Raw genomic sequence first — 144179 nt, 5'->3', positions numbered from 1 at the left:
AACGCCACAACGACTTCAAGACTCCCGTCACTAGTTGGCCATTGGTTGATGCTGAAAGTCGTGTGGTCTGCATGAGCCTTTAGAACATTCAGTTGGTTGTAAACAGTGATTAATTCTTTGAAATCAATTCTCAATCAATTCAGTTCTGGGTTCGAACTTACCGGCTGGCTAGGGCATTTCTGTGCAGAGTTTGCATGATCTCCTTGTGTGATTTACTTTGGGTGCTCACGCTTCCTCCAACACTGCAAAAACATGCAGGTCAATAAATGACTCTAAGGACCTATTCCACACTACTGCGTTTTCGAATTAAAACGGAGACCTTTTGCTACCTTTGCACCTCCCGTCCAGACTACAACGGCGAAAATGAAGACCTAAAACGGAGAAGTTTGGAAACACTGCCGACCCCGTTTTGCGTTTCAAAACTCTGGAGGGTGTTTTAGTGAAGACGGGTCAAAAATGATGACTCAGCAACTGTTTTCCGCCGCCACACTCCCGTGTTACATTCAGTAAACCAGCTTGTTATTGATCCATTCAAAAAAAAAAAACTGGTCTGATGCTTCCTCTGTATTTAGTTATTCTTTGTGCCAAATCCTCTGTAACTATGGAATAGACCAGCTGCTTCATGTTTACACTGGCACGCGCATGCCCAGTGCACCCGAACGGGTCCTAGCTGATCAAGTCCAAAACGCAGTATGGAGTAGTGTGGATGGGGCCTAAATTACACGGAGAAGTGAATGAGAACAGGATTTGAAGCACATTCCCTGAAGAAACAAAGTACACCTCGACCATCTACAAACAGTGAAATGCTAATTGTTACACATTGTTGCCGTTCGAATATAATAATGCCACTCAGAAGGGCTATTTTCCGAAAACTTTTGCTGATAATACTGTTCTTTTATTTTTACTAATTTTGAATGCAGGACTTTTAATTGGAATGGAGTATTTTGACATTGTTGTATTGGTACTTAAAACCACTTTCTCAAGACCATATTTTCATTTACAATTTTTATTGCACCAGTGACAAGCATTAATGATACTCTCTCATCATTTACCCATGTAGGGGGTGGGGAAGCTTCACACTTTGTGCCCTGCATTTCATGCAGGCGAGGCCATTATCATGTGTGCAGCCTGAAATAAAGTGCAGGTGACTGAGAAATAGCTGGGTGGTGTGTGTTTATGTGATGCTGCCACTCTGATGTGTTATGAGCCATTAGCTGAGCTATGAAACAAGTCATTGATCTTTTGTGTATGGGATTTTATATGTGCTCCTATAAAAGCTACATAAAGTTTGAACTTGTGTATATGTCAGGTTATGTGTTTGTGTTGCTGGTATGCATGGTTGTATATGTTTGTGGACATACTGTGCTGTATAGGGTTAACAGCTTGCACTTAGCATTCTGCAGACATGTTCACACCTTTAGTGCTAATCCTGGAGCACAGTAATTGTGAGGGTGAGGGACAGAGGGTCTTTTCATTGGTATCCATTGGTCCTTATACCAGCAGTGAATTGCCCTTCATTAGCTAGAAGTTAATCCCTGCTTATAGTGGTGGAGGCAGACATTTAGCACGCTCTGCAGAAGTCAACGCATTCATTACACTGTAGCCTCTGCTGGAGAAGGGCATTAGTATGTGGGGATGAGGACAAGTCTGTTGTTTTTAGCTGGAGTTTAACAACAAGGCTACTGGACATATTTGTAATGTTTTGCATTCCCGAGGCATATCTCCTCTGTGTCTGTATTTATCTCGTTTTCTTTATCCATTTATTTATTTCCATGAGGTCTGAAGTCTGTCCCAAAATACCCACAGCAGATGCCAGAGAAACACTGAAGGCAGCTTGCCAGTTCATCACAGGGCTAACACAGACATACTTGCATTCGGACTGGATCCAATTTAGAGTCTCCAAACTGAACCCATAAACCTGAGAAAACTTTTTGGTCAGGAGGTCGTACAAAGGTCGTTTGAAAATTGTTATGGCCCATTACTAATACTGTATATCCTGAGAACTTTGAAAATATGCTGAACTTTGGCAGACCCTTGGATTGTTAGTGTCCTCATCATGATATTATTCTACATTCTCACTCATCCTAATCAGTAAAATGGGTAGGAAATGGGGTTTAAAGTTTTTCCTATCTCTGTTTACTATCATGACCAAACAGGTCATAAAAATTAACTCTCAGCACACAAACAAACAGGAACCAATGGGATTCAGCCAATATGTAAATATACGGTATGTATTAATTTTTTTTGTTGTAAATGTGTTATTTTCCTATCTTTTCCTCTTTGTACTGAGTTTGCACTGTAACATCTTAGCTCACACACCAAGCTTTCAAAATTTATGGTGTAATAATATATTATTAAATCTCTTGCAATCAATTCAATTCAGTTTTATTTATATAGCGCCAAATCACAACAACCGTTATCTCATAGCAATTTTCATAAAAGAGCAGGTCTAGACTATACTCTGATATTATTACAGAAACCCAACAATTCCCACCAAGAGCAAGCACTAGGCGACATAAATGAAATATGATCTCTTTTCCTGTTTCACTCCAATCATAATTAACAAGACTTGCTTTTGTTTAATGTAATGTAGCATATGCGTTGTTAGTATTTTATTATTATTTTAAAATGTATTTAACCCACACTTAACCAAGTAAGACCCGTTGAGATCAGAGATCTCTTACAAGGGCGACCTGGCATGCAAGACATGCTGGCAAGACATGCTGGGGCTATCGACGTAGTCAACATTATCGATTAAGTAAATACGTCGACTCGCATTACATTGTGTCGAAGCGTCGCTGCATCTGGTGGGATTCCCCTGGACAAGCTCCAGCTACAACACCGCGCCTTCAACCGTCTAAAGTTTAGTAGTATTTTAGACAGACACAACTCCGAGCTACTCCAAGATACTTGAAGCAGCATGAACACGAAAGTATCCCGGTGCACTCACGGCAGCACCCCAAATCATGTTTACTTTCTGTCTCCACACAAGCATGGCACACTATCAGCACGAGGACACGTAGTCCGTTAACATGTATTTTCTGAGTATTTCTTCATTGCCTTCATGTTAAAAGTAATTTGTGCCCCGCTGCTGTCATGGTAATGTGTTCGGCACTTTTATATTTTCTGTTTATTTAATGGCCACGTCTGAGCGAGAAAACAGCTGCATCTGACATTACAGACAACAATAACAGTACAGTCTTCCTTTCAGTTGTTTTTTTGCCCCACACTGATGCAGAAATAAATTTGATTATCATACTGTATTACTCAATAATGAATTATATCCACATCAGAAACATTAAAAGTAGCCCAATTAATGTCTGATATTATTATTATTATTATTATTATTATCACAACATCAGTGACGTGGAAATTTGATTAATTTTAAGATATGCTAGTATTGTCATTATTCTAACGTGCTTTATCAGGATGATTGAATAAAATATTGATTTATTGATTAGACATGTTTTTGATATTTATTTTGGATAAATTGGTACGTTAATTTAGTAATAGTCGTTAGATTAATCAACTTGAAAACAATTGTTATGCACAGCCCTGAAGACATAAAAATATTACAGACAAGAACAAAACGACAAGAAACATAAGTACATATACACATCAAATAAATAAGGTAACTTTGAAGTAACTATGCACATTGACAAGTACCAGCCGCACTATTCATCGTCGTACTTATAGTTGTTTTAAAGTCCGACATGGAGAACAATTCTCTTTAAGACGTTTTAGACCCCTTTCACCAGATGCATCTGGTGAAAAAAGGAAAATGTTGCTCTGTCTCCTTCTGACAGGCGATGGCAGGAGTGGAAAAAGATTATAAGCAATTTAACAGTATATCATGTCCAGGACGCTCTACAACTCAATTTTTTATTCAGTCTGACAGTTTCAGTCCCAGCTGTTTAGCCATTCATTACTGGTTTGCACCACAGTTGAATGTCTTATTATGTACATAGAGATTATCCATTGCTGAGTTGATTATTTGAGCTGCAGAGTAACATCTTATAGCCAGGCTGCAAGTAAAACTCGGAGAACACGAAGAGAAATGCCAAAGTAAGCTTCCATTGCATAGCTAGCTCTCCCCATCGAGATTATCTACTTAAAAAGCTTAAAATAACTTGGTGTTATGTTACTAAAATTGCACTATTTGTGCTTTAAAAAATGCAGGTGTTTTTGGCATAAAAAATAATAATTACAGAGGCATTTGCTTTTTCTGCAGTATTCTCTAAGCAGCTCTGGGTCCACCAACTTATGAGGAAACGAGTCAAGGACTGGAGTGGTATCACACTGTGGAAAAATGGCTCTGATATGGCCTTACCCACATTATCAGAGTCATAAATAACACTGCATTTGGCGAATGACAGCTCTCCTTGACTCCTTCTAATGTCTGATTGAACGGCAGATGCCGGCATTGGGACAGCTGTGAAATGTTACATTTAAATGCATCTATCAATTGTAGTAATATTAGGTAAATAGCTTTGCTGGCCACTCCTCACTTTGTCAGCAAAAAGATGTGCCACTAGAATTTACTTGTCGCCATGAAGGATGACAGGACACATCTGAGCGGCAGAGTGGAAATGCACATCCTGGCTCACAGGCTACGCTTCTTTAAGAAGTTCTGTGTTCGCATGTGTGATGGCAGCAGGAGTTATGTGGCTCTGTGAAATTGAACAAACAAGTTAATAAAATCCTCTGGCTATCTGTTACCCAGGAGTGTGCTGAAGTTGACAGGCGTGAGCTGATATGTGTAGCGCGAGTTGTTATTTGTGTGACGACCATCTTGGACCCCTAGGCTTTCATTTATAACACACAGCCCCCGCAGTCTCCAGATTACTTTATGTTCGGATCAACTTGTAAATGGATGCTGGTCAGTTACTCCCACCTCCGGGCCTGATTCCACAGATGAACTGGGTTGGACCATGGGTTGCCATGTCATGGGATCGGATGAGCAGACGGCGTGGACGCCTGTGATTGAGAGCACTGTCATAGCACCTGCGGTCACAGCCTCTGATGAACTCTTCTGGGGGAATGAATAATGTACACAGTGGGCCTGAGTGATGGGTGGTGTAATAATGCCAGGCAGAATAGCGTGACCAGAAACCCGAGTGACGGCCAACGTCTTAACCAGTCTGCCAGCCAGCACGTACACACGTACACACGTACACACACACACACACACACACACACACACACACACACACACACACACACACACACACACACACACACACACACACCAGGGGAAAGAGATGTATTTAGCATGCAGTCTGCTACTGGATGGTCTCTCAAGTGCTGCTGTTAGAGTGAAACTGTTTTGCTTTCCTTTAACATCTGAAATTTTTATGTAGGTTTGGAACTAGACTCCTGGGACACGGCAGATTTAGTAAAAACGGCTTTACTCAAATGTCGTAAGGAAAACACATCTTGACGGGAAAGGCAGAAAACCAGAACATCAGAAATGGATTTAGACAAGAGTACAGACATTCCACTACGGCAAGTTAGGCAACATAGACAATTTGGCACAAACCCCCCCCCCAAAAAAACAAACAGTAATCTGGAAGACAAAAGGCAGTGGTACATGCTCGAAACAAAACTCCCTTGTGCAATGTGTATTCTCATCACATCAAAAGGCCAAGGTGTTTATAGCTGTTCTGGTCATACTGGAGGTAGGCTGACCCCTTAAAGGCATGGTCTCAGTTGGACCAGTCACTCTCATTTACTTTAGCTGAAGCCTATGTGAACGATAAATTCTGAATTGTGCTGTTTCAACTTTCACCGACAAGTATTGTCTAGATTCATCTTGTGTTTGAAAATGGAGGAGTCGGTCTTTTAGCATTGTGCCAAAACCTTTTTTCCTAGTGGGAAAAGTACGGGTATTACTAATAATTTCAACATTCTAGTGTCCCAGTAAGTCACAACAGTGCACCAGAATGCACAAATCAAAATCAAATTCAGCATTTTATTATATAATTTTGTTATATAAATCTTTTTCCTACTGTGACATAATAAAATGTGTCCAGTGAAAATGCCCATTACTTAGACACTATATATATATATATATATATATATATATATATATATATATATATATATATATATAGGCACTATAGATTTCTATGTTTGATCTGTGACATCACACCCTTATTCAGTGATGAGTGCGGTGCTATAGACCTTTCTCACAGCCAACATGTTGATTTGTCATAGTAGGAGAAGCACAAGTATGTGCAGGCTGTCTCACTTACAAGGCTAAGCCAGACATGTAAATGGAACTGAGCCATCATTCACATTATTTGTTGTGACGTCTTATTCTGCTGTGACAAGTGAAAAGATCAGCTTTGGAGAAAGGCAAAGTCAAGTCAGGTGATCCACAGACAAGGGTACTTACTGAGGGTAACTAGAGGGCAGGTAGCGTATGACTAGGTCTGGAAAATGAAACAAAACATGCAGAAAATAAGGTCAAGCAAAAATCAATGATGACAATATGTTTCATTAATGTAACAAAAAAAAAAACAGCATGAAGTTAAATGTGGCCAGTTAGGTGACCTTGAAACACATCCTGGTGTGATGGGTGTGACATGCACCTGAAGATACTGACAAATCTTCCTGTGACCAGTACAAGGTTTGTATTGAGTTCAGAAATAGATTCTGTTTTGTGCAGAGCTCCAAAACTTTCAACAGTTTCCTGCCGATATCGTCTTGCTCTCTCTTTGACTGCCCCCCCCCCCCCCCCCCCCCACCATCCTAAAACAATGGTGTCTTCTTTGTCTAAGTGAGTCATTTTCCTGGAACTGTTGATTTGTTTCTTCAGAGAATGTGCATCCTCCAGTGGGGCTTGCCCGCATTGATTACTGCTAAGCTCTTTCGCGCTAAGATCCCAGTCTCTCATCGACTGTTTCCTTGTTGTTTTCCCTCTCTCCTGTCTCATTGACTCTCCCTGCGTCCCTCATCACCACACTTTTCCCTGTCACTCACTGTCTCTCTACCGTTCTGTCTGCGTTATGCTGGCGTCAGGTTGTTTGCGACAACCCAAGGCTAATGGGAGTAACAACAATACGAGAGACATGAGGACGCACCAATGTCTCTCTTAACATCTCCCAGCTTCTCAGGGATTGAGTGTAAGAGCAGGAAGTAACGAGGGAGAAAAATAAAGGAAGTGCAGCAGATTACTGGAAAAAAGCAAGCGTCTTTTTCTAGGCTGTTGATGGGGTACCAAACACCAGACTGCATGGCAGCACTGTGATCTTCAAATCCTTTCTCCCTCAGTCCCTTCTCACTCCCTTGCTCCCATGTTTTTTAACTTGAGACAGGGTATGTATTCCCTGGTTTCAGGCACGAAGCTGCTTCAAAGTCTTGATCCTATCATCTCAGGCTTACAAACTCACCATATCCTTTGTTGTATTCTTTTGATAACAATGTCCTGTCGTTGTATTTAAATAACTTTTCTTTCATATTTATTGTAGCAAAAAAAGCATTAATAATAGCAGTAATATATCTTCTGTTAAAGGCATGGTAGTGATGAAGCTCAATTAATTAAAGTTTGCAAACAAACAGTCACAGCAATCTCTCACTATTTCGTATCATATCTGTCTCCCACAGGCCAAATCCTAAAAAAAAAATCAGACATGTCACTATGTACCAGCTCTCTCTTCACTTCCTGCTCACTGATGACTGGCCCATAAAAGCTGGATGTGCCACTGTGGATAATGCTCACATCTGAAGCAGGGCCACTGCCTCGATTTTTTTTTTTGGAGAGAAAGGAGAGTGGACTTGCTTTGATGGGGGGTTAGCTATTTTCGTGCTCCACAAATACCTTCTGTGTCCCGCGTTCTGCTGCTGAAAACCCCTTCTATTTAATCTAGTTTCTGCTCTCCACTGAAAAAAAAAGCTTTTTTAAATGACATAGCATTTCACATGGAGGTGTCGCTCAATACTTATTTAATCAAAATGAAATATTGTTCTGGGCCTGGATACAAATGTTAATTACATGCATGTGGTAATATCTTAATTCAGGATCAAGACAGAGTGATGGTATTGTTTACCCAGCAAGGTGCCTAAGGGAGGCCTTTCAGGATGGTTTATGAGTCTAGTTAGACACTTGATTAAGGACTTGCTTTCCACTGGGGCTCTATCCTCAGTGGAGCACAAAAAAGACACAGTGAGTCTTTCTTCCATCATCTGCGGGCGCACTATGTGTGGCGCTTCAAATATTTATAAGGCTCAAATTAAGCAGTAAATGTATGAAAAATACAGGTTTTAACAGCATAATCTGACAAATGAATAACACATTTGGACACATTTGCCTGTTGATTATAGGATGTCTCATTTAGGTTTTAGTGGAGAAACACAGTGATGTAATCAGCTGGAGCTTAGTGTTTAAATGAAAGACCTTTACATGGGGCAGCTCCTGTGGTTTTTGCACTCAAAACAGCCTCTAATCAAAGTCATCAACCTTAAAATTATCCTCCCTCAGCAACACCTTCAGGCTACACAAGGAACTGTAGCATGCATGAGTGGCTACAAACTTTGGCACCAGAACTCAAACAACATGTTCATGTGGAAAGCCTTGATCAACCTCCAGAGCAACGCTTCTTATAGAATCTATTTGCAGTGTTATTACATAATAAGCTGGAGTGGATAAATAAGAAACTACCTGGATGGATGCCATGTCCCGTATGAGTTCTCTGTCTAGGTTTGGCTGGGAATCGAAGCATAATTATTTCATGAGATCTTGTCAGTGTCAACCCCCGATGCACTCTGTGTGTGTTCTGACTTCACGATGAGTTGGCACTAAGAGGGCAAAGTGTGCTGCTCAGAGAAGAGCTGCAAATGTGTACAGACATTTTGACAAGTGATTGGCTCTTCACTGTCAGGCTGCAGATCAAATGTGTCCCTGTCACCTGTGTGTTGTAGACTGGTGGGAGGTGTAGATGAAAGATGGCACCCCAGTGCTGCTTGGGCCACCTAAGATACAGCGAGCTCAGTATTTATTAACTGACTATCAATCAACACCACTGAATCTTTAAAATGTTTCATATCTAATTATAATCAAATCAAATGATCAGATTTTAAGTACAATTTACGTATTTCCACAAACAACTATTGAATGGATTGGCATGCGATTTAAAACTGGGTAAAAATACCTGCTAAACATCAGCGTGTGAGCATTGTCATTGTGAGCAGGTTAGCATGGCGTTAACATTTTGCAAGTAGAGCCTCACAGAGCTGCTAGCATAGCTGTAGACTTTTAGTCTTGTTAGGATAAGGATAATTCAGATTTATTACAACTTATATACTGTATATATAGCTGCATTCTTTCCCTTCTTCTCCCTGTACACCAACAGCTGCACCTCCAGTCACCAGGCCGTCAAGCTTCTTAAGTTTGCAGATGATACTACCCTCATTGGGCTCATCTCTGCTTAGCATGACTCCGTCTACAGGTGGGACATTGACCATCTAATGAACTGGTGCATCCAGAACTACTTGGAGCTCAACGCTCTTAAGACAGTGAAGATGGTAGAGGATTTTAGGAAGACCCCAGCTGCACCCACCCTCATCATTGTGTATGACTCTATAATCGACACTTAGGAGTCCTTCCGCTTCCTGTGCACAAACATCAGCCAGGGCGTCAAGTGGGAGCTCAACATCGACTTCCTCACCAAAAAAGCCCAGCAGAGGATGTACTTCCTGTGGCAGCTGAAGAAATTCAGCCTGCCAAAGACAATGATGGTACACCGCCATCATTGAGTCCACCCTCACCTCCTCCATCACCATTTGGTATTGTGCTGCCACTACCAGGGACAAAGGCAGACTGCAGCATATCTTTGGCTCTGCAGAGAAGGTTACTGGCTGCACTCTTCCATCCCTCCAGGACCTGTATGCCTCCAGGATTCTGAGGCGAGCAGGAAAGATTGTGGCCGACCACACCTACCCTGGACACAAAATGTTTCAGACTCTCCCCTCTGGCAAGAGGCTGTGGTCCATCAGGACCAAAACCTCACGCTACTTGAACAGTTTCTTGCCATCTGCAGCTGGCCTCATCAACAAAGCCCGGGACCCCCTGACACTGACTCATGTTCTCTCCTTCCTCCTCCCTCCTTTCCCCTGTTCACAGTATAAATTGTTAATGTTTGCACAGCATATCCGATTTTTTTATGCACATTTAAATATTTAAATGCCACATTGCACACACTCCTTATTATTCTTCTGTATAATAATAAGAACTTGTATATTTTGTCAGTTTCATATTTTTCTATTTATATATTATGAATATTTTTGCGCACCTAGTCACCAAAGCGTAAAAGTGTAAAAACTACTTGGCAATAAAGCTGTTTCTGATTGTAATTTATTTATTTGTGTGTGTGTGTATATATCTATTGATCTATCGATCTGGAGATAGATATAGAGATAGATAAAGAGATATATAGATAGATATGATCATTATGTAAGATAATAATACATACTCTTCTCATACATATGCTGCTTACATATTACGGGCATTAGTATGTTACAATAACAGTCTGGAAGTAACCATTCTGCATAATGACTGCTTTTAATTTTACTTGTCATATTGCTATTTTTGCTTATTGTAGGTGAATAATCTGAATAGTTCTTCCATCACATTATCACCATGTTATTATATTGCTCAACATATTATTTCTACTCAGCAGCATAGACTGAACATTATTAGTTGGTAATTGGGCAGAAAGGATTGAGATAGAATCTATTTCCTCCATTAGTGTGATTGAACATCCATCAGTGTGTAAAAAAGAAAAAAAAGAAGCACAAAAACGCAACTTGAGTGGCTACAATTTCATGACATATCACTTTTTTGGATTTTGGTAATGTTCCATCACAGAATATTTTTTAGTTTCTACTGCTCTGACATCTGACACCTGTCTGCTGAAATTGTTAGTGTCGACTGTTGTTTATCATTTAACAGCCTTCACCACTTTATCATCCTTGGCCATTATCACGCGGCTTGCTGGAACACACCGTTATGTTCCAAACTCAGGAGAAATGATTCATTCAGAGTTCACTTTTTATGTGACAATATATTCACTAGCCTTAAATGTCAGGACAGTCGTCTCCGTCCAGCTCTCTGCCTACTGTCCTTCGCTGAAAGAACAGTTTGTTTGAGAATGTGTTTGCAAGGCCTACTCAGCCTTTTCTCTTCCAACCAGATTTGCAATCCTGTCCCACGTGTAATGATATACAGCTAATGTTGTGTGTGTCTAAAACAGGATTTACTCTCCTTTGAGTCTCTAAACTAATCAAATATGAATAGACTTTGAATAGAGGGCATATAGAAGGGTAAAATGGAGTGAGTATGTTAATACAGGTCTCAGAGTTTCATAGCAGATCAGTGCTACCTGAATATTTTAAAGACTCCTCTATCATTAGCTCTTCATTAGTGCATTGAAATCCACCCTCATCTAATGGAAACAAATCATTCTCTATTATTCTTTTCCCCTACCTGCAATCTACTTACAGCTAATCAGCAACATACAGTGCCTAGGAATTGATTTTACTCACGTCTGACTTGTTATTTAGGTTAGGTTTTGAAGACTTGATGTTCATTTTCTCATTGAAGTTAAGCTCTTGCCTCTTCCACTGTTGAGCATTCGGTGTCCCAGTCCCATCCCAGTGTTTTCCATTTAGTCTGTCCTGTTTTGGTGCATGTAAATGATTCTCTGAACATATTTTTTTGGTATTTTTGTATTAATGTATTTTATTTATTTTGTGTTCAGTGAGAGGAAAACAGACACGACCCTGTTTACACAAACAGCTGCTTTCGCACTGGATTTGTGCCTGTCCCAATTACATAGTTAGTCAGCCACGGGGTTTATGTCCCAGTGTTTTGTGACACAGGCAAAGCATCAATGTTGCATTTTCTATTTCTGTTGTAATGTTTGTTAAATCTGAATGTCTCCTGTGTGTTTTAAGTCTCCTCCTCTGTTTGGCAAAGTGCACTGCAGCTCAGTGCTTTCACAGTGAAACACTGATTTATGCCGTAGCTGCAGCTCATACTGTAGACTGCAGATATTCTATGGAATTCATTGTAACCTTCTTAATGGACAGCAAGCTGTCAACCAGATTCCCGTCTTTTGGAATCTTTATGGCTCCCTCATAAAATAGAAAGTGACAAGGTTGACAGGCCAGTGAGTGTGGGCAGTTGAGCAGAGAGCCAAATGTCACACCATACCCTGTCAAAAGCCTTTTCTTGCTGTTATAATGAGATTTGTGCTTTCAAATGAGCCTCGATAGAGTGTTGAATCCATTAGAGCTCTTTCCCTGTTGATTTATGCTTTCTGCAGCCCTTATTACCGCGGATGTTCATCATTAGCACATACTGGCACTCCATGCACTATTGCTGTGAATGTTCAGTAATTATACCGTATTCTCCTTTAGACACCAAAACCTCTCTCAGAGGCATTTTGAGCATATTTTTTAAATAATTTCACACTTATTTGAATTTAGATGTATTGCAGTGGTCGGCAATAGATTGCCTGCGGGCCAAAGCTGACCCGCCAGCAATAACATCTGGCAGGTGGCCAGATTACTTTGATAGTGGCAAAAAAACAATAATTATAGTGGCTGGTGCTGAAACAGATCTCAGTCATGATAGCAAAAGTTACTCACATAATCACTTCCTCTTAAGTGATTGTGCCTACAAAATAAAAGTGTGAGAACATTTTTGCAACAGTACTTTGTTGTGTTTAATTGAGAGCTTTTACTTTGAAAATTTGTGTAGGAAATTCAAAAGAGTCTCTGGCTTGCTTGACACACCTCTGAAAAAGCCATCAAAAAATGTGAGATTGCAGATTCCCCTGAATGAAAAAAGCAGGAATTTCCTCTGCCTGGAGATACTGGGGACATGAAAATAAGCGTCCATAGGTTGATGTGGACCAATCGCCAGGATGTACACACTCCTGCACATACTTGATTGCGATATGTAATATGATTTCATCACAATCTGGTTGAAAAAGGAATAAAAAAAATACTTGTAGCAAGTGAGGGTTGAACACACAACCCTCCAAAGAGGAGCCCTGTGCACCACCAATTGAGCTAATCACACACACAGTAAATTGGGCCCAATACCAGACTTATTTGCCGACTCTGATGTATTGTAACATGTCACACATTTATATCTGTTAATCTGTCAATCTGTCAGTTTTCTGCTCTCTCTATATGTGCACAGCTATGCAGCGAGCTAAACACACTTCCAATAAAGGTTAAAGACAGGAGTTGGCCTATAAAGTTTTTCACTGGAAGCAGTTGTGAAACTGTGAATATAACAATTTAATAGTGATTACAAATCAGAAAAATATAAGATACCAAAAATGAGAGTTTTATACTATATTTAAAAAAAATGCATTAGTCCAGTTCCAAGTGAAAACATAAATTAACTGTCAAATTAGCTCATGTCAGGAAGAAACTGTGAAAAGATTATCATTTAAAGATCGACATTAGGTTCCAGTAGGAAGTACAACACAGTAATTAATTAGGTTGCATAAACATAGGCCACAAGAGTATCCAATCCAATCCATTTTATTTATATGGCACATTTTAAAATGTGAATGGTTTCTATTGTAGGTTTGAGACACCCACAGTCACGCATCTCCCCCACTCAAACACCATCTTTAAACAATCACCTTCCCCCAATGCCATATCACCCCAGCTGTGGCGAAGTTCCCTCCTGCTTCAAACGCTCCACAATCATCCCGGTCCCCGAAAAACCCTCCATCTCTGGACTAAATGACTACAGGCCTGTCACCCTGATATCTGTAGTCATGAAGTCCTTTGAAAGACTGGTGTTGGCCCACCTGAAGGACATTACAGGCCTCTTGCTGGACCCCCTGCAGTTTGCCTACAGGGCTAACAGGTCAGTAGATGAAGCAGTCAACTTGGGACTGCATTACATCCTGCAACATCTCGACTCTCCAGGAACATACACAAGGATCCTGTTCGTGGACTTCAGCTTGGTGTTCAACACCATCTTCCCAGACATCCTCAGTACCAAACTCACCCAGCTCACTGGCAATCTCACTGTGGCAATCTCCACCTGTCAGTGGATCACTGACTGAGTCAGCAGGTGAGGCTGTGGAACATCACATCCAGCACCCGGACTATTAGCACTGGTTAGCTCTAGCTCTCCCGATTGCTCTTCTCCCACTACACCAACGACTGCACCTCAAGAGACCCATCTGTCAAACTCCTGAAGTTTGCTGATGACACAACAGTCATCAGCCTCATCCGGTGACGGTGCACAAACGGGAGGTTGATCAGCTGGCTCTCTGGTGCGACCAGAACACACTTAACACGCTCAAAACTGTGGAGATGAGCCCCCCCCACTCTGCCCCCCATCACCATACTCAACAGCTTTCTGTCTGCCGTGGAATCCTTCAGGTTTCTGGGATCCACTATATCCCAGGACCTGAAGTAGGAGCACAACACTGACACCATCATCAAGAAGGCCCAGCAGAGGATGTACTTCCTGCGCCAGCTCAGGAAGCTCAACCTGCCTAAGGAGCTGCTGATCCAGTTCTACACAGCCATCATTCAGTCTGTCCTCTGCACGTCCATCACTGTCTGGTTTGGATCTGTCACCAAAAAGGACAAGGACAGACTACAATGGACAATCAGGACTGCAGAAAAGATCATCAGTGCCAACCTGCCCTCCATTCAGGACTTTTGAAAAATCACTGCAGAACCATCTCACCCCTGACACAACCTGTTCCAGCTTCTCCCCTATGGTAGGCGCTACAAAGCACTGTACGCCAAAACCAACTGACTCAGGAACAGTTTCTTCCCACAAGTCACTCTAATGAACAGCTGACTCTGACTCACAATGTCAGGAACAATTCCTGTGCAATAACCCAGTACCTCTGCCGCTAATCAGCCACCTGTTTACTGGTTACCACTTATTATTTATTCATCATTGTCTATTTCAGTGCTGTTCTTACTGTTCATATTGTCCTATTGTATACTGTATGCCAAATCCATCTACTTCAAGTACATAACACCTGCACATAATACTTATTTATTCCAGCATCCTTTGCACTATGCTCCATCACACTGTGTACATGTGTAAATGTATGCTTGTATGTGTTTGTGCACCTGTATATCACATCCGCCTCCGTCTGATTTATTTATGTAGCACATTTTAAAAACCAGGTTTACAAAGTGCTGCACAAGGAATAAAACATAAAACACATACAGAAACACATATAACACATAAAAACAACACCAAAAAAAATGGTTCACAAACAATTGAAAGGCAACAAAAGAAGACCACACAGCTCTGATGCTGAGTTAAAAACCAAGGAATGAAAGTGAGTTTTGAGTGAGGTTTTAAGAGTTTCGATGGTGGGGAGCCATTTTGACCGGTGGAGGTAGCATATTCCACAGTTTGGTGTGCTATTGCTGAAAAACCGCAGTTACCCCTGGTTTTTAGCCTGGTTTTAGGGGTAAGCAGCCAGAGCTGATCAGTGGACCTTAGTGACCTCGAGAAGATGCCATGACTAAACCAAAGAGTAAAGTATTAAGAGTAAAATTAGGAACATTAAAGACAGCTTGACTATAAATTAACAGTTATAGTTAGGCTAATGCTAAACATTAGCCTGAGAGAGGGAGAAGGGAGGGAGGGGGGTAGGGGGGAAATAAAATACTAAATTTTGGCAATAAACAATTGTAAAGCATTTTGTATAAAAAAAAAAGTTTTTTTCACCAAAAACTCAAGTGTCTTGGCTCCGATACTGATACAATGTTAAAACCAGATCTCTTAGGTCTCTCTACTACTTACTGTACTGGATGTAATTAGAAATATGTCAGGATGAATAAAAGGAAGTACTTGTTTGTTAAATTACATTTTTGAGCTGGAGCCCAGCTTGTATTATACCAAATAAACAAAGCTGTTATTGGTGAAATGAGCAGCACAAATGCATTACTTGGAACCAAAGTCAGCTAAATGGTGTGCAGTCAGTTTCGGCAAGGTCAGCAGTACCTACTCTATGAAAATCAAATTAAAATATGTATTTTATTGTTACTTTTATTTGGTGTTTTTTGTGCTCTCTGTGTTGTTTTAATAATTAAAAACTTATATTCGAAAAAGTACACTTTAGCTGCCTCGGTTCAGAAGTATCCCAGCTGCTTCATAAATGCACTATTACACCCAAATGCTACACAAGACTAAAACAAAACCCTGTCTCTATTTTGCATTATTCTTACGTTGTTGTTGGCTGCGGTGCCATGACTAAACCAAATCACTTGTGACTTTTTCTGGGAAAGGTGGATGAATGAATGGATGGCCTGATTGTTAGCATCTGGTGTTTAGTCACAGTAAGCTTGCAAGGTTTGTTTCCATAGGTCGCCGTTTTTGCATTATGTTTGTACAGGGTTATTAGGTGTGATTGATGAACCAGCAAACTTTATGAATAAGAATCACTGTTATATGTGATAAGGATTTTAACAAAAAGAAAAAAGTAACATCTTTTTGTTTTAAACTTCATCTGACTCTATGTAAATACTTTGTCTCCCAACAGAGTATTTCATCTTTGCAGTGGAAGAAACTCATCTTAATTAGCAGGGATTTCAATTGGGGTTTGCTAAATTACCTCTTTTCTGAACCAGGCGTTCCCTCTTCACACATCACTGCATGTTAGGAATCAAAGACAGGGTTGACTTTTAATCAGCGTTGCTTGCACAGTAATTGTAAGGCGGTATGTGCATTTCTTTGTGTTAATTGTCTTTAATTAAGTCTAAACACAGCAGATGCACTTGTCAGAAAATGGGTATTTCAAACACAAGGGATTGTCGTAATTTATTGGCTTCCCAGAGTTTTTTAATTCTAGTTTTCACTCCAAACAATCCAGCCAGGGCCACAAAATGAACTCCTTTGAGATAAATACTTTTGTGTCTCGGCTAATCCCCAAAATGCCTTTTGATGTGATTTAAAGGACTGACTAAATGATCTCTTTAAGATATGGACTGATATGGTTTAAATCCTCTTTAGTAGTGCAATGCTCCAATTCTTTGCCAGTTGCCTTATCACATATTGTATATATTACACCACTGTAGACTAAAAGTATTGAATACATCCTAAACACAACATTGCACAATGAAAATGACATTGTCAGGACATTTAGGACACTTAATTCTGAGTTATAGAGGACTTAATATCACCAGTTGTATCATATTTAAAACCAACAGGAGAATTAAGTTTCTTTTTACATCTGGCAGCTCAGTCTCCAACACATTCCTCTGCTGTTTTCAGACCATTCTCAATTCTCAGTCTCCTCTCTCAAGCTTGCCGAAGGTGTGGTCGAAGTCATTCACCTCAGAAAGTATTCCAACCTGTTAAGTTAATCAACATTTTTTCTGAAGTAATGAGCATTGGTAAAATTAGTAAAATTTCTGATTCTTTCACTAGTAATTTCAAGCCTTGTAGTCCTCTGTTTTTAATTTGCAACTTTGATTCATATCTGCTTGTCATTTTCAGGAACTGTTTTATAGCAAAGGAGCTAGTTTGTTTTTGTTTGATACCAGAAGAAATATCTCTGTCATCTACTGCCTTAAAATAGATTAAAGACTAGAAACTGTTCCTTTAATCTTAACTCCATTAAGTTCCGTTCATTAGGCACAAACATAATTGAACAGATGATGCATGAATCTCACGGTGGATATTTGCACTCACGCACGCCAGAGATGCTCACAAGTGTTTGAGCTAGAGTCTAAATCAAGTCTCAAGTCTTTGAGCTAGAGTCCAAGTCAAGTCTCAAGTCTCTCGTGGTTATTACAAATGTTGTATCACCTGCTGCGTTCAATCCAGGTTGCTAATAAAACTGCATAGCTATAAGGAATTCTGTAACTGTAACCTGCTTTTCATTTACAGAGCACAACAATGTAATGTACAATGCAATTATTGACTTTTTATTAAATACTGTAAGTCAACACACTCCCCAGACTCTTAAACCCAGTGTAACATTGACTAAATAAAACTGTGACGTTACATAATCAAACAATAAACCTGTAACCTGTTTTTAACTTAACAGAACACAACAATGCAGCCTAATGTACAATGCGTCTACAATTAATGACAACTTATAAACTACTGTAAGTCAACAAACCCTGTTGATTTTCAAACCCAGTCTAAAGTTAACTGAATAAAACTGTAAAGTCAAATGGTCAACAATAAAGCTGTAACCTGTTTTTAACTTACAGAGCACAATGTGCAATGCAATCAATAACAGCTTAAACTACTGTAAGTCAACACACCCTGCAGACTCTCAAACCAGTGTAATGTTACAACTAAATAAAACTGTAAAGCTACATGATCAACAATAAACCTGTAACCTCTTTCCAGCCAACGGCAATAATTAATTAAGGTGATTGCATAGACTGTATGGGTGATGGCAGCCAGCAGGACGTAATGATTACGTTAATCGACCACCACAAGTTTGTAAAGTAAACAAACGCTCATTTATCTTTTCATAACGAACGACAGTCGGAGTAAACCTCCCGTAGGTCGTAGCTAAAGCAAGAAGCAAGCTAATGTTAAATGACCAATGCTGAGCTAAACATGTTTACTCACCACAGGTTACAAACCTATCTGCGTTCAGCGCTCTGTTTGGGTCTTGTTGTATGAAATTTTATTGCCAAAGTTTATGATGAATGGCACAGCAGCTGCCGCTGTTTGTTGTCCTCTCTCATGTGCGGCCGCGCGCAGCAGATGCTACGTGTTACGTAGGCAGGTTATAGGTAACGGCGTGAGGGAATAACAGCACGCTCATCAGAAGTTTCCTAAAAAATAAACAGTGTTCACGAGTCCCGCACCTCGAGTCCGAGTCGAGTCTCAAGTCTTTTGAGGACGAGTCTCAAGTCGAGTCTTAAGTCACTGTGTGTGCAACTTAAGTCGCACTCGAGTCCGAGTCTCTAACTCGAGTCCCCATCTCTGACGCACGCACGCGAGCACACACACACACACACACACACACATGCACACACAGATTGAAATACATTATGGTTAAATAAGCCTTATGTGAGATTGCATGAGTTTTTCAGCTTTCCTTAAGGTTATGCAGCTGTAAATTCATATGTCTTGTAAAGAGACAACATCAGAAGCCAAGATGATTGAAATACAAATCGAGTGTGTACATCTGAGTAAAGTGGACATTTGCCCATTATCTATTCTTGCTGTGAGGGCTCTTTGATACAGAGACCACTCAGGGCACACTGCAAAAATAACTCCATATCAAGTAATTTTTACTCACTACTGAGGCCTAAACGCCAATGTTTTTCGTCAAACAAGGGAAAAATCTGTCAGTGTATTAAGATTATTTCAGCATGTCTACAAAACAAATAAACTTGTTTTCTATAAATGGGTGGCAGCATTTTGCAAGAATGCGGAATAGAGTTAAGAAGTGGGTTTTTAAAGAGAAAGTGATGTTCATTTTTTTTTGCATGTATTAGATTACTAGCATTAGGAGCAATTGCAATGCTTGGATGGGCATAAAAGTCTTCCATAAAATCACCCTACTCTGCAGTTCCCCTCAGCTCTATAGAGTTGAGAGTACACTGCCTGCTCAGTACCAAACAGCAGACAAAGTTAGCAGCTAGGTGGTGAGCATAGTTCAAAAGCAAGCAGCTAAAGAGACAGATATTCCCATCAGGAGATGGTGTAGACCATAAAATAATAGTGAATTTTGGACTTTTATCCATCAGGTGGCCAGATGACTCCAAATACATTTTAATGTTGCTCTGTGTCTGTCGGATGTGTAAACATACATTTATTTGTTAACACATGTCATTGTTTTGTTCATGGCTTGTTGTTGCCCTAGAATGACCCACAAAATCAATTAATGCAGGTTTAAGGAGAGAAGTCAAATACAACTCCTAAGCAGGATTTCTCTAACCGGGCTTAAAATTCTGTTGAGTGTGTCACAAGAGGCTAGCTGAAGTTAAGGTCACTCTTTGTAGAAACCTGATATTAAATTCAGCAGCTTAATCCAATACACTTTCAGATTCTGGATCAATTTTAGATGAATTCAGCAACTATGATGCAGTGTTTGTTCCCAGTTGCAACAGCACAATGTTCTGAATTTGCTGCAGGTCTGGCTTCTCCTCCATAGCAGTGGTGGCTGAAGCTACTGGGTGTTGCAGTATTTAAAGTAGTATACCATACCAATGACGTAAATCACATGATTCCCCAAAAACTAAATTTAAACAATTAACTGTGAAAAACCTATAATATTGGCATATTATCCAGGAGGGTTATGTTGAGGAACATTGAAGATAGCGTTACAAGAACATTTTGAAATTGGGATGGAAAACTCTTTTACCCCACTGATGCACTGGTGGGCCATCTGTACAAACTCATGGTGTTCAGCCAAACTTTGAAACTCACATCTTCAACTCTTTTTATTCAGATACCAAATACAGTATATCAGGTTGGATTGTGTCCACAAAATGATGCACTAGAGACCTAGAATCTTTCCATTTGATGGAAAGGCTCAGCCATAAAAATATACAGTCAGAGGATATATTCAGTATTTCACTCAGTGTAAACATCATATAGCGTCAAATGAAGAGGCGGAACAAGCTGATAGAGAATATACAGCTTCAAATATGTTGATTTTTAATAATATTTTCATTCAGTCAGTTCACTGCCTCACCACACAGTTGAATGAAAAGCATAACCATTACTCACCTGATGCTAGAATCCACACAATGAGCCTCCTATAAAGTGTTCAAATAACACTTGCCCACTTCCACCTCTCTAGCAATAATGATGTTAATGTCAGCTGAGCTCTTATTTCATCACTGAGCTCTCGCTATAAAGTCATCTTTTCAGTACCAAAAAAAAAAGCAATGGCATCATGTAAATATAAATAAGTGTGTGGATGCCATGTGTGGTCCAGGGGGAAATTATTTTGTCATTGAAAAGATAATAAAGTACGAAGGGTAATGAAATATTTGGTTGGAGGGCAAAACACTGCAAGCATGACAATGTGCAGTCGTGATGGGAGTACAGGAGGAAGACAGGCAGGAGGAGGGGATGTGAAAGGCTTTCCTTGCTCCTGCTGTTCTGTTGGGTGCTTCCAATCACAAATCACTGTGCCACATGTCTGCAGACAAAAGGAGTCAAGCTTGGGAAGAGTCCGGCAATGTTTCAGGGAGGAATAGTAACAGTTTGACAGCTGCCTGTGCCCAGCAGGGGGTGTGGAGGGTATAGCTGATGTAGGTGGATGTGTTTTTCTTAGAGTAAGTGTGTGTCTCTGCGCATGCCTACTATTTAATAGACAATGTTGAAGGGTGCATATGTGACAATGTCTGTGTGCTGTGTCACTGGAGCTCCTCCAGTCCCTCCAGCAGTGTGTGACAGTTGCAGCTGTGAGGGGAAGCTCTGCTCGTTCATCCTGCTTCGGCAGTAGAGAGGGACTGAGAGCTGGAGGGTGTGTGTGTGTGTGTGTGTGTGTGTGTTTTCTCCTTTGCCTTCTAACTGGTGGCTGTTGAGGAGCTGTGGGACAGCGGGAGAGAGCAGCAGGGAGGCAGTGGTCCAACCTCTACTAACCCCCATCAGGCACAAAGCCAAGAGCCTGCCAGGACACACACACATCAACATGCGTCCACACACACTCACAGAAATGCATGAGTAGGCTTGCACCAACTCGTATTCACATGCTACCTACCAGCAGGCCTTCTGGACACTGACACTCTGAGTCATTCTTGGCTTGGCATTTATTTGTTGAAGTAAAATCAGTGTTCGGCACATTCAGTGAAGACTAGCCGCTGAGTACTGGCCGTCTGTATTAGCGCTCGCCAGTTCTGTTGGACAGTGCATAATGGCTTTATCACTTCTGTTTAGTGTTGTAATTGTGGGAGTAAAAGCATTACAAAACGTTGTTGGCTTTAGCCTGGTGGCAGCAGGATGTGTTCACAATTGCTGTATGGAATTGGTTCCATTTCAGCACAATCACTCCATCTGTCACAGCTGATGTCTTTTAATATGAATGTCTAATCCCTGAAAAAAACTTTATTACCCCTTTGGCCAGGCCTCTGACTCACCCCAAATCAGTTTCCTTACTCCTTCTTCTCTTAAACGTTTGTTTTTCTTTACCCCCTTTTTTTTACCTAAGGAGAGTACTGAAAAATGAGTAAATGAATGAAAGGACATATTTCACAACTGTAGTTGTGAACTTTGGTAAACTTCTCTGTAAAACATTTTCTCCTGTTTCCAACAACTATCATCTAGATCACTGGTTCCCAACTTGGGGTTGAGATCCCCCAAGATGCATTTAAGGGTCACAAAATGTTTAAAGTAATAAGAAAGAGAAAGACAAGTATATTTCTCTTAAGCAGCTTATGTTTTTGTTATGTCTCACCAATCTGTCATGGTTTTGGATTTGAATTCTATTATTTCCTGTTTTATTTTGGGGCTTCTGCCTCTTATGTCTTGTCTTAACATTGCTTCCTGTCGGTGTGCTTTGTTGATTGTCTGAACATATTTCACCTGTGTTTAATCATCCTGCCACCTTGTGTATTTAAGTCTGTATTTCCCAATTGTTTAGTGTCACTTCGTCTTTTGTCCTTGGTCAAGCGTACTCGCCTTCTCCTGTGCCTGTTTTTTGTATTTAATGTGTTCTGTTGGATTTTGCCAGATTCCTGTGCCTGGTTCTGGATTTATTTTGGATTTCCATTCATTGGATGTTTGTCTGCATTATTCTGGACTTATTTTGCTTGGTTGGGAACCACTGCACTAGACTGATCTTCGAATCTTCAGTGTTGTCAGATTCAATTCTGAACTTGGCAAATAAGCATTTTCATCCTACACACTCTCTTGATTTGGAAACACTAACTGCATACCCTATCAAATGCTAGATTCCAAATATGTTTCATGAAGAATGTAATCAAGGTCTCCCTTCAATGCCTCCCAGGTCCTTATCACACTGCTTTTATATGTCAACATTGAAAATTAAGTGTTTTTTTATGTGAGAATGTTTTAACTACGCTACTCTGCCTTTTCAGGTCTCTGTTATAAAAGACGTGTCATTAGTTTGGCATGTAAGCATTGATCAAATTACAATTTCGGCCTGATGATGTTGCTAACTCTGGGCGACACCAAATTTATTTACCATTCATCCAGCCAAATTGTACCTAATGTCTTGGCTATCCATCCAATAGCCTAGTTGTTGATAACTTCATGGTAGTGCTAGAGGAAAAGCCAGGGGTCACCACAGTCAGTAGGATTCATCCTCTTGGTACCATTAATGTCTTCACAAAATTTCATCACATCACAGTCTGTAGTGTGGACCACCACACTGACAGTTTCTAACCCTCGAGCTATTCTGCTCACCTTTAGAATTAACAATGACAAACATGGAATATGGAATCGCTCTTGATCTTGTTTTAATTTGTTAAAATACCCTTTCCTGCCTTGCTGTTATTTCTTTTGTTGTACTGTCATTGTGTTGTGGCTTTGTGCTCCTCATTATTTATTGTGTATACTGTGGGAACAAACTTAAGGAATGCAAGCCTCTGCTGTAGGAATGTAATAATACATTTTTCCTCTGACTCAAGACTGTTTCCAGAAGCATTGGCAAAGGTTTTTTGTGCACTGCTTAGAGAGAGAGAGTGTGTGTGTGTGTGGGGGGGGGGTTGAAGGACATCAGGCAGATGGCCTTTTCTTTCCATGGGTCTTGGGGAGTGGGGAGCCATGTAGGTGTGAGCAGGAATTTACAAGGACAGAGAAGTCTTTGACCAAGAGTCAAGAAGTTTCTGCTTATTAGGTCACCCATTTCTCCCCATTCCTGTGTCTGTCCTCCCCTTCAAACCCCCTCCATACCTCCATGTCTCTCCCAGTTTTTCTCTGTTTCTTCAATCACTCGCTGCATGCCCAACTTATCTCTGCATTCTCTGCCAAGCTAGTCAAGAGACAGGGTAAATAATGTCAACACTTAGTTACCTTAAGTGACAGCTTCAAAATTGTGATTCTTGGACTTGAATCTAAACGGCGCAGCAAGTCTGTACTATTAAGGTAGGCTTGTACATTGTGAAAGAATTGCATTTATCTGCGGAACTCCAGTAATAAGAGTAAATCCTAGCTATCGTATTGCTTCTCAGGGATATCTTAGCTACAGTCTTGATTCCTTCAGATTAATATTAACGTGTAGACATGGTGTAGCGGCACAGTGGCTTTGATCCTCTGAGGCTTTATCTGCACAGTTGAACTGTCTTTTCTCTTTTGCTCTGAAATCCAGCAAAGCTTTGTCTTTAATCATCTTCAACTCCTTTGATTTAAAATTCACATGTTGTCTGGAAAATGTCTTTCCAGGTTGCCTTTGCTCGAGTGGTCAAAAAAAAAAGAAGGAGAACAAGAGGACAAGAGGCAGATATTCTGCCTGTGCCTTGACATAATTGGGCAATTTCAAAAGTGTGAAGCTATGATTTCTATAGGAAACAGTCATGAGTACATGGAGGTGAGAGCTGTAGCTATAGCTGCAAGATGAATATTGTCTGTGTCACTTTGTGGCATGTCAGTGAAATCTCTGCTGGTTTTTCAGCATCTTTGGAAAACATGCAGTACATATGCTTGACTGAGCAATGCCACATCTAATCAAGGCCATAAATAATGCAAGTTTAAAGCTTGACTCATGTTTTTGAAGTTTAGAGTGGGAGACAGACCAACATAATGTCTAGCACTGTGGGCTTGATACATGCTTGCATGATGCAGATGTGTCTGAGATAAAGACATCTGCATGACAGTGATTTTTGTAGACATTTCCCAATTGTGATGGCTTTCAATGTATAACTCTGTATGTGATTTAAAAAAAATATTTAAACGAGTTTATGCGGTGGTGTGTGAGTTTGTGTCTTTATGTGAAACCCTGCTGTTAGCTATCTGAGAAAAAGTTGAAGAGGAAGAAGAGTTCGCCGATAGGACTGTCTGTCACCCGTTTCCCTCTGCACTCCAGAAACAAACCTCTCTGAGCTATCTTTAACCCCGCAGGGTATTCTCTTGGTGTTAGTGGTGTGGTTGATGGCTGTCATTGTTCAACTCCATTTCACATCTAGAAGAGGCAGCTCTCCAAAGCAAACAAACAATCATGCTGCCATTCTGCTGTTAAACGTTACTGTGTCATGTGCCTCCTGCCTCCTCTGCATCGTTTGCATTAACTTCCATGTTTTATTCACAAACGCAGTGAAGTGAATCAGATCTGTACACAGAATTAAAGGCGTTCACGTTTTTATTTTTAGAGGTATTTGGGCTCAAGTGAGGACCTGGGAGCGCAGGTCACGCGTGGCCTCTGATTACCAGCGAAGAGAAAGAGACAGTGAGAGCGGAAGAGAGTGGGAGAGATGTGCAGGTTATTGCTGATTCATACAACACTCACCTACACTATAACAGGAGCTGTCTGAGGAAGAAAGGGAAGAGATAATAGGAGACAGGAGTGGAAACGAGATGTTGATGATTCATGTGAAACAGAGGGAAAAAAAATCTGGCCAATGTGAAGTGAGGTGATCTGTAGAACAAGGTAGAGAGAAGAATGAATATTTACAGATGAGGAGGAGAGGGGAGGACAAACAGGGATGGAGAGGAGTATAAAGATAAAGAAAGGGGATGAGTATACTGAACAGAAGTCTTTCCCTCCCTCTCACTGGGGAGTCATTCACACAAATGTTGACTCTGCAACAAAAGTTCTTTCTTCCTGGTTCACTTTATGCTCAATTTGTTTTAGACAAATCATCTGAGCTCAAGAGAGACATACTCAAAAGGAAGCACTTAGTTACCCTTAGTAACCCTATAATGATGCCACCCAGAAGAAAAAAATGGATATTCCTTTTGGCACAAACAATAGAAAAGAAAACATATGATGCCCTTTTAAAGTAAAATGGTAGATATGCCGATTTACAGTAAGAGTACACTTTCAATCTGCAGGTGAAATAAAACAGCTAACCATCTCAAATGCAATGTATAAACTACTATAACAAACGAATCAATGCTGTTACTAATTCATTGATTCTTCTTTCGATTACTTTCTTGATTAATCATTTAGTCTATAAAAGAGAAAAAAAAATCATCCCAGTTTCCCAGACTCCAAGGCAACATTTTGGACCAACAGTCCAAAACTCAAAGTTATTAAACTTACAATGACATTGACAAAAGCAGAAAGTCCTCTCATTGAAGAAGCTGGCACCGGAGAATTTTGGTGTTTTTCCTATACACTTCAATCTAGAATACACTGTTTGTGTTGCACTTGGCTGTGATGAAAGTGAGGTTTTTCACTGTTATTGTGCTTAAATGTGGCTTTGTTTATTGTTATTTTCTTTAGCAATATTGTCAGTATCACCCTAGACTTAACTGTTGCCTGATTAGTATATTTTCTATATTTTCATTGAAAATGTCCCCAAAAAATCTTATTGACATAATACAAAATCATATTGACATAAGTTTAGCTTACAGTGGCAACATTTAGTGTTGTAATAAAAAAAATACAACCCTTACCATAAATAGACATTTATACTGATAAGTCGAGCGTGGTTTTGAAAGATTATTAAAAGGTGATCCAACTTTTTTAAATTAACATCATTCCATTATGTCCTCTAAAACTTTATTACATAAGACAATTTAATTACTTAGGAAAACTTCACAACAAACCGGAAAACATTCTAAGAGTTATTTTTAAGCCACTAACTTCCTAGATGAAAGCCACCTGTGCACCCTGGGTGCACAAATGTTTTGAGCAGGTGTGGAAAAAGGCTGTAAAGTAAGAAGGCTTTAAAAATATATATTTATCAATAAATAAAATGCAAAGTGAGTGAACAGAAGAAAAATCTAAATCAAATCATTATTCTTCCTTCCAAACAACATCAATTCTTCTCGGTAACAAAGCCAAGTGTCTAAACTATGCACAAAAACACAAGGAACTGGGGTGTAGAAAATGGTAGCAGGTGCTCTGGACTGATGAGTCAAGATTTTAATGAGTGTCTGCAGCCAACAGTGAAGCATGGTGGGTGTTCTTTGCAAGTTTGGGGCTGCATTTCTGCAAACAGACATGGAGATGTGGTCAGAATGAATGGTTTCCCAATGCTGAGAAGTACAGTCAGATACTTATTCATCATGCAGAACCATCAGAGAAGCATCTGATTGGCCCCAAATTCTTTCTGCAGCATGACAAACAGCGAAAGTCATTGAGAATTATCTTCAGCATAAAGAAGGACAAGGAGTCCTAGAAGTGATGGTATGGCCCCCACAAAGCACTGATCTCAACATCATCGATTTTGTTTGGGATTACATGAAGAGAGAGAAGCAACAGAGGCTGCCTAAATCCACAGAAGAACTGTGGGTATTTCTCCAAGATGTTTGGGCTGACCTACCTGCCGAGTTCCTTCAAAAACTATGTGCAAGTGTACCTAGAAGAAGGCAAAGGGTGGTCACACCAAAAAATTATTTGGTTTTGATTTTTCTTCTGTTAGCTCACTTTGCATTTTGTTAATTGATAAATATAATCTATTAACATGTCAATTATTTTTAAAGCGTTCTTATTTTACAGCATTTTGCACACTACTGTATTTCAACATACTTTAACAGAGTCCTACAGATCGCTCAAGCAGGTTGTGTAAAGCATTACTGCTGCTAAGGTAAATGTTGTGAAATTAACAGAAAAGACAGGATGCCAGCCCAGTGACCAAAACAAGATTGCCATGACCTGTGAACCTGGAAAAGCTTCTTCTTCCCTGTATGCCTCCTATTACTGTCAGTTTGTGTGTGATAGTGCTTGCCCCACCCCCAGCTCCATCAAGGGGATTGCACCTCTTCAAGTCTAGCCTCACATGCCCCCACACTCTAAAGGTCTGTGGGGAAAAAAAGAGGCTTTTTGTCTGAGTTTAATGGAATGGAATAATGTGATAAAACTGTTGGTGTCTCATGATTCAGGTTTCTATCGTGCACACAGGACAGCGTTATTCAATTTGACTCTTATTTGTTGACTAGATTTTGTACGTTTGGGGCTTCACATTTTTGAGTGTTGTTACAATGTGCATTGCATTGTGCTTTAGGTAGGTATATTACCTAGAGATAGAGCTGTCAGGATAGGTTTGCTGATTTATTGTTTAACCAGTTTTGACCTATTAAGTATCAGAAATCAGCCACTTGAATGTAGTTTCTGCTCAAATGTAAAAATAGGGGAAAAAAGTAATCCCAATGAACATTTGTGTCGTCTACTGTATATGATCCTCCCAGCCTATTCATTTGTTGGTAGAGACATGTTGCTATAAGTACCTGTGGGACACCGACTTTGAGTAACTACACTTGAGTAACACTAAAACACTGCACAGCAGTTTGTAATATAAGGTAGCATTTTAATACTCTGGAAAGTTGTCACTGTAGTAATCCTTTTATATTTTGTCTTGACGATTGTGAGGTAAACAGTAGAAAGATTTAATTTCATGTTACAAAATAATCTACCAGGAAAGTGTGTTTGCATGCATTTCATTGGCCAGTGCTTTGACGGATGATGTGGCTTAATAGGCTTAAATGTTGATAGATTGAGTCCGTGAGAGCGGTGTGTATTGTTGTCTTCCACAATGTCTAGGGTTGCCAAGCCAGAAATGTTCTAATCCTCCCCACACTGGCTTCATATATCAGCAAAAATATTAATTATCAGCAGGCTCAATCCAAACGCGAAAACTGGCCTTCAAACATCAGTTGACTGTAATACTCACCTAGGTGTCCCCTATTCTTTCTCTTTTTTTGTGTCCCTCTGTGTGTCCCTTAGCTGCGGGGCGGCCCTCGTGGCCAGGATGCCACTGTGTGCCTTGCCAGTCCACAGTGGATGGTGAGGGGCAGGAGGAGGGGACTGAGTGCAGGAGACTGAGAGGAGGCGGCTCACACCAAACAGGAGACATGAACCTCTGCTGGAACGAGATCAAACGCAAGTCCCACAACATCCGGTAAGAGGACATTCAGAGTGGTGTTTACCAACAGTTTGGAGGGATTGATGTTTTCAGAGCCAAGATGCCCATCATATAAGCTTACGCAATGCGCAAATGAAAAGAAATAATCTGTAACCCATTTATCAGAAACAGCACAACAAGTATACATCAGTTCAATAACTTTAATTCTTATAACTGCTGAATTAATGGCCAATGGTAAATATTTTGATGAGCACATAGAAATAGAAAAAAAAAAATAGCCAACAAAAAAAATATTGTAAACATCAGAGCAGCCACTAAAATTACGCACAGGAGAGGAGGAAGGTAATGAGAGAGAGAGAGAGAGAGAGAGAGAGAGAGAGAGAGAGAGAGCGCGGACTGAGTGCAGATGGACTACAATGACTCAAAAGTTTTACTCTACAACCCGGTTCAAGTGACAGACACAGCAGTGACTGACACACACATGGGCTCGGTTTACAGATGTTGTCCTGCGAATGTGTATTTCTGTTCCCCCATAGCCTCTCTCCATCAGTGTATGAATGTGTTTGAGAGGGGTGAGTGTGATGTAGTGTAAAGCGCTTTGAGTGGTTAGAAAGACTAGAAAGGTGTTATACAAGTAGAGACCATTTACGCTGGCTAAACCAGGCCAACCACTAAACCAGGTTACAGTCATTAAAGACTTAACGCAACATTCTGCAAACCCCTCTTTTTTTAAAGATTCTGTCCCAATTCACAACCAGAGAGACTAAATATTATACAAATATACTGCATGACAGCGTAATAGGAAACAACTAGCACAGTATCATATATGCGAAAAAAAAGCATCTTACCTTATGAAGATTTTGGCCCTCTCAGTCCTGAACATTAATTTCATCCAAAATGTCTCTGTGGACATTCAGTAATGCCATTTGAGTCAGTCTTTTATGAATGTCAAGTTTTCAGATGACAAATTACAAGACAATAATATATATATATATATATATTTTTTTTTTGTTTTAATTGCCAGCAGTTAGGCAAATAATAAAAGGCAAGTAGGCATAAAAGCCCACAGGAAAAGCAACACCCCCACTTCCCACGCCAATGTGACTTTGTTGGGGTGCAGATTATTTTCTCAAGGAAACGTCAGATCAGGTTCAGCTTTACACAGTTTGTTTTTTAGCCAGCAGCTAGCCATCACTGTCACATTCTGGTAGGGTTGGGCGATGTGTATAAAATTTCCATTTGACGATGTCTACATTGAAACACCGGGATGGACGATGGCATCGTCTCTCGGCCCAACTCTACATTCTGGTTTGCTAAAGCTTTCTTAAGCTCCAACTCCAAGCATTTATCAGAGGGACCGATCAGAACACAAACAAAAAGGCAAAACAATTTTCTGTGTTGCAGTGACTAAATTTGGAAATAAATCCCTCATTATATCCCAGTGGTTGTAAATTTGCACACACTCCCAGTTGGTATGGAGATGTGTTATTGAATTAATAAAATCCTTTTCTAGGTGAGTCTGATGGCTTAACCAAAGTCATCATTTTATTCTCTTAATCACTAGGAAATTTGTATTTTATTCTAATTGAATAATAAGTAAGAATTGCACTTTTAATTTATTTGGCAGTTATCCTTTTGTGGTTGCATCTGTGGGTAACATTATGCTAATATGTGTAAGGTTATGTCCAGCCAGGGAATAGAGCATAATGATGTCTAACATCTATATATACTGTCTCCTCCTTTGTTTGCCATTTTCCTCAGACGGTTCTTCTTGTTGCCATTCATGGTCAGTTTTCTGGCAAATTAAAAAAGCATTGTCTAATAATGTGCTGTCACACAGTAATGCATATTTCAGTACTCCTTCCACTCAGCTGATTAATTATTAATATAACATGGGTTAATATTGCCATTGCACAAGTAACACTCGAGAGGTTTGCCAGTGCAAAACAATTAGAGGGTGTCCATGTTGTTCTTTGATGCTTAATTGGAAACTGTCCAGGCTTGCCGCATCATTTCTGTTTCTTCAATTCAACTGGCATCCTGTTTAGACGATTGGCCCCTTAATTGCTTACTTGACCCTGATGTATCTAGGAAGAGGGAGGGGGAAGTTAAGGAAGGATAGTTGTGAAATTGGTTAAGACAGTTTCCCCTGCAGTCCTGTGTAATGAGATCACTATAGATGGCCTGCAGTGGCTGTTTATACCCGAGCTGCACTCTGACTTCATCAGGATGAGCAAGGAAGGGGGGATGGGAGGAAAAAGGGCGAGTCGAAGAAGAGAGAGAGAGAGAGAACAGACAGCTGGTATTAAATCATCACACAAGAGAGATGGGATGAGGGGAAATGGGAGGGACAGAGAGAGAAAGAAGAGTGGGAGAATGAATGAATGAGAAAGAGCTTCACTGAAAAGCTGTAACCTTGAAGGTGAGTGCTGTCCAAAGGAAACGTCTGACTGCATTCAATGCCAGCGGCTGGACAAGTGCAGAAGACTGGCTTTATAATAGCCTGTCTGGCATTGATTGACAGGTGGTTGAGGCTCTGTTCCAATAAAAGTCATGGCTGCTTCCTTCTATCCTTTAAACTGTTGTACATTATACCCTATAGTATACTGTACCTAGACTAATTAAATTAAATTTCCTCTGTTGTACTTTGGTGCTCATTTCTTTACAAGACTGTGTCTATAGCCATGCTAGTGGTGTTTGCTTATTAGTGCTAAAGACATTGTGCAGCTCAGGCTGGGAATGTCATTAGTTTTGCAGGGATTTAACCTTATGGTGGCGGTAGATGAAAAGTCAGAGGATGACCAAAGTGATGACATTTAATTCTGAGGGGAACATGAATTTAGGATTTATCACCTGGGAACCATAATTGTTTGTACAAAGTTTTGTGCCAATCCGTCCAGTAGATGTTGAGATATTTCACTTGAAAAGTGAAACGAGATCAAAAGCCCACAACATCTGTTAAGAGGACATTCATTGTGGTGTTAACTGTTACTGTCTAGAGGGATGAATGTATTATTGCTTATTGTATCTGAGATAAGGAAGTGGCTGCATTTGGATACTTCGGTGGAGATTGTCAGAATTGTGGCGACAATAGCTGTAAACTGCTTATGACATTTCTACCTACAAGTTGGCTGTCTCAAAAGAAATAAAAATGTTAATTTCTTTCATGACTTTATCAGGGTACAGATCAGATCATTTTCCCAAGTAAACATCTGATCAATTTCAGCGTTACATAGTTTTTTTTGTGAGGAGCAGTGCCTTGCCTCCCCCTGTGGGAGACCAGGGTCCGATTTCCATTGCGACACATCCACCAATGTGCCCTTGAGCAAGACACTTAAAGACCCTAGTTCCTTGCGTGGCGTGCGACCTCTGACATATGTTGCAATTTTAAGTCACTTTAGATAAAAGCATCAGCTAAATGACTAAATGTACTGTAGCTAGCAGCCAGCCATCACTGTCACATTCTGGTTTATTCTGATTCATTGAGTTTACTGAGGCTTTCTTAGGGTACAAGGTAAATTTATGTGATGAAGTTTGTGGTTCCCTTTATGCTACTCACAAAGCAAACTTTATACTAAAATTCTAAAATTATATACAGAAATGAACTATTTTGCATGGTGCAGTGCTGAGGATGTATTGAAGTCTCACATCCTGGGGTAAGAAGCTGCCCTGTAGTCTAGTGGTGCGATAGCAGATATTTCTGTATCTCTTACCAGACGGCAGCAGGGCGAACATGATGTGGCTGGGGTGGGTGCTGTGCTTTAATATCCTTTGGGCTCTTCAAAGGCACCTCACCTCACCGAGATAAATTGGCTGTAAATTAGTCACTTGCACACAAATCGAGTTTGTATAGAGATGTGTAATGGAATTAATTAAACATTTTTTTAAATTGAATTGAAAGTAAAAATTGGAACTTCGACCTGCTGATGATTCTGGTGGAAAAGTCAAGGGATCACCAAAGTCAGGAGGATTCATCCTTTGGGAACCATGAATGACTGTATACAATGTCAAGACAATCCATCCAGTAGTTGTTAAGGTATTTTAGTCTGAAGTAGTGGAGCATGGCTGAAGAACAAACATTTTTCCAAAATTTGACGATGACATCACCTGCATGCTCCCATATCTGAAAATACAACTAAAGATATGAATTTAACAACCAAAGATAAGGAGTATGTAGCGCACAAAATGCATTTACAGTCTAAATGCTTACGGATGGCAGTGGCACAGAGAATTTATCAGTGTGACACAGTGTTGCTCAGCTAATTAGACTCAGCGCTGATAACAGAAGGTTAGGGGTTTGATCACTTTTTTTGGCATGTTGTATGGAAAATAGGCAAAATCATTACACTGTGAGCCACTCTACGCACACTCACCAGCTGTGTAGCATGTGTTATTGACTACAAAACAGTGCTTTGATGCCATTGGCAAAAAAACTTAGACATGCTGTTCTTATTGTTGTGTGCTTTGTGCTATATCAAGTTGTGGTTTAATGTCTCATGCAGGATTGAGATAATGGACCAACACTGCATCGTGCCGTGTCTATCATAATCACCGCTGAATGATTATGATTATATATAAAAGAGACATTTATTACCACAAGCATATTGCTGAGGCCATTTAGCCATCTGTAAGTATGGTGCAAGAAAATACAATATGCAAGTGTGGGAGGTTTCAGTGAATTTATGCTATTTATTCAGTAGAGACTGTGTTTTAGAAAAGAATGAGTACATTTGTTATGGTTGCGTAATTCACTCACTGGAAAAGCGGGAAATTATCTGGCATTCCTTCTTCACTCCTTTGTTTGGGTCCCCTGGACTGGCTTATGACAACTTCCTCCGGTCTTTTAAGTTACTCTAACTGGCTGTTGGCTGTAGCTTCTTATTTACAGTACAAATATTAGAGTGGTATTGATCTTCTCATCTCAGCACATCAACTATTCCTGTAATTGGTTGTTAAATAGGATTTACTCATCAGTGTGTATGATTGTAACTCATCTCCTGCTCAGTGTGTGTGTTAGATTTAGCGATGTTACCAAGGCATGTTTCTACTGAGACCAGCTGTACTGCATCCCATTCCTGTCCTTGCATACTATGGCAGTCAAACACACGACAGCTTGATTCTGAATCATCACAAATCTCCCCCAGTGCAGTATTAACACAGAATGCTTAGTCAGTTATAGGAGTTCTTCAAATAGATTTTTAATGTAACTGATTACACTGTCAACCATATTGGTAACAATATCAGGCATTGTTTAGACTGGGGCCGTGCCACATAGTGAGGTGCCCACTGTTTTGCACTGCAGGGAATGCCCACCGAGGTTGGTGTGGGTGTCTTGGTGGCATGCTATGAATTTATTTGCCGCATGGTTCAGATAACTGCAGAGAGCCAGTCGCCCACGCTCAGTGTCTGTCTGATGGCAAGAGGAGACCTCTGAGTCTGTTTTTGTCTCTGTCTGTTTTTGTCATTACCACAATGTTCCTATCTGTATCCACCAGAGGAGCTATCTGTTGATACCCATCTCATTCAACTTTCCCATCAGTCTCTACCTTTTTGCTCTTCCTGTTTTTTTGTTGTGCGTATCCATCCATCCTCCACCTCTGTTCTTCTCTGCATCCTCCTTCCCTTGCTAGCGCCTTCTACAGACAGCCCAGGTGCAGTGCAATGCCCTTTGGTTGTTCTGTGCTCCACTTTCCCTACGTCACCCTCTGGCAAGTTACAGTACAATGGCTGCAGGACTTACTGAGCAAAAATGACATGCTAATGATAATTCTATTGTTCAAGGTCAGGGGCAAAAACCTAGTACTGCTAGAGGTGTTGGTGATAGGATGGCAGGTGTGTGTGGGACTCTGTTGGGGGATTCAGCCATCAATCATTCAGTTGCTGGAAGGAATGGATTTAGTTTTCGCTGCCACCTGAGAATCAGTTTGAGATTCAGTGATTTATTTCAGGGTAAGAGGAGGCTATGTATTTATTTGCTCAGTCTCACAGTGTTACTCCATAAGACTAATAGATGTGGTTTGAGGCCATATAATGACCCACATTTCAGGTTTTTGATTTTACCTGATGTTCCGGTTGTAAGCAAGTGATTTTTTTGACATTCTCACACAAAACACATTCTTTTTTCTCAGACATGTAGTCAACATAATAGTATACAAAGAAACAAGAATAAGACTTAAATAAACACAGAAGTAAAATTTTTTCTTTTAAAGTGTTCTGGGTCTTTTTTGTTGTTGTTGTTTATAGGTTGAGTCTTAATAATTCACATAAAAATCCTGTGAAATTTGGGGTAATTTTTGTTATTTTGCATTTATGTATGTGAAATTTACCATATAGAATCAATAACTTTACAGTTAATCCAGTGTTGTATTTATCATTTGTGAAATGTGTAATGAAATATGTACACTCAATTTTAATATTTTTTACACAATATATAATCTTTTATTTGACTCCAAAAATTAACTCACTGGATACAATGGCAAAATAAATGCATTTAAGATTCTGCTTCATCACTGCAAAAATCACATTTGTTTACAATATTTACAAATTTACAGTTTTAAAATAGGTGCTGTGGATAAGACACATGCCTTTGGCCCTGCAGACTTGTTCGTCAACCTGCTTCTCAGTCTCTTCGCCTCTGCCATTAGCTAACGTTATGTCCATAGAGGCTGCTGAGCACGGTTATGTTGCCTGCTCGCCTGGCTCCGGCACTACACAAGTGCCTCTCTCTACCAGCAGCAGCATAATGTTGCTTGATTCTTGGGTGGCAAGCCAGCCAACACGGCTAGACAGCATCCAATGCAAGTGAGTGTTATATAGCCTCAACTCGGCAGCAAGTGACCGAGCGGGGGAAACATAACTGTGCTCAGCAGCCCCCATGGACATAACATTAGCTAATGGCAGAGGCGAATAGACCAAAGAGGAGATAAAACAACTATAGACAGGATAAAAATACTACATAATGTTGCTTTTTTTGTCACTTTCATTGAAGGGCTCCATTGACTCTAATGTAAAAATAGTCGATGATATGGTCAAACGCTGTTCCCGGGACACTTGTAATAGTTACAGTTGCTACCCAGAGAGGTGGACAGTAGATTTATTCTCTTTCCAAAACCTAAAATAAATCCAGGAAAATGTCGGCTGTGGATCGTTCCTAATATAATGTTAGTTAGCTAACGCTAGCTAACTTCCTACTCAATGTAACGTAATAAAGCCCTGGTGTTCTGCTGAATAGAGGCCTACCCAGCTTTACAGGAACAGTGTTGATCGTTCATATCGTTGTCTTTTGTCTCGATCGCCTGGGGATGCGATGGTTCATTTTAGCTTCTATCATTTTTTTCACGTCTTTTTGAGTCAGTTTGACAGCCTGAATACAACCTTCAAATCTATAATGCAACTGCAAAACTGCCTGCTTCTTTCTGAGATCGCTTTTTCCAACTAATTTGACAAGATTTCTCTGGGGAGTGCAGTAATAGACAGTAGCAATGAAAACAATGTACTGGTAATAAATCAATGAGGAATTTTGAGTCCAATGAATAATTCGATGAATAACCGCTTTCTGTGTGTATGTAGAGCTTGAAATTAAACATGAGTAAAGCTGTGAGGTGAGCACTGAACTGCCTTCATTCCGTCATCCGGTGCAGAACAAATCAGAGGTGGTCTTGCAGATTAGAGACAATGTTGGACTTTGTGGACCGCTACTGTGTCTGTTTGACTAGCAGGAGAAGATAATCAGGTTTTGTGCACACACTGTACCCAGGCATGCTGAATGGTTTATGTGGAGCAAGTCAAATCCCTAAAGGAGTGAAAACATTGCGTTGTTGAGCTACAAGAACAATGAGGGCTCAAGGATCGGAGACACGCTTTATACATTAGCTCTCTTTACTTGAAGTCCTGCAAACCTAGACCTGCATGGAGGTCAGAGGAGGACAAGTCAGTTGAAAGACTCAATTTGTATGTTAATTTGCATCTTTTGTAAACAGACCTTTATCAGCATCATACAGTAAAACAGCAACTTAGATTGAGTTGTTGCTTGGTGTTATTTGAGTTATTAAAAACCTGTCGACCAATGTTATGGCTCCAGTCTTTCTGTTTTGATTTTTAGTATTAAAATAGGTGTCTTTAAACATGCCAGTACACATGCACATATTCACAGGAAGATGAACAAGAATGATATTATTATAAATTATAAGAAAAACATTATCAATGCCAAAATATGTATGTGAATGACACTTGCGACCCAAGTCTCTTATGCTAAAAATTTTCACACTGAAATTGTTGTGATGACTGTATAGGCACATTTGGCCTAGTGCTTTGTGGGATAATGAGTTCACACTAATTTGTGTACTTTAAATTAATCTCAAAAATTCTGAATGAATAAAATTAATTGATTAGTGACGTTTTGAGCGAGTATAAAGTGAGTAAGAACAAACAACTTTGTAAAGAAGCTCAAAACTTCCTTTCGTCGCCTCTGTATCCTGTGTTTAGGGAGCGCAATCACTTTAAACAATGAAGCTTAATTTATAAAGTTGCATTAACCAACCACATCCACAGCCAACAGTTAGCCTGTTTGTGTTGGTAAATGTTGACATCATCCCAGCAGCTGCAACAACAAAAATATGTAATAGCTTGTAATAATACTTTTTTTTTGTGTGGTTGAGATAAATGTTGGTTGAGCCACTACAGCTGCTAAGCTCTCACTACAACTCCACAGCTTACAGAACAGCTGCTTGTTATTTGTACGAGCCATTATCAGCCAATAAACTGATCAGCATTGTCTGCTTCAATCCCCAAACCCAGTTTCTCTTTGGAATTATTGTCTTTAAAATCTCTTTAATAAGTGAACAGGTCATCTGACTGTAGCTGGTAAATATCTAATGAAAATGGCTTAGTTTACTGCTAAAACAAAGATGTGCATCAGCTACTTGTCGAGGTGCCCTTCCAGGCAAAATAAACCCTGTATGGTGAACATATTCCATAACAATCAAAGTTAGCTTTTATTATGTGCTGTAAGTCAGATAAGTTACAACACTGTCACTGTTTAGCTTGAGATGAGCAGGTCATACAACGTGAACACACTAAAGGGCTATTGCTATAAGGTTCAGTGTGGAATATTTAGGAGGAGGATCATTATGCAATATAATATACATATGTTTTCAGTGGTGTATAAAGACCATACATAATGAACCGTTATGTTTTTATTACCTTAAAATGAGCGGGTCCCCTTACATGGAAGTCGCCATGTTCCTACAGTAGCCCAAATGGACAAACTGCTCTACAGAGCATATTTCGTAAGTACTTTAAATACGTATAGAGGCCCACACGTATTATTTAGCACAAGCGCCGACAGAGCATGTCGGCCACTGTAGCTTCTCTTTTTTCCCTCCTTAAATCTTTATTGCAAAAAGGAATAAAGTGTACATGGGACATAAAGTAGTATACAGAACAGTATACAAATATATACAAAGACACAAACAATAAAGACTTTGCCAGGGGTAGTCTTTATTATATAAAAATATTACAAAGAGAACCATATGTTGACAGTTTTCACAGGCTTTTTGTTGTTGGATTTAGAAATGAAAATGCTCTGATAATGCTAATCCAACACATCTTTGTAGTAGCGTCCATGTTGATTCCACATTCCGACTTAAGAGCACATGAACGCACCAAAGTCGGAAGAATGACTTTACAGCTTGGGAAATAGGACCATCCGAGGAGCATGTGAATGCACAGTGAGCTGTAGGTTTCACCACTAGATGCCACTAAAACTTACACACTGAATTTTACATAAAATAAATTTACCAAAATATGTCTAAAGGAAGCTGAATCCAGTTTTGATTGAAGATGTTTTGCTGGTTTCGTCGGTAAAACCAACAAGTCCTCCACAATTAACAGCAAAATACGTTTGTTTGGCTGCACATATTAGCGTTTTCTGATCAGATGCCCGTATTGGCAGGATTTTGGTTCAAATATTACTTAGTTAAGGCAAGGGGACCTTTGTTGTCATGGTTACCACAATAACCACTTGCTTAAGGTTAGGGAACAATTGTGGTCATGCTTAAAAGAAACCAGTGTTGAGTGATGGTTTGAAATGAGAAACAATTTCCATGTGAGAATTTGACATTGTGACTTTGATGCTCTATACTTCCTCCTTTGCCCCTGAGCTCATCTCCTGCAAAATGACTGATGACATTAGAACTACTGTTAGGAGAAATACAGATTTATTTTTGCTGGATAAACTGAATTGGTAGAATAATTATACACATTTTTCCAAACTTAAAGGATGATAAACATGCAGATTTATAGCTACGTGAACACTAACACAAATCATACAGACACAAACACATTTGCTCATATGGTACATGCAAGAACAAGGAATACTGATTCAGATGGAACACCTACACTTAGACACAACATAAATAAACCTGAGCAAAACTATCACTGTGTTATTGTCTCTTAACACACACACACACACACACACACACACACACACACACACGTAATGAACATGCTGCACTCTGGTTTTAAGAGAGGAGTGGGAGCATCTTATGACCATTTCAGCCATGGTCTCTTGTGCTTATTTGTCATCTTTTGTTATTTTCAAGTATCTCTGCTTCCCACAACACCTCTTATGCTTCCTCTACTATCTGTTGTTGCGCTAACAATGCCCTACATTTATGTTACATTACGGCCACTCAGAGTGGGTGGCGGTGAACACATCCGTGCTTCTTTACATCTGTGTGCCTGCATTTGCAGTTCACAAAACAATTTAAATGGACAAGATTCATTCATGTCTTTACAGACCGATTTAGAGTGTCTGATGCAGGTATGCAATAAATTACCTTTCTCAGCAAAACACTAGCCACTTTAACTAGACACGCCCATAATAGCACGTCTGTGTTCACTGTACATGCTGAAGGAATCTATATCTGCAAATTGTTTTGTAAGTATAATAATAATAATCTCTTATTTGTATTGCACCTTTCATACATAAAATGCAGCTCAAACATTTGCTTTACATCACGAGCGCTTAAACAAGTAAAAAAGAAGGACATAAATAAATAAATAAAACATACAATATAGCAGCATGTAAATAATCCACAAGCACAAAAACACAGGAATTAAAACTGGGAAAGGGTAGCAGCCAGGGCTACAATATGAAATAAATACAATATGTGTGATCAGTTAAAAGCAAAAGCATAACTAAAATCAGTTAAAAGCAAAAGCATAAAATTAGGTCTTGAGCTGCTTCTTAAAACTATCAAGAGAGGTTGCTTCTCTTATTTGTAAAGGAAGTTTGTTCCAAGCCATTGGTGCATAATAACAGATGATTATTATCTGGAAGAGTGAACTGTAGAAGCTGTACAATGGTGGACATTAAAGATATATTCTATTCTTCTTGGGTTGTTGCGTCCCTACTGATGTTGAGACCAGACCTAAACCCTTGTTTATATGTGATTTTTAAATATTTTTTATTGTATGTATTTATATAATTTCTGATAAACCTTATTTTCTAACCTTGTATTTTTGTTTGGAGCTACAAGCATGCAACGTTCCCTTGTATAGCGGTAAAGAATTTGTTAAAGGAGCATATTTCTTGTGGGCATCAGCTGCTGTAAATCTTCATACAACTACAGTATTTTCAGTTGTGACAAACAGCCCCTGTGGCTAGTCTGCTATTGTCACTCATCAAATGTGTTTCCCACAAATCTCAGTAAGATGACTGTTGGAAGAGATGCTTCAGGCGAGGCATCAGTAAAACTCCCACCACGAGAGAAGTCCCTAAATGCATCACACGCGACACACTCTAGCCAGGAAATCAATAAAGGAAGCAGAAAGAGAGGAAACCCCAGGGAAAGCTGGTAAACATGAGCATGCTGTTTTTTGTTTACAGCTATCACATCACATGATTTGTTGATATTGAAGTTAAAATCTTTCAGTTACCTACTGCTGCCATTTGAGATCACCGGCGCCAACCGCCTTACAGTGTGGGCTACATTAATTTTGTGCACAACATACTCAGTCCAGATGTGGGGTGGCAGCTGCCCCAAGTGACATTCATCAGGTTTCTGAAGTTTCTTGTGTTGACTTCCCTTTACACTGGATACATTTTGTGTGCTGTTCTGTGAGCAACTGTGATAAGAGCCTGTGATTTGGGCACACACGTGTCTCCATACATCACAAACTGCACAGTAAAGGTTACCTTGAGGATATATTTGCAGTTTGCCAGGTAATTTCTGTCTGCATCGTCTTTTAGTTCCTCCTGCAGTATTCAAAACAGATCTGCCAGCTAGAAAACATAAACATGTCTGTACCTGCTGTAGATGTAGAGGAAGTGCTAACAGTGAGTTGGCAGTTGGTTCCATGCCTTTGTAAAGAGTGCTTTCACACTAATCTGAATGTGAGCTAAAACAATATTAGCTTATTGCAAATATATACAACACATAACAACAAATTGCAGTACAGAAATGCCAAATTAGGTTTGAGATCATTTAGAAATGGCATCTCCACTACGTAGTTTGTCCACCAGAGAGCACAGAGAAGTAAATTTTTCAACTGAAAATGTTCCACTTAGTAAATATATTAAAGATTGATCTTAAAAAAACAAATCTAAAGGCTCTGTATCAAGACTGTCTGTGTTATTAGGTATGCTGATATATATTTACCAGATTTTTTAAACTCTCAATTATCAGTATTATTGTACGTGAGTGCACCTGTATGCAATCTGAAATTGTTTCCAGTTGAACTCTGATATTGTTTGTATGCAGCTACAAAGCAATTACGGTATTTTCCCACAGGAAGGAAACTCATGCGTCTTTCACTATAACCCTACTGGTAATGAAGAGGAACACTAATTTTTTCAACCCGTACAGCTGGTTGTGGTCGGTGGTCATTTGGCTTCACCCACCCAAACATTGTTCCCCATCCGCAATTCATATGTCTAAACGCAAAAACAGTCTCTTTTCTTGGCAAGGGTGGTAAACCTCTCTGTGCATGAAAAGTACTGTAGTGTAACACACACAGCAAAACAGGAAATCACAAATCACAGCGACTCTTATGGTTTGCTGGATTAAGTTGTATAGAGCCAGTGAAAAATTTCTGGCCCTTTGCTCTATGTGATGGAGTGAAGAACTAACTAGCTTAATATTACTACTGAACATATTTCTTTGTAAGTAAAACTTACGTTAACTGATTCAATGTGATTTTATAATCTATTTATAATAAAAGGTGGTGTAGTACAATTTTAAGGTACATGGACTTCTTACTGCATAATTTGTTTCTATGTTTCTAAGCACTTCCTTGCTGTGGTGACACAAAGCAATGTAATGCAACACAAGACATTACTACTACATCTTTCTCTTTCAGCATATTGCTGAACTCTCTCCATCATGACTTCTTCCTTAACTAGGTTGTCAGTCTTCCCAAACCTGAACCTAATCTTAATGAACTAGCTAAGACTGACAACATGACACAGTAAATTTGTCGGCATGTCAATCTGCTTTGATTTAAGGCTTTCACAGTGAGGCATCCATTGAGATTTTGAATAAAAAATAACATATACGCACATTTGAATATATACCCTTTCAACTAAATGCAGTGCAGTTGTGTCAATGTGGCCTACCACACACCTTCGCACTTTTTGCAAGCTCTCACAACATCTCTGCTATTGAGAGAGAAAGAGACAGAGAGAGGGCGGTGGGGGGAGAAAGGAGATAGGAATGGGGCTTTGCTCAAAGCTTTCCTGGGCCCTGAGGCAACACACTAGCTAGCTCCTCTCTCCTAAAACAGCAGAAACACTGCTCCTATCTCCTATGCATTAATTAATCATCGAACCGAGCAATAAGCTTCTCTCTGTAATCTCTCCAAAACTGATTGGGGAGTTGAATTTCTGTTTGACCATGTTATTTACTTTGAATGTTAACTGTCAAGAAATATGGGGAACAGTAATCTGCATGCAACAGAGTTTCCCAACTGTGAAAACATTGAGTTACACTGAATACAAAACTCACAGTCTGCTAAACAGCAACACAATTGTATATTTATACCCTAAACATTGTGATTAGGATTCTTATCCACAGCTACCAACAGTGTTGAGCTGCGAGCAGTTTGGTGTCATTCTCAAGGACACACGGATGCTGATTGTTACCTCAGCTGTTGCAGTATGCTTCTGTGTATTCACATGCATAACAAATGTCATCCTCTCTAATGTTGGGATGCATATTTTATTTCTTATTTATTCTGAACCCTTTGCTTGAAGCTAATCCAGGAAATGAAAAGGTCTACAATCTTTACTATGACAATACCTGTTATTCTGACAGCAAATCTCAGTTTAGACTATCTCATCATGTGTTCCCTGATGAGATTGGCTATTAGCCCATTTGTACTGATTATTACTGGTGTAACAAACCTGCAGACACACACACACACACACACACACACACACACACACACACACACACACACACACACACACACACAACAATGAAACATATTTTGTTCATCTTAGACAGACACAGGCAGCCTTGTTGTCAAAGATTTATTCTAAACTGACACCAAAGAGCACTTAAAGTAAAGCCTGAAGGTGTCAGGGTGAATCACTCTCTAACACACACAACTGCAAAGATAGTTATAATAGTAATGACAAATATACAACATCTGGTTAGATTTACAAAATAATGTGGTTAACATGAAATGGGCACCAAAATGTTGGGAAAAGATCATGGTTTTTAAGTAACGTGTCTTTAGTGGGCTCCTCAAGAGATGACGCTAAAGGTGGACCTATAGCGTCATAGTTTGAAGCCAACGGCCACTGACCAAGCAGCCATATCATATCATTGGGGGTGTATATGTGAATATTAGGCCCAACTCAAATTAGTCTTCACAAAGACAGAGCACACACATCCTACCTGTTTCCTCTTTTGGTCACTGCATTTCTGGACACACACACACATGCACACAAATCCCTGGCATCACCTAATCGGATGCAGCAGAACTTGGCCCGTAAATTGCATTTAAATTGATATCATGATGTTTCCACTGAAGATAGAAAAGCTTCAGTCAGCCTCCCATATTGGCAAACCTTTAGCCTGGCCTCCCTACAGTTTAGCAGGGCGAGCGTTGTTCTTGGCAGCACCTGCCATGTGAAGATGATTCCATTACAACAGAGGCAATGCTCTAGTTGTCTCCCCCTCTATGTGTGTAATGGAAGCAGCAGTGATGGGTGAGTGTACTGGGAGCTGTGTGTGTGTGTGTTTCTGTATGAGTGTGTGAATCGCAGGTCTCCTGTGTTGTGCGAAGCATTTTGAAACTTCTCTGCAAGTGTCAGGGTCATCCTATGATGGATGACCTTACTTAGATGCATCCTAGAGCTCGGGTTCACTCTGATTTTAGTCAGAAACCTTTCTCCGTGTGTGTGTGTGTGTGTGTGTGTGTGTGTGTGTGTGTGTTATGTGTGAATTCACACCTGTTATGGACTGAGAGCCTGTTCTGCAGGGGAAAACAGTTCCTCTCTGATTCAATTACCACAACAGGCTGAGCTGGAGGGGCAACAGGAGGCTAGGGGACAGCATGGTCTGCTTCACACAAGTTTCCTGACACAGGGTTGAACAAAGAGGCCTATCAATTCTGAGAAGTGCACTTACAAGCTTGATTTCACCTTTCCGTCTTTTCCCTCTTAAAGTCTCAAAGCTTTTCCCACATGCCTTCCTGCAACCAGCACCCCTGATGTGATGCCTAATCCCTCATGTGTCAGAACTCGTCTGTGCCACATTCACTTTGCAGGAAATTGCCTTATGGTTATTTTTCAGTCGCTAATGTGACATTGCAGATGGTAGCATGCTAATGGTGCAGGTCGAGGGACAATGGTCGTGCATTTTTTTTGACTCCTTATTTAGCATACTGTGTATACTGTATGTTAACCTTATTTTGTTGCATAATTGCATCAGTGTGATTATCATGTTTGACTACATTCACACTCAAATCTTAAAGTGTTCCTCTGACTACACTTGTGCTTTTATCTGAATATAAATCCTGTTACACTTTTGCAAAAGATTTATGGTTGTGAGCAGTGATACCTAGACAGTCTGTTTCTTTTTCTGACTCTTCACTCACTCCCACTCATCGTGTCTGATGTGACAGTCCTGGCAAATTGTGATGTGCAGTAATAATGATATTTGAGTGCTGGCTTCTGGTATGTAATTGAAACACTGGGATGCTTTCACCCCACCCCACCCCTTTAGTACCAGCTGTGCCACTGATACAAGAGCAGTGGTTTCCCCAGACATCTCTCATGCTGCTGACAGGTGGCAAGCAGATACATTTTCTCTGTTATTTGTTCCTGATTTACTCCAGCAAGCCTGCAGCAACACTAACCTGTGACTCTGTATCTCTCACCTTGTCCTGCATGTGCCACAACATACAGACTACCTGTGACAAACAACATGGGGATTCAATACTGTTGCAGATATATATATTAAGAAATTGTTTTTTTATGGTTAATGGCGGCTCGGCTTCACCCAATTCTACTTATACTTCCTTATACTTTACAGCACAGCCAACACAGAACCAACTGATCATTTCCTAACTAAAGCTACATGTACCAGGCTAAAAGTTTGCATTGTCACCAGGTGATGGTCCATGGACATAATGAAAACATTGTTCTTTTATTGCAGTGTAGAGATAGTGACTCCTAGAGTCACACGTATGATAAGGAAGAATGTCAGATCAAACTGTTATTTAATTCTAATATAACCTTGTTTAGCTGCTGAGTTGACATACTTACAAGGCAGAGATTTGTGCTTTACTTTGTATTTTCGAATAGTATGTTTCAGTTTTAATGGATGTGGTCATAATGATGTGATTGGCAAACTTAATGCCCGTGTAATATCTCAGGTAATTTATTTGGCTAGGGATGTAGGAGGTATAAATTTCCCCAAATCCAATTGAGATCAGGACAGCTGCTAATGTTAGCTACACTCTGATATACAAGGTACAAGGTTGTTTATATGTCATTATACAGCACAAGGCTGCATAACAAAATAAAACTTGTAGTTCCTTCATGCTACAAACGCAACATATAATTAAGTGAAGGGCTATATTAAAATATGGAAACATAAAATAAAATTAAACAATATATACAGTTATTTATATACATATAGTATACAGACACGTATACACCCCGAATATTCCACAGTGCATTTTTAAAATTTGCATCTGGGGCGAATGTACACAGCAGCACCCAGATGATAATATGAAAGTTTCATCTTCACAATGAACAGTCTGACATTTGGGAGTCCATCTTGACTGCGCACCAAGCATCATCGATGTAAAACACAGAGTCCACCTCTCATCTTGCCGGAGTCTTACACTGACAGCTCCGAACAAGGACCACCTTCCGAGTGCTTGATCCGAGATGTTGATGGGGCAGGTCTCTGTAACAATGTGGGCACAACAGTCTCTGAATTCCATTGTCTGATCAATATGAGTCCCATTTTGTCCATACCGGATCTTTAAGAGCAGAATTAAGTCCAAGCTGGGCCAGCATGGCTCCTCTCCTGTCTCTCTTTCCTCTCCTCTGAGCAGTCGCTGTGATGCCTGGTCCGGTTGTTTGGGCTGGGTGGATTGTGGTCTGCTGCTCTTTAATCCAAAAAACCCGTCTTCATCTTCCAATGACTGTATTTATGTCAGAGGTAATGCATGTTTTGGCAATAAAGCCTGAAAAAAACAAGTAGCATCCATGAGCGGTGGTCACAGTGAATGCACTACTCGTAAACTATTACCCCAAAAAATAGGGTAATTACTCTTGGCCCTACCTCTGGGTTATGTCAGTGCTGTAGGTAGGAGATCTCGAAAGAACCACTAACAACCGAGTTAGGTGGAGGACATTTGTCAATGGCCTGCGCTCCCTCGAGGAGCAAAGGGTTTAAGTCAAGCAAGTAAAAGTCATATCTGTCCCTTACATAACTCTCTCAACAGCAAAGCGCTGACCTTCTCATTTCAGGGTTAACAAGGCTGTTCCAAATGTGCATTTTGACAGTTTGATGTGAAGACATCTGCAACATAGCTGTCCAAATTAAGGACAGTGCAGACTAAAGAGGCAATTAAGGTCCTGTGCAAAATACCCTAGAGTAGGATAAAAATTGCATTAAGATGTTTTTATTTGATTTAATGCAGTGTTAGGTTTCTTGTGTTGGAGGATGTTACTGTTTGTTGAACTAACTTGTGCGTGTGTGTGGTTGTTGGCAGGGTGCGGCTAGAGGCCTTCTCAGACAACAGCGGGAAGCTGCAGCTCTCCCTGCAGGAGATCATAGAATGGCTGACAGCCAAGGACGAGGAGCTGTCGGAGCAGCTGCCCATAGGAGGAGACGTGGGGGCCGTCCAGCATCAGAGGGAGTTCCACCAGGTAGGGTGCATGGCGATACCTCTCCAGTGCAAATATTACACATCCAGTACAAATGATCTACTCACTCAAGACAAAGCTACACATATTAATCCATAAAAACACTGTACTTAGTTCAGTTCAGTCCATACATACAGACATAAAAGCAGACTGCTACAGTACAGAGTGCCTTTTTCTACCATATATCAGTGTCATATGGGAGTAGTTTGAAAAATGGATTGAGGGTGTGCCCAGGCTCATGTGCTGTGATCTGTGCAATGCGTGTGATGGCTCTGTCACTGAGATATGAGAGGCTGGGGATAGGGAGGCTAATGATTTTGGATACAGTGTTTGTAGTGGATGGTGAAAGTCTGTGAATTTTGCTCTCGCTGGACACAGTTGGTAAAGAAGCTCACGGAGGTGTGTGTGTGTGTAGAGGGGGGTATCATTGTTGGAATGCTTCTGTAGAGCAACAGCAGAAGCTGAGAAACAGAATAGGGCATTGGAGTTTGCAGATAACAGTGAGTCTTCAGTGGCATCTTTTTGTAGATATCGCAGATATTGATCAAAGCTGAGTTTATTGTCCAGGCTGAGTCAATACTAGATAGTGGAAACTTTCACCACATTCAGCTGTCATTGGTGCCACTGATGGAGGTGCGGTGTTGGTAGTGCAAAGGGCCAGTTCTAACAGTGCAAATACATTTTTTTCTGAAAATGAGTGGTTAATTAAATGCTTAAAAAAAGATGATTTTTAAAGACATAGTACAATACCCCCGTGACCCTGTACACAGGATAAGTGATTGACGATGGATGGATGGGATGGATAGTACAATACAAAAATAGACTGACCTAGTTCTAATGCTGTGTTCCTTTGTTAGTTGTTGTAGCTTTGTCTTGTTATATGCTAAATATATGTTTAAAAAAGAATATTTTTAATGTTAAAATCTTTCTGTTTTAATTTTGTATAAAACATAAAAATAGTTTTAATGACTCATCTTGGTGTATACATAAAGTCATCCAATCAAACACTTTAAATTTGTCTTAAAATGATTGTCAAAATAATTATAATTGACTAATTGGTTTAATCCACTAATCATTTCAGTTCTATTTTAATTTTTTTATTAAACCTTTATTTAACCAGGCAGTTACTAGTTTGAACAATAAGGCAGTTGACAGTTTCTATATGATAAGACATTAACCTGAGCTCAAAGGTTGTGTGTTTTCTAGTTCAGCATTTGGCCTGTGATTTATTTGTTCTTGTTCACAGTGCTGACCAGGGTGATTACTTGTAGCAGGACAAAGGGAAACACATACAGCTGACAGAAACACAATATGCATAGTACAACCATGATTTTAAAGAAAATCGGTGACTGTTTCGTAGATAAACATTGTCTCTTTGTTGTAAGTGTCTGATGGTGATCAGTTAACGCTGATGTGTGTGCTGAAAAAAGCATTTTTATAGTATCTAAAGCCTCATTGCACAACAAATACCAAACACAGAGGAGGTTCTGAGATGTTCTCATTGGTAAACGGATAGGATTGGTAGCCATTTGAACATTTAGTTTTAAAGTTTAAGGCTTTAGGGAACATCTTTAGAGTTGCTGACAGCAGAGTGTGCCACCTCCTCCTCCTCCTCTCAGATAATTCCTCCATGGTCCAGTGATTTGAACTGGCCTGTAAATCCCTTCAAGGGCTTGTGTAGATAGAAGGGCACAGCTCACAAACTCAAAGACTGAGGCCTTATTGATCATGGCACAAATCAGCGCTTGTTTATCTTTATTTTTTCATCCTCATATTGAGGGCAGGGAACCAATACTCCCTCTCTGACCTATAATTTGACTTAGATAACTGGTTGTCAACTGATTCTGCAGGGCAGTGTGACAGAAGTTCAACTGAAACATTGTCTATTCATTTTCCCTTTCAGGAACACAGACCAAATAACATTTGCAACATACTTTGATCCCTATATTCTCGCCCACACGTGTGACATTTATTTTTGTCTTCCGAGATATCTTGTCACGTCTGTATTGGTGTGCACAGACTGTGCCCAATTGATTTTAGTTTGGTTGCACTTTTTATAGCAGGATAACTTAAACAGACTTTAACAGCTTGTTTATGATATATTTCACCTCACCTGGACAAGAGCAGTTGCTGCAGTTGAAAGCAGTGACACCCTTCCCAGAATATGATAAAAGTATATTAAACTGTACTGATCCCCTGAAGGGAAATTAGGAATGATACAGGATGTCACCCAACAAGACATCAAGAGTTACTGTTAATGTAAATTTGTATTTCTTATTACGGTATATATTAATTTAATGTAGACAGTGTTGCTCATGTCGGCGTGAGCAACAGCTAGTCAGGACCGACTTGTAATTGGTATGCATTGTGTGAAGATCAATTGTGTGGAGGCCTGACTCATCACCAATTAGTCTTTCCTTATTAGTAATTAAAAAAAGAAACTCCTCCAATCACCTGCTTGTATGTGCAGGACTTTTAACCGCTATACACAGTGGAATGATGTGCTTTTGTCTCATTGGCATGCTCCTTTTCTGTTTAAAGGCTCTGCACAACTACCTTCCCACTCCCATTCTTTCTGGCTGATTAAACCTCTTGTAGATTAAAGGTGGTACAACAGGTGTAAATTGTTCCATCATAACAGGTCCAATGAAACTAAAAGGAGATATCAGTCAATTGCAGTGTTAAATGCCCACACAGACATATGCGTTTGAAAGCAAACATTTAATATCAGATTTAGACTTATCAAATTTAGCAAGCTGACAAAATAATTGGATTATGTCAGTAGCTTTTGTTTTATTGGGAAGATCAAAAGAAAATAAATGGCTTTCCTGTGTGTTATGATACCCACTGGTGGGACAAAAACAAAAGTCCCAGGATGTCTTTAAGGGAGGAAAATCTCTCCACTGAAATCTTTTTAATTGACATGTTATATAGCCGTGTGTGCACTGTGTTGGGGGAGACTCTCATAAAGTTGGCACAGACAGGAATTGCCCAGCAGGCAGGTGTGTGTGTGCATGTGCGTGTATGTGTTTGTGCACGCACTTGTCTTACTGAGTCACACAGATGAGAACAGTAGGCCTGTTAAAAAATAGCTCCAGACAGCAAGCAGAATGTGATGCAGTGGCTACATCATCACAGAGACAATGTTTTTAATTATGATCTTTGGAGGAAAACAGTACAGAACTACCATGATATCTAAATCAAGAAAACAATAATAAAGATTCAAATTAAGGCATTAAAAATGTACTTGAAGGTATGTGTGACGGTAGTAGAGCCGTTTAAATTGATGCTCTTTGGATTCTTGCTCATGTTTGACAGGAAGAGGCGCTACCTGGGATGCTCGGGATGTTCTTTCATTTCCCGATATATCACCTTAGTTGTGGGTGATGTATCTCAGGAACAGGAACCAGTGTAGACATGCGCACACACACACACACACACACACACACACACACACACACGCAAGCCTACATTCACACACACTCGTAATTGGTTCAGTAAGTATAGCAGAGTTTCCCCTTCCACCCTCTTTCCAATTTTCTGTGCTGTCAGTTTGTGCAGTGTCTCCAAAAGGCGACTTGTATTGACAGTGAGAGGTTTGTGGCTCCCACTTAACCCGACTACAACGCCCATCTCGAGTAGTGCACTGTGAAATCAGCCTTCCAATTAACAGGACAGTCAAAAAAACAGCAACAGTAGCTCTACACAGGCCTCCACTAAGTCGCTCATAGTATTCACTGTTGAACATTCCTCTCCTCCTCTCCTCTCCTCTCCTCTCCTCCCGTCCCTTCCCCTGCACTCCCCCAAATGTTCCATTTTCAGCACTGCGCGCCTTTATTATCTGAGATGCCTCGGCTCGAGTGTCTGGTCGCCCTAAAACTTTTCCGACAAAGCAGAGAGGGAAATTGCATCCCAGTTTTCTATAGAGAATTAAAGCGTTTTAAGAAACGTGAATTATTGATCTTAAGTGGATTTATTCTGATGTCGGTTTTGTGGGATGGGTTTTTGTGTGTGTGCACATCTGCATGTGTATTGGTTTGTGAGCAGGTTTACTGTCTGTGTATTTGGGGTGGTGATGGAGGGGAGTTTGGAAGATATGTTTGTGAGGGCTCTTGTGTGTGTTTGGGTGTTTTGATAAGTGAGCATTTTGGCAGTGGGTTTTATGCTCTTATAGCAGCTGCAGAATCTTCTCTGCCTCGTGTGAGAGAAGGAAAAAGAAATTAAAATGTATCCTCCTCTGTGTTGTCAGAAGAAGAGGGACAGTCCAGAGGGAGGAGTAAAAGGAACGCCATAAACATGTTTAGACCAAGTCAATGAAGCCATTTCCTCCCTCTGACTTTTTCTACCCCTTGCATAATGTATCTTAATCTGATCTGAAGGCTTCGCTCTTAATGTTCCTTCAACCAAAGATGAAGCCTCTGAGTGTGAAATTTAGCTGGAATTAAAGTTTTAACATGACAGCTGGCTCAGGAAATCCGTGGCTCAGCTTCTCTTTGGGCAGCAAAGCAGCTAAAGAGAGGATGGAGAGAATAGAGAGCCAGAGAGGATGAAAAGAGGGCGAAGGAAAAGGAAGGGAAGGAAGCGAGGATTGTGAGGTTGAGGAGGGAATTTGTTTGTGATTATAGAATGAGCGTGCGAGAGGAAGACTTGAAAAGACAGACGGCAGGTTTTCTCCACGACTGTTGCACTGGGAATCTTATCTCATGCTACAGCTCCCCACCGTTACACACTTCTGCATGTTTGCTTGGTGCCGGCTGGTGTTTGCTGGGGTTTCATTGGGGGCTTTCTGTTTCACTCTGCTCGCTGGGTGTTATCAGGCCTGCCGGGCTCTGGTCTTGACTTTAAATAGGCACTGAAACACTGTCACCACTGCACCAAAAAACGACGCTAATTCCAGCTGGTAATGTAGATTTTCAGCTGAAATTGTAATCTCTTTATACCGTAAGAGGATTGAGTGCACTGGCTTCACCTAAATAAATTTCTTTGAAGAGAGGGGCTATCGCTGGCATTTATTCACACACCTGCAGTATGTTTTATACAGAACAAAGATTAGTGTAGAAGAACGAAGAAGGCTGACACACTGGCTTTCTTCAAGGCCCTGAGGAGGCTCTGGGTATCTGCTCAGTGTTAGAGTAAAGGTGTAATTTGCATAAGGAAGTGCTGTTGAATGTGGACCAGTGGAGCTGGGCTCTCCAGCTAATTGGCTCTTCTGTGCAAGCAGGCTAGTTGACCAGTCGTCCCAATAGATTTGGTCTCCTATTGTGCCCTAGGGTCTTAACACAAGCAGGCAGCCATGTAATTTCATGTGGTCCTACCAGTAGATCGTTGCCAGTGTGCGTGTCCTAAGTGACTCCTATAGATAACCCATGCATGTGTGTAATTTTTTTTCTCATACAAGTTAAAAGTCAAACTCTTGAAAAATAAAACACACTCTTGCCTTAGTGCTGAGGGCTTTTTCTGCTACAGCCATACTGCTATGACCAGTAGATTACTGTGGCAAAATCTAGCTAGCATTATCAAAAATGTGATAGATATTCCTATTTCTGAGTCAGTTTTATGACTCTTCTCCCATTGTGCTACTGCTACACTATATGTTTTAGCATTTACCATTGTTCTGTAACTGCTAATTGTAGCAACAGTGACAAAGCTCCTCCGACTGCAACCAAGAAATACAGTCTTCTTTTGTTGAATCGGGAGGACAAGACACGTGTCAGCATCCCATAATCTACTGTGTGCTGGTCAGTTTCTTAATTTGCATTCAGACTGGAAATATCACCATATTTTATGTACCAGGTATTTCCACTCAGGTGGTCATTGGTTAACAGTGATACAACACTTGAACTGGACTGATAAAAACACCACTGTAGGGTTTGAATTATGGAAGTCAGACATAAACTCTAGTGTTTGTCTGGAAGCCTGTTTAAGTCTCCAGAATCACAGGTGTCATAACGAAGGTTATGATGTGGTAACCCTAGTTCTATAAGCACAGGCGGAGCCCTCTACTGGACTCTATGGGTACTACCTCCTCCAATCACACGTCCACTAAAATTTTATCTTGCACGTAGCCGACCAATAGAACGTCGCTACCGATATGTTCGTGACGTATAAATAGCAGTGTCCCTACTGCCTCAGCATCCGACCGCCTGTTCAGCAGAGGGCTCCGCCTGTGCTTATAGAACTAGGGTTACCATATCGTAACCTTCGTTCTATCTCACGCAGGCTCGGCCCTCTACTGGACTCTATGGGTACAGTGGGTGGAGCCCGATGATTGTCCGACCTAGCCGCGACAAGCCAAAGTCCACCATGCCAACCCGGTCCTAGTGACAGAATGGTGGGACACCCCTAAGAAGGTCGCTGGACCAACAGGGGCTTGGCCTGACCATTAACACCTGGACTGCCCTGACTTCTCACTGGAACGTCAGGCACTGACATTGTATGTTCCCCCTCTACACCCAGTAGTCACCAGATCCTCACTTTTCAGATCCTAGGCTGCAATTGTGAGAAAGAAAAGCATCCAGATTTATTGTCCTGGACCTGAATGTGCTCCTTATGTTCTTAAGAACAAAGAAGGTGTGTTGTCTCAATCCGGCTGCACTGTGGACACCAAGAACCAGCATGCAGCTGGGGTGAACCGACAGGCACACTGCTCACTCACCTTATTAGCAGAGGTGAGAGCAAGGTGCAGGGCTGTTCAAGACATAGCATTTTCAATGAGGACTGCTCCAGGGGCTCATAAGGTGCACATATTAGAGCTACCAACACAAGCAGAAAGTCCTACTGAAGCACCAAGAGACACGACACCGGTCACTGTCTTCTCACACCCTGCAGAAAGCGTATCACGAGGAGGTGGCTGAAGACTGTTCTGTCACCAACCCCCCGTGACAGGAGAGATAGCTGCAGCGCGACAGCCTCTTCTCCATCAGACCTTGCAGGAAAGAGAAAACGGATCCCGCCGAACAGGTAGGCAGATCCGTCTCCCTATCAATGCTGAAAGCCCAACTACTTAGCTTTACAGCAAGACGTGGTGGAGACTGCCCGCCGCTTGGATGGTCTGCACGACCTCAGCGGATAGACCAGCCTGAGTCTGCCTCTCCCCCCTTTTAGGAGCAAAACCTGGTGAGGCTGGTCCAACACCAGCATTGTTCATATGAAGCCTCACCCTTGTGACAGAGCCCCCCAGACCATAGGTACAGGCCAGGGCTCTGTCACTGTAGGCTGCGTCACTTCTACCAGAATGACGAACGACCGTTCTCGCCTCAGATCACTCAAGGCTTCAATCTCTCCGTGACCATGAGGTCGTGAGTAGAAGAGAACCCTCATGCCCTTCTCGCGCAACAATTGCAGTGTGATGCATCTGCTGAGCGTGTGGGGGGCTAGTGAGTAGTTGATGGGGAGTCTAATGCATTTGTAGGCTACCCCCTGAGAGGAGAAGCGTAGAAATTCCCTGTTACTGTGTCACATGAAATAGGCGTCTTTCAGGTCGACGGCGGTGAACCAGTTGCCGGGCTGCACTGGCTCCAGCGGTTTCTTGATCATCAGCATGTCGAAACGCCCTTTTGTCCATTATGCTGGTTCAGGTGGTGGAGATCCGGAATGGCTCAGAAGCTTCTCGTCTTTTTGGCGACCAAAAAGTACATGGAGCAAGACCTCTGTGCATGTTATGCGCAGAGATGCCCTAAGACAGCCTGCTTCAGCAGAAGTTGCTGGGTCTCGGCGGCCAGGAAGTCCACTTCCTCTTGAGAGGATAGACTGGCTTCCATTAAGTCCAGGAAAACTGGTGGTATACAGCAGAACTGAAGAGAGTAGCCTCGTCTCAGAATGCTGTCCACCCAGCTTGTCAGCATGCAGAGGTGTCTCCATTCTGCATGAAAATGTGTACACATGAACAACGCATCTCCGGCACTCTCCACCGCCAAACTTTCCTTAAATGGAAGTTTAGCCCAAGGGGCAGGGCGACGGCGAACAGGCTATAGTGTCCCTGAACGCACCAGGGTCGGAGTAGGAAAAGGCCAACCGGGCCATGAACGCCCCACAGCCGCTGTGACTGTGGATGACACGTCACTCGGTATTGACGTCAGCGTCAAGCTCACAGCTTCCATGTGAACCAGTGGCAGGGTAGACCGCCTCGCCTGCGGCAACAAGGCATTACGAGCCACTCATCAATCAACCGAAACAGCGAGCGATCTCTTTCGTCCCGCTATACCGAGAGAGACCTGATTTCAGCTGTCTCTCTCCAGCTATAGCGGACTAGCCTAGCTGCGCTGTGAACACTTGGCGAAAGAGATGTCGGCAGGGCGGCGTGTCTGTTTATGTAACACGCTTTCACTGCCGGTGAGCTAGCAACGCACCTGTGCGAGTCCTTGTGGGAGCACTGGGAATGCAGAGTTACAGTAGAGTGCTGCATTGCCCAGTTTCCACGGTATGAACAGCTTGTTTCTGGGCTGTCACCTCGTGGAAGCGGACCATTATGGCCGTGCGGACTCGGCGGTCAGGCTAGCAAAGTGGACCCACCCTCTCACTCGGTTCTGACCGGGAGAGCGGCGTGGGCCGCGAGGCTAGCCGTTAGCTTAGCGTCGTTGCGCATTCAACGCGGCTAGCTCAATGGGATGGGGTTGGTGGTGGGGAATTAGCACTTTTAAGAATGTAATGTGTTTCTAATAAAGAGTTTAACATTCACAAGCATCACCACAGTGTACACAAGCAGCACATGTTAGAACAGTGGCTTTGTGAACACAAGGCCGCAGGGCGAACCCTTAGCCTCACCCCAGGAGTTAATGTTAGCTGTTTGATGAGAGAAGTTAACTTAGCTCTTTGAGGAATGTAATTAACATGTTTTACTCAAAAAACTTTTTCCACATTCTCAAAAGCCTTACCGTAGTGTACACAAGCAGCACATGTAAAACAATGGCGTCTTGAACACCAGACGGGGGATTGTGGCAGCGTCAGCAGGCCTCTCTCCTTCCATAACGGTCACTTGGCCAGTCGCTTCCTTCCCCAGCCGCAGGTTGGCTGGCGGAGGGGGTGGGCCTGGACTCGTCCAGGCAGGACATGGGTCACCTTGCCCGGGTGCAAAGATAATTTTCTAGAAGTGGCAACTCCATCCGTGGAGGTGGTGAATTCAGTGAGCAGTTTGCCGTTTGCTGAAGAAAAAAGGATGCTGAGGCAGTAGGGACACTGCTATTTATACGTCGCACACGTATCGGTAGCGACGTCCTATTGGTCGGCTACGTGCACAATAAAATTTCAGTGGGCAAGTGCGTGCGTGTGATTGGAGGAGGTAGTACCCATAGAGTCCAGTAGAGGGCGGAGCCTGTGTGAGATAGAACTGAAACGTTCACTTAATAATAAATAGTAATAAATAAATAAATAAATAAATAATCTGAAGAGGCTTCTGCTTTTTTTGGGGTTAGTTTGCAGATGTGTTCCTATGAGATGGGATGATGAATATAGGTTAACCATTAACATGCCACACTATTTTATAGTTTTACTAAAAGTTAGCTTCAGTTTAAGAGAAGCTTCCTGGTGATAAAGCTGGAGAGGTTTGATGTTACAAGTTGATAAGAGCTGCTTCAATGCGCTAGGCCTACCACTAACTATTGTTTTCATTATCAATTATTCTATTGATTATTAATCTATATAACTGATTTATTGTTTTGTCTAGAAAATGTTGTCATAAATAGTGAAACATTTCCATCAAAATCAAATCTTCAATAACAGTCACAAATCTTCAATAACAGTTAATTTTAATTAAATTGAATTAGTTATTCAATAATCTAATTAGTTGTAAATTTTTCAGTAGTTTGACTAATAGTTTAAGCACTATACTTTTGGTCTTTGTTAGGAAGCGCTGTCTTGTTTGAAAATAGCTTACGTCTTTCGTTCTCTTCCAATTAGAAACACTCTCCCCCTCTCTGTTTGTCTCCCGGCAGGCATTCATGGAGGACGTTAAGTCTCGCGGGCCGTTCATCTACTCAGTCCTGGAGTCTGCCCAGGCCTTTCTGGCTCAGCACCCCTTTCAGGAGCCAGAAGAGACCCTGACCGATGGAAAAGGTCTGATCCCTTCATACTCTGTGCCAACTGCTGCGACAGCCAAAATATCATACTCTCCACCCACCTCCCTCGGCTAAGCCCCACAGTTAATTTGGTAGGACCCATGCAGGTGAAATCTTCCATTAGTAGTTATTAGCAGTGATCCGTCCTCTGATGTCACACTGAGTTAAGGGAAAGTGTCCGGGTCAGGACCAATTAGATCTAGCGCAACAGCTCTACAGCACCATCTGCTCAGATCAATAATACAGCAAGTTTGGTTATTTCTCTACTGACAAGTCCTCTTCGTAATGTTTGGCTCTGAACACTGGTTGCTCACCTGGGGAATAATGTAGCAATCTACCTCACTGTGTTCTCCTTGTGTCTGCATTTTGTTTTGCCTCCTTCCTTTCCCTTTTTTATCCTTTCATGGAGTTGGTGGACCATCCTTCTTCAATCATTACCCTTCTCTTGGCCTGACTTCTATCCCCTGCTCTCCTCTCCACCTTGTTTTCTTCTCTGTCTGCTCGATTTTTCATGTCCTCCTTTGCACCTTTATCCTTTTACCCCTGCGTGGCCTTGTCTAACATCTTCCACCCTATGCAGAGGTGTCTCCACGTCGGCGGATCTTAAATGTGAGCCGCTCTGTGTGGAAGCAGGCAAACGTGGCCAGTGACCTGTGGGAAAAGCTGACGGCGCGCTGTGTAGACCGCCATAGGTCAGATGCTTTTTTCTCTCTCATTTCATCTTGTGTATAGATTGTGTGTGCTTTCTGCAGTGGTGAAAAGTTTGAAGAAAGTTCAAGAAGAAATTTTGAAAGGCACTTTCTTTAATTTTAAGGTACCTGTAATTTATTAGATGCTACTTTATACTTATAGTACACTACATTTATTGGACAGCTAAAGTTACTTTACAGATTGCCATTTTACATGAAATTAAAACATATGATAAGCATAAAAATGCAGTGTTAAATATGAAATCATTGTTCTTTTAAGTTTGTTAAGTAAAAAAGTTGATCGAGGCCCAAAGAAGTAGAAGTGACCAACGTTTTTAAAAAAAGCAAACATTAGAGAAAAGTTTAAAAGAAAAAACACATTTGTGTAGCAGAACCTGTTGTTTTCTTTTGTTCTTCTTTCCTACACCATTAATCTTCTAATGACCCTTCAGATCTGTCTTGTGACCCTTTGAAAGGAGCCTGACCCCTAGGTTTAGAACCACTGGACTAAACTACTGGACCATATTTAAAGTAGTTAGAACTAAGTACATTTTACTGGTGATACTAATGTACTTTTACCTAAGTAGGATGTTGAATGCAGGACTTTTCCTTGTAAAAGTATTTTTACATTATTTTCTTAAATAAAGTATGTTAATACTTGTTGCACCACTGGATTTCTGTAGTCTTTTTGTTCTTATTTATAGGCCCAGTAGTTGTTAAGGCACAAGTTTAAATATTAAAGGTTAGGGTGAATAGAGAGGACTTTTTGATAGTAATGATGATGCAAGTTTTGTAATCAAGGTCAGTATTAGAAGTCGGTCAGAAATCTGTTCAGGATGGCAGCATTTGTCTTGTCCTCTGTAAGCCTTGAAATTCCAGTTCTGGTGATTATTTCTTAAATTATTAATTATATGCCATTGGGGAGTTAAATAAATTCTACATTCCATGGGCTCTTGAAACCCAAAAGCAAAAAAAGTTGGCTTTTCTTTGTTACATAAAAGCTAACATTTTGGAGTGAACACATTTTTCACAAGTAAAGAACTGGATCTTGCTTGAATATAAATGTTGTAGTATGCCTGACAAGCCGTGGTAGACTGGCTCTTTTATTAATTTATTGTTTGGATGTATTTGTTTCTTCCTTTTGTTTTTGTAAATGTCAACACCGTTGACAATCTCTCATTTAAAATAATTTGGCTATAAGTAAATTCAAATGTAAACTGACAATAAAAAGATTACTCACAGAAAGACCATATACATCGCAATATGCCTGTAACCTTTACAGCTGTAAAATTGAGAGTGTTCTTCCTCCCTGTGACTGTGTGGGTGTTAATCCATAGCCAGTTTATGCAGCAATACATTACATGTAATACAATTACCTAATACATAACCTGGTGACAAAATATGCAAAAAAGAAAATCCATTACAGCGACAATTAGGAAAACACATTAATCAACTTTTAGATCACTGAACAGTCAAAGCTTTCTTCTGAGAATTAATAAATAATAATAATAATAAATGTACTTTCAAAAAAAAGGCATTTAGATTGTGAAATGATGGCATAAACTAATTTGCCATCATTTAGCCCTACTGAAATGACAGTCTGTAAATTTGAATAAATGATGAGTTGATGTGACTGGATGCTCTATGGATTTTGATAGACTTTTTTAGCAATTTCTCACATTGGCGCCACATTTAAATGGTGCAGGTTGCTAAATGTACTGAATTATATTTTCAACAAACCAACCCAGACACATGGAGAGGACATTAGAGCGTCTACTCCAGATCCAGGCAGCGATGGAGGAGCTGGCCGTGGCCCTGGAGCAGGCAGAGGGGGTGAGAGACGCCTGGGAGCCTGTCGGAGACCTCTTCATCGACTCTCTGCAGGACCACATAGACGCTACCAAGGTAGACACACAAAGACAGCCACACTGCTTTACATACACACTCTCTTCTCTCCTTTCTCTTTATCTCTCTAATACACACACTTGCACATGCAGACACATTATCATGAATCCCAGATATAAATTGCTTTTACCTGTGGAGTAACTTAATTGTCTCCTTTTGAGATAATCGCCTGCGGCTAACCCTGACAAAGCACACATTGTGACACTTTGACATGTCGCAAAAAACAAACATCAAAACAGTGACATCCCGTTTTAAAAAAAAAAAAGTTTTATCACGAAGACACAGCAGTGATATGTTACTCATGAATAAGTGAGAGATCTGTATCAGGTTGTGTGGCTTTACAATGTTTGTTTTGGATGCCTGCATCTAGCTGTGATCTGACAGACGATGACAAGGACGTGGCACTTCAAACTGATGCAGTGAGATGGCAGGGGTTACAATCCCCAATTGAATAGATGTCATTAAACAGGCAGGTCATTGGTTTAGTCATTATGGAGTGCCGAGTGTCACTGCTGCCTGTAATTGTGTGGCGCTATTCATTAGAAGTGAGTTCACTTCACAATAATCATGTCACTGTTTGGACTCCTGTCACAGCCAGCACATGTTCAGCTCGGTCTTTAGGGCAGGCTTGTCATTTGGCCTCATCTGTAGTTCCTCCCTCATTTACATATACACACAGTCGCATACAAAAGCCGACATGTGGATACATCATAAACCCACATTATGCACACTTGCATACACACGTACAGGGCTGCAACTAAGACTTATTTTCATTATTGATTAATACATTTAATCATTTGATCTATGAAATGCCAGAAAATAGTAGAACAAATGCCTTTCACAGCTTTCCAAAATCTCAAGGTGACATCTTTTAATGCTTTGTTTTGCCTGATCAACAGTAAAACCAAAAGAACTTAGTTTACTATCACATAAAACCCTCATGTTTGAGAGGATGGAACCATCCTAACGTGTTTTTGCTAGAAAAAAATACTTAAACTGTTAATAAATTATCAAAATAGTTGCAGATTCATTTTCTGTTGATGACTAATAGTTTCATTTTTTCATCTCTACACTCATACAGTACGCACTGAGTGACACATACATTGATAAAGAAGCATTCACACTTGCTCCTCAACTCTTGAGATAAGGCGGATGCATTTTTTCTACATTTGTGCTTATTGTTTTTTGTTGCCTCTCCCTTATACATTGTTCCTGCTGTTGTCTAAACACAGTCAGTATATTCGCAGATTCCAGGGATTAACATGTGACTTCAGGCTGTCCTAGGGCTGAATTCAGTGAAGTTCATGCCATGCAGTCACAGCATACTAGTTTTGAATGGCGCACACAGTACCTTTCACTTCCGATCTTTTATTTATGTCTCTTGTGTGTACTGTCAAATAAAGACATCAGTGCTAAAAAAAATGATGTAAAAATATGTATTTCTTTATTTATTTATTGGGTGTCATTGTTTGCTGTCTTTTAGATATAAGTTACTTTCAAGTTAGGTTCTGCACTGATTACTTACACCCTACATGGCAAAATCATTGGTAAATAGACTAAATGAACAGACGCCGGTGCTATTCCAATAACATTATGGCTCCTTTTCACTTTGAGTTAAGTTAATATATGGTCGCTGCCAAATATTTTCTAAACCAGAGCTGACTGCAATAGTGGATCACATTTCAATTGATTTTTGTTATAATTTAATTTGAATGGAGTTTGTCCAAATTGGATGTTTGCTTGTGTCTGATATTCTAAAATTATTATATAGTTTCTATTTCTGCCGTTTTTTTCTTTCTCTTTTATTGCACTTATCTCTTTTCCATCCTCTTCTCTCTACCCCTCTGCTTGTCTTTCTCTTTCTCTCTCTTCGCTCTCTCTCTTGCTCTCTCTCTCTCTCTCGTACTCCCGCAGTTATTTAAGGAGGAGCTGACCCAAGTGAAGGAGGGCATGAAGCACATCAATGATCTGGCCCACCAGCTGGCTATCTCTGATGTCCATTTGTCGATGGAGAATGCCCGCGCCCTGGAGCATCTCAACAGCAGATGGAAAGTGCTGCAGGTAGAGTTCACTGCTGGGTCTGTGTTTTCTGTTTGACATTATCAGCAGCAGCTTATCCAGCAGTCAAATTCAAGGGAGACCTTAGAGAGTGATTCCATGTGTTATTTGCGTCCTAATGCAAGTTAAGGGTTTATTTAAGGCTTTAATGATGCCAGGCTTCCAACTGCTTTATGTCTTTGTATCTTTTTGAGCTTGTGAAGGACAATGTTTTAGAGGGTGGATAAAGGAAATGTTTGTGAGCTGATAGGTGAATGCTAATTACTCACAGGGATCATTAAAAACACTGAAGTAAGTGGTTCATGCCACCATATGAAAGGGAAACAGTTAGCATCAGTCTGAACATTACAGGCTTTCCCCAGTAGCTTAAAGATCCACACCAGGGGCTGGCGGGACCCTTTGGTGTATGTTGTTTCCTATCCTATCCTATCTTTACTTTATGTCACCTCAGTTAATTTCAGATCAGAGCACTCTTGCTTATGCTGTGGGCAAAACATTTTAAGTCTGTTAATGTAAAGCCAGTAAAGGCTGGAATGAGGGGTTTTCTGAGGGGTTTAACTACACTATGGTAAAAACTTCTGTCCTAAAAACCTGCTAAACTGACGTCAGTGACCATCCAACACATCCTGCAGCTGCATCAATGTAATAAGCGGTTTCCTGTACAGCAGCATGAGCAACTTTTCAGTTTACATTACCGTAGAAAGATTCCAACAGCTTTAAAACACTAGTCTCAATATGGAATTGTTTTTAACAGATGTTGTTTTTGAGAAGCACTTTATTCCTGTGATGAGTAGAGCTCACTATTTTTAATTGACGGTGTTCGAACACCATGTCAGTGTTCTTGTCTCCTTCAAGTGTGTTTGCTAAAAAATAGTGAGATTAACTCACTTATCACACACACACACATATATAAATCTATATGAGAGAGAAGAGAGAGCGAGAATAACTATTGATGAGAATGTTTATAATAATGTGGAGTTGTATAGGTCTCATTGTATTTTTAATTAAAGTGAGAAGCAGCAGAAAAGATGGATGAATGATGAAAATGAAATGTATCAATATTCAAACCCATCCACTTACATGAAGACAGCAAATCTTAAATGAACAAGCTTACTTTAAAAATTAAAAAATAAAGTGCCTTTGATTCATTGAACTGGACTTGCCCCCCTCGATGCTTAGCTGAATGTATGGATGCATTATCCAGTGAGCATTACTGTAACTCTACAGGCTACATTCTCCATCATCAACCTCTGCAGTGCTCCATACAAGCTCATCGGAACCCCACTCATCCTTCTTTACTACTCATATGAGAACATCCTGTTCCCATTAGATAACCTTCATGACACCCTCTTCACAGCCACCGTTGTGCTGTTTGTGGGCTCGTCATAATGTTTTAATTGCCACTCCAGCCTCTCCTCCTTTCTGGCTCTCTCTCGTTTGATGGTGATTTTAACGTCCCCTCAACAACTCTGAGACATTCATTTCCAGTAGCCACTTTGCTCCCTGTCACTTTGCGGCTTTCATGTTGCCTCTCTGGCTTTGAATTAGCCCAGAATGAAACAGTTCAAGGGGAGAACAGAACCAAAACATAGGAGATGCAAATCAGGATAGACTAGCTGTGGGTTTGATTTGTAAGCCAATGTTTTCCCGTGCTCTCTGCTCTGAGTGAGGCAGATAAAGTTGATTGCTCCAACTCAAGCCTTTGTCCTCCAAGTGAAACCTATTAGACTGTTTGCAGCAAGTAATCACAGCCCCATGCTGCTTCTTTCTGACGATTGTCTCGACATCTTGGCTAAGGTTGGAACACTGCAGGTAGCAGCTAATGGAAGGCTGTAGGTAGTTTTAAGCCAAGCCAGCAGCATGATTGGTCTGTCCTGTGGTCGGTTCACCCCTTTAGTCCAGACTGAAATAACCCAACAATTATTGAATGGATTGGCATGAAACTTTGCACAGACATTTATGGTCCCCAGAAGATGTATATTAATGACCACGATGATCCCCAGGTTTTTTCATAGTGCCATAATCAGGTCACAATTTCAGTTCGTACCGTACTTTGGTTTATGACTAAATACCTTCAAAACTAAGGACAATTCCCATCAGCCTCAGCAGTACTGTGCATTTCGTGCTAATAAGCAAATGTTAGCATGCTAACAGGCTAAACTAAGACGGTGAACATGGCATGCTAAATGTCAGCTTGTTAGCATTGCCACTGTAAGCATTGTAGCATGCTGACATTAGCAGCCAGCCATAAGCCAGTTTTTTAGGCTCTTGTGTGTCCAAAAATCCTTACTACAAACTGATTCTAAGCACATTTTTTGTATGTAAGGTTTTCCCACGAGAAATGCAACAAAATAAAGGATACTCAAACCAGACATTATGCATACTAAATACGGTAAATTTTGTGTGCTGCTGATGCACATTATTCTCACACAATACAATGCACAAAGGAAATGGAGGAGTTGCTGACAGCTGAAAAAATTTTAAAGAAATTGTGGGTGGCGGTGAAACAGCTCCAAAAAGTATTATATCTTAGGAAAATATTTTGATGTCTCTCTATGAAGTTTAATTGTCAGTATCTTTTCAAATTTGCAGTATGATTGATGTCTCTATATTAACTGCTAAAACAGTATACTGTGATGATTTGTATGTTGTGCATACTGTATAGAATTACCATATGGATTTTGGAAACAGCTTGTGTCTTGTTAAAGACACTCCTCCTGTTCTCAGATTTATTTCTAGCTGTGTTGATCCATTTTTAGACTCGTTTCAGACCAAAATCTATGTGCTCTTTGCTCAAATAACCGGTGAGGTACTCCATGTCCTACAGATGCAACTATAAAGACAAGCTTTAGGCTTATTTTTATACACATTAGTAGCATACCCTTCTGTTTAAATTAAATTATTTGAAAGTTTTTCTTTCTTAAGGGTCATGATGCATTCAGATGATCATAACATTCCAATGATACACTACTGATTTATCAAGGAGACATCCTCTACAAATTGCCACCACAGTCTCATGTATTTTAGAAAAGGAATGTTCAGAGAGCTACTCATATTGCTCCCCACTGATGTCCATTTTCGAAGGAGGTAAAAAGAGTCTTCATGAAAAAGTTATTTTACAGGACAATTTCTGCTAAATCTTTGATGCACCGTGTGAAGGAAGGAAGTGAGAGCCTCTATAATCCCCCCTGGTGATCAATGTTGTTAAAAAGGCTTTTAGTATCCATAGTCAGCAGCAGATATTCATCTCCCAGATCTTGGATTGTTCTCAGAGTTCCTGTGATATCAGTAGAGCCCAAGTGACACATGAAGAGACAGGTGTTACAAATGGTTTTAGAAAAACTTTCTTTGAGCTGCCTTGCTTGCATCCCCAGTCGATCTGCTATCTCTACTTATCCACATGAATTAATTTCAAAGCAGTAAGATTCACTGGCCTGGCATCTTGCTATCCTTCCCTGAGAAAGCAAGCAGAATGGTGAAACCTTTTTTCTTTGTCTTCCCTCTCTGTGCCCCGTTTCTCTCTTAATTAAAATGATAAATGCTAAATCCAAGCAACATCCTGTGCACTGTTGATTTTGGCTGCTCTGACGCCAGCAAAAATGTATTTCCAAATTTGATTTGCTAATATTTGTCGATCATGGATAATTTAATAATTTGTCTTCCTTATGGCAGCCCAAATTGCCTGTACAACAAATAGATTGTACAACACCGCACAGTTGGCAGTAACATCTCCACGGCACATTGACAATGCTCTATATTAGTCCCAACCAATTTAAATCACGGTCCAGAATATATTGTTTTATTTTCTGGAAAGGGAGCAAAGCCCTGTGTACTGTATGCTGAGAAATGCTAACTTAATATTTCTAACGTTACACATTAGGACTCATTGCCTCTGCTTCTCTTTGAAGTCTAAAGGCCCCTCACATTTTCTCCTTTCTCTTTCTGTCTTTATCTGTCTCTCTACCTCACCGTGGGTGGATTTACCTCCCATTGTTAGAGGACGCGTTTCAAACATCAAGCTGACAATGATTCATGTGCTAAATCCAATACATTTCAGTTAAACCAGGATTAGGCGGACTAAATCCCATTTGGTGGGAAACATAACTGATGTGAAATGCTTTTACAAAGGCGGTGGCAAACTTAATTTTGTCATCACAGTCTCCATGGTTATTGACGCAACACATGTGAGGCTTTGCAACTCTCTCATTTCCTCTTCTTTTCCTCCAGCTCTTTTCTACACTGACACTGCAACCAGGAACCGTTGTCCTCGTTTCAACAAAAATATATTATTTCGTAATCTCTGTCTTCATTTCCTACCTGCCGCTCTTCAAAGGCTTTCAAAGTCCTTCAAGAGGGGCAGCGGAGGAAAAAGACATAATTTATATTCTGCAGTTAACTAATGGAGGAGAAGCAGGTGGTTTGTGTGCGTACGTTTCTATTTTGGGGATTTGTGGTGGAGAGGGATGAACAGCATGATTCCCTTTGATTTAACTCTGTGTGTGTGTATGTGTGTCTGTGTCCTCAGGGTTCCATAGAGGAGCGGCTGAAGCAGCTTCAGGATGCACATAGAGACTTTGGCCCCGGATCGCAGCACTTCCTCTCCAGTAAGAGTCCTCTTTTTCTATTTTGACGTCATTACCTCATGTCGCACACCTATCTGTGCCATGCTATGGCAAGGCGCCACCTCCGAGTGTGGAGGGATGAGAAGAAGGATAGGTGTATTGCAGTTTTGTTGTGATAAGGCTATTAAACACTGCCTGTGTGTGTGTGTGTGTTTACGTGTGTATTTGGGTTAGAGGTGGAGCTGGCAGGCTTTGTTCGTTTGTCTTCATCAGTTCCAGCATGCTGTTGCGATAAGCATCCCCAGTGATGCTCATCACAACAGACATTGCTCTCATTTGAGCACAGATACATATTTGTGAATTCCGTCTCTTCTTTTACCTGCTGCTCTTCAAAGGCTACAGAGAGGTAGCAGGGGGGCTGAAAAATGAGATTTACTTTCCCTAGTTTAAACTGATGAAGAAATGGAAAAGCTGTGTGTTGCAGGGCTCTCCGTGTGAGTGTATCTGAAGAAGTGTGTGTGTGTGTGTGTGTGTGTGTGAGTGTGTGTGTGCGTGTGTGTGCTTGTGTGTTTCCAGTGTCCTCGCCAACCCCATCCAGTTTTACTGCTGTCACACTGGCTCAGAGATGCCACAGTGGGGCTTATATAGCGCTGCTCCACTGCCATCTCTGCCCACTGCACCCTACAGGAATGTCTGGGTTTGCATCTGTGTGTTTTTTAATGCACCAACATGCCTATATTTCTAAACTTTTATTATTTTATTTTTTATCAGAGGGAAATATTGTACTCCACTATACATTTGTCTGACAGCTATGATCATGAGTTACTTTTCATTCACATATTACAATTAGATTTTCTTATGAAATACAATACATTGTTAAAGATTTTACCAGATTAACTGACCTTTTGGACTAAGCTACTGAACTGTGGTAGGATGTTGAATGTTGAAGTCTTTGTACTTGTTTGTTTTTTCCACATATGCAGAGCGACAACATATAAGCCTACATTGTTCCGTATCGTAATACAATAATGGAGAATGACATGGTGTTTGTCAGTGTGTGTATGGTTGACTCTGTATCAGTGTGTTGGTGCGCATTGTCTGCCTCTTGCTTCTTCTAGTGCAGTCTGTCCTGTTTGATCCTCTGCTGAACGCCCCTGTGGTTCAGTTTGGTGGCCGGTTAAAACGCTACAGTCACCCCGTCTCCTCGACTCCTCTTCCCTTCGTATGCTATCAGGCTGTGCCAAACAAACCAACACTCTGTGGAAACCTGACACAATGCACTTGTCTCTTTGGCTCTACTGCACCTATTGTACACCAGAGTTGCTCTCTTAAGAAGGTCTGAATGGACACCCCGTCTGGACACGTTGTCAGGGACACTGAGCACAATGGATTTGCATTTGTGACATGCCTATTTTGAAATTGATTTGGTTTCTGTGTGCTTGCGCAGGTTCAGTGCAGATACCATGGGAGCGTGCCATCTCTCCGAACAAAGTGCCCTACTACATCAAGTAAGTGCAACTCCAGGGTCAGTGTCTGCATTGTGGGAATGTATGTACTTATTCCATGGCAGGTTAGGAGGCTGGATTAAAGCGGGAATGCTTTACAAGTGGGAATGACTACTGTATATCTGTGGAGCACATTGGTAAAAATATTTCCTCTAAAGTTTGATCTTCATATGTTTGGCTACAGAAACAGGCTGTTTATACCATTATTCAAAACTGATTGTGTGATTGGCTGGCAGTATTCTTGGCCTTGTCCCTTCCCTTATTTATTACTCGTGGTCAGGGGGGCAATTCATCACAATAAATCATTGGTGAAACAATAAGCAGCACAATCTTTACAGCCTGATAATATGACTGAATTGCCATTTGTTATGAATACGCCAAGTGTCTGCCCTTAAGGATTCAAAGAAAGTTTAAAGACATGTTAGGTCACGGTTGAAGAGCAGACATTCTTTAGTGCGTGAATAGTCATTGTCCAACAGACGGCCCAGTAGATTATGAGGGCACAGCCTGAGACCCTGCATTGCCTAATGAGGGATCAAAACTTAATTTAGTACTGGGCTTCCATAGAAATGTTTGTCCAACTTTTGGCACATTTCACAATGTGTATTGATAATTGGCCACCACTAGCCTCTGATTGGCTTGGTTATTTTTCCATTCATTAATGGAAAACTTCGACACCAGTTAAATAACATCTCTAACTGCAAAATGCAGCACACATTTAGACAGCTGCGTGAATTGTGTTTTAGGGTAGAAGCTGTGGATGTTTTCTTCCTGACAGCACAGCATGCTTCACAATTTCAAAGATATTTCCACATCGACATTTGTACAGAGTTACCATTAGAAAGCAGATAAATAATAAATGATTCAGCGAGGAACCCGATTGAGCACTGTTTGCCTGAGCACTCATCTGTTTATCTATTTGCCTTGTCAATACTATTTCACCTTTAGAGTGCTTCTGGTTTATCAATGAACGGTGAATGTTTGTGTGTTTGTGTAGGTGTGTGTTTATGCCTAGAGTGTGGTATTTTTGTCTGTGCAGGCTTGTAACTGTACTAGCATTTGTACATTTCCTCTACAGCCTATGAGTATTTATTTTCTTAATAGTCTGCAACTGAATCTCATGGGTCTTGTTTTAGTCTGCTAGTCAATCCTTTATTGGCTGTACATTGAGAGTGGGAGCACTATCTGATTAGCACTTCATTGGGTATCAATCAATGAGCGCAGGTAAAACGACGAGTGCTGCCCTAAAAGACCCAAGGGTCCGGGCAGACATCCTGCTTTGGCGATTCTCGTTTATTTTGCTGCGCTTGTCCTTTTTTATTGGATGTGTTTTCATAGTAGATTTTCTGAATTTTGCCCATAGAGCTTAGTGGGATAGGAAGGTGGTGTGAATGTGCGATGTGTGTGTCTCTGAATGAAGCCTTTTAAGTAGCTGGCTGTACATCTCTTGCTGACCAGTAGTAGTACATAACTTTGATGCTTGAACCTAACTACTTTATCATGTTTGATGGATGTTTGTACTTTACAGGCCTGAAATCTCTTGTAAACTATGGTCGCCCTGTCCTGCCCTCCCATTTTTCTATTTCCCTCTCACTTATTACCCTGTGCTCTCCCTTATTTTACCATCTGCCACACCTTTGTTTCATTTCTCCCTCTTCTCCCAGCCATCAGGCCCAGACAACGTGCTGGGACCATCCAAAGATGACAGAACTATACCAAGCGTTGGGTGAGTAAGGAGACAATTAATGCACCCTCCAAATCGTGCTCATTCGCCCGACCAGCAGCACCAGCAGCACTTGCCTCTGCTTTGAAGGCTCTGTCACACAGCTCATTAAGGGCCCTGTATTTCAAACACCTTAGGGACTACATCGCTACTGTCATTAACCTACGAGGCCCAATTTGCCAGCGCTGTGATTGCTTTTTGCTTAGCCTTTAATTAATTGTGATTAAACGACATCATGTATTTTACTGTTAATCTGATCTGACATGGCGAGCTTGCAGGGGAAATAGGCACACTGTCGCGTACACATGCCCAGCTAGACACATACATGAATGTGCACAGACGCATACACAGATAACATTAGCAATGCAGTACACTACTAATGACTTCTGCAGTGGCGTGATAAACATAATGAGAGATAGTGATTTGTAATTCCTCGATGGCAGAGTGGAGTGGCGCAGGATGGGTTTGTTTTCCCTCATTTTTTCATTCACTCTAATCTCTTTCTATCTCTCCCTCTTTCTGTTGCTTCTTCCATTAGCGGATCTGAACAACATCAAGTTCTCAGCATACAGAACAGCCATGAAGCTGCGACGAGTTCAGAAGGCTCTGAGATGTACGTACGGTATTTCATCAATAGTATTTTCTGTCTGCAGCGCTGGGATGGCTGGTTAAGTGATATACTGTTATCCTGCACCATCAGTAATCCACAAAGACAAGCTTTCTTCGTGTATGAGATATAACGATTAGCTGCAGCACATTCCTTTACACTACTTGGAAATGTAGTTCTCTCCATTACTATTTAAAATGCAGAAATCTAAAGTATTGATAAATTCAAGAGCCACTCAACCACCATGACATCACATCATCATGACCTCATTTCCATCGTGGCCTGGATCTTGGGCATGCTAGGTAATTGCAGCTATTAATTACATAAAAGAAGGCAATTTTTTGGCATGGTTAAGACCCGGGTACGTGCCTCTTCTGGGCCAGACACTTTCTGGCTAGTTTTCCTACTATTGCTGATTCTTCCGATGCTTCTCTTACTAATTATTTGCTTATGTTTTTTTTGTTTCTTTGTGCCTCATATCCTTTGCTCTCTCAGTTTTCACTACCTGAAACCTGGCCTTTCTTTCTCCCTGTTTGAGCTCTTGACTCCTTAATGTCATCCATCATAACTCCTATTGACTCCAGATGAGCCCATATTTTCCACTGCAAATGGCCAGTTTTGCACTTTTCCTTATTTATGTTCACTCTATTTCCTTCCTTGCCTTCTCTTGCAACCTTCCTGCCACCTCCTCTCTCTTCCATGTCCTGAGTTAAAAACGGAGACCACTGTGAAAAACCTCAATGACTCTCCTTCATTCTTTCTCTTGCCCGCTCTCTTATCTCACCCTGCTAGTTGATATTGTTACAGAATTTAATTGCCAGTCTGCCTTGATAACTGCAGGAATCTCAGTCATTCTCTCCGCACTCTTTGTGAATGATTGAGCAGTGCTTCATATGAGCTCATCAGAAATACATTTTTGGTGATTCCCTCCCACCCTGAGAATACTCTTGTTATCTCCTCTCTCTGTTCTACCTCATTATTGTGCTATCCAATTATACCTGGCATCAACGGACACCCTTTTAGCTCCACTCTTAGGCATGGGCCATCAAATTAGTTTAGAAGAGCAAAATCAAATTTGTGTCACTGCTCTTGAAACATCTGGTCGGGCTTAAGTGGGCAAAAAGGGTGAATAAGCATTGCTGTCGCCTGTGCTCTCATTTGCTGAGGTGAGGAAGATGATCCTGTGCCTGTGTGTGTGTTTGTGTTTCAAAAGCAAATGTGCAGTCATGTATTTATGAACATAAGGCTGTTAAGGCTCCAGCATGTGTCTATGCCTTTAAACTGCTAATCAGTATACTCTATTTCAAACCATATAAAAATATCAACATTTCACACATGCAAATATACATGTATCACATGAAAAAATCCAGTACAGTACATACATGTGGTGTTCATACACACAAATCCACAGCTGAATAGAGATTATGTTCCTTAATATGTATGTGTGTTTTCAGTGGATTTAGTGGCACTGAGCAGCCTTGTGGAGGTGTTTCGGGAGCAGGAGCTGCAGCAGGGGGAGCATGTGATGGACGTTGTGGAGATGATCCACGGCCTGACAGCACTGTACGAGAGGCTGGAGGAGGAGAGGTCCATCCTGGTCAACATTCCACTTTGTGTTGACATGTGTCTCAACTGGCTACTAAACGTCTATGACAGGTGGGTAAACCAGGGAGAGACGTTTCCATCTTTTTAAAAAAACAACACAGCTTTCAGATATCATTGGCTAATCACGTTACTGTCTCTACACATGCAGCAGGCTCAGAGCAACATGAGTTTCCCTTTGGAGCATTGTTTCTTGCCACCTGACACCATTTTAGTTCTTATTTTGTGTCTTTACCTCCAGAGATGATTGACTTTCTTTTTGAGTGTTTACCGTATTTTGGCTCGCAGCTGATTTATGGCAGATGAACTTGACCATGCAGCCTGTGTGCGGGACAAAAAACCAAAATGAAAAATGTTTTATGAAGCCTTTTTTGGCTCCGGAGAGATAAATCGTCTCAAGTGACATCACAGACTACAAATTTTAAAAGGAAAAAAAACATCTGGGGGCGTGACTCCCACGTCTGACTGAACTGAAATCCGTACACTACTCATCTGTCACAAAAGGCTCATAAAGGTTTGTATTAGTGACAGTTTTTTATCAATGCCAAGCATATATAAACAAGGTTCCAACAGTACTATGTACAGTTTATACTAATATGCCTCCTTCATCAGTATCCTTGCACTAAATCCAACCATTTAGTTTTTTTTTCTGTTTGTCGTGGTTTTGTTACTTTACAGATGACTGACATTGTGAGTCTGGACTGTGGCCTTCTCTCCAGTGGATTCCTATTTCTAGCTACTGCATTCTCATTTTGTTTAATCTGATACTTAATGAATATACAACTCTCCAGAGTAGCTTTAAATGCTAGAAATGGTTGTGTCACTTAAGTTGCCATCCATGACCGTGATACATAGTACTCTATGATGGTCCTGTATCGGGTCTAGAAATGCTATCTAGAGCCTGGTGTAACTCTTAGTGGGTTTAACCCTGCCAAAGGTCCCTTTCACATTACACTAAGTCAGTCAGTGGCAGTATCAATATAATGGACTTTAGGTAAATAAACATCACATACACATAATGACATAATATATTTAATGTCATGCCACTATAAAACTAATTATAACTATTCCTCACAGTCCTACAGTAGGCCATTCTGTCTACAGATTGATGTAACTGGTTCAATGGCTTGTTGTACAGACACCTATAAAGATCCACAGCATGGCTAAAGCTCCAATAACAATGTCCAGGCAGAGGGCCAGTCCGCCCCTCTGAGACACAGCAGAAACAAATCCTCTTTCACACCAACATTCACCCCATCTTTGCTCCCGTTTATGTCGACTATTTTGTGCTCTCTCCAAATACAAAAACACTGAGCACAGACACAGAAATACAGGAATAACCCCACGAGTGCTGTAAATCCAGGCTGCAGCTCTTAACTACTTGCTACTAATGAGAGACAATCAGAGACTTTACCCTCTGCATAAATTTCAGTAATTGCTTTTTGTTTTCCAATAAATAGCGGCAGAGAATCTGGATGAAGTGTGTGAATGTTTGTGTGTCCATTTTTATGTGTGTGTTCATTTGTCTGTGCACCAGTGAATGTGCAATACAGTATATCACAGCATTGTGTGCATACATGTTCGTGTGTCCCCTCCAGAGGCGTGTCACACTAGCAGGGTGTGCAGGAGTGACATGTCCCCCGAGGAGCAGCACTGGGGTGCATATTGAAGATGACATGTAACACATACCGGAAAGTGTGTGTAAAAGGTGCTGACAGCCAGTCGTCCCCATGCGTTCTCCGGATCCTCTGGATCTAACAGGGGGAAAGACAGTAATTCTCTCCTTTCTCGTGTTTCTCCACGTGATTCTTATTTTCTCGACCTGACTCTAATGGTGTGACCTGAGTAATGTTTCAATTCCTCGTGGTATGACCTATCTGCAAATTGGAAAACAATGTCCCTTCTTTGTTTTTTGAACACATTCAAAGAAACATCCTGCTCTGGAAATTTAACTCACTCTTTAATTTTATTCTTCATTGATCTGATGTTCTCTGATGAATGTGATGTTCTTGGTTTCTCACTTAACGATTCAAATGTTAATTTCGATAAACCTGTGGTTTCTGCCAATGCTGCTCAGCTCGGCAGTAAATTCTTCCAGGCTGTGTTGGCACCGGAACTGTAAAATCTGAACAAGAACAGTGACGGTGTGTTTGCCTGTCAAAATCTAGTCTTTCCAAAGTTGCTTCCTCAGTTCCCCTTTATATTTCATGCTAATGACCCTTTTAGGCTCAGGTCAGGGCACAACAGCATCCATCTCACTGGCCTTGCCATTGGCCAGTGGTCAGAGTGTTTATTCAGCTGGGGACTGTATTTCTGATCCTCACGAATGCTGGATATTTGTGTGTGTGTATGTGTGTAATTCAGTGTGTTTTTCTGCAGTATGCACGCATGTGTTTGGCTGCAAGTGACATTGCCATGTATATAAGCTTATTATTGCTCTTCTGGGCATAAACCCGTGGACACAACATTTAATCAAGTTCCTGTAGTGCCTTTAGTTAGTCTGGATGTGCTCTAATACAATTTCACACTATTGCACTGACCTGTACTGTACTGCTTTGACCCACGTAATTCCTCCACACTTGTGTATGAATATATTACCACGACACAATACACTGTGATGTGAGATAATTCGCAGTACAAAAATTATAATCTTACAACTTCTTTATTTTTTGTCCTCCTCTTTCTTTCCTCTAGTGCTCGGAACGGCAAAATGCGAGTTCTCAGCTTCAAGATGGGATTGGTGAGCTTGTGCAATGCAGACGTCCAAGAGAAGTACAAATGTGAGCCCGATGCGTGTTCTTATGCCTAATGCATCTCTTCTACTGCAAACAATGAGCCAAAACAAAACGGCCCTGATTGCCAGTGTTACATAAAGACATCCACTTAGTCTAATGGAGGAAATGACTCTGCCGCCATAATGGAGAAAGCTTTCTTTACTTCTACAAAGTACGTTGGGGGCCTTAAAAGGATTGCTTGCCTAAGACACCATTCATGCACACTCTCTCTATGGCTCTCAATCAAATTTTTCTTCACAAGTAAACGAGCAAAGATGTACATTGCTCCCTTTTTCTTTTTTGTTTATAAATTATGCTGTAATATTTTATTAGTGTGCATCTCCAGCTTGAGATATGTTCTATTGTAACTTTATTTAAAAGCCATCCTGTAAATATAGGTAAAATGGAGGGTGAGCATTTGAACTAATGATAGTTAACCTAACTAAGTTAAGCAGCTTGTAGATGATACAAGATCTGAGACAACATGGCCAAACCCATGGCAGGATTATTCATGCTTGGTACACCATCTGTGGCAGCTCTTAAAGACTGAGAGTTAACAGATTTGCCATCAGTTGAATGGTCCCTGATGTGAGTCAGCCCTCTTTTTTTCTGGGGTTCAGGTAGACATGTGGTGGCTTTAACAGCTTGTCATTTCTCTGACTGATCTCGTTTTTGCCAGTGGAATAATATTTGCAAATAAATCTGAAGAATTTGCATCAACCCACCTTGAGAAACAGATGGTGGGCGTTTATCCCATCATCACTAGTCTTTGCTTCAAAAATATGATTCAAAAAAGTCATCACTTTCAAAAAACAAAATTCAAAAGTAGTTTAATTACATGACTTTATGGTAACACAAATTTTTGATACTAAATCTTAAGTTACTTGCTTTTATTTAACATTTGCACTCTGCACAAGTCCAATTTAGCAGACATCAACATGTACTGCTTTCACACCTCATTTGACAAAAGCACCACTTACTGTTCTGTCACAGGCTTCTGCTTCTAATTTTCAGAAAAAACAAACTGATCCACCAAAATCAGTTTCTGAATATACACTGCTCAAAAAAATAAAGGGAACACTTAAACAACACAATGTAACTCCAAGTCAATTACACTCCTGTGAAATCAAACTGTCCACTTAGGAAGCAACACTGATTGACAATCAATTTCACATGCTGTTGTGCAAATGGAATAGACAACAGGTGGAAATTATAGGCATTTAGCAAGACACCCCCAATAAAGGAGTGGTTCTGCAGGTGGTGACCACAGACCACTTCTCAGTTCCTATGCTTCCTGGCTGATGTTTTGGTCACTTTTGAATGCTGGCAGTGCTTTCACTCTAGTGGTAGCATGAGATGGAGTCTACAACCCACACAAGTGGCTCAGGTAGTGCAGCTCATCCAGGATGGCACATCAAGCGAGTTGTGGCAAGAAGGTTTGCTGTGTCTGTCAGCGTAGTGTCCAGAGCATGGAGGCGCTACCAGGAGACAGGCCAGTACATCAAGAGACGTGGAGGTGGCCGTAGGAGGGCAACAACCCAGCAGCAGGACCGTTACCTCTGCCCGACGTCCTAAGGTGGGGGTTGTGCTTACAGCCCAACACCGTGCAGGACATTTGGCATTTGCCAGAGAACACCAAGATTCTACTTCGCCAAAATTCGCCACTGGCGCCCTGTGCTCTTCACAGATGAAAGCAGGTTCACACTAAGCACATGTGACAGATGTGACAGAGTCTGGAGACGCCGTGGAGAACGTTCTGCTGCCTGCAACATCCTCCAGCATGACCGGTTTGACGGTGGGTCAGTAATGGTGTGGGGTGGCATTTCTTTGGGGGGCCGCACAGCCCTACATGTGCTCGCCAGAGGTAGCCTGACTGCCATTAGATCCTCAGACCCCTTGTGAGACCATATGCTGGTGCGGTTGGCCCTGGGTTCCTCCTAATGCAAGACAATGCTAGACCTCATGTGGCTGGAGTGTGTCAGCAGTTCCTGCAAGAGGAAGGCATTGATGCTATGGACTGGCCCGCCTGTTCCCCAGATCTGAATCCAATTGAGCACATCTGGGACATCATGTCCACCAACGCCACGTTGCACCACAGACTGTCCAGGAGTTGGCAGATGCTTTAGTCCAGGTCTGGGAGGAGATCCCTCAGGAGACCATCCGCCACCTCATCAGGAGCATGTCCAGGTGTTGTAGGGAGGTCATACAGGCACGTGGAGGCCACACACACTACTGAGCTTCATTTTGACTTGTTTTAAGGACATTACATCAAAGTTGGATCGGCCTGTAGTGTGGTTTTCCACTTTGATTTTGAGTGTGACTCCAGACCTCCATCGGTTGATAAATTTGATTTCCATTGATAATTTTTGTGTGATTTTGTTGTCAGCACATTCAATTATATAACTAAAGGAGTATTTAATGAGATTATTTCATTCATTCAGATCTAGGATTTGTTATTTTAGTGTTCCCTTTATTTTTTTGAGCAGTGTATTAGAGGGGAAGAAATAGTGCATACAGTTGCAGAGTATGACTATTTTTTATATTGGCATTGCTTAGTTTAAATACTATTAAGTTGTGATGGTGAATTATCACACAAACTAAACTTCAGACTAAAATCGTTTTGTGAAAACTGATCTTACAAAGTGCACGCTGGATTTGCACCACTAGTTTCCTCTTACTTATTCTTTAAAAAACTAGACAAACTCAATCCCTTTTCACATTTTTTTGCCACACCAGTGTCAGTTTGTTGGTCAGTCTGTCCACACTTTGGTCCAGAGTGAAATATCTCAACAACTGTTAGATGGATTGTCATGATTTCATTTGTCCCATACTTGGGTTTGGACCAAATCCCTGCAAACCTAATAACATTTCCATCATGCTCATCTGTACAAGTTTAGTGCCTCTAAGCAAATGCTCAAACACACTAAACTAAGATTGTGTCCATGGTAAACATTATACCTGGTAAACAACAGCATGTTAGCATTGCAACTGTAAGCATGCTAGCATGCTAGCATAGCATTTAGCTTAAACGGCTGAGCCTAAGCACAACCTCAGACATCTGCTAGTGTGGCTATAGACTCGCGGCTGTGGTTTTTTATATTTCCTTTAGAGGGGGATTATTTTATTTTACTGAGGGCTTTATAGCTAAAACTGTGTGCTATCCAAATTTAGCAAAGAGGTAGTTTCATAATAACTAGTAATTACTAACTTAACAAAAAACTTAGTAATGGGTGTTCAGATTTCAGTTTGTGGCTTGTGCAGCCAACTCCAGGAATCCATTATCTCAGGGTTTGCAACGTTGCAGGCTGCACATTACAGATGTACTGTAATAGGTCCTATATACTGAGGTAGTGTCTCCATAAAACATGGCCAAAACTCATCTCTATCAAACAGCTTGATGTGAACATTTAAAATGTCAAACAAGCCTCAGCTCTGGTTATGAGAACTATATAGAGGAGGCTTTTTAACATGCAGGTGTTAAAGCCAAGCGTTGTCCCTGTAGGGTTGAATAAGTACACAGAGAGGGGGATACATGGGATGCTTATTCTGACATTGTGCAGCACCTTCACACGCCTGTCAGCATTCATCTCCTTCGTGACAGGCAGAGTCCCAGCGAGCTTGGTAAAGGCCTCATTCAAAACCTGACAAGACTTTCATCTCCAAGCAGACCAGCCAGGGCTCTAATACTGACTCTGTCTCTGTCTATATGTCAGTGAAGTGAATTTTATTCCACAAAACTAGGTTTGGTAAACCTGTTGCCTGGGATTGGAGGCTCATTGTTAAATAATTGATGAAAAATAGATGTGTTGCTGTTCTAAACTCAACATACAGTTTTTTTTATATTCATGCTAAAGTTATGCCATTATTTAGCAAACAAACTGCCACACTTTCTATATTGTGAATGCTGGCATTGGAAATTAAATTCCAAATTTACATTTTGAAAAGCTGAGAACACATACCAATGAATACAAATGCACATGTAGATGTGTAGGAAAAAGGCATGCAATGATAATGCATGCAAGCAGCTGTTTTTTATGCATACAGATGCAGTGCACAGCTAATGCTGGTGCACACTGCTGTATTATTAGTTCAGATCGGATACTGCATAATTTATAAAATACTTTTTGTATTTTGTGGTGGTTACAGACTTATTCCGTCAGGTGTCTGGTCCTGGAGGTTTGACAGACCAGCGTCACCTCAGCCTGCTGCTCCATGAAGCCATCCAGATCCCTCGCCAGTTGGGTGAAGTCGCTGCTTTCGGGGGCAGTAATGTGGAGCCCAGTGTCCGTAGCTGCTTCCGCATGGTGAGGACTGAGGCACTATCATGCATGTCACATCCAAACACATTTACAAATTTACAGACAATGCAGTGCACAGTTTGCTACACACATACTATGGACAATAAGAGGAGATGAATCTTCTTCTGGAATATGTTATGAGTTCACCTTACCCCAATACTGTTGTGGCATTAATATAGTCTGATTTCAGTCACAGGATTCAAGTATTGCAGCTGTGAAGTTCTTATGGATTCTAGTTGCCTGATGTTCCTGTTAAACCAGCAATCATGTTAGAAGTAAGAGAGGTAATGATCACCACTGTGTTGTAAGACTTGATAGTGCTAGTTTCAGGGCTTGAATCAATGGCTTGATTGCCCCAACGAAAAATTTGAAGTCGACCTTGAAAACCCACCCGCTAATCTATAAATTACTGTGTACAAAAATAACAAGGGACCTCCAAATAATCAGAACAGAACTTGTCGGTGCAAAGACAGTATTACAAATACAGAAACAGAATTTTAAAGGCAGAATCTTAAAAAATGAATGGTGAAATCAAACATTTGCCTTTGGATGCTCTCTATCAAAAACTGAGTATGAAAAAATTATGTCATACCAGGAGGCTGCCAGCTATGTGAAGCCCATTGTGTTTTACTGACATCAGCACTTTTCATCTTTCCTTTAGAAGAAGAGGAAGTTAAATGCACCATCTCAGGAAATGGAGAAGTTATAATTCTTCTACCTAAAGAAGCCCCAACTGCACCACACATACTTAGAATGTTGCCTTTCTAACATTACATTGCATTAATATTGCATCGCTTTTAATCCTCATAAAACACAGTCAGTGATAGATAATGCATGATGTTACTTCCCATACACAGACTGTGAAATGCAAGAAATTTAAATGGGAAAGTCGCTTATAGCATATGATTTATTGGAATATTGATATCATGAAGCAAGGTCACAGTCCCGTAGCGCACAGAGCGAAAGCTAATGAGGAGACTTATTCAAAGCACGAATGAATTTGTCTTTCCTTCCTTTGCTTGTTGTGAATGCATCTGAACTTGTAAGTTTGACGCAGGTTGCAGGAACCCTACCATGTGACATTCAGTTCGGGACACCAGATAATTAGGGAATTGGCCACAGCTCTTTTGGAAGGTGGCCTATGCAAAGCCTTTTAATTCCCTCATTTTTGAGGAAGATCCTAATTATACACACTCTATTCTGGTCCATGCTTGCTGTATCAGCTATGGCTGCTTAAAATCAATTCCTTTCTCCATTTGATCCATGTCAGGGCAGTTAGTTGTAGATGAAATATCCATGTAATGCCAATTGGGGGGTGACCCATTTGCCTGTTTATCACTTGGCTAGGAAACGAGTGACATCAGTTTATGGAGATGTGTGTACAGCGATTGCTGCCACCTCACATAGACATTGACTTTTAGACTCAGCTAGCAGACGGGCAAAAGAACTGACTTTGGGACAAAGAATATGCAGAGCAATGATATGAATATGATTCTGCTCAAGGTTTGATAGCATGTGTAGAGATTAGTAGGTCATTTATTAGGGAATAAGTCAACATTTAGTAAATATTTGTATAGTTTGTAAGAAGTGTTGTACGTTGATTGTTTGATTCACAAAACACATGCCGTTTAGTGGATGTATAATACTGAAAGCACAGAGTTTTGATGGATGACTGAATGTTTATCACTCTACTTTTCCAATGATGTTTTAAGCATCCTATCTGCTCAGCGTGCTGCTTTGAGATGCAGCGCCATGCTCAGCATAGTCAGTGCCAGTTTCAGGTGTTTGGTATGCGAGGGGCTGCTGTTTGACCTCCCACATGGAGCGACGCTGGCTACTCCACTACCAGAGAGTAGCTCCTTCCCCCCTGGGAGACTCTGCACCTCTGTACACCTCACAGTCTGTGTGATCCGTGCGAGCACGCACACACACACACACACACACACACATTTAGTATGCTACTTTGCTTGAGCGGTGTAGGAAGCCCTTGGGAAATCAACCTCTTAATGCATCTCTGATGCAGACTTAATGAGAATTTAGCACATCACGGATTTTCAGCGCTTGGCGAGTCATTCTTTTATTAGACTTACTTCCTTTTGATCACACTTTCTGGAATTTTCAACAAGGTGAAACACATACAGTATACACACAGACACATACTGCATGTCTGCTGTGTTTTAGTTTTATAATTGTTCAAGTAGTTGCATAAAAGCAGAAGATATTCCACAGTGTAGTACTATCTTCTTTCTCTATCTTCTTCCTCATTTTTTTTTTGTATTCTCTTTGATTCCTTTTTTCAGCAATAGCTCACCTGAAACCACCTTTGGAAAGGAAGCACACCTTCTCCTCTCATTACTTTATGTACCTGCCCTGCTGTTTGGTCTATATTTGGATTGTCTCCTGCACTTCTTTCCTCCCTCCCACTTTCCTTTTCCAGGCCCCAGGGAAACCTGCCATTGAGGTGTCTCACTTCCTGGAGTGGATGAGCCTAGAGCCCCAGTCGATGGTTTGGCTGCCTGTCCTTCACCGTGTGACTGCGGCAGAGTCGACCAAACACCAGGCCAAATGCTACGTCTGCAAACAGTGTCCCATTAAGGGCTTCAGGTAGGGATGCCAGTGTAGGTAAATGGACACACAGATATATGCAGATACTATGTATTTTACACCCATGTATAAGTAACACAACATAAGATGACTCTTTAGTGATCACAGTGGGTTATTGCAACATCACATGAAGAACGGATCATATGCACATACGTACATAACCAAAATACACATATAACTAAAACTGTATGGATTATACCTTGTGTAAAATAAAGGTCAGTTTCTTGCAAGTTTAAAAAATAGTAGGAATACTAGGAATATAACTTGGGTACTGGTGTTTTCTGTTTGGTGTTTTATTTTATATAAGAATCCCTGCTCACTTGATAATGGCTTGTTGGAGATGCCCTGCTACTAATTTATAATGTATAATAATAATAAGAGGAACAGCTGCACACACCAGTCTGTGCGATAATATTCATTTATTGAGGATTATAACTTTGATTAGTAGGTGGCTGTAAGAGAGTATATCCCTGTCTGGAGCAGGGGGATTTGTGAAAAATGCATGCATGTAGACAAGCATATAAATTTGACAACCCTAACCCTACCCCATTATCCTCTTATTTATTTCACACACACACACACACACACACACACACACACACACACACACACACACGTTTGTATTTCTAAATTGTCAGGACCATCCTTAACATTCTCCAGCCCCTTTACTCTAACCTTAACATAAACCTAATTCTAACCTGAACCTTTAAACCAAGTCTGAACCCTCAAAAGAGCCCTTTGAAGGTCTGTCGGACAAAATGTCCTCACTTTCCATAAATGTCCTCTTGGTCCTGACAAAAATAGATATAAAAGTACACACACGCACGCCCACTTTACTGTGCCTAGGTCTCTTGCAAACATCAATTCAGCTTCTGTGCTATATTGATCTTGACAGGTATCGCAGTCTGAAACAGTTCAATGTGGACATCTGCCAGACATGTTTCCTAACTGGTCGTACTACCAAGGGAAAGAAGCTGCACTACCCCATCATGGAGTACTACACGCCAGTAAGACAAACATTATCAAATGCTGTAACCGAATACAAATTCAAGGCTCCAGGGATGAATAAAACTCAGCTATACTCCAAAAAAATACTACTATCTCCTGATTTCTGCTGTTAGACAAGTGTATACTGTTAGACATGCATACACTGCCTCTTCCAGATCTATAGTATGCAGAAATTGAGTACCACTTAGCAGTAACATCCTTTCTGGCTCACATAGTGCACACATAAAGTGCTATTTGGAGCACATATTGTGCACTAAAGCCCAATAAAACCAGAGTCTTAAGCGATTGCACACACAGTCTCCGAAGTCAAGTTAATTCAAAGGAGTAGCTATAGTTGGAGTGCTGGAGTGTACTGAGATGGTGCCAGATTTGATCTCTAATCAATTCCGAGCTGTAAAATATAGCAAAAGGCCATCTGTACAATTCTTTTTTTCACTGGACAAAATACTGGACTTATATTAGCTAGCTACAGTTTTTCCACAACTGCGAGGCAGGCAGGCGCCCATAGATTTCTACTCTGATAGAAAGAGCAGAAAATAGGGAGCCAGAGAGAGAGAAAAGGGAGGATTCAAGAAAATTGTCAAAAGGGAAGGAAGCTGAGAAAGCAGCAGAAACTGAATGAGAAATAAGGATGGCAGAATAAGTTAGTCTTCTAAAGTCAAAATTAGACAAACCAAGGGTGAGACAATGGAATTAATTTCAGATTAGGTCATTTTGAAGAAAGCAACATTTTCAAGAATTCTTAAGCATTTATCTCCCACCTGTCCACTCCAACTGCTTCCACCACCGCCCCTCCTCCAAACCCCAACCCCTCACCTCCTTATTCACACTCCAGACAACCTCGGGAGAGAAGATGAGGGACTTTGCCAAGACTCTGAAGAATAAGTTCAGGTCAAAGCAGTACTTCACCAAGCACCCTCAGAGAGGTTACCTGCCAGTGCAATCAGTGCTGGAAGCTGAGAGCTCGGAGACGTAAGTCCCACACATAAACACACGCAAACACAAGACATCCCTCTGTCTCAGCTTTTTCTGTCATCTGTCTCTCACTTTGTCTCACTTTCACCCTGCTGTTGTAGGCTTATTATCATGCTCTGACAATTTTGGGCTGCGCTAACTCACTGTGACAGGTTAAAGGGACAGCTATATAAGAATTAACATAATGTTATTCCTGTCATCTCAGTCTGAATGAGATGCTCTATTCACATGGGTGACTCTCACCCAATAGGAAAAACAGGAGCGATGAGACTAAAATCCATGAGATGATCAAGAAGCATAGCTTAGGGCTGAGGCAGTACCCAGGAAGATTTAGCATGGTTATGGGTTCATGTTTTGGCTAATTGTGTCACAGTTAGGGTCACATGTTATAACCTCACACATAACACAAGTTAATCCGCTCATCCACTGACACAGAGCAGAGATGAAACCCCACTGGTAGAAGCCAAATAGACTCAAGTACCAAAAGTAAAAGCATTATGCTCATTATGCATAATAATCCCTTATTAATATATTAATATATTAATATATAGGATTATTGTATTTTATTATACTTATTACCTGGTATGCTCACGACTTGTTATATTATTTTATTGTTATTACTGATGCCTTAGTGTATAAGGAGCATTTAAATGTTGTAGCTGGATGAAATGGATCTGATTTAAACTTTTTATACACCTTGTGGATCAGTTTACTACAGTGGTTTCCAGCCTTGGGGCAAGGACCCCTCAAGGGAGTTTTAGGATAAATTGGAGAGGTAGCAAGGTTATTAACAAGATAGGGAAGAAGAAAAAACATGTCTGCACACGTGTGTGTTACTTAAACAGACAGAGGCATGATCTGGGGTGAGGAGACCTGGAGCTTTTTATTAAGGTGCACCTAATTTTGCGGCTAGAAGTGCATCTTCATCACAGGAAGAGGCAGTGTAGACGTTTAAATTGCTAATAGCTGTCTTTTATTAGATGGACTGAGTAGCCCAAAACTGCGCTCAGGTTTACTTTGCAAAAACAAGTAAAAGTGGTCATCAAAATAACTACTTGAGTAAGAGTACAAACGTATTTACTAAAAAGATTACTTGAGTAGTTAGTAACTTAGTGAGTTACTAAAAAACAGTATTTTATTTGATGTGGATGTGACTAGAATTATTTTAGATGGTCTTCAGTTTGTCATTCAGTTGTATTTAAAGAACCAGTGTGTAGGATTTAGTGACATTTAGTGGTGAAGTTGCAAATTGCAACCAACTGACCCTTCTCCTCATCCTCCCAATAACGTTCAGCTGCGGACTTTAGCACCACTCATGCCCCTCTCTCACCTCTTGCTTACGCCACACCCCCTCGCAGTAGAGCCATCTTTCTGTATAGTCAGTACTGCGCATGCGCATACTTATTCCCACCTAATTTGTACCAAGCATGTGTGAACATTGTAGTTGACAGAAGCCTGTGATCATTGATTGTATAAAAGAAGTGGACGTAGTTATTATGACGTCACCCGTTGGTTTGTAGACTGCCGTTTTGAAGCCTTGAGTTTGGCCGTTAGGCCGCCGCCATGTTAACTTTTAGCAACCAGCGCCACCGGACATGGACATATTTGGACGAGACTGTGGAGCCAATGGCTCTGTGTGGAGCTAGCTAGCTTGGTTACCAAGGTCATCTTAACCAGGCTGATAATTTTGGCTAGCGAAAAACCGGCTTAAAACTAAATGTACTCACTAGAGAAAATGAACAGCCAACTCCTAATACGCTTTTTCAATAGCCTAATTGACAGGTCGCCATGGTAATGACTCGTCAATCACAGATCCGCCCTGAAGCATCCCCTGCTTTACTGTCTATTTTCCTCTAAATGGGACCATAATTTACTAAATGAAACATCATGCTGTGTTAAAGAAGACACAAAACTAGCAATTGAAAAGTAGGTTCAAGGGACTTCCGCATTCGCCTCACTTCTCAGACCCGGAGGTTCCCGCTTGCATGTGATTTTTAAAAAATATCATTAGCATAAACAAAATTAAAGTCTCTTGCTCAATTTGTTCTTGTTTCCACAAGCTAAATGTTAAAGTGATCTGGAAAAGTATAATAAGCAATTCAAACGTAACCTACTATTGACATGAAATATTGTTAATTTCTGCCATTAATACTACATAAATGTCACACTGTCTCAAAGGTCTGGAAACATTTTTAAACTTAAACCATGATCTTGATGTGCATGTTTCCACACCAGTGAAAGTTCATATTAAAGCGGTATCAGCAGTTAACAGTCCCATTGCATGATGTCATAGTAAGCAGGCACAAGTAGAAAACCAAAAACAATAATACAACTAACATGATTGGTTCATCTGTTTATTGAGGATGTCCACAAATGTTGCATTTAAAGTGAATAAAACAGAATAAAATACCACTATATAATAAAATAAGATTAAACAGAACAAAAAAATGTGGGCAATGATCTTAATAGAAACATGAAACTTTGGACTAACATAACAAAAATGCTTATTTTTTAAGATAATTTAGTTAATTGTTAAACAGCTGCAATGAATAACTTTTCTTTTAAAGAAAAGTACTTATTTGTCCAATAACATCATATGTTCAAATTGCTGTTCTGAGCTGTGGATACATACCTGCTGCTTTTGCTGCACCATTACTTTGTCATTGTCTTCTTCTTCTTCTTCAAATCCCGCATTCTTGTCTGATGAACTTTGACCTACACCAAGCCCTTCGCTCACGCTGTGCCCCTCGCTCTCACCCTGAGCTACAGTCTGCAACCTGACCCTTCTCCACCTCCTGTTCCAAGTGTGTAAGAGAACCTACAGTGACCACTAAACTCAAAAAAAATGTGAGGCCCTCTCTAGAATCAGTGGTTGCTTTGACCATCTTGGGCTACTGTAGAAACATGGCGGTGTAACATGCCCTAACCCTATGGAAGACTACCCACTCTCGCTGTAGATATAAAGGGCTCACTCTAACATGTTATTTTCTATTTCTGCCAATATTTCTATAGCTAGAAATAGACCCTCCCTAAATCTTACAATATGGTCCTTTAATGTATAGATCCAGTAGCTTTCCCTGCGAATCAGTTTGTGTAGAGTGTCTCCTCCTCTTGGGTATGAGGAAATATTTTTAATACCCCAGGCTTTCAGAGTGGAGGGTGATCCATGATTCGCATTAACATTATGACATGCCACTGCATACTCAGGATTCTGGGTGTGAATAGCCATCTTGTGGTCTGCCTTGTTAAAAAGCTCTTACTTTAACTGTATGCTCCAGTTCTCTTCACTCCACATCCTGAACTGCTCATAGCTCATAGATGCAACCTGTGATGACGGGCCATTGCTTGTTGTTAAAGCATCACAAGCCAAACATGTTGGGATCCAGTGGTTTAATCAATAGAAATGCATTAAAGACCCCTCATATGTTTTGTGTGTAAAATTTTAATCTACAAACTAATAACTAAAGCTTTTAAATAAATAGTGGAGTAGAAGTGGAAGGTAGCATAAAAGAAATCCATAAAATCAACTTTCTTTCCTCCGCTGTTACAAATTGGATTTGTCTTGTTTGCAACAAGAACATATTCCATGTTCTTCTTCTAGATTATTGCAATGTTTGTGAATTAAATTTGGATATGGCTTTTCTGCTACCACACATTCACACTTGCCGAGTGGTAAAAATGCCTTGGTGAATGTTGACCTTTGCTTCTGTCATTCCCAGACCGTGCTCCTCGCCCAAGCTGCCCCATGCAGACACACACAGCAGGATTGAACATTATGCCAGCAGGTACGTGGCTCACTGTGCCGTGCTATACATCAAATCATTAGAACAACGTCTCTCATTTTCCACTCTCCAAATGAACCCCCCTTCTTCTTTCTATTCATTCCACCCTTGCTTCCACCTCCTCTCCTCCCCTACCTCCTCTGCTCCCTCACCCTTAAGTATTTGCCACACACTGATTGAAGTATTGATTTGGCTGTGTTGTGCACTGTACTCCAGCCAGGGTAGAGACTGTACTGCCCAGCAGTTTCTTTCACGCTTACTCTCCACACAAACACACGCTGGTGCTCTTAAGCAGAGCATTTTGTGGTTGTGTGTGTGTGTGGAGGTCAGCGGGGTTCAGTGCGCCTAGCGGCCTGTCAATTGCTGGGGCAGTGAGCCCATTGGTCACCTGGGAGCTGTTGGTGTGGATTAGTGTCTGTCTGACAGGTTATAAACAAGGCACAGCACTGGACTCCCACACTCCTGGCAGCTCTGCCGCAGTACAGCAGAGTTGGACACACACATTTCCACTGAGCCTGCTGTGTGTGGACGCTGCTGTGTGTGCGTTTGCTTGTAAGTGTGCCATTGTGTATTACTTCCCTAAGGCACTTACACACAACTGCTTTATGCCCTGCCAAAACAGAGGGAACAAACACCAACAGGAGAGCAGGCACAAATGTCCTCTTTACCCCTCTTATCTCTCCCTTTTCCCCCTTTCTTTTGTTTATCTTTTTCTTTTTATCTCTGATCCCTCTCTTCTATTGTCTCTCACCCACATATATATTTCTCCCTCTTTTTCTGCCTCTTGCTGTCTCTCTTCTAGCCCTTTCTTCTTTTCTTTTATATCTTTTCTGTTACATCCTCCTACGTTAGCGCATTTGTTGCTAATTACAGTACGGTTTGCTTTAGTCATGTTGGTCACTCAGAAACAAACAGCTGCCAACAGCTTTCACCAAAATAAACTAAAGGAACAGAAATGAAAACAGTCTCATTTAGTCAAAATGAGACACATTCACAGAGAAGGTTCGTCTGCCTTGCCTTGCTGAGAAAATGCCAGGAAAACTCTCGTGGCTGGATAAAGTTTTTAGAAGTATTCACTTATATAGTATCTTAGCAACTTTATCCATAGCAAGCCTCCCATTGAATGTTAGGAAGCTATCTTTGTTTCTGAAGCTTCTTTTATCTGCATAGGAATGAATCAATAAGGGTTTTCATTTGAGACAATAACCTGTGATTATTGGGCTGTGCTTTCAAATAGTGACCCAAAATGGTAACACTCCTATTTATCTTGTATAAGCACTAGATAATCAATTGACAAATGGTTTATAACACATTATAATCCACTATAATGTAGTTATAAGCAGCTATAAGGACAGTTAACATCTCACAACTCACATGAAGAGTCTGTCACCTGGTGTAGAAACAGATAATGAATGCTTGATAGCATTGCATTCTTATAATAACTTCTCCAGCCGGTCTGTGGCTCTCAGCCAGGTCATGAATATATACTTTGATTTCCCAAAACAGCTGTGCACTGTCACTTTTAGCAAGTGTTGCTCAAACAGAAGTAAACAGAGATTTTGTTGGGGACTTATTTTTAGCCACAGATCTGGTGAGCCGGTTGGTATTTTTGGCAGCATGATTGTGTGTCGGATTAACTCTAAATAAATGTCAGTGCCCGTATTCATTGTAATGAAGGGACATGTCACTGAGTGCAACGGTGTGGCTTAGTGATGTGCTTTAATAGTTTTGGACAACAATGGAGCTTTGTGGCACAGTGGCATCTATAAGCTGTCTTAGGTTTTGCTTTTCATGGGATTGTTTGACAATGAGAATAATATAGAACATCACCAGACTTTTGCTTTAAATCTGCTTGTGAATGAGCTGTACATGTTTGTTAAGAGTTAACAAATGCTTTGTAACACACTTGTCTGTGTACAACCAGTTACATTTATTCATTTAGCTATCGCTTTTATCCAAAGTGACTTGCTATATACGTCAGAGGTCGCACGCCTCTGGAGTAACTAGGGGTTAAGTGTCTTGCTTAGGGACACATTGGTGGATGTGTCACAGTGGGAAGTGAACCAGGGTTTGTCACACCAAAGACACGTGTCTTATCCTCTACACCATCGCCACACCTCCCAGTGTTTATATGCTGCTAAAAAGTGCTTAATAGAGAGGGTTATAGTAAATTGTTACCATGGTGGCAAAAGGCAGCACAATAGTAACAAGAACATGAAGATGTTGCAGTTGTACAATTATTTTTATAGTTGTTATAGGTGTACAATAACACAAACACCCGTACAATAACATGCAATAGCCCTTTAATAAACTACATTGCTGTGAAGCACATTAAGTTAAAGATTTACTGAGACAAAATCATGGGTATTTTGATTAAATTCAGTGAAAGTATTTGATGCCTTAATTTGCTGTGTTGAGTCGAACTACATGCTGTTTAGGGCAGCCGCTTATCACAGGGTAGAGAGTTTTATACCTGGTTTCCTCATGTGTCAATACTGCTCCCAATGGTACTGACATGTTACCAGTGCCTGGCATGGTAGTCTGCCAAAAGAAAGGCAAATACATAAGACGCAGTTTTTGTGCTTTATCCGAAATGCAATGACTGTGTATATTATACTGTATGTTTGTTATTTAACCCCCTTCCATGTGTAGCTCATTGACAAGTATCACTTTGGTCTAGCGTGCCATAAATACATAATACTGGCTAAAATAAATGAGTATCAGCATTTGCAGATTTAGACATAATAAAAAAAAAGAGAAGTGAGAGCAGACTGATCTGACTGTCATAATAGGAGTAGACAGTCCTTATTATGGGGATGTTGAGTTTATCTGTACTCCGGCAGTATGCAGAATTGGCTTCAATCATCTCTTTCTTTCTCGTTCTTCTTTCCTCTTTCTTTGTTTCTTTCTCACTCTCTCTCCCACCTCTCTACCTGTCAGTTAATACAGGATATAAAGGGAGAAATCGCACTTCAATTCATTCACTGCATTAATTGTTACTCACCGCTCACTTTGCACACTAATAGAAAGCTTATAAAAAATACCGGATGTCATCACTGGCATGTTAGTGTCTGTGTCACGATCGGTGGTGTGGAGGCAGGTTGGAGGACCCAAACGCAGGACGCAAGGCAGGAAGAGGTACAGTACAAAGGGGTTTTAATGAACGAACCAGAAGCAAGCACACTTACAAGTGAGTGGCTGAATACAGAGTCCAAAAACAAAGGTGGTCTAAACAGAGATCCAAAGGGAGCAGCGTAACACGACCGGGAGACACGACAAACAGGCAGACAACAGGAGACCTCACAGCAACTCCAGGAGACAGCATACAATGACCCAACCAAGACAAGACAGAGAGACCATATATACACACACACAGGGACTAACGAGCAGGGCGGGAGCAACACAGGTGAAGGACATGAGATTAACGAGGCAGGCAGAGAGAGACAGTGAGCAGAGGGAAATAGAGAGACTGACACGCAGGCAGAGTGACAACCGGGGGAACTGACGGAACACAGGTTACTGAACACAAAACAGACCAGAGTGAACACTTAACATGAACTAAGGTACAGGACTGGGAACAAGGACAAAGAACTAAAACGCAGGAACAAGAGTTAAGGCAGTGACTAAGAACCATATAACAAGTAGACTCCCAAACCAAAGCAATATCAAAACAACACAGGACTACAAGCTAGAACACCAGACAAGACAAACACTAAGGACAAGGAAACAAGAAGAACAGGTAAACAGAAGGACACCAGAAACAAATGGCAAAAACTACAACTCATGACAGTCTGAAATTCTTCCCATTGGGATGGCAGGTTTGTGTAGGAGTCTGTGTGTGTGTTTGTGTCAAAGTGCCCTTCAGCCACTATGGGGTATACTTGCTAATCCATAGCAATAATGTAGTCTCCGGTCATCTCAAGGGAGATGAAGTATTAGATGTTTGGGGTTAAGAAAGCCAGATTCGCATGCATGTCAAACACAGAGACAGCCCCTCCCTCTGTATCTGTTCCCCCTCCATATCGATGCAGGAGTAGAGTTCATTCCTTTCATCATCAGTGCTGCTACGACATCTTGTAGAGGATGGATGAGAGGAAGATAATAAAAAACCTCTTAGAACTCTGTTAGGATTTCTACTCTCTTACCCCCGCTCTCTCTCCCGTTTCTCATTTCCTGTCACATCTATTTACATTCATACAAGAGTTTAACACACATGTATGCACAAGACTCCCCCTTATACACACACACACACACACACACACACACACACACACACACACACACACACACTACTATTTCCCATTACTTTCTGCCCTTTCCTTTCTCATTTGCTGTTGTCCCTGACTGTGGCTCCAGGTTTGTGGACGCTTTCTGATGAATAGTATCACAGATTGAATTACGAGCAGCCAGGTTTACAGGCCGGGCCTCCTGCACCAGGACATGGATAAATCCTAAATTTCTCAATGTTATGGACTCATTGGACACTGGAGAGAAATGGGATGTAATGTGGATGTCCCTGACAGCCTCTACATCACCCATCCCTCCCTCCCATCCCTCACTCCTTCAGCTGACGACATTCTGCGAAAGATGATGCAGCACAGGGTGTGTTGTGTGTATTTGCTGCAGTGTAGATTCACTACCAGCTTTCATGTGGCACATATATGTATGTGGGCAGCCACAAGGCTTCTAGCACATTTGCATTAGTTGGTTGGTTCTCTGTGCTGGTTAATTACCTCACTTAAAAGAGAAACAAACCCTTTAATTGTCTAACACGGTTATATATCATTAACGTGATATTCAGTGGACTGCAGCCGTTTGTGATGAATGGACTTTATGAATACCCACTTTCACGCAATCTGTCTCAACCTGCATGTACTTTAGATCATGTCCTCCTATATTTCCTTTTAATGGGTGTCAGAGAGTGGCTGGCCGACCCTGTATTCAGGTGTAAGCTTTATATGTAGGTGGAGGAGGCAAAGGTTTTTCGGTCAGGAAAAAGCAAAACACAACTGCTGATACATGCTTATACAATATATTTGTGGTAAATGATGATGTGGTCACACAAACACATACATAAAGAAAACACTAGTAATAATTGTTGTAAACAGTGTTTTACTGTGTTACGAAAAGCAAGTTCCCAGACTGGCGATTAGTGTATTAATAGATTATTGGTAATATTAGTCATGAAACACCAAAAGTTGCAGCTGCACACCCAAATAAGTGAGACAGAAACAACTGAGTAAGATTCCAACTCCAATAAAGAGCTGCACACTGTAAGACAGTGTAATAGGCTATACTAAATCATTTAATAACATGGGAGTAGTTTGAGTGTGTGACTACTTTTGTTTATTTGAGCTAATGTATTCTCCATAACCTTATGAACTGCATTTATAGCACTTTTATCCAAAGCGCTTTACATTTTGCTTCTTTTTCACTCTCTCTCTCACACACACACACACCACTGGCAGCAAAAGCTCTCATGCAAGGCAGTGGCCTAACTACTAGGAGTGATATGGGTTCACACTAAGCCACTCAGACCATTAGCAATTTTTTTAATTTAAACACACAATCATTTTTACACTGTTTTAATTATTTATTTTCCAGCTGGGATTTACACCATTAAAATCGAAAAAGTAAAAGCACCATGTATTTTTAACATACATCACAAAGTTTTTCCCTACTGCAGCAATTTTTTGTTTGTGATATTTGTGATAAACAGCTTACAGAGCAGCGTGCACATTGCAGCTGTCCACTGACAGTCAGCAGGACGTAATGCAGAACAAGAGCGTTGTCCTTGGTCCTGAAAAGCCACACAGAAACTCCATCGCCCTTTCCTCACAAACGCAGTTGCTGACCGTGGTGCTCGAGAACAGCACATTTCTTAATGTACTTTATCAGAATTTTATTGTCCCTCTTTGTGGACACTTTTATAGCTGGTACTTTATGGAAAATCTGTCACTTTGCAGTCTTGTCAGCCAGATGTTTGTGGACAGCTCGCTGTTCAGTTGCAGTCCATAATACTAAAAGGCCACAGGTCGCTTTTACACTACTTAAAAGCTTAACTGTACTGATTGTTTGTTTGTTTTATCTTGTGTTTGAGGACAAACATTTCCCCAGTGTGTGACAATATCAATGTGTTGCCTCTGCTTTTTCCTATATTTGCTCTGACTCATCCACTTTCCTGTATGTCTCTTTTTGTCTGTTTGTATACATGTGCGTAAATATGTGTGTGTATGTTTGTTTCATATGCTCATATTATATATAGGTTGGCAGAAATGGAGAGCCAGAATTGTTCATTCTTCACGGATAGCCTGTCTCCTGATGAAAGTCTGTGAGTATGCTGCCACCCCCACACTACGAACCCCCCTCATTACAACCACAGCCGTTCACCGGGATTATGTGTGTGTTTTGTGTGTACAGTCTTTCCTCTTGATACCTTGATTGTCTCTTTGTTTACCTGTGTGCACAGGCTTTTAGATATATGTTCAACAGGTAGGGGAAGATTGGGTAATCAGGTAAATAATCAGCCACATAATGAAAATGACCCACAGCGAGCAGCGTGCACACTGTCCCCCTTCATTGTGCACATGCCTGCTGTGATTGAAGTCTATGGCTGTGAGTAGATACACAAAGCCCCAGCTGTGGAGAGAGAGGTGTGTGTGTGTGTGTGTGTGTGTGTGTGTGTGTGTGTGTGTTTGCAGAAGCTGGCTGAGTAGCTGGGCGGGCTGTGAGGTTACAGCAGTGAGAGGAACAGGGGTGTTTGATGTGAATTAGGCAGTCAATAAGGGGAGAAAGTGCCAGGTGGATAGACTGGTTACGGTTGTTTGGGATCATGTATTTGTGTGTGTCCATGTCTTATTTTGTTGACATCTGTGTGGGCTGTTGACCGTTGCCTCCTTCTCTGAGATATTTTTTTTCTTTATAGTACTTTAAAGTCAAGGTTGCATGCCCAGCAGCCAGTGTTGTCTGGTCTTTTAGGGCTCCAGGTGTGTGTGTGTGTGTGTGTGTGTGTGTGTGTGTACTCTGAGAGACGACTGTGATTGACACCAGATAAGAAGCTAGTTTTAGGCCCAGACAAAATATGCTACTTTTCAGAAAGACTCTTTACTACTGATATATGTGCCTCTCAAGCACGCTCCCAATGTCTTTGCTGCCATGTGCATGTGTTGTTGCTTGGATGGAGCTTTGTCACAAAAATGTGTGTACTATACCAGCGCATGTACCCCTTGTGTGCAGCGGTGTTGTTTTCTGCTCTTGTGCCCTTGTACCTTGTTGTTCTTATTCTGCGAACCCGTCCTTCTGTCTGTCAGCGCCTCTCTGTTTTTCCTCTGTACATGCCGCTGTGCTATCTGTGACTCCAGCTGGTGTTTGGCTGGCATCATACTGTTCTGTCCTGAACCATGCTGCCTGTGTGTGCAGCCTTCACCCTCCACCTGTGTGCATTGTTCTGAGCAGAGATGCTCACAAGTCTAAAGTCTAGAGAGCTAGAGTCCAAGTCAAGTCTCAAGTCTCTGAGCAAGAGTCCAAGTCAAGTCTCAAGTATTTGAGCTAGAGTCCAAGTCAAGTCTCAAGTCTCTTGTGGTTATAATGAATGTTGTATCACCTGCTGCGTTCAGTCCAGGCTGCTTATAAAACTGCCTAGCTATAAGGGATTCTGTAACTGTGTTTCACTTACAGAGCACAACCATGTAATGTGCAATGCAATTAATGACAGCTTATTAATTACTGTAAGTCAACAACCCCCCAGACTCTCAAACCAAGTGTAATGTTAACTAAGTAAAACTGTAACGTTACATGATCAACAATAAACCTGTAACCTGTTTTTCACAGAGCAAACCATGTAGCCTAATGTACAATGCGTCTACAACTAACGACAGCTTAAACTCCGTAAGTCAATACATCCCCCAGACTCTCAAACCCAGTGTAACGTTATAACTAAATAAAACTGTAAAATTGCATGATTAACAATAAACCTGTAACCTGTTTTCACAGAGCACAACCATGTAATGTGCAATGCGATTAATGACAGTTTAAACTACTGTAAGTCAACACATCCCCCAGACTCTCAAACCAGTGTAACGTTATAACTAAATAAAACTATAACGTTACATGATCAACAATAAACGATGCCATCGTTAATAATTAACGTGATGGCAGACAGTGGGACATAAATTATTAATTAATCGACCACCACAAGTTTGGCAAGTAAACAAACGCTTGTTCATCTTTTCATAAAGACTGACAGTCGGAGTTAACCTCTAGTAGGTCGTAGCTAAAGCAAGAAGCAAACTAACGTTAGATGGTCAATGCTGAGCTAAGCATGTTTAGCCTACTAACCTCAGGTTGCTAACCTATTTTGCGTTCAGTGCTTCTTTGTTTAGGCCTTGTTTTATGAAGTTTTAAAGCCAGAGTTTATGATGAATCACATAGCAGCTGCCGGTGTTTGTTGACCTCTCTCATGTGTGGCCGTGCGAAGCTGATACTACAGCAAGCTTATCACGCGTTTCCTAAAAATAAACATTGTTCACGAGTTTCACGACTCTTGAGGACGAGTCTCAAGTCCAGTCTGAAGTCACTGTGTGTGCGACTTAAGTTGGACTCGAGTCCAAGTCTCAAACTCATGTCCCCATCTCTGGTTTTGAGTTCACTGTTGCTGCTTATTGCCAGGTAGTGGGCATGAAAATAATTGAATCCTTAGATGCGTAGGTCAGTGGAACCTTCAGCCTTCCATAAGTGGGTGAAGTAAGGTTGTTTGTTAAATCCACACCAAAATAATGTAAATGTTTATTATTTATTCACATAATAGCATTATTAAAATTACAAAAATCTATCTCTCTACAAAGCTAATGTGTAGTTCCCTTACAACTACATTAATGTTGGAAAGCTAATGTAAAATAGCTATAAAGTAGGTTCATTTAATCATAATAGCATATGTTCTTTCATATCATTATAACCAGAAATCAGAGCTTTCAATTTAGTGATATACATTGTACTGAGGTAGAAATATACAGGTAACACATCAAATGTAAAATTGTCTGTGTAAATGTGGGTGAGTGGTGATGTGAATGACAGTTGAGATGTGGTCTACAGTAAATACTGTGTATCCTTGATAAAAGAAAGAGAGTAAGATCCCATAGGAAATTAATTTGCATAATTTTGACCCACTTATGGAAAACTGGCATAATACAAAAACTTAGTTTTCTTGATAAAGTAAAGGCGGTAAATAAAAATAATGAATGGGATGAAATCAAAAACATAGGATACAGATCTTTACAGTACAAGAGGCTGCAACTGAAGTGGATCTGGCCATTTCTCGACCCAACCAGTCTGCTTGTACTAGGCTTATAAATACCTCTAATGTATAATTTGGTATTACAAGGCAAAGCCAATAACTAGCTTTTAACTTTGGCTCAATAAAGTTGTTTTATTTCATAGCCCAAAGCATTAACAGCTGTCTTTCCATTAAAATAACTGCCAAACATTCAGAGATGCATTTATTGTTTCAAAGCCGTAGGTCTACTGTCATAGATGTGCAGATTATGTTTTCTGTTCCACTGTCAATAAAGTGTTTATTTTTTGAGCAATATATTATGATGTAGATCCACCTTCCACTTTTAATAAATGTGAGTGGGTTTTAAATGGCGAGCCAGCTTTTAATATTTGGACTGTGAGCCTGGCACAGTGCCTTTTGTCATAGTGTCCCTTCTCATCCTGTCCAGTTTTGTTGCATTGCGTCTGGTCCTGTAATACCTTTCCTCGTCATGCTTGCCTGGCCTTGCCTTGCTTTGGCCTGTCTGCTCTCCCATGCCGTCCGTGGGTCTGCTTTGTGCTGCTTGGTGGCCGTGTGCTGGTGGCTCAGTGTGCTGTCTCCTGTGTGGGGGACTCAGGGATGAAGATCAGTACCTCCTGCGTCACTCCAGCCCAGCCCTGGACCATGACTCACCCTGCGGACAGCACATGCTACTGGCCCACCTGGAGCACCAGGACAAGGAGCAGCTCCAATGCACCCTGGCTCGCCTGGAGAACGAGAACAGGTCTGTAGCCAGAAAAAAAAAAAACGCCTGTCATTGGACATGCCGCATTGAGTCTCGAGCTAGGTTCCTTTCTTGAATTGTTTGGGTAGTAGAGACGTTACTGTACTTTTCTGTTTTCACACACAATAAATCCTTCTGAACCACTGATTGCACATATTGCTGTACTTCAACAGAGTACACTGACTTCATCACTTCATCACATCTGTAAACTTTATTTTTAAGCACTGAGAGCTGTGGGTTGAATTTGATTTAGTTATAGATTTGAATGAGATTTAGGTTTGGGATAAGGCATGTAGCAGAACTGTAAGAGTTTGGTTTAGGGAGTGATTTTCATCAGTAAAGCTCCAGAGAAGCATAATAAAACAGATATGTCTGTGTTTATTTGCAGGCAGTACACTCTTTTCGGTATGTCTGCTGCCATTTGCAGACCTTCTATAGAAAATAAATACATTCACACTCTAAATCCTATTGAAGAGCCCTAAAAACCAAGAAACATTTTCTGTGTGCATGCCTGACAGTAAACCCTGTAAAATAATGTGGTGAAAACATGGAAACACTCCAAATCATAAATCACCCTTCAGTTTTGATGTTGGTGTGGCTGCAGGAGAGACAGGAAGAATCCATTATCCATTGACTGGTGTGACACGGGTGTAAAACATCTCTGACACACATTAGCTTGGATGTTAATGCCTGAATTTGAATGTATGTCCTAGTAGCTAAGAGGCTCAGGCATTTTCCAAAAATGAAGCAAATTCGTTTCTCCTATCCTCTTAATTGGTTACCAGAGGCAACTGTTATGTGAATGATTCATGTGAATAAATTTCTCTTGTCTCCAATTCGGTTGTGACTTTTCCACACACACAGGGACATACAGCTACATGTACGCACACACACAGACGCACACACACACAAACACACTTGCGCCCTTTGGGTGTCTGAAACCTTGACCCAGTTCATTTATTCTAAAAAGTATGCCTCCTGTTATGACACTGCAGTGTGCTCCGTTGTCCTTATTTATGACTGCTGTTGCTGTTGCTAGTTTATATCCTCTGCTGTGGCTCATCTGAATAATAAATCAATACTAGAATCAAACACCTTGTAACCCTAATCTTCTTTGGGGGGTTCAGGTCCTCTTTAACAGCTTGAAAAAATATACATAATATTGTATATTACAAAAACATGCCTTTTCCTAATTTTATGAGAATTGCTTGTAATCATGACTTTGAATGAATGATGAAGACTTATGATTCTGCTACTCCCACCGCAGAAAATGAGCAAGTAAAACCAATGTCAACAAAATATACGAGTTGCTCCACTGCACTGGATATTTGGGTGTGGTGACACTGATGTGTGCAGTTTTTGTGTGTCTTAGACAGAAGGTTATTGCTAATTCAGCACTTAAATAAAGCAGCATGGTTTTCCTGCACCCAAATATAGTAATGCTTCACAGCACAGAGCAGTGTCAGTTAATGGCCTTAGTGTCGCACATGTGAGAGAAAGAGGACACTGATTTATTGCAGCTTATTTTCAAAATGAAAATGATTGCACTCCACATGGTAAAGCATCAACAATACATTAGCCCTTTGCTGCACTGTTTTCATGTCTTAGTATTTAGGCATGTGGTGAAATTATTCTAATTATATTACTCACAAACCTGTCAGATTGTTAATGTGTAGGCGTATTTCTGTCTGTCAAGTGGAAGCTGGATAAATACCTTCAGTTATATGTGAGTTTTGTATGCATCACCATGTGGCCCTGACTGTTCCCATCATCTGTCCTCCACTGTGGGTCCTCAGGGTGCTGCAGGGCGAGTACAGGAGGCTCAAGTGGAAGCACGAGGAGGCGGCGTCAGTTCCCATGCTGACTGAGGCTGGAGAGGGCGGTCCAGGTTCACCCACGGCGGAAGGGCAGCAGGATGAGGAGCTCCTGGCCGAGGCACGGGTGCTCCGGCAACACAAGACCCGCCTGGAGACCCGTATGCAGATCCTGGAGGACCACAACAAACAGCTGGAGTCCCAGCTGCGCAGGCTCAGGGAGCTACTGCTACAGGTAAATATCTCCGTGAGAGGCATGGTGGTAGGGTATCATAGAGAGAGCTGAGCTGTAGTGTAAATACTGTACATTTAGTAAAGTGCTTTCCTGCAGTACAGTTTAAATGTAGGTACTTGCAATTTCTATTTCTAATCCACTATATTTCAGACCCCCCCTTTCTTTTACTGTTACAATAACAGTGAAATAAAGTCTTCCACATTGTTTATTCTAACTAAAAAGCAATTTGGTTATTGTTGGGTAGGAAGACACAGTCTATCTTCCCATCATCCAACAGTGGTAGAAGTGGCTGCTTTATCTGAGAAGCTGATAGTTAAATAGTTAAATGAAGCACCCAGAAGACAGTTGAGCCAGGGTTTCAACGTCAAAATTGGCTCCTCTCTGTTGTGTACCACCAAGGGTCCAAACTGGATCCCCTTTTATTTACCATATAAATAATAAAATAGTATAAATAATATTTACCCTATGCTACCCCAGGGGCAAATCACGTGTATATGTAATATATATTTTTATTGCTATGTGGATGATACACAACTGTATGTCCTGATAAAGCCTGGTACCACCAATGTATCCTTTATTATGTGTTGTCTTGCTGAAATTAAGAATAGGATTTTCAAAAATGTCCTGCAATTGAATAACTCAAAATCAAGTCTTGTCTAGTCTGGGTGCCTTATCTAATAATGTCAAAGAAAGAGGCCGAAATCTAGATGTAATATTTGACACAGAGTGGTCTTTTCATGCTCAAGTAACTAAAGTGGTGCTGCTGTTTCCAGATGAGACATTTAACCAAGATTAGGTCATTCCTTTAATTTGCAGATCTTGAAAAGGTCATCCATGCATTTATCTCCTCCAGACTTGACTATTGGAGTGCACTTTATTCTGGTCTAAGCAAAGGAAACATATACAACAATTCAAAGACTGCAACTTCTACGAAACGCTGCTGGCAGGGATTGAACACATTCTAAGAGAAGCGACCATATGACAACAAATCATTGCTGCTGTTTACTGATTACCTGTCAGTGTCAAGCCCATTTTTAAAGCCCTTTTAAAACATAGTCAGGCTCCTGCTTATACCTGTGATCTGCCAGTTCCCCATGAGCCTGATCTCTTCTTAAAACTCACTTTAATCTTCTGGCTTTTCTTAGTTGACGGTATTTGTTGTAAGTGTTTAAATTATTTAATCTTGTTTTATCTTTTATTCATTGTTTTTACTGTGAAGACTTTACTTTAAACACTGAAGGTCACATGTTTGATCCCTACAGTCACCACTGTCTCCATCAACAGCATCTGCTCTGCTAAGGGGCTCTGGTTAATTGCATAAGCTGTATTTCTAACATGTATATGAACTATACGGGCAAAGACATTGAAGTACACTGGTAACATTTGTATGCATCACATTGCATGTCAGGTAGCACAATGCTTCCTATACATTCTTAGAGTGCAAAAAGGCAAAGATACATGTTAAAAATATGCAAAATGACAACTGCTCTGAAAATATGAACTTTTAAGATATGCCATGGCAAGATGGAAATACCAGTAGCAGGAGTACAAAAAAGTACAATATAGATAGATTGTAATATAAAAGGATTTACTGCAGTCTAAAGGAAAGGTATGAGAGAGATGGATGAGAGAGTCAGGGCTGACACACACAGTTACTGGGTTACTATAATAAGCAAGTGTAAATTGTTAGCAGCGGGAGCACAGACGCAAATTGTGCATGCAGGTCACTGAATAAAGAGAAAGCAAAGGGAGTGAGTGAGAACAGGAGAAAGAAAGAGGAAAAACAGGGACAAGATATTTCTTCAGGTCGAAGACTTGGAAATTGAGAGTGAAGAGAAAAGAGCCTGTGGCAGAGTAGGACAGGGCTCACATTCCTGGGTTAGAAAAAAAGCTATTCAATTCCTTTTCTCCCAGTAAAATCTGCCTTTGTAGTCTCTGCAAGTGTATGAATGAGTTCATTCCAATCTCTGCAGACACCCCAGTTTCACCACAACTACTAAACTTACTCACCCCTTGAGGTTTGCTACAGTGTTACTAAAAGCAACACAAAAGACGGTGGGTTGCATACATGTGGTATCTGGGAATATCCCCAATTATGCATCTTTGATTTGATACCTTCCCCCAACGCTGTCAGTGTGTTTCCTGCAATGCTGCTGTGTGCAGTGAAATTCACCATCTTTTTATCTGTCTATCAAAGCACAAATCACACTAACCTGATGGTTTTGTCTAACAGCTGTGGGGCAAAATTGGCATTTTTTGGCAATTGGCAAATAATTCAGCTAGAGATGCCAGTCGAGGACTGCTGGCTGAGTGCCATTAAAATCGCATTCATTACTTTGTGGAAGGCTAAATGTCTTTGTGGCCTGACACATGATGGGTATGAGCAATTATTTGGATTGAATAAAAATCAGTCTTTCCTATAAACAGCCCAAAGATGATTCGGAGGCCAACGGATCAGAACCGTCAACCCTGTCTTCTCCTGTGTCTGGGGGGGGTCACCACGGGGAGCCGGCCAGCAGAGAGACCACTGACACTGAAGCAGCAGGTCAGCGCCATGTAGCCAGGCTCAGATATGGCCTTGACACATGCACGCACTTTGAATGTGAAACCATGCACCCTCCCCTCTCATCCCACCCCTAACCATTCATAAAGGTATAACATTCTGTGTATGTGTGTGTGTGCACCCGTGTGTGTGTGTTTGTGTCAGGAGATGATATGGAGCACGAACAGGATACGGTGCTGCAGCTCCAGGAGGTCATCGAGCAGCTGAGAAACGTCTTCCCGTCAGAACCTGGTGAGTTTGTCTATGGCTGCACGGATCGTAGCAGCTGCGGCACCCCACGCTTCATAGACGGACTCTTTGCTCTTCCATCACCCACGGGAGAGGGAGAGATGGAGAGGAGAGCAAATATGAACTGCTGCGGGTCGATAGCCGGAGGGGGGGACAGGGAGATTAAATGGCAGACAGGACGAGTAAGATAAAGAGAGACTCAGCAGAATAGAGAAAGAAAGTGGACCATCGCATTTAAATGCAATTTGCTGGGCAGCCCAAAGCCTGTAACTTGAACAAAGAAAGGATTATAATAATTATAGCCTTCTTAGTTATAACCAAGAACATTTTCTCAGTCTTGTGCATGTGTTCCTAAAATTGTAAAAGCTTTTCTTTTTTGCTCTTCTTCTATTTCCCAATTTCAGGCACCACCTCACACATCTAACCCCGAGTGGGCCTGGAGGAGCTGAGTAAAAGCCTGAAAGGACGCCTGATGGCAGAGGGAGGAGCTCCATACGGCTGAGGTCAGGCCACAATACACCAGGCTGTGTGACCACTACAGCAGCTATGATACCCAGAGCTAATCCTCCACTGGAACTCTGTGCACTAAAAGCCTTTTTCATGCAAACTAAAGGCTCACGCTGATGTCCGTTTGGCCGGGCTGCGCTTCGTAACTTCAGTGGCACAGCCTGACACCATGTTAACGAGCCAAAGGAAACTAATGTTAGCAGCAGGTCAGGGAGAGACTAAAGTAAAGGAAGATGCCCAACCAAGACACTGTGCTTACCAGTATCTGTGTAGTTGATTGGAGGTGTGAAGCTTTATATCAGTCCACAGCACAAATCGGACCCTCCATGAAAAGAACTTTTAAAAAGTGCAAAAAGGAACAAGAAGAATATCCCCTTGTTTTGTCAGGATGCCTGTATCTTCAGTGTTTGTGTTTCTTTTCTCTCCTTGAATGTGTTATCATGGTTGTTATTTTTGAAGGGAGGTGGTCCGTTAAAGCTTGCTAGTGTCAACTAGATCAGCATTTCATGTGGCTGTGTGGTGCAGATTGTCATGGAGTTGACAGCACCCACAACAAGCTTATTTACTTTGTGAGAATGACACATCATCATTTAAATCCATGATTTATTTAAGACAGCCAAAGTGCCCGCTAGCACAGCGCCTCTGTATGCACACACTGTGTTCTTCTAATCCTCTCAAACTGCTTGTCGCTCTCATTGCTCACCTCCCCTATGTGAGCCCTTTATGCTCATACAGAAACACTTGCACTCACCGTACGTGTGCAAACACGTATGCTGCTAAATCCATAGTCCCTTTCTACAGTACAGACTACATGCACTCCCAAAAAATTGGAGATCGATTTTATCTTTGTCTTGCGGGATTCAGATAAACTCTCAGTTTTGAGCCAATTTATATCGTGACGGAAATTGTTTTTTGTTGAGGAAATCTTGGTGTGTGCAGAGAAAAAGAAGGATGAAGCTCAAGGCGATAGTGCTGCCAGGCTGATGCTCTTGCTCTCTGCTAGGCCAATTCCAGACACTACAGGGGGGACAAGGCAAGCCACCATAACGCGGTCCTACACTGATTTCATCCTTAATAATCCCCCCTATCCATGTAGATTTTAAAAGAACAGTAGCTATTGACTCTGCATGCCTCATTTTCTCTTGCTAATGCGTACTTAATTGCTTTTAGATTTACAAAAAGACGAGTGGTTGAAACGACTTTGCCCTCATCGTGTCAGGGTCAGAGGGTGTGTTCTAGTCTAAACATAGCACAGTCAATTAATGCCTTGAAGCCAAAATGAATCCATAGGAAACAAGAGTTAGTTTCTGGACTTTTTTCCCCCTCCATCATGTTTTACATTCAGGTAAGGAGGCTGCATCAGGCATGCATTTGTGTGTCCCTGGACAGGTCGGTGGCTAATTTGGAGTAACAGGAAAAACAGAAATGTGTATCTGAGAGACAAGAGAGGAAAGGTGGAGAAAAAAAACAATCCATTCATTGCTTAAGGGCTGGTGGGAGAGAGCCACTTTGATGTGCCTGCCACAGCAAAATCTCCAGAAGCAAGACAAGAGATTGCCTGAAACAAGTAAGCTGTGAGTGTTTCTTGGCAATCATATCGCCTCATTCCCACGGAAAACACAGAGATATACACAGTTAGGAATTCATCTTCATCCTTAAAACGACACTGACCTCACATACATGAGTTTGAAACCCATGTGCTGCATACATTACGGGCTACCCCGCCAGGCACATAGTGCTCACATTTTGACACCATCCTCCTCAGCACCCGATGCCTGTTAGTTTTGATACTGTTGCTAGGGAACTGTCCCCAAGGACGCAGTACCACGGGTTTGTGAGTTCATTGAGTCCACATGTTGATGTGCTGTTCATAATACAAATGCTAATAGCCTTAAGGGAAGCAAGAGAGAGCGCCACTGCCCTCTTCTTCACTTCACCTGCCACTGTGTAGCTGCTGAGGATAATCACTATCATCTGTTGAATCCATCTCCACACCGGCATCGCTTAAGAACTTGTTTTGGCAAAGCTCTCAGAAGAAAGAGCAGCCGCTCGGCTCGTGGGTGGAGGGGGGAAAAAAAGCCATGACAAGCAATGTTTATTCATAGACATTTATTTATTAGTATTCACACATCTCATTACAAATTGATGATCACCCGGCAGCCTCACACAGTTATCGCCATAGTTTTGTATGTGGGTACACAAAAATGATATAACAGTGGCAGTGTGAAAAAAAAAGACAAGAAGAGGAGACATTCCCCGTAGGGTTGCATTTTACAGTTTATTTTAAGCCAATATAGAGGAGGAAGGTTGAAATAAATACACTAGTCGGTTAAATTACTATACACAGTTTGTCCCCACATTTCACTCTCCTTCTGTTTCATACCAGCACCCGCATTGACTTTGATGGTCATCCAGCTGCAGGGGAGTCCCACAGAGTCTCATCTCTTGACTATGTGATCATCTGAGGTCTGACCCATTCAAATTTCTATACTGGTGGTAGCTCCCTGTACACATTAAAACATACCCTGCTCCCTGTGGCGTGACTGAAGCTGTGTGATTGAAGAAGAAAAAAAGAAGGCTCTTCACAAAGGCGAGTCACCCCCGAGGACACTGCTATCACTCCCCAGACTTCTCTTACCGCATGTAGCCAGCCAAAATACAAACAGCTCCGATCATTACTCTCCTGTCCTTTGCGTCACACCCTCCTTGTTTGCTATCATGCACCTAAGCTTGTAATAAGGACATGTGCGTTTTGTATGTCACATCAGGACTATGATTCACCTAACCTCAAACAAAGTGTTGATAACACTAACACATAGACACACACTCATACCTTACTGGTGAACTGAGGTTTCTTTTTCTTTGTATCACCATTAATATACCTCATTAATCGTGCAAATGTTTTTCGTTTAATGGTTTTGATTTGATGTTATCGTCCAACACTCAAACACTTCTTGCTGTCTTTTCTCTGGAGTTTTTAATCTGTATAAAAAGTTTTCTGAAGAAAGGCTTTTTACTGTAATAACAAGTGGGTTACTGGCTGCTTTCTACTCTTTGTGTACAGAAATAAAAACTTTGTATTTGGCAAACTCCTTGTCTGCCTGTGCTTTAAAAAAAAAAAATGTGGCTGCAGTTATCCCTTTGAGAATTTAATAATGAAACTAAAAGAATGGTGCCAAATGTGACTGTTTATATTAATGTGTTTATATTTTGATGTGTATGTAGCAGAATCAATATTTCCTGTTGAGACTTGAGGCTTGGCTGTTTATTACTTGTCTTGTTTTACTTTCTACATCCACAGTGCTGTTCTTTTTTAGGATTTGTCTCTCTGCCCTCAGCTTACCCTTCGGCTCTGCACAAGACAATTCCAACCCATTGCGCTATGCTGATTGAGTACCACCATTTGCTGTTTTATCACTGGTGGCTTTGTTCCCTTGGCTTGTTCTGCTTGGGCCCAGTGCAGCACTTGATTGGCATTTGACCTTCTTTCTGCCCTTATCGCTCGCCGATCTCTTGCTCACTACATTATCTGTGCCTGTGCTGGTGGGAGCGGGATCGCTATCTTTATTCGTTGCTCGATTATCTGGTGCACCCTGCCTGTCCTCATGAACCACGCCACTCTGCATGTTTTCATCATCTAACCCCTCTCCACTCGCTCTCCCACTCTCTAGCTCTTTATTGCTCTGCTCTGTTTTCACATCTGGATTTTTCTCTGTTTCTGCTTCATCCACTCCCTCTGTCTCAGCAGGGGCGGGTTTCTCTGAGCTTTCCTTGCCTTCTATCTTACTGCCCTCTGTCTTCTTATCTGCTTTAGTTTTTTCCTCAGTGGCCTTCTGTGAGAATTTGACGTTCTTCTTTCTTGCTGCACTCTTTGACTTGCTTCCACCAGGCCCCCACTTCTCCTGCGTCGTATCCCAGTAAGTCTTATTCTGGCGGGCGTGTACCGTACGCATGCTCTCACACAGTTTTTTTAATTCCTGGCGGACGAAGGGTTTGAATTGTGGGTCCAATTTCTCCACCATACCAAAGTCCCTCCGAGCTTCATCCTCGTTGCACAATGCGGCGTGTGCTCTTGCCCGCTGGTACACCGCCTTAAAGTTACCTATGGTGTAGGAGAAAAGGTTTGGGGGGGAACAGGAGGTCAGCAAGAATAAAACTCAGAGGCAGCAAAATTAAAAGTAAAAGGTAAAATAAAATTACTAGAGGGAGGATGAGTAACTGCACTGAAACCAGTGGTGAGACAGGAAACAGAAAAAGTAGATGGAGAAAGTTGGAGAGAAGTAAATGAAGGGAAAAGGAAAGCATAACAACCTTTTCACGTCAGCCTCAACTATAAATAATTCAGTCATAGCAGAAACAAAGAAAACAATGATTTCATTTTTGACTGTGATGTCCATGGGTGTGTGCCAGGGGAGTGAAAGAGAGACTCAGCAATGCGGTTGTAAATGTTTGGTTCCTTCTTTCCCTGGTAAACACAGAGATCAAGGATTGTTGCAGTGGGAAGGCAGGCATTTGCTGAGGGCCAGGCATTTGTACTAGCAACAGATCTTGATATTTTCAAGCTTAAAAACGAAGCTGGGTAAGAAAAAAAAAAAAAAGACTAAAGCCGAGCATGTTTATATATACTCATGTACCTATTTCTATATCAAAATATGTCTTTTTTGTTTCCTACCCTGCCTCACACTCCATCTTCAAACTAACATGTATTACCTTTATGCTTCTTCAGCAGCTTGTTGTTGAGCTCCACCACTTGCTGGTATTGTTTGAGCTCCAGCAAGCACTGGCTGAGGTTGAGGGTCAGCGGAAGGCGCACTTTTTCCAGCGACTGCCAATCCTCTCCCTGTTGATCCACTTGCTGGGTACACAGAGGGGACAAGATGGGAGGATGAGGAGGTGGCGGTGATAGATGGCAGAGGAAATGTCGAAAAGTTGAAACAAAAATGAAAATGTGTGACAACAAAAAGAGGGAAGAAAATACATGGGTTTAGAGGGATGATAAAGGAGATTGGATGCTGAAGACAATACAGAGATGCAGTAAATGGTAGAGGATTGTACAAATAGGAGGAGGAGGAATGAAATGGAAGAGGGTGGGTGGACGGGAAGAGGGAGTTTGTTGTATGCGAAAGGTGTGAGTGTGGCAGAAGTGAGGGAGTTTAAGTAAGAGAAAAGAAGCTCAGGCAAGTGCTGTCAACATGATATCTCTGTGGATGGCTGTTATTTTTAGCACTCTCTTCGCTGCTCCTCACTTCGCCACCATACCTACAATGCCACAGCTGCTCTCCACTAAAAAGGCAACAATGGCAGATGATTATAGTTTACCAACCACAATGGACTAAAGGCTGTTAATATGGCCGACATCAATCCTGATATCCATCTCGACAATCATTGTCATCATAAAGGGTTTTATTTTACATTTAATTTTCCACAAAAATACTACTCCTTTGTTGAATGCTTTAACACAGCGCCACTATATAATCAATTAAACTAACCGTATTCTGAAGGACATCCACATATTCTATGGCCTCCTTGAACTTTGCAGAAGCTTCCTGAAAGTGTTTTTCTTTAATGAGGAAGTTCCCCTCTTTCTGCAGCAACATGACCAGTCGTAACATCTGTTGCCAGTCGATCCCCTCGAATTTATTGGAAGCATTTGGATTGATCTCAGAAGATGTCGCTTCTTCTTCGTTACCTGTTCCCTCAGTTGGTTTAACCTTATTTCCTCCGAGGTCCTCTTGATGGACTTCAGCACATTTGGATGGAGATTCTTCTTCACCTTTTTCTTCCCCCACGCCCTCTTTACTCTCTGCGTTCACACTTTCACTATCTTCTTGGTTTCCTTTCTCTTCCACCTCCTCTTCCTCTTCATTTTTGTTTTTCTTTCTCTCCAGCATATTCCAGTATTTCTCCTTCTCCTCCCAGTACTTCTCCTTCATGAGCTCTGACAGGGCCTTCAGCTCTCGATTGACCAGAGAAGCCAGAGTGATGTCCAGTTGGGCCACCATGTTGAAGTCTTTCCGGGCTTCCTTTTCATTCCACACAGCAGCGTGGGCCTTGGCTCTCTTATAGTAGCCCTTCACGCAGTCTGAGAAACAGAATAACAAGACAAATAACATGAATAAAAACAGAGTTATTAATGTCTAACCTAGAGATATTCAATAACAAATCTGCTCTGCCTGCTGAAGCTGAGGTGGTGATTTGTCTGCTTTTAGGACAGTGTGTGGGTGTGTACTGTCAGTATGTGTACTTCTCTGTTTGCAAAACCAAACTAAAAATGCACACATACTGCGTCTTTATTGCTCACTAAAGCCTTTGACATTTTGCAATATACACTTATTCACTTAAGCGTAGATGACACTTGACCGTTCTCATGTCTGTCTGTTAAATTTGAAAATCCAGTCAACAGCCAATTAGCTTAGCTTTGTACAAAAACAGCTAGACTGGCTGTGCCCAACTATAACAAAATTCACCTCTCACTAATTAACACAATGTATCTCGTTTGTTTTATCTGTGAGAAAAGAGACAATTCGCCATTTTGTGGGCAGTAACTGTGTCTGTCCTAGTAGTAGTCTGGCACATAACTGAAAAATTGTGAAATTGTCGTTTATCACAGTGTTTTTTGTTTGGTTTAAACAAAGTCGATATATTTAATTAGTGAGCTTTAGAGGTGCTGGTAGGTTTGTTTTCTTTTGACAGAGCCAGACTACCTGTTTCCCCCTGTTTCCAGTCTTTGTGCTGAGCCAAGCTAACTCACTGCAAGCTGTAGCCTTAAAGGACAGACATGAGAGTGGTATCAGTGTTTTCATCTAACTCTCTGCCAAGAGGTGAATAAGCGTATTTCCTAAAATGTCAAACCATTCTCTTAAAACTCATGGACATGCTCACATGCTCACACACACTATTATACCTCTGTTTCAGAATAGGCTCATGTGCTTGATTGGCCCACTGATCACTCAGTTTTTCTGTTCCTCTGCATTTTAATTTCCCTCTACGCTAAATCTTTATTCAGCCAACATTTAGACAGATTTCGTTGTCGCCTCTGGCAAAAGCAGACACACTGCAGTGAGCCACCATTGGGTGCTTATCTAAAGAACAAACTGTTGAAAGGATGAAATAGCGGTAGAGTGGCTGACTTGAACTGATACAGACAACAGGAGGAACAACACTAAGAAGAAGAATGCAAGTAAAGTGGAGAAGAAATGGAAACAAAACTGTGAAGAGGGGAAATGAAAACGAGGGTACCAGAAAAGGGAAATTAAAGACACTGAAAAAGGAGAAAAGGAGAATATGGGAAAGGTGGAGTGAAGCTGGTGTTGGGTGGATCATTCTTATAAGCCTTGTGAAGCAGGCTGCAGCTCTGTGACGACAGCTCAAACTGGTCCAGTGGAGCTCAGAAACTCCTGCCCGTCATTTCCACAATACTGTTTATACCCTTCCTCCTCCTGCCACACACGCACGCACGCACGCACGCGCAGGAAATCTATGCTGAGGGGCCGAGGAAAATAAAGGCTGCCTCGGTGGCATAATTCGTAAGGTTCTGAAGTAGAGACTGTGCTATCAAGTGAGCTCCTCTAGGATTATATGAGTAGCCATGGGTTTGACAGTACAATTCCCAGGACTGCTCCAACCCTTGGTAATGTCAGCCTCAGCTCTCCTACACACTCTCACTGAATACACAGCAGAAACATGAAACAGCCACTGCAATAAAATCGGCACAGGCATCAGACCTTGACCTGTCAGCTTTTTACAACATTTTGAAAATAATGTTTGTCACTCTTCATATTCTGGGGTGGAAGTAACTCTGTACAAGCCCTCATTTTACTCACCACTGGGCAGCTTTTCATGTACTTGATTACAAAGAACACTTTGACATTTTGGGAAATACTCTAATTTGCTCTCTTGCTGAGAGATAGATAAGAAAATTGTTACCACTCTCATGTCTGTCTGTTGAACATGATACTAAAGCCAGGAGATGGTTAGCTTAGTTTAGCATATGGATAAGAAGCTGGGGAAGTGAGCTTGTTTATTTCGAAAGGTAAAAATATTTGCCTACTAGCACCTCTAAAGCTAACCATATCCTGGCTGTAGCTTCATATTTAACGTACAGACATGAGAGTGGTATTAATTTACAGCCAGGAGTTAGTGCAGCTAAGCATAAAGACTGAAAGCAGCCAGGGGGACACAGCTAGTCTGGTTCTTTCCAAAGGTAACAAAAATCCACCTCTACTTCTAAAGCTCAATAATCAACACATTTAATCCGTACAAAACAAAAGTGTAAAAACTACAAAGATCAGGTTGAGTTATTGGGTTGGACAGAGCCAGCTAGGTTAACCATTTTTCCTCTTTTTCCAGTCATTATGCTAAGCTGAGCTAACCGTACCCTAGCTCTAGCCTTATAGGTGATGGTAATTTGTATTTTTACTTCTTGACAGAGCCAAGCTTGCTGTTGACAGACATGAGTGGTATCAAGTTTCTCTTCTCTCTTGTTTTCTTCTCTGGGCAAGAAAGTGAATATGCATTTTTTTACAAAATGATGCAACTGTGTGAATGTAATAGTTGACAGTGGAAAAGAAAAATTGTGTTTAGTAATCTCTACCTGGAAAAGGTAAATTAAACATGTGTTTCAGTGCCAAACACAAGGATTAGTTCAATCCAACTGAGTTCAACCAGGCACTTACCTTTGTGTTTCTCCAGCAGTTCGGTGGTGTGCTCTATAACTTCATAATACTCCTCCAGCTCCAACATACACTGGCAGTAGTTTAACTCCAAGGGGACAATCATTCGACCCAAATTAATGTAGTCTATATCACCCGGCATCTCCTACACACACACACAGACACACACATTCACAGATGGTTGAATCACTGCTGATATGTTGCTTGGCATCTCCTACACATATTTTAATAACTGATGTGAATTCTGTAGGTTTACATATTTTCCGCAGGGATTTAAACATGACATTGGGATTCTGAATAATACCAAACACATCATCTCTGCCTAACAGATCTTCACAAGCTGTTTGCAAAAAAGGCCAACCATCTGCATACCTCTTAACATCAACCTTGTATATAGGATATCTACAGCTGCCAAAGATCTACACTCTCTCATCAGAATATCTCGTACACAACTTGTTATCCCACCAGCATTCCTCCATCCTTACATCCCCCTCTCATCCTAGACAGCTCTCCCACCTCTTTCCTTTGCCATCCCTCCCACTGCCTGTAATCAGGGACACAGTGAAGCAGAGCAAAACAGGAAAACAGGAATTTCCCACTGGAAAACAGCGGGAGTTACATGTCCCAAAAAACTAAAATCCTGAGATCTGAAAATGCACAAGCCTGCACCTAACTAATTTTGCTAACCCTTCACTCACTCTGGACTGGACTGTTTTCAGCAGCAGGACGGCCTCTTTGTACTTGCTGGCAGCCTCTCTGAATTGTCTCTGCTTGACCAGCACATTGCCCTGCATGTGAAGACCTGGCACTATCTGCAGCTTCTCATCCTTTTCCATCATCCACGACTCTCTGTGGTAGGACATGGGGTCTCCCACCTGGAAGCAGCAGGGGAAGGAAGGGAGCATGGCAGAGCAAAAAAGTCAAAAGCGATGGAAGCACAAGTGAATGCTAAATAGGTACAAAGAATTGCAGCGGTGGAAGGAAACTATGTATGTTTACTCAATAATTTTATAATTGTTCATTTCTATTTCATTTTTGTTCAAGCATTTTTAATGCAGGACTTTCACTTGTAAGTTTTTACATTGCGGTATTGCTGCTTTTACTTAAGTAAAGGATCCAAGTACTTCTTCCATCACTGAAAAGTTGTCAACTTGTATGTGGAAAAGCATTGTGAAACTATGTGGAAGGGGGAAATGTTAATTTACTGCTACTGCTGCTGAACCCCCTGGTGAGTTTCAAGCTTGTTCTGGATACTGTAATATTTCAAAGCTGAATGTTATAGGCAGAGTTGGGACTGTCAGTGGATTTTCGAAAATAGTGCGTAGGAGTGTTTCAATAGAGGACAGAATTGGTATATGTGTATTTTCTTACTGAGTTGCCTATGTTTACACATGCTAAAGTCTGAGAAATGATGTTTATTGAAAAAATGAGACGACAGCTGATTGTTATACACTATCTTCTTCTTTTGCTATCCAGTGTGACATACATACAGTATTACCACTGGTGCTTACCTGCAACAGCTCCATGATAAATATAAGTGGCTGAGGAGTTCTCATTAGCTCATCCAGCTCTGGGAAACCAGTGGAATGATAGTGGAACATGTTTCCCATGCCACACATGTGCCTCTGGCCCTCTAGGGGGTCTTTCCCTTGAGCGATCAGCCTCATTCCCTTGGACACCATTGGGTACAAGCCTGTGTGCTGCAAAATGAACCCATCAACAAACACATAAACCCCAGGTTTGAAATAAGACATACGAGCACTTAATCATGCTAACCCCCTGGTGCTGCTAGCTTGTGCCAATCAGTCCTACAAGGAAAACACAAGAAATGGCCACAATTTCACTTGCAAATTAAGATTTCCTGCAGATGGGAAACACTAAAATGTGCACAAATATAGTGCTCTGTTTGTGTTAATAATACTGAGCACGTAGGAGGCTTCAGAAGGTTGATTCATGTGCATTACCAGAAGCCAAAACTTCCCAACCTCGCTCATGAACACTTATTAGGGCCTCTTTCAGGGGCAGGTATATCTCCGTGTATGTATGTGTGCATGAGTGAAGTCTGTAGTTCAACTCACAGTGGCATCGCACCAGAACTCAGCCACCTCTCCGATCCTCATGGACATCAGCAGGGTCTCCCAGACTTCCATCTTGAACATCTTTCCGACAAAGATCTCAGCTGGCCTACCAGCCAGTCGACTGTCATCGATGACGGTTCGCTCAAAATTGTCTAGCAGTGTCTGGAAATTGAAAACCAGCTGGGATAGCAGGAGGGACCATGGGACAGGAAGAGTTAGAGGGTGGAGCTTAATGAATGAAACTATTTGTCAACAAAATATACTTTAAAATAATACATACAAAATCTAATAATGGTGTTCAATTTGTCCATTCTTTATACTTATATAAATACATGAATGAAGTCCATGAATGAGCCTCACATGTTTTCAAAGACCTTGGATTTCAGTTATAATTAAAATGAAAATTTTTCAATTGTAACACAGACATGCTGGTTATCATTATGCGTTCCATCTGTCTGTGTGCATGTGACAGATTTACAAAGATTTTTTTAAGTCTTCACGTCACTCTGACTGTAAAATTACGTTGGCTCCATGTCACCTTTTATTTATAGCTTGACAGATTGTGCACAAATGGTGTGATGATGACTGTGTGAGCAACTGGGAATCACCCCACCTGGGAGGGAGGGAGGGAACACACACACACACACACACACAGGTAAATGGAAATTCATGCTGGCATTGTCATGGAAAATGTTTGTCAGTGTCCAGGCTTGGTGCCATATGGCTGGATTTGACTAGGAAGGGAAAAAAGTCCAGCCAGCGGATCACTGGGTGAACACAAACACAGAGCCAAAATAACATGTTGCAATTTGGTTGACCAAATGTTTGCTCTGTGTGTACGTGCCAGAAACACAATAAATGTCCTCACTTCATGAATAATTCATCAGAATCTAATTGAAGTGGGCAATGCAACACAGCTAAAAATAGACACTTTGCCTGTGGAACATTAATTAATAATTACATCATAAATGGTAATTATGCAAGGAATTATTTCCTATCATACGAAGTATGGATCTAGTATAATTTAGGTTATCAAGTTAATTGTGACTTGCTACCTTTGTCCCAGGTGGAAAGTGGGGCAGCGGTCCTGTGCCTCCAGCCAGGATCTTCTTCCTGACTCCGGGGAGGTTCAGAAGGTACATCTCCTCCATTGTTACTCTGCCTTGAGCAGTACCACACAGACAAGTGTGTTTTCAATATGTACTTCCTCTCTTAAGTCTGTGTTCTTCTGGCTATCTAATTAGCCCTGTGGAGAGAGTCTTGGCTGGTTAGCTGCTCTCTGACAGATGGCAGGATTAAGCAGGGTTTGGAGGTGGACACTTTAATCTGAGGAGCTAATCTCTCGCCTACCCCTGCGATTGGTGGGGCAATCCCTGCAGGAAGGAGCGGGAGAGGCGGGGGAGGACTGCCGGGCCCAGAATCATGTAGACAAGAGAGGCACAGATCACTCGGGAATAAGTTAAGATCATTCTGGAAGGACAGTAATCTGGTGATGTGATGATGTTGGTGACGTGGCTGTCTGGCCATTACATCACACAAGTGGGTGGACAGGAGGAAGCCCTTAACAGTTACAGTAACTAAGGTTTGAATAAGGACAATCAAAGATTTTCATTAATGATTAATCTACCGCTTATTTTCTCAATTTTGGTCAATCAATTGTCAGAAAGACATTCAAAACATGATTAAACTGACTAATCATTTCAGCTCTCACTTGAAGAAGCACTTGAATATGGGAGAAACTCATAGTATAATCTGGATTGTGAGGAGTTGTTAGAGTGTAAATTGTCCTGGCACGGTTTAAAGCCAGTAAGATCAGTGGACACTACACTAAATACACACGCCAGCAGTAACAAAGATGCAAATTACTGTGTGCTACCAGGCGGTGCCACAGCCAGCTAAATTAGACAGTGGAATGAAAAAGTAAATGCTTCAATCCTGTGTAAATAATTCATTATCTCTTGTTACACTCTAAATATGTCTCAAAAAGGCTGCTAGTAGCTAGCAGAGCAAGGTGTGTGTTTGGATTTCAGCTGGTAAACCTGTGAAAACAAAATAATGGGTTTGAGGTCTCTCTACTCCCTGGTCTAACAACACAGGTGTTTGTGGAAGGTCAACAATCCTCTGCAGCGTCATATCTCTGTGGAAATACGGCAAATTATAGAAGATAAAGACGCTAGATATTGACTGTGTCTCTGAAGAAGGTTCATTCATTTCTTGGACACTGAGTTGGCTGTGAGTACATTTAGTTTTAAGATGACAAGCAAAACAGACACAATATTCACCGTTAAAGCCAAGCAAATACTTTAATCATATAGTAACTCATTTTTTCAACTTAATAAAAAAACACTGACTTTTAATACAGAAATCAGTATGCTGTATGTGTAATGTATGAAAACGACAAATAGAAAGGAATGACACAGCAAGTCAGCTAACGACGACTCCCTCCTCCCTGGATGAAAGCTCTTCTCCTCCTCCTGTGTTAATGTGTGGCTGAAGATGACTTGAGGCTGCCCCCTGGTGGTCACTTCTCTATCAGTGAGTCCAGCTGCTCCTGCAGGGAGGCCAGCTGTTGGAGCAGAAAAATAGAAGGCGTGATCTATGCCCGACAGCCCCGGGGTGTAATTGGAGGGTAAGTGGATGATGATTAACATGTCTTTTCACATTAATTTGCTGCCTTCATTTGTCAATACAAACAACGACACAAGACAGCGGGTGGCCACTGTGCCATGACTGCAAAAAAGGATGGTAATTTCCCGTGATTGACTTTGAACTTTGCTATTAGGCATGAAAACTGCAGGACAGCCTGCACGTTGCAATCTGCTAACATGGTATTTGACATTCATGCAAAGTGCCAAAAGCTGTAGAAGGCTCACAGGAAGCACTGATCCTCGGCTTTTACGAAAAGGTTCTTACCTGCTCCATCTCCCGCTCCTCCTGCTGAATAATCTCATCCAACAAAGCTTGGAAGCGGTTCTGTGAGAGGAGAGACACAAACAAGATTTGTCTGAGTTGACATGCTGAGATTCATTAAATTGTGATGGCTTTAAACGTGTGTCTTCCTGGGCTGCTTGTGTCACTATCTCCTCTCTGACAGAAAGGCCACTTGGAATGCCAGTCAGAGACAGCTGACCTTTTCCCTGCAACTGTGATAATAACGACTGGAGATGGGGCTTTGACGGTCCCGAAACGCCAGGCAATAAGAGCTCAAAATGGCAACATAAAAAGGGCCATGTCTGCTCATGTTTCACTTATTGTAAAGTCTCCACTAAAGAGCGCTTGGCAGAACAATGAATTTTCATGACATTTTTTCCTCTCTGGCAATGCTTATACAGTAAAGGGCTGTGGGAGAAATTTAATATTTAGGGCTTTAAAAATACAAAAACACAAAATTATGGCCACCATCACTGTGTGTAATCAGCTGTTTACACATCAATGTTGAGAGAACTTACACTGCATAAAGACTTCTGCCTCCAAGCTCATTTGCATGTTCTTGTTTATGTTTCTGTACATGCAGACCTAGTTTCTGAATGAAGTGTGTGTTCACTGCTTACTTTGAGGGCCTGGTTTTCCACTTTCATGATGAGCTCCTCCTGCTGTTTCTTTCTTGCACGGGTTTCCTGGAGCTTGGCCTTGACGCCATTGATCTGCACCTGGAACTCCATAACTGCAGGGAACAGCAGGAGGTTCACATGTTACTCCAGTCACGAAAACAGTCACTGTGTCATTTACACTTCTGCTTTTCTGTGCAGTGATGAGTGCACAGAAGAACCTGAAGAGAGATGATGATGTGGCATTATTTGAGAGAAACACTGTACTCACAAAGCCATGAGGACAAGACATGCACCTTGGTTTGCTGAACCACACGGATGCCTCCATTTCAGGTTGACAAATTGCAGTTAATGGGAACAACAAATCAATTTAAAAGGACGTGAGCCAGCAGGCAGAATAAAGGCACTAAAAGACACTACTAAATCAGTCTACTCTGGGCTCCACAGAGGGTTCTCATTAAATCCATCCAAAGTGATAGTGCCTCACGACAACCTGTGGCTCCATTGCCATCAACCATCTTCCAAACTAATTGTACGTATACTCTGCTTTCCCCCCCAACTGACTTTCAATCCTCTGATCCAACCTATCTAATATGCAACATCAAGCAGGGACGATTCCCTGCAGACCTATTTATTACAACTTTGCCGGGCTGCCAGAAACGCGCACAGCCAGACTCCGACACATCCGGAAAGGCTCTTACAGTGGAGCTGACCAGCATTGTTGCTGACTGACAGCTCCATATATGCAGATAAGGAGGCATTGAGCCGTCAGGCTGGACAGCTGTCTGAGCCAAACGCTGAACCACAACACCTGTCAGGATGGTTAGTTTAGGAGGAGAGCTGTCAAGTGTGTGCATCTCTGTGGGCGAGGGCGCAGCACGTGCATTACGTGAAAGTAGGGCTACTTATTTGAGCGAGTGTGTGTGAGATATCGGACCTAGAAAACTCAGCTCTGATTAGAAGTCCACACATCTGACTAAGGTTATATTGGACCTCTGTTTTGACCACTATTGAGGGGGCTTGATTTGATTTAATGTCAGATTGTCTCTGGTCTACAGGTCTTTTTTTGAAATCAGCATGCCAGGTTCTCAGCCATGAGTACTATGACTGAAAGACTGTTGTTATGCTGGGTAAGTTGGCTGAAGGAATCAGTATTCACACAGCAAATTCACAGGTGTAAATGCAAGTTGCAAGCACAGCATGAAGTATTACGTAATTCTAATGCTACACTAACTCCATCCACCTGGGTATACACAGACACACGCTCCAGAAAAGCATACACATGCTCAACTTAACTTACAGATGTACATTAATATGCACCTCCCACCTTATGGACAATACATCTATAGGTCTTATATCCTTCCTATGTGTATTTCATTTACAATATCCCACCACCTTTGTCAGACCTGGATTTTTTTTTTATAACTGGAAACAATTTGGCAAGAATTGTAAACTGTATGTTTGACAACAAACACTACATGTCAGTACAGTTCCAACTAACAATTTTTTAACGCTTAATCTGTCGATGATTTCTTTTCTTTCAAGGAATCGTTTCATTGTTTAGTCTATGAAAATGACAGGAAATGCTGATCACGTGTTCCTACAGCCAAAGATGATGTTGGGAAAAGTTTTCTCCAACCAAGAGTCAAAACCCAAATAGATTCAATAAAAAACATGCAAAAAAGAGACGAGCAGCAAATCCTTACATTTGAGAAGCTTAAACCAGAAAATATTTGGAATTTTTGCTTGATAAAAAGGACTTTAAAGATGTCTTGATTAATTGCTTTGGCTCTACATGTCAGGGACATATACCTATAATTATATAAAGTTACTTCCATACTTTCAAACTGATTTTTCTTTTTAAAGTTTTCCAGATCTGTGTAGAAACCCTGATTTCCTCTCACCTATCTGGGTGTTTCTATCACTTTCATGCTGTGCGGAGTCAGACTCGTTGAGTTTGTCTTGGAGCTGTCGGACCAGATCATCCTCTGTGTCCATGATATTCAGGTCCTCGTCCTCATGCCGGTCCCCTTCGTCCTCCTCATCCTCGCTGGAGCTGCTTATGTCGTTGAAGATCTCTCTCAGTTCGTCACGCTGGGCTGGCCATGCGGAACACACATTAGTGTTATTAACGTGGACACAAAGATGGAAACAGCGAGAATTCAGAACACTTGAACTGGGTCACAGAGACAACTGTGTAGTGAGTAAGTTAAGAATATGGTCTTGTATGTCATAAACCATGTGGGATCAATGTGGACTCCAAACAGCCCACTCATGATGTTAGCTTCTCTTCCATAGCAAAGAAAAACAGTGTGCTTAAACACATGGTGGTACATTCACATAACAGGCAGAAAATAAGCGGCTTTTAAATGACTTTGTTCTTAAAACTCTGTGGTAACACTTTTTTAGTTATATAAGTCATGCCACTCATGCACACCCCTGACCTCAGCACCTGTGAGTGTCAGCACACTTGCACTGTGCCCCTAGGTAATTGTAGAAGGTCTGCTACAGAGGACCATTTCAATTGCTAGTGAGGGGTGGAGAGTATCAAAGAACAGTCAGGTCAATCACAAGAGTCATCTGTGCCACTTCAAAGTAGCTGCACACAAAGAGCTTGACCAATAAATCGGATGATATTAGCTTATTGCCCATAAATCAGCATCAACATATATGTGGCCAATAAGGAACCAGAAATCACTGTACCGAAATGCCAAATGTATGTTTGAGATCGTTTACAAAAAGAATCTCCATTACAGTGTTTGTCCACTAGAGAGCACTGACATTCATAACAAATTTAAGTGGATCCTTATCCAAAATGTTCTATCAATATCTGTATCAGCATCTATGTATTTGCATTTCTATATGCCATGTGGTCAAGATAATCGGAGGAGCCAGCCTGCTGGAGAAGCCCACTACATCTTATTCCTCATAATTTACCAATGATGAACACGTTTCACTTACCAGAGGACCCGTGACCCATCTTGTGTCCCGACGTGCCAGGTGAGGAGTCCAGATTGGCCAGAGAGCTGTGCTGATCAGCTTCTTTGGACTCATCCTCTGCTATGATTTCCCACCCTGAACGTCACGGGTTAAAGTCAACAATACCGCTGTAGAATCCTCCCAACTTTCAGAAGTCCTTCACTAAAAAGACTCATGGACTTTCAAAACTCTCACGTTCCACAAACTCTTCTTTGAAGTAGACTTGAAAGGGGTTACTCAATGGGAAATGCCTTAATTTTATAACATTCATTAGGTTCTCATGTGTGCGTCTGCTGCTTCATGCTTACGCTGAAGCTATAATTAGAATCTAGCTTCACTGTGACCAACTAAGCAATGATAATGAACAGTCCATCTCAATTAACACACAGCAAGCAGCCACTCTGCGCAGTCCTGCTGTGCTCTTATTCTGTCAGGCAAGTTTAGTTTCATTCGAGCACTAATAACCTCCTTGCAAAGTGCATCTCTTTCACAAAGGACGGACAAGTCAGGTGAGCTAGGCAGTAGTCAGGACACCAGCTTGGCCCTTAGATCAATCTATTTTGGATGTTAGAGAGTGAGGTTACGTTCCATGCTGTAGATGGCTTCAGAAGGTAGCTGTGAAGCAGCTACAGTGGCTGCAAAGTATTCCTTTAGGGCAATTGTGCTCATTAAAATTGCCTCCATAAAAAGTGTTTTGAATCAGAAACAGAAGTCTCGCTCAGAGGACAATTCTGGCTCTGAAATGTTATGAGGAGAGTTGTTGCAGGAAGACGCCGGTGGAAACTTGAATCAGAGTTGGAGAGGGGAGTTTGCTGTGTACATATAGGAACTGCTAACGTTACTCTAACACAAGAAACCCCTCTCTCTGATTCACGTTTCCACTGGCGTCTTTCTGCAACAACTCACCTGTCATGGGAATTGAGAGGGAGAATTGTCCTTCAGCAAAACTTCTGTTTCTTGTTAAAAACAAAGGGTGACATCAGGATTCATTTGTAGGGATCCTTTCCATGATGTTGTTTGACACCTTGTCAGTGTCCAACCTAACATTTTTCCCCTCATTTTTACACCCCAGTTACAACGCTGCCACTGGAGACGACGTAGGACAAAGGCAGCGAGGCAGTTGACTTCAGATGTAGACAGAGGAACTGACACTGCACTGAAACTGCCTGACATACATTTTTACTGGCCCTGGGCTTTGCTTTTGTCGAACCCTGCACCTCGTATAACAGTCTGAGCCTGTAAGTGGCAAAAAGAAGCACTTTTTGTGGACATAATTATGATGGGCGTAATTGCCTCAAAGGAAAACGTTGTAGCCTCTGCAGCTGTTTCGAGGCTGCTTGCTAAAGCCATCCACTGCACCCGATTCCATAACGTTTTGTACCTACTAGTCGTTTCGACCCCTAAATGTGAAAATGGGACCCGGGTTTAAAAATACCAAAATGATCCTTTAAGTCACAAGTCACAACTAGAGGGTTAGTTTTCACGTTGACAACAATGTCATTCTGTTTTTACATTATATAATGTTGCTTGCCATTATATGAGGTAAATGTTTGGTTAGCTCGTTAGGCTATAAAAGAAATGTGCAAAATATGTGTAGGTATCTAAAAGGATACGGACACTGACAGCATCTGCGTCTGTGCTCAGCAATCTCTTTACCTCCTTTTCCACATCAGGAGATTCAATGTACTGCAAGAGGGAGAGAAAGAGATTGGGTTACATGTAGCAGAATCTCTCTGGGTCTCTTCCTCTCACACACACGCACAGGTAGCAGATGGCCTCACGCCAGGAAGCACATTAGCGATTAAAAACAGAAGGGGCCAAATCAATATCACTCGGCTCTGCATCTTCAGGAAGATTTATGGTGAAGACAAAGTAGAAGTGTAGCGCTCACTTTGATCAAAGCAATAGTGAAATTGCTTTTTTGCTTGCCTTTGGGACAAACTACGATGGAAAGGCTTTATTTATATGTAAATCTTAGTTTTCACTTTCACCACAGTTCCTGTTTTATGAAATGTAAATATCCTGCTGGACGAGAGCCTAGGAAGGAGATGGATCATCAGACGGGGTGATAAAGAAATGGACGGGCGGGAAAGGGGAGGGGAGCGCTGAGGGGGAAATGAAAATGTCAAAACCTTCTTTTTTGCGGTCTTCCGAAATCTTCTCTTGCGTGTGTTCTTCAGAGGACAGCTGACTAGAGACCAAAACAACAGGATTAGTGAAGTCAAAATCGCTCAATCAGCAGTGGAGGGCAAATTGTGTTTCCTGAATCGCTGGTGTGCAAAGTTTTTAGTACAAACAGCTCAAAAAGCTGCTGTGTGCAGATATTTGTCTACTTACTGCCGTGGTTCCAAACAAATTTCTTGTCCTTGTCTTTGTCTTTCTTCTTGCTCTTAGGGTCGGTGCCAGTTGGCTCCTCTAAAGGAGGGTAAAGGTCTCCATCTAGTGTACATACCAGCATCTAACCCATGGATGCAAAAATGAGTGGTAAATGACTCTGAAGCATTCTGCTGCTTAGTGCTGTTGTACTACAGTTTTAGAATAAACAGGAGAGATAAAATATTAGTTTTAAATGTTAATGTACATAGAATTCAAATATGTATCCACTAAATATTACGTCCTAAAATGAATGCTACATTGCTGCTCCACCTGGCAGAAAGTACTTTTTATTCACAATCGTCTTCCTTAACCTGAACAATAAGCAATGTATCTAATGAAGATGACACCTAAATGTAATGCCAATGCAGTGGTTTACCTGGCAGACATCAGCAGTCTTGTAAAATGTCTTCTTGTCCACCGTTTTCAGAGACTCAATCATACAGGGCAGATCCACCAGTTTGCAGGCCAAAGGAACACGGTCTACTCTCACTATACCATGACGACCATCAGCTACAAAGAAGAGGGATGACATAATTGATAATGATGAAATGCTGTGTGTGAGACAAGGGTAACCACTAGAGCTGCAACAATTAATTGATTAATTGATTAGTTGTCAACTATTAAATTAATCGCCAACTTATTACTGATTACTGATTCTGGTTTCTTTACTCATCTATGTCAGTAGACCTGACTATCTGTGGGTTGCGGACAAAACTGGACATTTGAGGACGTTTTTCACAGAAAAAAACATATCTCTCCTTATTAGTTAGGCTCCTTACAATTTTAAATAGGCCTAGTAAAAAAAAAAGACAAAAAAGAAAAAAGAAATCGATCAGCGTTGATATTGTGGTGGGCTGCCACAAATAAATGAACGTATGGGAAACACTGCAGATAGTTCTTGAAATTGTCTGTAACATACATGTTTCCTTACGTCTGGAGAAAATGATTTGTAAGCCAGGACTTGGCCATATTGCGATTTTAATAATATTTTGATTAATGACTCAGCCCTAGTTAGTAATGTGTCCCAACAAAACTAAATAAGCCTACCATAAAAATAAATGCCATAAAAATGCCAAATATGTGCAGTTAAAAGAATGTTAATTTCCAATGTTTGTGGATTGAAATATGTCAGTAGTGCTCATTTAAAGATATCAGTGCATTTTAAAGTTTTAAAAAATTCTGCACTGGATTTCAAATGGATACCCTGACAGAAGACAAATTGAAGTTGTGTTTGAACAATGACATCACACAAGCAAACATAAATACAAGTTACCAAGACTACAGATACACAAACTTACGGTGCAACTCGATGGTGAGTCGGTCTTTCATGTTCATACTGCTAGACTGGGCAATCCTTCTTACTGTTGAGGCATACTCCTGTAAAAGATGAGCAAATAGGACGATGAATTCACAGCATTTCAAGCAAAAGGTCACGGTGAATTTCGTAGAAATAATAAGTTTCAGCAGGCGCAGCAGTCTCACCAAAGGAAGCCGCAGGATAAACTGGCTCTCCAATTCATAAGGAGCATCCTCCTTATTCTTGGAGCCGACCTTCCCAACTAGAGTCGAAACACATCACCATGAACAAAGTGGTAAAATAGCTTCCTTGTTGCTTTGCATGGATTTATGAAACTATAATACAATACACTAGAAACACAATGATATTTGACACGGGCAGCTATTCATAATTTCATATTTCTGAGCTTGTACAGCCCTTCCCTCAGACCAGGCTTCTTAGATTGAGAACTTTATCGAACACAACTTACCACCTAAAGGAAACACACTCAAACCAAAGCGCACCATGCACTTGCTGTTAAGAAATGTAACTAATTTGTGGATTAACATTTTGGAGTAAATAATAAAACTCACAATCCTCTTTAACAACTTTAATGCTCATCCTGTTTTTATTTATTGTCTCATAATTGATTTCATATATAAGCTTCTTTCAAATTTGAACATTTTTTGCTACCTGTATCCTAATGTTTCTATTCTGCCTTGGCACTGCATATTTATTATTCTTGCTCAGACATATATAGATAACATCTTCTTGATATACATTAAGTCTGATGGAGAATATAAAATGATGTACAGTAATATTTAAGTTTTGGCTTTTTATTCCTGGTGGTAAAAAATAAAGTAGCCAAAATAAAACATCTCTTTTCAGCCATCATCACTATATACAAAACAACCAATAGTATCATAACTTCTCTCAAAAGTATTCATTTTTTTTATTACTTCAATACGACTAACTGAAGTTTACCAGCATCTAGTTTGATACACCGTAGTATGAATGGCCTCTGTGTTTTGCCGAATTACATCATATATAAATTAACATTATCATTAACAGATTAAATTTCAGGTGAATAATAATGGTATAATAACACAGTTTGTGTAACGTTAAGCTAATGAAGCAGATTTATAACCTCAGCGAACATAAGTATAATAATGCTAACATTACAGACAACCCTGATAAAATTGCTCCAGACTTTGACTTGTCACCACTGTTGTTCACATGTCGCAGCAACCAAATAGTCGTGATTTTGTTGCGTTATTTTTATCACTAATAATGTATTTCAACACAAATTCAGTAGCAAAGGCAGCGTTTTTACAAAAGAGAGCGTCTAACGTTAGCCATGTTAGCCTGGTAGTTATTAGGGTAAAAAGGCTTATAACATACCTTTCAGTTTAGATGTCATCTTCGTTTTAGCAATGTGGACGGCGCAGCTGCATAAATGTGGTTAAATTATGAAAATACAGGTAAAGGTAGATACGCTTTTCATTAAAAATCGACACCGCTTAGCAACACCAAGCAAACATAGCTTTGACCAAGACGAATGGTGTAACGCAGACTCGTGCTGCATTCAGGTGGTCATCGGAAATTGTGAAATTAATTTTATTTGTGTGTGTGTGTGTGTGTGTGTGTGTGTGTGTGTGTGTGTGTGTGTGTGTTTACGTTTTTTTACTAGAATTTTGAACAAGGACAAGAATATTCAAGACATGAACAGAGCCAATGGGAGTTTCATAGAAGATCATTTAACAAATAGCGCAAATGAAGTGTTTTCACAGCTCTCTTATTTTTTTGAATCAGATATGTTATTAATGTACTGCCCAGTTTCAAAGACTATAAATAAAGGTTTAGAGTTACTCAATTTATACGGAATTTATCCGTTATAAAACCACAATTTCCTATATGCGGGAACGTCACATTAACTGACGTATTTTATTTGGTATCGCGGGACTTGCTGTCGAGTTTCGGGAGGAAAAGTGATACTCAAATATCAAATATTTAGGGAAAACAAATATCAACATTGTAGTTGGCTGATTTTGCATAGATGCATTACATGTAACGTTGGTGTTAGTTGAACAAAACCGTCATTACAAAACACCCTGAGAAATCGGAATCTTTAATTCTATTAATCTTTAAAATGTAATGTTGCTTAAGAGTAAAGATTACTATAAGATCCTGTTCTACCATGATTATAACAGAAATAATAGATTAAATAAAAAAATACAATTTCGTCTCACTTCCTGTTTAATATGAGAATAGGGGAGATTTCATAATAAAATCCTTGGTTAGAGCTAGTATCATCAACTATGGAAATACTCCATGAAAAACGACCAGATCCATATATGTTTAAATTCAGAAGTTGTGTCTATTACACACAATACGTAACGATACGATCTGTCATTTAGGGTTGGTTTAAGCTTGAAAGGTTCTCCTATGGTGCTTTTACATTGAAATATACAATGTACACTTTCGGGGGGGTAGTTTTCACTTCCGGGCCGGAATTGATTCGTCCGTTGCCGTCGTCGTTCTACTCTCACCTCCTCCTCCCCCTCCAGTTCGTGAATAAAATTTGCGGAAAGTTTGCTTTTATCTACGACCACACTGCAGCATTTGAAGGCCGACCAGCTGAAATGGTGTTTAAAGTGACTGTCAACAATGCCTGGAGGGCAACGAGGACGCTGTGGCTGCTCGTCCTAGTGAGTCTGTCCGTATGCATCTGTGTTTGCCGAGCATCATCACCTCAGGAAGACAGTGCCATGGAGAACATCGACACAGAGAAAAAGGCTGAGGAGAGCCACAGGCAGGACAGCGCAGACCTACTCATCTTCATCATGCTCCTCACCCTCACCATCCTGACCATCTGGTTGTTCAAACACCGGCGGTTCAGGTTTCTGCACGAAACCGGACTGGCAATGATTTATGGTGAGATGCTCCAGCGTGACTGAGACGTCATCTGTGTTATTACTTTCATTTTCTGCTCATGATTAGATTTTAGATGATTGCTCGTCAATACCAGGCTTACACCCCTGGCAATAATTGTCTAAGCTGCAGCGCATTAGGACATATAGGCCGTTCAGGTAGTTAGATGCTGTAAGGTAACAAGCGTAGTTACGGCAGTATAGACACCCTGTGTGCACCCTGCTCTGTCTTGAAAATAACATACAAGCAGATAAGTATTTTTTGTCCCCCACCCGGAGAGAACACATAGCATGAAAAAGCCAAGAAAAAATTTACTTATCGACATTCTCACTTCTCTAAGGCCAACGATGAATGTGGTTGAAGTAGGTGTCATTTCGAGCAGGCTACACAAAGTGATAACTGACAGTTTCCTCTTTCACCCAGACACCAAAATAAACCCTTCCTTCACCTGATGGGATAGACACCACTCACTGGGCTGGCAGTGATCTTTACTTTCATTTTTATTTAAAACTAGTATGAGATGTCAAAATCTCCAGAGCTATTCAGAGTGGATGAGAGGTTGGTCTTGGTGTAGTAGAATCATGTTACATTTTGTATCTACAGTGACTTGTTTCAATAATTGCTAAAACCTCAGCACACACACACCATAATGTGTCAGTTCCAGCAGGTACTGTTCATGCTGGTTGACTGTTGTGTCATCATTTTGATTGTATCTAGTGTTTGGTAACATCATACAGTTCTCCTCATAGCTCCATTCAAATTTCTCCTGACTACAGATCTAATTTGCTGATCCGGCCAAAATAATTTAAAACACCTGTGTGGCAGAGCTGTGCCTTTAATGCATGCATGTTTTTTATTTTAGTTTTTTTTAGTTTTTGAGAATCATCATCTGAGTGTATCTAATTTGTCTGCCCTCTGTATCCTATGTGTCGCACCTCTTTTTCACCTCTTTTCCCAGGCTTACTTGTTGGCGTGGTCTTGCGCTACGGCATCCATGTTCCTCGGGACATCAGCAATGTTACGATGAGCTGCCACGTTAATGCCAGCCCTGCCACTCTGCTGATCAACGTCAGTGGCAAATTCTATGAGTACACTCTGAAAGGAGAGATCAATGCCAACGCAGTGGGCGACGTGCAAGATAATGAGATGCTGCGAAAGGTACAGGCCATCATGTTACACTCAGGCAGAAAAGTGATGTCTGACCACAAGAAGTTGTACCACTGATCACATTTTATGGATGTGTTACAATAACATAAATAAAATCTTTATATATATATAGAGCACTTTTCAAAAGCTATGTTACAAAGTGCTTCACAAAGCCAATGCACTGTTGTGAAGTTTCTATATAGTTATCCACACAGGTTTATTTTTTTTCTACTGTTAATCCTGCAATATAATAAAGAGCTGAATCAATCCACTGAATCAATCCATCAATTGATTAGTCAATCGACAGAAAATTAAATGGATAGTAAGTGATTTTAATCCAGAACACTTATTGTTAAATTCATTGAATATTATTTTCTAGCTCTCTGTTTTGTGTGTGCTCTGAAAAAAAAAACTGTTTTTCACACACAACCCTGGCCCACCCTGAAAGTGGGGTGGATCTTGCCACACAACATTGCTCCAGCCAATCAGCAACAACTTGTGCCCTTGCACAGGAGTGATGAGGGCAGTGGGGCTGTGTAAGAGAGAGTTCAATACATTACTGTTACTCCAGGCACTGTGAAGAAGGAGACAGGCTGAGAAACAGGCAAAAAGGAAAAGAAAGTTATATGACCAGGGATGGGTGAAGGCATTTCAATGCTGGAGAAATTTAGGGGGGTGGAGCTTCTGAGGGAGCACTTAAGGGAGGGGGGTATTTGTTTGGCAGTTTAGTTCAAATATCAACAATCCAATCCTGCAGAATCACTTACTCCAAAAGTTCACTGACCCCGGCTGTGCCGCGGTTTTCATCTATCAGTGCGTTTTGCCTGCCTGATTTTGCTGACATGTTTAGGTTTTGTTTTGATAATCCATGCTTGTTTTTTGTGCTTCTACTATGATTAAGTAGCCTACGTAGTTAAATGGTTTCTTTTTTGTCTGTTTTAACCGTGTTTATTGTTGTTTTATGATTGGGAGTCTGCACACAATATTTAATTTTTTTGATAATTGACCGGATTCTCTATGCTGCTCTCTGACTTCCTGCCCGGGTCGATCTGCTCTGTGCTGCTTGACGCGGCTTACGTCAAAAATAGACTAGCTACCTATTCTCTGCGGAGTGGAGAGCCGTGTCTGGGGCGCTTCTGGGAAGCGCTGGAGCTGCATCTGGTAAACTCACAAGAATTGAATAAAATGACAAATGGCCGCGATTAGCTCCAGCAACCGCTGCGCAGCCGTAATGCAACACAGGTGGATTTAGTTTTTGGACTGTTAATTGGACAAAATATTGTAAGACGTTACCTCTGGAAAATTATATTCTACATTTTTCACCTCTAACATGAAAAAATTATTAATCTGAATTTAATTGAAAATGTGATGAAAGATAGTTGACAAATTCTCTTTACATTTTGGAGCCATAACTTTTGCACTGTGGTCATGTGCTGATTTCTGACATCTGGAAACTTGTCTACTAAATAGCACTGATATTTTTCAGATTAGATGTATTCTATTATGCTCTACTCCCAACAACAGAATCACATACATACATCTTTTTATATAGCACTAATCTAGAACTGTCCCCTTTTCCCATCTCGTTATTTTACTATTATAACAACATTTTGTTGATTGTCCTGGAAGCTACTTCATGCTGTCCCAGATGTGTCATTGATGATTAATTCATTAATTTAAATTTAATTTAAGTTGTAATGCAACATCCTAGAAATAGCCATTAAAACAACTTTGTCTTTTTGTGTGTGTCATTTCTAATTCTATTGATTCAGAACTGTAATATCACACTGTTTTTTGTGTGCATCTCAGGTGACCTTTGACCCTGAAGTGTTCTTCAATATTCTCCTACCACCTATCATCTTCCATGCTGGTTACAGCTTGAAAAGGGTACGGTAGTATTTCAGGCACTATTTTTTTTTATCTGAAATGCTATAATCCACTTCTTCATTCTCATTTTAGAGACAAATGGTGATAATAGTCACTATGCATCTGACTGTTGAAATGTTTAATTGTTTTGTCTTTCAGAGACACTTTTTCCTTAACATGGGATCGATCCTGGCTTACGCCTTTCTGGGAACAGTTGTTTCTTGTTTTGTTATTGGGTAAGGATATTCATTTGTTCAGATTTACACATGTGTGACTCTATGTTGTAGCCACAATATGCACAAAAGACATTGTATGCCAGAGCAGTATTCATATATGTCAATTATTGTGGTGTTTAAGTGCCCAAAGTGCCAACAAAGTCAGTGTTGTTTATGATGATATCCAAAACCACCCACGGTTCCTCCCCCAGGCTGCTGATGTACGGCTGCGTGGTGCTAATGAAGCAGGTGGGACAGCTGGGTGGAGACTTCTTCTTCACAGATTGCCTCTTCTTTGGTGCCATTGTCTCTGCCACAGACCCTGGTATGTATGCTTATTCTTAGTCTTCAAAGTTTTTACACTAATTATAAACTGGATTCATGTTTATCTCTTGAATTGCGCAAAGCTTGTAGTAAACATTCTCACAAACAGGACACAGAAACAATTCATTGTAAAACTAAGGATTTCTCAAATTTGCATACGATACGATCAATAAATCTGCATGCCAATATTATCGGCCGATATTAGCTTATTGCAGATAAATTGGAATCAGTTTTTATAACAGCCAATAAATGACAATTAAAAGATAAAAGGATCGAAGGAAGACGTATCCTTCCGTCATGTTATCAGTGTTGTTGTTGCACTCTGCAATGCCCCTGTTGGCAACCAAAATACACAGCAGTCAGCTGACATAATGTCAGTCAGCTGTACTTATGTTCAAAGTAATATTTATAACAATACAATTAGTTTATTTTTAATCTGCATTATGTCACGTGTCATCTTGGTGAGGTCTCATAACTACACTTAACAAATGTTAGGAATACTTTTTGTTTATGTTTTGTGTTTCTCAAAAGAAGAAGAAAAAAGAACATTGACCGATATATTGGAATATCGGATTTAAAAAAATCGGTTGTTGCTTAGCAACCGTCATAGCCCACCGGCAGCCAGCTGGAACTACTTTTTGTATTAATAAAGAAATGTCTGTTGATGAAATAAACAAATTGAAATTGTAGTGCGTCTGTTAGCCTACTTTCTTTTTGCCACACTTGGTAACCGTTCGCGTTGGGCCAAACAACGCCCCATACCTGTGATATAATAAGTGTATACTACGGCCTGTCGTGAGCTGTTGCTTAAGTATAAGTATAGTAAAAAGTCAAGAAAAAGTATGTTAATCATGAACATATACCTTTACATATGTTACAGAATAGGGCTGCAGCTAACGATGATTTTAGTACTTGAAGCTTTTAAAGATTATTTCATCGATGCATCGTTTAAGAAGTACTTTTGATTGGCGGCAGAAATTCATAGTGTGTTATACAGCAAACTGCTTTACCAACACAAACATCACCTGATACTAAGGTGCAGCTCCCCAACACCCAGTTAACTCATGACTGTGACGTTACAACCCAAACTCACGGCCCAACCAGGAGAACAACAAACCCCCGTGTATACATTTGCAGCTGAGGATTGCGGCTTACTTTGGCTAGCCTTCAACTCAACAGTCAATCATGATTTCAGTTAAATGCTGAAGTTGCAGTTACTGTTACCTTGTCCGCGGTCCACTGGCATAACACCGGATGCTTTCTGATCAGGTGCCGTCGTGCTGTTGCCTCGATGCAAAGAATTTGCGTTGATGCATTTTAGTAATCGAATTAATCGATTTAATCGATGAATCGTTTCAGCCCTATTACAGAGTATAGTATTGAAACACAGCTCTTAACACGTGTATCATGTCATCAACGTCAACATATCATTAAGTTGGTCAGTTGTAACACGTGTTTCTGTTCACAGTGACAGTGCTGGCTATCTTCAATGAGCTGCAGGTAGACGTGGATCTGTATGCCTTGCTGTTTGGAGAGAGTGTGCTCAACGATGCAGTGGCCTTGGTGCTTTCCTCGTAAGTCGTCCTGTCTTCTTGACATCACACTCAAACCACAAGTCTGCATTTGTCCCATACAATCTTGAATGTGCACACAACTGCTAAGTAACTGGTTTATTGAGAGAAATGGCAAAAGTGATTTGGTATTGATCGGCCAGTGACATTTTAAATTACCTAATAACAGCTTTTTATTAAACATGAAGTGGTCCCTAAGCTAACCTTCAGTATTTCTTTTCCTCTGCATGTGATTTTTATTATTTCTACAGAATTATAAGTAATAATAGCAAGCACAGTGGAGGGGCCCAGCCCTGCGGAGAGACTCTGACCGGCCCATTGAACGGGTGCACTAAGTAGAGAATGGCTTTGTGTGCCTTTGCGGTGGTTTGGGAGAAACACAGCAAATCGCCGGCCTTTTGTTTTTCCACTCTGGCTTATTCAACTAGAGATGTGGAAGATTTAATTATTTATTCATTCATTTTTTAACTTTTTGGTAAACAGTTGTTGATGTTGTGAGTCAGCAAAGAACATATTTCTATGATCTTTGAAAATACTATATATACAAAAGCCAAGTAGAGGACAGGATGCCTGGAATGCCTATAGACAAAATGCCTGGTGATTTGTTTTGTGAGTGTGGGGGCTGTGGATGGAGAGGCTGAATGTATCACTTTTGTTTGAGATCAGTTTGATGAAAAGTGTTGTCTGGTTCTTTCAAATATGATTTTATTTGGACAAGGTACCACGAGATGACACAAAAGTGACATGTAAAAAATGAACTGTACAGTAACAACAAACTATATCTGTGCTGCAACTACAGCGCAGATATAGTTTGTTGTGTTACTGCTACTACTTTGGCTGAAAGCACAGACAACAATGTCATCATGTTTAAATTTTTCTTTCAAAGCAGACTTAAGTGAAGAATGTCTTTATTCGAGGAAGAACCTCTGGAGTCTGGTTTTCTTGCTCTACGGGCAGATTGTAATTTTCTCTTTCTTCCACCTTGAAAAAATGTGTATTTAACAGCATGTAATGATGCCCACTCTTTGGTGAAAACAAGGTATGATTACAGCAATAAAGTAAAAATGTGTTTGAGTTCTGAGTTTAAAGTCAGAACTTCACATATGGCCTTAATCCTCTTCTGTAATAGACCATAACATTTAGGATTTTTTATTATCATGAGCCGCGTTTCGACCAAAGGAACTATACCCCGGAACTAGGAACCTTTGGAGGAACTCACTGTTTTTCAGTGTCTTTCAGGGTCTTTATTTTACCACCCAAAAAGTCCCTGCTCGGATGGGGTAGTACTTTCTGAAAGTACCAGTACTTTGGGGGTGGGGCTTGCCTTGCAGTGAAATTCTAAATGGGCACTTAGAAGCTACTGGCTTTAACTGGAATGTTTGGTGATTTTCTACTACTGCTCCTGTCTTTTCCACTGTTGTTTGCAAACCAATAAATCACAATCAACAGTCAGATAGCTGTCTCGCCGATGCCAGACTGAGATCATACGTCTGCATTAAATGTAGTGCTGCAGCTGATCTGCAGCTCTTGTTATCTGGAAATGTTGTAATAATCTTCCAAACTGTCGCAATTTTATTTTTGCGTTGCTTTCTCTGTGTTATTTTAAGAACTTGATGGCTTTATTCAGTTTGTTATTAAATGTGTAACAAACTTTAGCGTGTCCCTACTCCCACACAAAAAGCTGTTTTAATGATCAAGCATAGCCTACAGTTTTAATTATATTCCAGTCAAATCTAAATTTTGCTCATCGGTAGTGGTTACAAGTAATGATGCCTGTGCATCTCTTTGTACTGCGTATAGGCCTACAGCCTACATGAGCTGGTTAATTTTCCTAATTTTTGCAGGTCTTTAGTAGGCTGAAGGAACCTTTTAGTTCCTTGAAAAGAGATCTGCGGACTTAAAAGTCCCCGGTACTTTTTGTCGGAAAGTGGCTACATTTGTTCCAACTTTGTACAGGATTTATGTTAACATGTGTCCCTCGCAAGAAATCTTAACCTCAGAAGAAACATACCTGCATATATGCAGTCTAAAGGATACATTACATAAATGTAACTTTAACACAGCAAATCACCTCAGTAGACTAAATCTAAAGAGTCTGAGACTCTCTGACCTCTATTTTTGCTTTATCTTAAGTCTCCCAGTTTATATTAGTGCGAGTTTTTGCTGGGCAAGCCTATTCTTTAGCAAACCTGAGTGTTTTCAAAAACGTGCCCTGTACAAAAAGACCTAGTTTAGTGGTGGTATGGGCAGTTACTAATAAAATATTAGCCAATAAGACTGTTCACAGTATAGGTAATACATTTTCTGAATACACGCTTTAACCTTAGCTTAAAAAGTTGTAAAGTTTATATATGATTCTATGATTTAAACTCCCTGGACACGAGGCGTATATAGTTGCCATTAAATAATTGTATTTTCTGTTGAATCAGGTCTATAGTTGCATACCAGCCAGAAGGAAACAACAGTCACACCTTTGAGGTCATGGCAATGCTGAACTCTTTTGGGGTTTTCCTTGGAGTTTTCAGCGGCTCCTTTGCTCTGGGAGTGGCCACCGGAGTTGTCACCGCACTCATATCTTTTCTGTCACTTAATTATATTTTTTTATTAATATATGGCTATTTTTAACATTATTACAGTTTGTACAGTGTTTACAGTTTAACAAGACTAAATAAAATGTAAAAATCCTTCCACTGGAGCATGTCTACAAAGCATAAGCATACTTAAATGTTAAATTAAGTCTAAATGATATAATCCGTTGTTAGTAATATCCAATTGTTACTGTTTAATGAATTAGGTTTTGTAAAATTACTACAGTACAAAAAGTACCTTGACCAGATTGAACTGAGTGGTATAACTAAACTCAACTAAAAATTAGTAGATAATGGAACTTGTTTACAATATAGTTTTCTTGTTTGAAGAATCCACCTGAAACAGATTTCTTTAGATTCACCTATTTCAAGCAAATAGCTTTTCTATGATGCTATGAGCTATAAGTTTAATATGAATTCATTGTGCAGTGTCTGAGCGTTAAACTCCTTGACTTGTTGTCGTTCGTACGTGACTAAGTTCACTAAGCTGAGGGATTTCCAGCTGTTGGAGACGGCTCTGTTCTTCCTCATGTCATGGAGCACATTCCTGCTGGCTGAGGCCTGTGGTTCTACAGGTAACACACACACACACACACACACACACACACACACACACACACACACACACACAACCACCATCCACATTGCAGAAGTTTCCTTGAGTAAGACAGTAAAGCTCTTAAAGCAAGCACAGTATGTTTCCTGTGAGGATCACAAAATGTAACTTCATATTATTGTTAATAATCAGTGTTTATGGATGTTCTAACTCTTGTGTTTCTGGTATGTTGCAGGCGTGGTCGCAGTGCTATTCTGTGGAATCACTCAGGCCCACTATACCTACAACAACCTGTCTCCTGAGTCCCAGGACAGGACCAAGCAGGTCAGACCTGGACTGCAACCACACCACTGCGCATTCTGTTCTTTCCCAATGTGCTTCAAATGTTGATAGTAGAAAAAAAAGAGTCAGTGGCCTTGTCAAACAGCTAAAGCAAGTAATGTTTTAAAAGTGAAAATGTCAATAAAGGTGACACACAACTTTGTTAGTTATGTGCCATTTTCACTCATTTCATATCTATAAAATGATACAATAGGAATGGTTTTGTTAGCAAAGCACAGTGTGTTATTTATTGTTTGATATTGTGGCTCAGCAGTGCATTCAGCCACCTTCACCTGTCAACATCTGATGCAATTGATCCGTAATTTGTTTTTCTTCACTCTGCACACATTGTAACTGGACCTAAAATATTTGAAATGAAGGGGGGAAATGATGTGTAATCGATGGGGGGGGGGAAGGTTTGAATGAAAGAGGCATGGGCATTATTACTTTCAAATATAATCAAACAATTTTTACACGTGCACTGAAATTAAAATTTTTTTTTTGTGGGATTGCAGTTGAAGACAAGCAAGCCAAATGTATTTAGCTGTTAAATTTGTTTAACTGTGTTTCTTTTTAAATGTGTTTTTCTTCTCTTTTTCTGTTAAACTGAACATCAACTAATGTTGCTGTTTTTTTGTTGCTTGTGTTGCAGCTGTTTGAACTGTTAAATTTCCTGGCAGAGAACTTCATTTTCTCCTACATGGGTTTGACCCTGTTCACCTTCCAGAGCCATGTCTTCAATCCCATGTTCATCGTTGGAGCTTTTGTATCTTTTGCAAATGCACCCACCTGGTGCACACACAAAGCCTGATAACCCTTCTGGCTGATCACAACAGTGGCTATTTTCGCTCACTTTATTATCAGCGTAGGAATATCGTGCTGCCGCTAGTCCCAGAAAAAGAACGAGTGAGGAGACTTCACTAGCTCTCTGGTTTGTTGTCCTTTCCTTAACCTCGTTCCAACCCAGCTGGCAGTGTTCCTTGGAAGAGCTGCTAACATCTACCCTCTCTCGTTCCTTCTGAATCTGGGACGACGCAACAAGATCAGATCCAACTTCCAGCACATGATGATGTTTGCAGGTTAGTGGTATACAGATGGAGAAGAAGACAGTTATTGTGTGTGTATTGTAAATGTTTAAGAGTAAAGAATAAAGGCTGTGGATGCACTAGAACATTATCTAGTTTCTTGCAACCCGCTGTGAGTAAACTAAATGATAAACAGAGATCACCTGATGTTTTTTATATAGGAACTTGCATCCTTGTTTCTGTATAACATTCTCTGTGCCGTGCTCTTCAGGACTGCGAGGCGCGATGACCTTCGCCCTGTCCATCAGGGACACGGCGACATACGCTCGCCAGATGATGTTTTCCACCACTCTGCTCGTGGTCTTCTTTACCGTTTGGATTTGTGGAGGTGGCACCACTCAGATGCTCTCCTGCCAGCATATCCGGTATGCCCCTCCTTCTCCTTTCAAATTCATGCCTGTGTCAAACTGGATTTGCAGTTAGCATTTGTTTTAACACCAGAAGGGTTTGACAACTCAGAGTATTGCAGATAATGTCAGAGGAATTTACTTTTTCTGATGCTTTTTTCTGATTGTTAAGACTTTATGGCCCCCATATTTAACTCATCTGGTTCTCCTGTCAGGTAAAAACTGCAAGAATCATTCAATTTAACCTTTGGCCCTGTTGAATGCTAGAGGCCGTTTATATACATCCACCTTTTCATGAAACCTTGCCGTTCAGGAACTTGCTAAACGGGAGAAACACGCTTCACAGCACTGTTTTGCTCTGACAGTTTATAATTGCAACTGATTTACATGTGTTTTTCCTTAAACAGTGTGGGGGTGGACTCTGATCAAGATAACTCAGTAAGTGGGGCCCTTATGAAATACACATTACCGTGACGTGAGTGTTTTATAATGACTGTAGGAAAACGCCTAAACCACATTTTCTGTGTTTGTACAGATGAGTGTCGTTGAAGGCTCAGAGAGAAGAAGCACCAAACAAGAAAGTGCCTGGCTTTTCAGAATTTGGTACAACTTCGACCACAAGTATCCTTTGGCAACAGACTATTAGTTTTTATTAATTACATAAAGGTCAAGAAGAAAAAAACAACCTGTTTGTCTCAAAGATAATTTTTTTAATAGGTTGTTGTCATTTTTCACAACTATTATGAGAGCTATGGTTGGCCTCTAAAGAATGCTGCACCACTGACACAGAAATTTTAAAGCTAAATAAAAGTACACAACAAAATATAACCTAAACAGCAGAAATCATCACACAGTCACAAAATACCATTTAAAAAAACAAGAATAGAATTCAAACCTGGGTGATTGTTGCAAACTGCTAATCCTGTGCAAAAACTGCACCTCTGTAGGTAGGATGACATATATTTTTATAACAGATGTCTGTTTATGCCATTTTTATATATTTTATATACTGTATGTTTATTTCTCTGTGTATCACCATAGCAAATTCCTTGTACTTGTAAAATACTACTTGGCAATAAAGCTCTTTCTGATTCTGTTTCTAACTACTGGTATCAAACATGTTCTAGTTGAGTGACTGTTGTTCACAGCGTCAGACAGCAGAGGGAGCACCGTGTATAGACTTGGAAGACAAATGATCTATTTCATTAGCTGTGTAGTTTGAAGGTCAATAAGTTTTACCTAAATTAATTACTTTAATGTTGAATTGAACAAGATAGTTTTTTCAAAATACACTTAGCATTGATTAATCATATCTTTACAAGACTCCTTTTTTGTTTCTATTTGTTGTGTCTAATCAGTCTTTCTTAGTTCTTCTTCTCTACGTTATTATGTCCTTGACTCAACCCCCCCCCCTCCAGCTACCTGAAGCCCATCCTGACTCACAGCGGCCCCCCTCTCACGGCCACGCTGCCTCCCTGCTGCGGCCCCCTCGCCCGCTTCCTCACCAGTCCTCAGGCCTATGAGGTCAGACACTGATTCATACAGGAGCTATTTTTGACTGAGCTGTATTTGTTAAGTTTTTATCCTGTATTAATGGGTGAAAAAGGTCATTTTGATGAATCGTAAAGCACAGAGGTTCAGTTTGACACTTTTACTGGGCAGATGAGGAAACATTAATACTCATTAACCAGACTTACAACCTTTATTGGAAAAGAATTTGCTTTATTCAATGGGTATAGAGTATTTAAATCACTTCTTGTGCTTGATTCTGGCTTGTGTGAGTGTTTGATATCCTCTCCCCTCTCACCAGAATGAGTGCCAGCTCAAAGATGACGACTCTGACCTCATCCTGAACGACGGCGATATCAGCCTGACCTATGGCGACATTACCGTCAGTACAGATGCCACAGGCGCCCACACCAGCGGCGGCCCAGGCTTTGCTGGTGCTGCCTCCTTTGATGACTTGGACAGAGAGTTGGCTTATGGCGATCATGAGCTCGTGATGAGGGGCACACGTCTGGTGCTGCCCATGGATGACTCAGAGCCGCCATTTACAGACCCCCACAACCGCTTGCGGATGTGAGGATAGTCCCTCAACGCAGACCCAGACAACCGTCCGACTATCACTGACCCGAGCCATCGACCAATACCCACTCCTTCTTTCACTCTTCCACTTTTTGTTCTCGTACCTTGATGCACTGCTCTCACTTTTTCTTTTTTTTCCCGCACATATCCTAACTGTTACATTTTCTCACTTCCTCTAGTGGCAAATCACTGTCTCTACCTCATTCTCGTTCTGCTTGTTTCCACACCTTTTTGGCATCTGCCATAATTGTAAAATAGTCGTATTTATTTGCAGGATTTTTTGGTATTCAGTTGAATCTTAGTTCGGTTGTGTGTCAGTTACCTTACTGTAGCATTGCACAGAGGTCTAGCAGCATGTGTTAGTGTGTAAATGCAAGTATCGAGCACTAGCTAATTTGTCGATGTACAGTATATCACAGAGTATTATAACTTTGATATGCATGCTGAGGATGCTTGTTGTTTTCTTTGTATGGGAGGTCGGGGACTTTGTGTTTTGGGTCTGACCTTGAATGTTGCTGCCTTGTCTCTGTGCATCAGAGGCGTGCTGACCCAGTGGACAACTTTACTGTACATTTTGTCACAATCAAGTGCCTGGGAATTGTAGTTGAAAGCCTGGCAACCCAACAGCTCCGGAAAGCAGAGCCAGTTCAGGATGGGCAGTCATAGCAGTTGTAGTTTTCCTTTGTAAAAAGAAAATAATACTAAAAACTAAACTTACACCTCTGTCCATAAGGTAGCAATATACTCCGTGGGTGTTTGGGCTGTCAGTTTGTGCTAATTGCTTGTAAATAGTGTGTAACAATATGAGCTGATGCAGTGTAACCTGGCAGTGAAAGTTGTGGATCTCTCTCAATGACCTTTGACTGTGACATAGAGAGGGACTTTACACCTTATTTTCGAAGCTGATGTTGCTCACAGCAGAACAAAGGGCTGTTCTGAAAACGAGATCCAAATGAGTTTTAATGGAGAAAGCTTTGTGCCATTCTGTCCTGCATTTTGACATTTTGTGAAAACTGAATGCAGACAACCTTAAAGTATTTTGTATTATTTTTGCAACAGAGCTTAAGTACTTTAAGCTGAACCATATTTGTCATACACATATAGCTTTGTGCGTACATTTTCTATTACGATTGTGCATTAATGTCGAGACTTTGGATCAAATTTTGTTATTAAATGACCCAATGACACACACAGGTGGATAAATTTGACACTAATGGAACAAAGTACCGTTATTGGTAGGCACACAAATGATTTTGTGAGTATAATTTTGGCAAATCCAAAATACATTGTCTGACTTTATTAGAGCTGCTATCAGTGATTTAAATTTTATTTATTTTATTTAATCGATTAAACAATTTTGTGTGAAAAATGGCCATCACAATTTCCCAGAGCTCAAGTTGACATATTTTAATGTCTGGTTTTGATGCATTTTTGCTTTAAAATATTAGATTTACTGAACAATTAATCGACTAATTGTTGTAGCCCTAGATTTTATTCAGTGATGCCATTAAGTCAGTGAATAAGACGGGAAGGGCCCCAGAGGACTATTCTAATCAATTCATCCCTGAAATGAGCAGATATTTTTGTGGTACTGTGGCAGGTTATCATTTTGAGGATTGCTGAAATAGAACAACAGTAGTTGTTTCCATGCTGGATGTTTCTCTCTGCTGTATCGTTCTTGATTAATGGTTTGTGGTTAAACAGGAGTTTGACAGCATTAAGACGCATAAAGTCTTAAAAATACGTAATATTAAAAGGGTACTAGTGAATGAATGTGTTACATTTAACTTGTAGCCTGGAACTGAAGTTTTAGTGATCTCCTTCGAGTGCGGAGTACAGCAGCTGTTAATGCGGGTTTAACAGGAAGCGTTGACAGGGTGTCACTGTGGCAACACTGTGTTGATATGGACAGAAGCCAGGAAACACTCATAACATGGCGACGTAGTTTAATGGTTGTGCGGTTCATCCTCTCTGTGAGCCAGAAAAGTGCATGTATGCAAAATGGATGCAAGAGGCTGGTAACAGGGTTAAAGAAGAGAGTGACAGAAATCGATGATAAGAGAGAAATATGAGGATAGTTAGGCCTGTGTGTGTGTGTGTGTGTGTGTGTGTTGGGGATGATACAGAGGTGGAAGGAAGAGTCAACAATTATCTTCTGCTGTGCAGGAACTTCTTGAAAGTGTTTTTTTATTAATCAGACATGCCTCTTGACACCACACATCGGCCAGGAAATGATTTGTTCTTTCCACCATTTTATACATTTTATTTGTGTTGTCATTGAATTATATTTTGTAGAGGGGAAACAATGAAGTAAAAAAATGATTTGCACTCTGTCCACTGAGAATGTTTTATTATTTTGCTATGATATTTGTTTTGTCTAACAGCTGCTTTTCTATTATTTACCGTATGTTTTGGAGGGTTGTGGAAAACTGGGCAAATTCATGTCAGTTTAATGAACCTCGAATTCATGTTCAGTAGAAGTTAAGTTGGTTCATTGATGTTACTTTGTAAAGAATTAATTCCACATCACAGCTGAGAGGGATAAAAGCCCTTTCATACTGTTGTACCATCTTATCATTTTACCATTCAGGTACTTTGTATGTATGTTCGCATCAAAGTGCTGTCTGAATGCTGTTGCCATGATGTCTACAGAGCATGAATTATCTTCCACTGATGGCGAAAAAATAAAAAATATATATATATATACATGCAGGATTATGCGCCACTGTTCTTCAACTGACACATTAAATAATGTGAAAACTGCAAATGCTGATATAGGTTTTGGTGTTTGCCTACTGCTCTGCTGGTATGTGTTCCCTCTCTGTTCTCTGAATGGTGACTTGTAATGGGCTTTGATCATTGGAAATCTTGTCTGAAGTAGCTGACCAAAGAGGCCTGCTGTGCTTTGTGTTTTCAGACAGTCCACTCGATCTTTATACTGCAAATTTTCTCTGTGTGTGATTGTGCGCCTGCAAGTGCATATGAATGTGTGTACTTGTGTGTGTGTGTGTGTGTGTGCGAGCAAAAAGAGAGAAAGGGAGACAATGTGTTCTCTCTCTCCTTTCCTCCATGTTGCAGGTATTGACTGTTTACATCTGTGTAAATATACTCTCACCTGTTCATGTGCGTGCAACGGTCAATAAACAGAAGCCTGTGCTTTTGATTAAAGCCCTCGCTGTAATTGCCTCCTCATTTACCTGCATCCCTGTTTTATTTGATGTCTGCGTTGTATAAGAATGTACCTGTCGAGCTCCAGCGATCATCCCACCCACAAGAAATATGAAAGAAGATTAGTGCCTGAAGTGATTTCATTTGAGTTGCATAAATCTGAGAAGGGATTTTCACATTATGCTAAGAACAGGTTTATAATCTTTATAACCTTGAAATATGGCAAGTAGCCTGGCCCTAAAACCTATTAAACATTGTCACATATTCCAGTGGGATAAAGTCAACTTCAGACAGGGGGCTGGTCTAAAGCAGGGCTAACCTCAAATGTTTGGGATGCAGTGGTTCCCAACATGGGGCTACAGACCCTACCAAAGGGTTTAAAAAGTAAGCATTCAAGATGAGATGAGCAGGAAATGAGTTAAAAAAAACATACGTTATTTCTACTCTAAAATATGGTTTATTTTTCAGAATTCTCTCTTTGCTTTCTTTCTTATGGAACTCTAGATTGTTTAATTTCTTCATGCCTCTGAAAGTTGAGTAGAAACCATTCACTGGTCACAATAGGTAGACACTGTTTCAGCTTCAAAAGTTGGGAATCCATGGAGATAAAATTCTACAGTTGGGCACACTTATCTTCCAATCTAATAGTCTAAACTTGTGATTAATAATACTGGATTATTCCTTCTTGTTGTAGGATAACTCTGGAAGAGAGGTTTCTGTTTTGACCCTGGATGCTTCAAACCTTCTCTAGTGTGTGATGCGAAGGCTAAATGGCTCCTTCTCATGCTGTATTTATTGAAAAGATACATTTTTTAAAAAGCACCATGTGAAATACGCACATTGCTCATCTTCCAAGTTGATCAAACACTCACCAAGCTCACATATCATCATGAGCTGATCCACCTTTTTTCTGTCACTTTTTTCTGTCACTTTTTTGCTGTCAATGATTAAACGAACCAGAAAACACAAACTAATCTTTTCAGCCCCCCAATAAAAACTGTTGTTAGGACAAATTTAACTCATTCACACCAAGATCAAGGGGCAGAGTGGTGTGAATATGAAGGCTGTGCCCTGCACATCCCAGACCAATGGCATTTTATTTTCCCAGGCATGATTTGTGCCAGATATCAGGTAACATGTTCCTAATATGGGCACAACTCTCTCCAGTCTGCTCAAGAATGTCCATGGTGGAGTTACAGTCCAGGGAGGAAATAGTAGTTTTAAAGGGCCACTTATTCTAGCTTATCTAGCCGATATCTGTCTCTCAACTGAATTTGTCTTTTAACCTGTTCATTTCCACTCACCCCAAGTTGAAATTACTCAACAATTATTCCACCAGGTGCTGATTTGCTGCTTTTCAAAAGTCAATCTGTATAGTGGTATTAATTAAATTAAGCAAAAAGTATCTCACTCCAGTGAATTATTGTACTTTTTATAAAAACAATTACACTTTTCACAGCCCGGCTCAAATGGAGGACAAAAAGGAGAGGACAACACATGACTTTTAACTAAAGATTTATTTAACAAAAGTATAAATCCAAAAATGGAGATATAAAGTATGTAAATCAGTATCATTAGTAGTGTGTTGAGTCTCTGCATGTGTGTACAGTGAAATGTAGTGAACAAAAAGAAAATAAACGCAAGCCTAACCCAAACAACAAACCATATGCCCAGAGAGAGGCAGGCAGAGTGACCGAATCCACCGGCTTCTATAGCTAGGTAACAGCAGGGGATAATCAATGATGCCCTGCTTCACTCCCACTAAAAAGGGGACAGCACAAACTGGAAGACAAGAGGTCTGTCGCATATTCTATTACAACAACACATTCTGTGTCATTTGAATTACCCAAATACTGGATTCTTGTTTGCCCCCCCTAAATGCCCCTTTTGTAAAATTACATCCTGCCATTAAGCTTGCAGATATGCAGGGTGAAGCATCTCCAGCCAGATGTTCATGACAACAGGACCTGCACAGACCACAGAACACAGATCCAATGGAATAACAGACTTTAATGATGTTTGCTAATTAATTATACAGTCCTGTACAGTAAGGGGTCACTATTGAGAGCTCATTTATAAGGTGGTACATGTGCAGATACAGATGGTTAAGAAGAAGACATTTATTACAACATGGTTTTGCAGGAAACTGGAGCTATAGTTTATAGGAAGCCATATTTTGAGTAACAAACACACCGGACATGACCT

General features: G+C 40.8%; 4 protein-coding genes across 7 annotated transcripts; 2 read left to right on the top strand and 2 right to left on the bottom strand.

Moving 5' to 3' along the window:
* The first annotated feature begins 28789 nt into the window (after positions 1-28789).
* Positions 28790-105931, top strand: drp2 (dystrophin related protein 2). 3 transcript variants are annotated; one of them, XM_038698880.1, is made up of 23 exons: positions 28790-28959; positions 47164-47320; positions 57247-57367; positions 57950-58061; positions 59807-59963; positions 61878-62024; positions 66547-66625; positions 68031-68091; positions 69753-69814; positions 70350-70424; positions 71873-72074; positions 74715-74800; positions 78941-79098; positions 81530-81696; positions 82592-82703; positions 83540-83676; positions 87399-87464; positions 93727-93792; positions 97382-97495; positions 99292-99544; positions 101972-102089; positions 102252-102338; positions 102740-105931. In XM_038698880.1, exons 1-23 carry the CDS (start codon positions 28913-28915, stop codon positions 102757-102759), a joined length of 2604 nt encoding a protein of 867 aa, XP_038554808.1. In that variant the 5' UTR covers positions 28790-28912; the 3' UTR covers positions 102760-105931. The 3 variants fall into 3 exon arrangements, with proteins under 3 accessions (XP_038554808.1, XP_038554810.1, XP_038554809.1); XM_038698881.1 differs by lacking the exons at positions 28790-28959; positions 47164-47320; positions 57247-57367 and having other exon boundaries at positions 57374-58061; positions 97349-97495; XM_038698882.1 differs by lacking the exons at positions 87399-87464; positions 93727-93792; positions 97382-97495; ... (2 more) ...; positions 102252-102338; positions 102740-105931 and having other exon boundaries at positions 83540-83680.
* A 291-nt stretch (positions 105932-106222) lies between these two features.
* On the bottom strand, positions 106223-115281 carry LOC119888422. The gene is made up of 8 exons (XM_038698977.1): positions 114648-115281; positions 113593-113772; positions 113026-113214; positions 112213-112389; positions 111518-111659; positions 108332-108924; positions 107544-107697; positions 106223-106944 (listed from the first exon to the last, which is right to left on the bottom strand). Exons 1-8 carry the CDS (start codon positions 114741-114743, stop codon positions 106223-106225), a joined length of 2253 nt encoding a protein of 750 aa, XP_038554905.1. The 5' UTR covers positions 114744-115281.
* A 588-nt stretch (positions 115282-115869) lies between these two features.
* On the bottom strand, positions 115870-125350 carry taf7 (TAF7 RNA polymerase II, TATA box binding protein (TBP)-associated factor). The gene is made up of 12 exons (XM_038699785.1): positions 125173-125350; positions 123978-124054; positions 123794-123872; positions 122872-123005; positions 122457-122577; positions 122252-122310; positions 121733-121805; positions 120102-120215; positions 119045-119239; positions 117144-117256; positions 116506-116565; positions 115870-116158 (listed from the first exon to the last, which is right to left on the bottom strand). The coding sequence occupies exons 1-12, from the start codon at positions 125189-125191 to the stop codon at positions 116114-116116; spliced, it is 1089 nt and encodes a 362-aa protein (XP_038555713.1). The 5' UTR covers positions 125192-125350; the 3' UTR covers positions 115870-116113.
* A 921-nt stretch (positions 125351-126271) lies between these two features.
* Positions 126272-141998, top strand: slc9a6a (solute carrier family 9 member A6a). 2 transcript variants are annotated; one of them, XM_038700051.1, is made up of 17 exons: positions 126272-126705; positions 127661-127860; positions 129658-129735; positions 129874-129950; positions 130142-130254; positions 131722-131827; positions 132076-132150; positions 134254-134395; positions 134882-134987; positions 135204-135292; positions 135942-136055; positions 136257-136368; positions 136586-136739; positions 137129-137159; positions 137257-137342; positions 138140-138245; positions 138532-141998. In XM_038700051.1, the coding sequence occupies exons 1-17, from the start codon at positions 126414-126416 to the stop codon at positions 138802-138804; spliced, it is 2154 nt and encodes a 717-aa protein (XP_038555979.1). In that variant the 5' UTR covers positions 126272-126413; the 3' UTR covers positions 138805-141998. The 2 variants fall into 2 exon arrangements, with proteins under 2 accessions (XP_038555979.1, XP_038555980.1); XM_038700052.1 differs by lacking the exon at positions 132076-132150.
* The last annotated feature ends 2181 nt before the right edge of the window (positions 141999-144179 follow it).

Source organism: Micropterus salmoides, unplaced genomic scaffold (assembly GCF_014851395.1).
Source record: "Micropterus salmoides isolate LMB-PRFRI ecotype aquatic unplaced genomic scaffold, ASM1485139v1 Ms_hic_scaffold_5, whole genome shotgun sequence".
Taxonomy (NCBI): Eukaryota; Metazoa; Chordata; class Actinopteri; order Centrarchiformes; family Centrarchidae; genus Micropterus; species Micropterus salmoides.
Note: the sequence above shows the minus strand (reverse complement) of the source record. Positions and strands in the feature narration are given on the sequence as shown.

Excerpts from the sequence above, each read along its gene's own strand:
- drp2 (XM_038698880.1), top strand. The coding sequence starts at position 28,913 with ATGAACCTCTGCTGGAACGAGATCAAACGCAAGTCCCACAACATCCG. Across the intron at positions 74,801-78,940 it reads CGTCCAAGAGAAGTACAAAT|ACTTATTCCGTCAGGTGTCT; the intron begins GTGAGCCCGATG and ends TGGTGGTTACAG. Across the intron at positions 87,465-93,726 it reads ATTGAACATTATGCCAGCAG|GTTGGCAGAAATGGAGAGCC; the intron begins GTACGTGGCTCA and ends TATTATATATAG.
- LOC119888422 (XM_038698977.1), bottom strand. The coding sequence starts at position 114,743 with ATGGAGGAGATGTACCTTCTGAACCTCCCCGGAGTCAGGAAGAAGATC. Across the intron at positions 113,773-114,647 it reads ACTTTCCACCTGGGACAAAG|CTGGTTTTCAATTTCCAGAC; the intron begins GTAGCAAGTCAC and ends CTGCTATCCCAG. Across the intron at positions 112,390-113,025 it reads TTATCATGGAGCTGTTGCAG|GTGGGAGACCCCATGTCCTA; the intron begins GTAAGCACCAGT and ends TGCTGCTTCCAG.
- taf7 (XM_038699785.1), bottom strand. Across the intron at positions 122,311-122,456 it reads ATTTGTTTGGAACCACGGCA|TCAGCTGTCCTCTGAAGAAC; the intron begins GTAAGTAGACAA and ends TTTGGTCTCTAG. Across the intron at positions 121,806-122,251 it reads GGAAGACCGCAAAAAAGAAG|TACATTGAATCTCCTGATGT; the intron begins GTTTTGACATTT and ends TCCCTCTTGCAG.
- slc9a6a (XM_038700051.1), top strand. The coding sequence starts at position 126,414 with ATGGTGTTTAAAGTGACTGTCAACAATGCCTGGAGGGCAACGAGGACG. Across the intron at positions 135,293-135,941 it reads CCCAGGACAGGACCAAGCAG|CTGTTTGAACTGTTAAATTT; the intron begins GTCAGACCTGGA and ends CTTGTGTTGCAG. Across the intron at positions 136,369-136,585 it reads GCACATGATGATGTTTGCAG|GACTGCGAGGCGCGATGACC; the intron begins GTTAGTGGTATA and ends CGTGCTCTTCAG.